The following is a 144,179-nucleotide window of genomic DNA, read 5'->3' on the forward strand; positions in this document are numbered from 1 at the left end:
AGTAGTAGGCAGCCCTTCCAAAAGTACAACAATCGAAATCGAACCTGGTAAAACATTAAATATAAATCCAGATTTGACTGATAATGAAAAACAGAAATTAAGAAAGTTACTCCAAGAAAATAAAGAGGCATTTGCATGGGACTACACAGACATGAAAGGGATCTCCCCTGAACTATGCACTCACCGTATTTATATTAAGGAGGTATCCCGGCCAGTCTATCAACCCCAGCGAAGAATGAACCCCAACCTTAGAGAAATTGTCAAGGAGGAACTTCAAAAACTCTTAAATGTAGGATTTATATACCCCATATCTAATAGCGAGTGGGTTTCCCCACTTGTAATTGTACCAAAGAAAAATGGGAAATGGAGAGTATGTGTGGATTACAGAGCATTGAACAAAGCCACCCAAAAAGACCATTTCCCTTTACCATTTATCGATCAGGTATTGGATAATTTAGCAGGAAAGAAATTCTTTTCATTCTTGGATGGGTTTAGTGGATATAATCAGATCAAGATTGCACCCTAGGACCAGGACAAAACCACATTTACTAGCCCATGGGGAACCTTTGCTTATAGAGTACTTCCATTTGGGCTGTGTAACGCTCCAGCAACATTTCAAAGAGCGGTAATAGGGATCTTTTCTGATATGTTAAATGATTCATTGGAAATTTTTATGGATGAATTTACTCCCTATGGAGTGACCTTTGAGGATGCACTGCAAAATCTTGAAAAAGTACTTAAGCGGTGTATAGAAGCACACCTTGCTTTAAGCACTGAAAAGTGCCATATGATGATGAATCAAGGTATTGTGTTGGGTCACTTTGTTTCATTTTTAGGGATTCAAGTCGATCCAGCAAAAATACAGGTAATTCAGAACCTCCCTATCCCAAAAACACAAACGGATGTAAGAAGATTTCTAGGACATGCCAGATATTATAGAAGATTCATTAAGGATTTTTCCAAAATAGCTTCTCCTCTATTTGTGTTGTTAATGAAAAATGCTGAATTCAAGTGGACTGATGATTGTGAAAATGCATTCAATAAACTTAAAAATCAGTTGTCCGCAGCTCCTATTTTGAGAGGACCTGATTGGGCATTACCCTTTCACATCTCCTCTGATGCCTCTGACACAACAATTGGAGCTGTCCTGGGTTAGGAAGAAAACAATCTCCCATATGCCATCTATTTTATCAGCAAGAACATGACACCAGCTGAGCTAAATTACATTGTTACCGAGAAGGAATTTCTGGCAGTTATTTATGCTATTAATAAATTTAGACACTATATTACTGGCTACACTACCTTTGTGCATACTGATCACTCGGCCATTAAGTACTTAATGAATAAATCAGTTACAAATGCCCGAGTCACCAGATGGCTATTACTATTGCAGGAATTTGACATCACAATTGTAGATAGGCCAGGTAAAGAAAATGTAGTTGCTGATTTCCTTTCTCATTTAAAAACTGATGAAAATGCTCCAGTAGATGATTCTTTTCCTGATGAGTATTTATTTGCAGTCTCTGCTCACTCACCTTGGTATGCAGACATTGCTAATTATCTAGTTGCAGGAAAATTACCATCACACCTATCACACAGGGAAAGAAGGAAGATCATCTAGCAAAGTGTTAGGTACAGCTGGATAAGCGGGTGTCTGTTACACACAGGAATAGATCAAGAAATCCGGAGATGCGTTGGGGAAGACGAGATTTATGATATACTGAAAGCTTGTCACGATGGTCCTTGTGGAGGACATTTTGTAGATAAAAGAACAGCTCACAAGGTACTTAGAATGGGTTATTACTGGCCATCACTTTTTAAAGATGCTAGAAAATATGTGAAGGCTTGTGACAGCTGTCAAAGAATGGGCCAGCCCAACCATAGGGATGAAATGCCACTCAATCCCCAGGTAACTCTTGAACCCTTTGAGAAATGGGCATTAGATTTTTTAGGTCCCATTTGTTATCAGTTAAGAATTCTGATTTCAAAACCGCTCACAATAGTTTGATGGTAAAAATTCGGTGCTAGTCTAGGTTTGAGTTTTGTATTGAAACTGTGATTTTTGGAACAACTCAGCAGTTTCGTAGTGCGCTACGAAACTTCTGAAGCTGCATAATTAATGATCAGTGAACCAAATTTTGAAGACTTTCCTATCAACATTAAAAAAGTTTTTGTGTCAGCACACATGCACATGGGAACAGCTTACAGCACATCAAAACGTGGCCTGACAAGGGCTGCGGTGATATCATCCTTGCTAGAACCGATTAAGTGACAGTTAAAGTGTTGTGAAGCGGCCTGATGAAATTTATCATAAAGACCCTTTATTAAAGCCTTATATATTTTATGATATAACTCATGAAAGAGAATCTCATAGAGGTGGCTCTATTTCATATCAGAATATTCATGAAGCACAATTTGCCCTGCAGTTGTATGAACATCTTCAGAAATTTATGAAGTCTGCGGGCATTAAGGTTTCTGTTGACATTATCACACCATACAAACTACAGCTGAAATGTTTGCGGCGGAAGTTCGAAAGTGTTCTTAACACTGAAGAGGGAAAAGTATTATATATTAACACTGTAGTGGCTTTCAGGGTCAAGAACGAGATGTAATCACCATGTCTTGTGTCCGAGCTTCTAGCCATGGTGTAGGTTTTGTTGCCGATATTCGTCAGATGAACGTGGTTTTGACAAGAGCTCGTAGAGGAATTTGGGTTATAAGTAATGCCGCAACACTGAAACAGTCAAATAACTGGTCAGCGTTAACCGATGATGCAAAAGCAATTTTATAGGGCATTGCTTCAAAAAAGACTTGGAAGTTTCTTGTGAACAGCTAGAGGAATGCTACAAATTTTATTCTTACGGATGAGATGGGCCTTGAAAAAACTGTGCAATCTGTGTTAATGCTTGGGTTTTTACAAAATGTGCAGCAGATACACGGTCCTTTCCTTGTAGTTGTACCCTTGTCAACATTAACAAACTGGGCAAAAGAATTCCGCAAATGGCTGCCTGACATGAATGTTGTTGTTTATGTAGGCAATCGTGCAAGCAGAGAGGTTTGCCAGGAGTATGGATTTCATATCAACAAGAAGACTGGCCGACTTATTAAGTTAAACACATTATTGACCACATATGAGATTTTGTTGAAAGATAGGGCCACTCTCTCAAAGATCAAGTGGAATTATCTCATGGTTGATGAAGCACACCGACTGAAGAATAGTGAAGCCTCACTCTACACTGCTCTCTGTGAATTCAGTACCAAAAATAAGTTGTGGATTAGTGGGACACCTTTGCAGAATAATGTTGAAGAGCTGCGGGCTCTATTGCATTTTCTTGATCAGGGCAATTTCAGGAATAAGGCGATTTTGTGGAGAAATACAAGAACTTGAGCTCAATCAACAAGAATGAGCTTGCTAATCTACACAAAGAGCTTCGGCCTCATCTGCTCCGAAGAGTCATCAAAGATGTTGAGAAATCTTTGCCGCCAAAGATAGAACGCATTTTAAGAGTTGAGATGTTTCCTCTTCAGAAACAATACTACAAATGGATTTTGGAGCGGAACTTTCATAATTTGAATAAGGGAATGTGTGGAAACCAGGTTTCACTATTAAATGTTGTTGTTGAATTGAAGAAATGTTGTAACCATCCATTTCTATTTGAGAGTGCGGATTATGGCTATGGTGCAGATGTCAACATGAATGATAGTAGCAAAGTTTAACGTATCATTTTAAGCAGTGGCAAGCTAGTTATTCTGGACAAATTGCTTAATAGGCTGTGAGAGACAAAACATCGTGTCTTGATATTCTCACAGATGGTCAAGATCTTAGATATACTAGAAAATTACTTGTCTTTGAGGGGTTTCTAATTTCAGAGGCTGGATGGTAGTACAAGGGCAGACTTGCGTCATCAGGTAATGGAGCATTTTAATGCACCAGGAAGTGAAGATTTTTGTTTCCTACTTTCAACCCGTGCAGGAGGTCTGGAAATCAATCTGGCTACTGCGGATACAGTGATTATTTTTTATTCTGATTGGAATCCTCAAAATGATTTACAGGCAATGAGTAGAGCTCATCGAATCGGTCAGCAGGAGGTTGTCAATATTTATCGCTTTGTTACAAGCAGGAGTGTTGAGGAAGACATTCTAGAATGGGCTAAACAGAAGATGGTTCTTGACCATTTAGTGATTCAGAAGCTTAATGCACAAGGCAGACTGGAAAAGAAAGAAACAATAAAAAGGGAACTGCATTATTTGATAAGAATGAGCTTTCAGCAATTTTGAGGTTTGGTGCCGAGGAGCTTTTCAAGGAAGATAAAAATGAAGAGGAAGCGAAAAAGAAACTTGAGAACGTGGATATTGATGAGATACTTGAAAGAACTGAAAAGGTTGAGTCAAAGGAAACCAAAAGCATAAAAACAGGGGCAGTTTCCTGTTTCTCAGCAAAGGTAAAGGGATACGACATTGAAGAGCAACATGGAGCCTTGAACATCCACCACAGCCACCGCCAGAAGGGAGCCAAATGTCAGAGAACGAAATCATATTAATTAAAAACATCATGCATATAATATGGAGTTAGAGTCATAGTAGATTTAGAACTATAAAAAAAAGCTCCAGTCAGCACTTTATTGTATTTATTAGTTAGTTAAATAGTTGATAAGTGTCATTAGAGGTAGTTATCGAATTCCCCTCATGCTGGAGGAGGAATCTCGATCAGTTAGAATAAGAATTCTATATATAGCTGAAACAACAATGTAATGAGGGTTGGGAAAACTTTATGACAGAGCATTGTATTTGGCTTATGTAAAGATAGAGTTTCAGTAATATAATTTGGCTTTACTTCTCAGGATTCATGAAGGATTTCTATGTTCAGAATGTGTGATCTTGTCCTTTCCTAAATTTTTTATAGTTGTATAAATGTATAATCACTCAGAATTCACTGATTGTGCTCTGATTTCCTGTATGCATTTATAAACTGTGGTTTCATATGAGTTATGTTCTGAATATTCAAATGCTGAATGCCCTAACTTCTATGTAAAGTCAAGATCCTTGTTTATTGAGGTGTTGTTCACTCCATAGGCCCAATGGAAACTTGTTTAATGTTTTTCCAGCATCTATATCTATCACAGTTATTTCACAAAGAGTTAGCCATCTTATCTTAATCAAAATCATTAACCCATCTAGAGAGAGCCCTCTCAGGTTGAGGAGGCTAAGCCTCAACCTAAAGTATGTTTGAAATAGTTACTTAGAGTCAACCTGATCAGCAGCCTATCAGGGTCTGATTTTGAGATAACATTTTGGTGCGTCTGCCGGGAGTCTGAAGATTACTCATTCCCGAAATCATGAAGCTGAACTTCTGAAGGTAGCAGGAGCTCAGAAGACTTTTTGAGGCTGCAAATCTACCTTGGTGACTCCATTGTTGAAGAATTCGAAATTCATACATTCATGGTGATTCCACTGGAGTTATGAAGGACCCAGATGCTACCATTCTTATTTCAAGGTATGCATGCATAAATTTTTCAGGAATCCATGGTTTCCCAAATCATTTTCCCAAGGATGCATATTTTCTAAGGAATGGTCCAAAATTCAATGGAGAAGATCTGAGTTTAACTTTGAAGCATATATCAGATTTTTGTGATTTTACCGAGCTTTTTAAAGTTAAGCATGAAGATGTTTGCATTATGTTGTTCTATGATTCACTTCAAGGGAAATGTAAATGGTGGATGGAAAGCTTTCCTGCCAAATCCATCAAGTCATTTGAAGAATTTTGGCTTATGTTTTTGGAGGAATGGATAGATAGATCAGATGTGGTGGCCAACTCTCCTTCAATTCAAGGTTTCAAACAATGGAATAATGATCATAGTAATGGAGAAACAAATGAAAATTTTTCTTTGTCCTTGTCCTCGTATCTAAAATCATTTGACTGCCAGACAGAAGATAAGATGAAATTTTTGGATGAAGTTGCTAAGGACATTGAGAAAGACATTGAAGGTTTACAAGGTCAAATTCAGGCATATAGTTTTCATAATCATGATCATTATTTTCAGAAGCTTTCTATGGCAGAACACAAGGAGAGAGTGTTGCTTCCTTTATCTTTCACGACTGAGGAACTGTACACTGTTGTTGAAGATCAGTTTGCACAACCAGAAAGTTACAAGAATCATCAAGCTGAGTATGCATTCTGGGATCCTATAGCTAAATACATGGAAGAGTTTTACTCTCCAGTGTTTCAGTTTTTCTATGAAGATCAGAGGCAATTTCAGTGGCAGTGGTCACCACAATATCATTGTGGCTCTGAACTCCGATGCAGTCAAAAAACTCAAATATCAGATAAGACAAATGATTGGCTACATTGGAAATTTCACATTGATTGAGCTGAAAGAAGTTTCAATTGATAGGGTAGGTAGGTAGGAAAATGCAAATAAGCTCAAGGTCAACTGAGCATTTTTCAGTGGATGTAGATTTCTTTCTCCTACAGTCATCATCAAACTTAAGCCCAAGGTGAAGGCCCCAGAAGCTTGAAAGGGACGCTTGTCAAGCAAATTTTTGTTTGTCATAAATGGATAAGGCACTGGACATACGAGTTCTTAGTGTACTATAGGAGCACACTATCCCAAGTGGAGCCATTGTTATCACTTAAGAATTCTGATTTCAAAACCACTCACAATAGTTTGATGGTAAAAATTCGGTGCTAGTCTAGGTTTGAGTTTTGTATTGAAACTGTGATTTTTGGAACAACTCAGCAGTTTCGTAGCGCGCTACGAAACTGCTGAAGCTGCATAATTAACGATCAGTGAACCAAATTTTGAAGACTTTCCTATCATCATTAAAAAAGTTTTTGTGTCAGCACACATGCACATGGGAAAAGCTTACAACACATCAAAACGTGGCCTGACAAGTGCTGTGGTGATATCATCCTTGCTAGAACCGATTAAGTGACAGTTAAAGTGTTGTGAAGCGGCCTGATGAAATTTATCATAAAGACCCTTTATTAAAGCCTTATATATTTTATGATATAACTCATGAAAGAGAATCTCATAGAGGTGGCTCTGTTTCATATCAGAATATTCATGAAGCACAATTTGTCCTGCAGTTGTATGAACATCTTTAGAAATTTGTGAAGTCTGCGGGCATTAAGGTTTCTGTTGACATTATCACACCATAAAAACTACAGCTGAAATGTTTGCGGCGGAAGTTAGAAAGTGTTCTTAACACTGAAGAGGGAAAAGGATTATATATTAACACTGTAGTGGCTTTCAGGGTCAAGAATGAGATGTAATCACCATGTCTTGTGTCCGAGCTTCTAGCCATGGTGTAGGTTTTGTTGCTGATATTCGTCAGATGAACGTGGTTTTGACAAGAGCTCGCAGAGGACTTTGGGTTATAAGTAATGCCGCAGCACTGAAACAATCAAATAACTGGTCAGCGTTAACCGATGATGCAAAAGCAATTTTATAGGGCATTGCTTCAAAAAAGACTTGGAAGTTTCTTGTGAACAGCTAGAGGAATGCTACAAATGTTATTCTTGCGGATGAGATGGGCCTTGAAAAAACTGTGCAATCTGTGTCAATGCTCGGGTTTTTACAAAATGTGCAGCAGATACACGGTCCTTTCCTTGTAGTTGTACCCTTGTCAACATTAACAAACTGGGCAAAAGAATTCCGCAAATGGCTGCCTGACATGAATGTTGTTGTTTATGTAGGAAATCGTGCAAGTAGAGAGGTTTTCCAGGAGTATGGATTTTATATCAACAAGAAGACTGGCCGACTTATTAAGTTAAACACATTATTGACCACATATGAGATTGTGTTGAAAGATAGGGCCATTCTCTCAAAGATCAAGTGGAATTATCTCATGGTTGATGAAGCACACCGACTGAAGAATAGTGAAGCCTCACTCTACACTGCTCTCTGTGAATTTAGTAAAAAAAATAAGTTGTGGATTACTGGGACACCTTTGCAGAATAGTGTTGAAGAGCTGCGGGCTCTATTGCATTTTCTTGATCAGGGCAATTTCAGGAATAAGGCGATTTTGTGGAGAAATACAAGAACTTGAGCTCAATCAACAAGAATGAGCTTGCTAATCTACACAAAGAGCTTCGGCCTCATCTGCTCCGAAGAGTCATCAAAGATGTTGAGAAATCTTTGCCGCCAAAGATAGAACGCATTTTAAGAGTTGAGATGTTTCCTCTTCAGAAACAGTACTACAAATGGATTTTGGAGTGGAACTTTCATAATTTGAATAAGGGAATGCGTGGAAACTAGGTTTCACTATTAAATGTTGTTGTTGAATTGAAGAAATGTTGTAACCATCCATTTCTATTCGAGAGTGCGGATTATGGCTATGGTGCAGATGTCAACATGAATGATAGTAGCAAAGTTCAACGTATCATTTTAAGCAGTGGCAAGCTAGTTATTCTGGACAAATTGCTTAATAGGCTGTGAGAGACAAAACATCGTGTCTTGATATTCTCACAGATGGTCAAGATCTTAGATATACTAGCAAATTACTTGTCTTTGAGGGGTTTCCAGTTTGAGAGGCTGGATGGTAGTACAAGGGCAGACTTGCGTCATGAGGTAATGGAGCATTTTAATGCACCAGGAAGTGAAGATTTTTGTTTCCTACTTTCAACCCGTGCAGGAGGTCTGGAAATCGATATGGCTACTGCGGATACAGTGATTATTTTTTATTCTGATTGGAATCCTCAAAATGATTTACAGGCAATGAGTAGAGCTCATCGAATCGGTCAGCAGGAGGTTGTCAATATTTATCGCTTTGTTACAGGCAGGAGTGTTGACGAAGATATTCTAGAATGGGCTAAACAGAAGATGGTTCTTGACCATTTAGTGATTCAGAAGCTTAATGCACAAGGCAGAATGGAAAAGAAAGAAACAATAAAAAGGGAACTGCATTATTTGATAAGAATGAGCTTTCAGCAATTTTGAGGTTTGGTGCTGAGGAGCTTTTCAAGGAAGATAAAAATGAAGAGGAAGTGAAAAAGAAACTTGAGAACGTGGATATTGATGAGATACTTGAAAGAACTGAAAAGGTTGAGTCAAAGGAAACCAAAAGCATAAAAACAGGGGCAGTTTCCTGTTTCTCAGCAGAGGTAAAGGGATACGACATTGAAGAGCAACATGGAGCCTTGAACATCCACCACAGCCACCGCCAGAAGGGAGCCAAATGTCAGAGAACGAAATCATCTTAATTAAAACCATCATGCATATAATATGGAGTTAGAGTCATATTAGATTTAGAACTCTAAAAAAAAGCTCCAGTCAGCACTTTATTGTATTTATTAGTTAGTTAAATAGTTGATAAGTGTCATTAGAGGTAGTTATCGAATTCCCCTCATGCTGGAGGAGGAATCTTGATCAGTTAGAATAAGAATTCTATATATAGCTGAAACAACAATGTAATGAGGGTTGGGAAAACTTTATGATAGAGCATTGTATTTGGCTTATGTAATGATAGAGTTTCAGTAATATAATTTGGCTTTACTTCTCAGGATTCATGAAGGATTTCTATGTTCAGAATGTGTGATCTTGTCCTTTCCTAAATTTTTTACAGTTGTATAAATGTATAATCACTCAGAATTCACTGATTTTGCTCTGATTTCCTGTATGCATTTATAAACTGTGGTTTCATATGAGTTATGTTCTGAATATTCAAATGCTGAATGCCCTGACTTCTATGTAAAGTCAAGATCCTTGTTTATTGAGGTGTTGTTGACTCCATAGGCCCAATGGAAACTTGTTTAATGTTTTTCCAGCATCTATATCTATCATAGTTATTTCACAAAGAGTTAGCCATCTTATGTTAATCAAAATCATTAACCCATCTAGAGAGAGCCCTCTCAGGTTGAGGAGGCTAAGCCTCAGCCTAAAGTAGGTTTGAAATAGTTACTTAGAGTCAACCTGATCAGCAGCTTATCAGGGTCTGACTTTGAGATAACACCATTAATCCTCCGTCTAATCAAAGAGCTTATATTTTAGTATGCACAGATTACATGACTAAATGGGTAGAGGCCAAAGCACTCATTAAAGCTAATGAAGAAGCAGTACTAACATTCTTATTGGAAGAAATCTTTGTTAGATTTGGACTACCCAGAGAATTAGTCACTGATGGAGGACCTCCTTTCAATTCTCATGGTTTCAAAGATACGCTCCAAAAATATCATATCAAGCATAAGATGACCACACCATACCACCCCCAAGGAAATGGGCAGGTGGAAAGCACCAACAAGGTCATAGAATCCATCTTAACAAAAACGATAAAGGAGAATAGAAGGGACTGGTTTCAGCGGTTGCCCGAGGCTCTTTGGGCCTATAGAACTACTTGGAGAAATACAACAGGCTTTTCACCCTATGAATTAGTTTTTGGAAAGAATGCTATTTTTCCTGTAGAGTTTGAGATTAAAACCTTAAGAACTGCCTTAGCTATTAACCTTGATTTAACTGATGCACAGACAGCCAGGTTGCAGCAGCTGTAGGAGTTGGATGAGAAAAGACTGGATGCCATCCATCAAACAACTATGATACAGCAACAAAGAAGCAGATGGCATGACAGAACCATCAAGAAAAAGCAGTTCCAGAAAGGTAACTGGGCTCTACTTTATGATTCACGTTTCGAGAATTTTTAAGGGAAGCTGAGAACAAGATGGTTAGGGCCGTACGAAGTGGACACTGTCTTCCCAAATGGAACAGTTAGACTTTTAACAATTGATGGAAGCAGAAAACCACTGTTAGTGAATGGATATCGACTTCGGTTATATCAGCGGCCGATTTCCAAAGAGGATTTTAAAGCCACTTGCATGGCAATAAAACAGTATTCTTTTCCAGGGGAACTTGTTGTCCCTGAAAGCACTTGAGTTTCTATTATTTATGTAATTTTTTAGGTTAGATATTCTCTTTTTTTAGAAACTAATAAATCGTGCCAAGGATTGCGATATTACATTTTAGTATTTTGCAGATTTTGGCCTGGGAAGTAGCTGAGAACAAAAGTTTCAAAGGAATTATTTTGTGGACTCGGAACTCCCATTGCTGCAACACCATTCCCTGTTACCGCAATATCATTTCCCGTTGCTGCAACACCATATTCCTGTTGCTGCAACACCACTCCCGTTGCTGTAACACCATTCCTATCGCTCCCGCACAATTTCCGTCCTTACAAACGTCTCACATCATTCCCTGTTGCCATATCAGCAATTTTCCGTGGCTGCAACACCAATCCCGGTGCTACAATATCACTTCCCGATCACGGAATATCTTTCCCAGCAGATTACTTCATGTACGAAAACGCCAGTCTTACCACTTTAGCCCCAAGGAACAAACTTTGATAAAATATACCACCCCTTGTGATGATCACAGCACCCTATTATCACTTCCCGTCATTATCATTACCGGTATTTCCATGCTTATAGATCCGCGGTAATCATCATGATCCAGCACAAGACAAGACAAGACTTTTTGACGCAGCAATCAAAAAGGTAAAATACAAAGGTACGCATGACTATGTATGGACATTAAATGATAGGTAATGCGGAGAAGTTGATAGGACTATTAAATCATTGTACTTCCAATCATATCATTGACACGTAGGGGGGGGATTACCAAAGCAACTCTCATAATGACATACCACGCCAACTACCGCCACCCTTAATTCTCCCGGTATTATGTAAAAGCCATCCTATCACAGCATGTTACCATTTGCGACGTTCTACTCTGAACTGAAATTGGAAGCTCGGCTATGAACTCTGAAAGTTACTGAAACAACAGCTATGGTAGGAACCCTCATTACACATGAGCCTGGCTCGACAGTAGTCCTTGAACTCTTTCCATAAATTTATCAAATTTTCTTGCAAGCGGGTTGGATAGAGTATTTCAGGAGACTGTCGGACTTTGACGAGCAGCAAGTCCTTGAATTCGCATGCAATTTAACAGAAGGATTCTCGGTCGTCCAGGGAATTCAAGTTCCAGTCACAGAGGAAATCATAGCTGAGGTAATCGGGCTACTAGCTAATGGCACACGGTGGTTCAGCAGAAAGCACCTGATTCTTAATGCGCAACAGGATTTTCTCCGACCAGGCGAGCACGTAGAGACCAAAGGCAGAGGCGTAGCACTTCGGTCGTTACCTCAACCATGGCCAAAAGTCGTTGAATTTGTCAAACAATATCTGACGTGCGAAGGTCGCTACCAGGTAATTTACCAGCATGACTTTGTCCTGTTAAATCATCTAAGACATGGTCAGTTAATAAACATGCCATATTATCTATTGGGTTGTCTCCAAAATATGTCACGATATGCTGTGAAAGCTAAGAATCCTCTAGTTTCCTTAAAACACCACCGCTTAGCCCAATTGCTGATTAATAGAGCCCTCGCTCTAAATAACCCCCCACCCCCCATCAATCCCCATCAGGAGGCACAAATTCCACAGCCGGAACATGAAATTCCTCAGCAAACAGAGGATATGCCTGAACAAACCCCTCTGGAAAACCCTCAGCAAACAGAGCACATTCCTGAACAAATCCAGCAAACACCCCCGCAAGATGCTGAGAATGCCACTAGGACAACCCCATCTCCCAAAGGAATCAATCCTTCCATTCCCATACTGGGTATTTCCACTGATGACTCCGTTGACAATATCCCCATTACCCTGCTTAAAAGAAAAAGGCAGCAGGAAAAGAAAACCCCATCGAAAAGAAGGAAAACCAGGGTTTCAGCTAAGGCACCGGCTACTCCGGCTACTACCCCCATCCTAAAGAAAGCTAGCCTAAAGAGAAAAACGCCTGAATTCCCTGCTTCTCTACCAAAAAGAAGAACTCGGTCATCGGTAGCAGCTAAATCTCCCAATTCCCCCAGTTCACCGCCCATCACTATAAAGATCCGTACTCCCACCAGCCCTCAGAACTCCTCTCCTTCACCCTCGGAAGCAGAGATGCAGAGCGTTCATAGCTTCGTGACATCATACTTTAAGGCAGCTGATACACAAGAACCAGCTGCCGACACCCAAGATAATAGTGACCAAGTGGCTGCAACACAAGAAACAGCCACTACCGCAGGTGCCACACAAGAACCACCTGTGGAGAATACTGATCAGAATGATGAAACACAACCTCTGCCCCCATTGGAATCTACTGCTCTGCAGGAGCAGCCTACCATACCTGCCCTACAAGAAGAAATTGAATTCCTGAAATCTCAGATTCAGGACTATCGGGAGGAAATAATAAGGGTTAAAGAGGCATATCAGAAGGAATTCAGCCTGCATGTTTTAGCACGAGTAGCGTCTGCAGCAGAAAAAAGTAAGGATAATGAATATGTGTGCACCCATTGTGGTGAAATTTACACTCAGGCAGGATATAAGGTAGTGGCAGAGCCAATGAAGGAAGCATCTGATGTGGCTGGTGAAACGAAAGAACCTGCTATTATACAGACGGAAATGCCGCAATCCTCTGCTGAAATAAAGGAACCTGTTGTCACACAAGAACCAACAGGTACTCCAGAAGAAGTGCAGACAGAAGAACCTGTTGTCACACAAGAACCAACAGGCTCTTCAGAGAAGATGCAGGACCAAACGGAAGGACTTACTGACACACAAGAACCAATAAGTTCCTCAGAAACTGCACAAGACAAAGCTAAAGGGCTTACTGACACACAAGAACCAGTAAGTACCCCAGAAACTACACAGGTCCAAACAGAAGAACTTACTATTACACAAGAACCAGTAAGTTCTCCAGAGATTGCGCAGGAACAAGCAGAAGGGCTTGCTGACACACAAGAACCAGCAAGTTCCCCAGAAACTATGCAGGAAGAATCAGGAAATGCAGAAGAAAACACAGACTCACCCCGGCCTACCCAAGTTACTATGGAAGAAGTTGTTGCACAAGAAAATCAGGAAAAAGGTATGGACTCACCCCGGCCTACCCAAACTGTTATGGAGGAAAAAGAAATAGTTTCAGGAGAAAATGAAGAAAAATCAGACTCACCCAGCTCTATTCAAATTGCCAAGGAAGCAGAAAAAGAAGAAGAAAATTAGGAAAAAGAAGAAGAAGAAGAAGGAAATGAGGAAAAAGGCACAGAATCACCCCGACCCACCCAAATCACCATGGAACAAAATGAATCAGCACAACAGGAAGAGGAGACACTAACCGGAAATGAAGAAAAGGATGTTGGATCATCCCAGACTATTCCCACAGAGCAGGTTATCCTTGTGGATGCCTTTACACAGACAGAGCTTCCCTCCATTACTGATGTATGCACAGAAACAGATAGCTTTGAAACATTGAAGGGACAATGGTGGAGGGAATATGAGCAGTCGCAAGGCAGGGCATTTGAGCAGCAAAAAGGGATCTGGTTTAGTCACGCATACAAGAACTGGGAAGCACTGGAACAGTGCAGAGCCCAGTACAAGGAGATCAAAGAACTAAAAGCCAGATTAACCCAGATGTTTGAATTGTTTCAAAGACTACTTGCCACAAGGCAACCTTCTTTTAATTATGCAACATTTCTAAGGGAAAGACTCACATTTTTGCAGATAAAGGCTATCAAAGAAGGTAGACCTCATCAGGTAGTCACGTCAGAACAGTTTATGCAAACCTTTGCAGAGGCACCTAAAAACGATCAACATTTGTTATGTGAGCTCTATCTCCATAATGAAGCCATGTCCGAGGAAAGAAATATGAATATGATACCTGTAGTCGGCGACATACAGTTGAGAGCCTTTATCTCCTTTTTAGCTAATCAACTTACATGGCAGAACGCCTTTGTTTCAGCTCAGCATAATGAACAGAATTGTCTGCTGTGGATTAGAGCTGAGCCGCAGAACGCAGCCACCTTTATTGCACAACATCTGAGCATGGTAAGTGATCCTGAAATGAAGGACCATGTTAAGCAACTACAAACAATGGTCCTGAAAGACTGTCAGCATTATGTAAAGACTAAGGCATCCTTGGCTGTTAAAGCAAACAAACTGTTTTGGGAAAACTGCCCCAAGGAGAGGCAGGAATACCACCCTTATAATCCACCTAATCTGCAGGTGGCACTCTCAAGGGTATCTCATTATGTTAATTGCATGCAGCACTGTGCTGAGAATTGGATAGGTTACAGATTTAGATTTCCACTTTTGTGGCTGTCTGGTGAGCAATATAAAGGGCAATTTGGATTGTCCTGCAGGGAAGAAGCAGCAACATGGAGGCAGATACAGACTTCCTGTGGATTCAGAAAGAAGTTTGATGCCACTGCTTATAACTATTGTCTCAGTAATCTACATTGTTCATCCCAGTACTCCGACTCGGACTCAGAGTAGGCATTGCATGGGGACATGCAATATCTTCAGTTGGGGGGGATGTTAGGACTCAGAATTGACCTATTTTGACCTCATATTTTTGCCTTAATGTTATCCTTTTCAGTCATAAGTTATAAGCTTTGAGTACATGATGACCTAATTACCCAAGGTATAAAGTAACTTTCCGCATATCTATATGTTTAATTGTTCATTGCATATTCGTGAGTATCTTTATATTTATCTTGGAAAAGCTGATTAAATTGTCAAGTAATTATCTTAAGCCTGCAGGAATTATAAGTTATAGTTGCTGTGACACCAAAAACAACAACTACGCAGTTGCTGCAACACCAGAAACAGCAACTACGCAGTTGCTGCAACACGAGAAGCAGCAACTACGCAGTTGCTACAGTCAGCAATAGCAACCATCTAAAGCAGGCTATTTTGCAACAGCTGGAAATAAAAACCGGCTACTATCTGAAGAACACTGACGCGGCACAATCTACAACTATCTAAAGCGGGTAGAACAAAGTTACCACTGCTTAAATCTGGACAGCATGGGGAAACGGCAAAGGAATGTGAAGATCCCAAGAAGATGGTCGAAGACAGTTACCAGCTGTGTAACAGCCAGAACTTAAGAAAGAATATGTTGTTATACTGTTGTAACAGCGATCTGTAACTTTTATTTTTGATCAAATGAGTTGACTGAATGAACTGTAATGATCTATTGTAATAGATGTCTCCTCTATAAAGAGGAGACATCTACATTAGAAAGAGGTTAATGTGTAATCTGTAAGAGCTTTTTGGAGAGACATCAGCAAGTCTGAACCTTATTGTACTTGAATCTTTGGCAGATGAATAAAGAATCATTCTGAGCATTTAATCTCATCTTCGCGTTCTGGGGAATCTTGTGAGAGGGACTGGGCCCACCTTCCTCACAAGATTCACCCATTTACTTTTCTGTCAAAGTGTGTAAGTGTGTGATAGTTTCTTTCCGCTGGTACTCTGTTTGGATTCTGTAGCATTCCCTCTGGTATTTCCGCTTTGCTAGTACTCTGTTTCATTCATTGTTTGAAGTTGTGCAAGGATATTTCACTGGTGAATTTGAGTGCAGTGTGTGTTAGCAATCTGATTACAGAGGCAGGTGCTGAACGTCCTCACCTGGAGGATAGGGTCCTGATCCTCTGCCAACAGAGCATCCATCATTTCGCTTTTCAGATTTGTAATCTTAATTAATTACTTTCATTTAACAGTACAGTGATAACTTAGCGTAAGGATTACATATACTACAGCTTTTTAATGCTTTTAGGAGTAAGTACATATAGTACGCGGTAGCCTTTGTAATAAAAAGACTTTCCCAGGTTGACAATTAATGTGGTACTTGAATGTTTAATCCATAAACAATTCAACTAGCCAAGATAAGTGCAGACACAAACAAATTCCTCTAGCCCAATAATGGGTCTAGCCACAACTGATACATTCTATGGAAGATTTCCTCAGGTTATAATCAATTAAGAGGGCCTACCTCTTAGTATGCTTATCCCATTTGATGATGTCCTTGCTTTCTCACTCCAGCTATCTCTCGCTTCCTTCTTCAAACACCTAAAACAAGTAAACAACAGCAAACAACAACCATGATAATAGAAAAATTGTAATTAAACCTACTTAACATTTCAAGAAACATTAAACTATGAATATGTAAGATGAAAAATCATGTAGGAAATCAATCGATAGTTGCATATATATTGAATCGAGAAGAGATTACAACCATTGTCTTGACATTGTCATTCTCCTTTGACAAGACCAGGTTCTCACACACTTCTGCTAGCATTCCATGATGGCCTCAACAATAATAGTTTTAAGGTTCTTCCCTTTAGGTTTCACTCGAAACCAAATCACACTTCTCCCTCACACAAATAAAGAGGTACAACTATGAATAGCTTGCTATTTACTCCAAACTTAATTAGCACTAGCACACCAACATTAACACTAGATTATGCTTGGGAAAAAGGGATGTTCATATAGGATGAATGGATGGGAGATGGATCCTCTTCTCATGGGAAAAGGTCTTATTCCTTGAGGTTGTTCTATCATTATAGGGGAAAGGAGAACAAGCTGATATCCTTGACCCCATCCGACCAAACTATTTACCACACTTTCATTTTGAAGCTTCTAGAGTTGGAATATTTGGCTCTTTATTTAAAAAACTTTCCATAAGAGGACCGACATGACTGAAACAAAGATTATTCTCTCCATTCGGTGCTAGGGACAATGTTAATCCTTCCATATCAGTGCGAGGGGGAGAAGGGCCATTAGCACTAGTCTTGTAAACTGGGAAAAACAAAAGTTTAAGGGGAAAGGGTGCAAAAGGGAATCGATTTTCTCATGAAGAGGGACACAATGGGAGTTTCTTCATGAAGGGAAAGCATGTAGGGTTCACTATAGGGGTCCTCCAGGATCAAGGAATGGGGAGTACAGGGACAGTGACAAAATGTTGTGTAACAGATGCCCCTTAAAGTGTGAAGGCCGAACTAGAGCAAGGGATGAAACGCTTTATAAATCAGTGAAGGGAACCATAGTCTGTCATCAGAAAACCTACAAGAAAGTACAAATACATATACATAACTGAGAACTTTGTCAAATGATACATGAATAGTGGCATGGACACAATGTTGGCTTGATGGGGCCTGACCCAGGTTCGTAGTTAATTAGCCAAACAAATCCCTACACTACTGGCCCTTTCGGCATTAGCCCGTGGAGTGTGGACTGAAGTCTCACCCGAAGCAATATGGGGGGATGCTCGAACCAAGTTTCCGCACCCTTGAGATGTCTGACGTGTTGATTTAGTCCAACTGTACCTACCTTCGTGCAGGTCACTTCACACACCGTTCTAACCTTCAATACCTCCTCGATCTGTTCTAATCGCCTTTTGCACGGCCCTAACCTGGGGCTGAGGTGCTTTCACACTACTATGCTGACGTCCTGCGCTATTTCCCCAAATTACACCGCATATCTTACTTATCTTCTTAAAGATCTTAGTTAACTTTGCGAAAACAAATACTTTATCTCGCATTCGCTTAAGTAAGACAGTCACATATGTTCGCATATCATATAAACAATAGAAATGAAATTCATACCCAATACATTTAATGCAAAAAACAGGAAATAAATACACAAGAATGATATAAAACTTCTCTTTATTAATGCTTCCAACTGTTACACCCCCGACTCGCCCTGCGCACTCAGTTGCAGTGGTCCATGCACTCAGCTGCGGACTACTAGACCTCTGCGCACTCAGTTGTAGAGCCTTCTCCTACTCTATGACCCAAAGACTCGACTTTACCCTTAGATCTTCTGCTATGCTTCTATTCCATCATCATTCATTGATTCTTAGATGTTTTAACTACTTAGAGCCTCGCTCTATTTATATAATCCCATGGTCCACGGACCATGGGTAGATCTCCACAGCCAACATTACATTATAAAATTAAGGGCAGACAACCCTATGACTCATTTATAAGCTACATGCTACACGGCCGCAAAATGCAGAGCCTTTACATCGAAGTTACAATTTGTGACCAAAATCTAGGATTTTAGCCCCAAAACTTCCCTTGGGGGATCCTGCGCCCAACAGGCCCCCAAAACAAACATTTTGACTCACCCTAGAGTCACTCTATCGATGCAGAGATCTTTTCATGAGTAGCTCCCAACTTTGCCTAGATTGCTGCAAGATCGGGAGTGTATTGAGCGGTTGCCAGCTGCACTTCCTAGACGCGTTGTTCCGTAACATCTGTAGTTGAAATACTTCCTTGAACCTGTTCCTGTGTTCGTTGCATCTGCGCGAGCTTTGCGTCAATAGAGGTTGTAATGACAAAAGGCTCATCGATCCACGATTGTATGGACACCTTCAAAACGAATTCCTTGTGTCGAGTAGCATCCACCTGCTCCTTGAGCACTTTCGCCTTCTCCATCCGTGCAAGCCTTTGTGTAAGGGAAACCGTCTGTGCGGTCCCTTATATCTCATCATATTTCTTTTGCAGCTTGCGCACCTCTGTTTCTAAGCACTGTATGTTCGGGTCCTCCTGTAGAGTGGTGAGAACCTGGAACGACTCTTCAAATAGCTTGGTACAATCTTTCACTACATTGTTGAACTCTGTTATGGCCACTGTCATTGCGCTAGTGCATTGTTCCTTAACCTCTGGCGGCATTGAAGGCTGTGCCTTCAATTCTAGCTCAGCTATCTGAATATTCAGCTCTAGTTGAACCTTGGCCATCACTTCCCCTCACGCACCCCTACTGCTAGTTTCCAGATGTGCGCCTCCACTGGTTTCACTACTTGAATGACCTGCTCCAAGACCATCTGGAAAGCTTCGTCAACCACCTACACAATCTATCAGTTCTATGCCACTACTTTATCGTGCTGCAAACTCAACTGTTCAATGTTGATTATGTAGAAATTATCATTGTAGATCACTTGATAATGCAATATATTAAAGAAAAATACTTGATCTACTTTTACAAACAAACTTGTGAAAGCTTAATCGATTTTGAGCAAGATCAAATAGAACACATATAACAAAGAAGAAGAAATCATACACATGAAACACAGAATAATACTTTGGGGAAAGCCTCAGCTAAAATCCCTGCTATATTTATTATCATACAAGTGGAAATATCTCAGGTTTACACAAAGATTTAGCTCACAAGCTATCCAACTCTCAGTACAATCCATCACTGCTGCTCATAGATAGAATAGACAACACATATGCCTTCCTTCAGTCCTCCAAGCCTCCTATTTCCTTGTGCAGTTTCTCCTGGTTTCCAATGCTACCACCTATGTGTAATTACCTCACACATTGCTCACTAACCTCTGAAATAACTACGTAATTCTGAAGGAGATAATTCCTTCTGCATGGATGAGTTTCCTATATAGGAAAAATCCTCCAACTGATAGTACATTGTCCCATCATCTGATCTTAACTGGGTCTCTGACTGAAATGACATGCATGAGTTATTTATGATAGAATATTCAGTTATCTGAAGTGCAATAGTTACATGCATGCATGCATTAACTAATTGAACTCACAATCAGTTCAACAAACTATTTGAACTCATCTAACTGGACTTAACTCAGTTAACTAAGCTAACTAATTACAACTCAAAGTACAACTCTTCCTGATCTCCTTAATCAAGGGATGACTTCCTCAATCAAAGGGATAACTGTTGCATGTCTTCGCATAGACTTCATGTTTGATTTTCTCCAACTAATTAGCTCAAGATGAATTAATTAATTATTTTACAAACAACTGCTGAGCTCAAATTCAAATTTTAGTTCAGGGACTAACTAAAATTGGAATCTATCCCAGAATGTTATTTATAGCAATGCTATTTTTAGCACTTCTATTTTTCATTCCTTGTTGCTATGTCCAACACTGGTACCTGAAATTCTATTTATAGCAATGCTATTTTTAGCATTTCTTGTTGCCATTTCCAACAGATGTGCTGCTTGCTCATGACCTAGAGCGTTTGACCCTCCCTAGCTCGCAGTTATACAATAACTTCGTCCTGCGAAACATAGAGCGTCTCCTGAGGGAGCGCAGCCATATTGATCCCAATTTCCTTCAACCCACTGACCATAGGCTTGTCGGCCTCATTTTCTATCACGAGTGCTCCCTCTGGCAGCACTATAGTGTTGGTCATTCAGGCGCGCAACATTTCCTTGGTCGCGGCTATGCCTAGTGCGAGGACGGTTGACATAGTACTAGCATGTGGAGTGCACACCTGCAACTCGTGTATCTGCACTTGGAGAGCCCCCGACACCCTATGGTGTTCCTCCGCAAACTACTGGAGGGCCTCCGTGGTGACGTCCCTCACCGTCTCCCCAATGTCATGAAGATCCCCCTCAGTGAGGGTGATCAGGTCGAAAGAAGTCTTTGAACCTTTAACTTCTTCCGCAGCCCTATCTGCTCTCTTGGGCGTTGCCGTTTCAACTGTGTGGACATCATCTATGGGTCTGTGCCACCTTCCTTTGGATTTGTTTCCTGTTTGGATGAAGGTGACTTCTCGCCTTTGCGCTCCTACGTAGCTTCCTTCTGCTGCTCTTCTATTGCCTTCGCTCAAACTTGGGTACATACCTTGACAGTATCTCATCATTCCCCATTTTGTATAGATGCCCCGTAATGACAAAAAAATTTATCGCGCGCACCACCAATTCCTTCTTTTGGTGGATAGAGTATTCTTCCAGCGCAATTCCAGTTGTTAAAAATTGAATTAGATCTTCAAAATGTCTATCTGCTACGCGCACAGTGAAAAGTTGCACGTCAGGTAGTCCTTCCTCCAAACTACTAGGTTCCTCCCTCGTCTCAATGCGCGACAGGTTATCACGTCCCGTGTTCAGCCGTCGAGGCTTCACAACAACTTCAAAATCATACTCTTGGAACAATAAAAGCCACCTACATATGCGCGCCCCCAATACAGGCTTATTGACCAAGTATTTTAGCGCAGAATGATCTGTATACATCTTGAAGTGTCCTCCTAGCAAGTAGTGTTGATATTTCTAGAGCGCATACACCATAGGCAGTCCCTTGCATTCAGTGGTGGAATAGTTCCTTTCTACTTTAGATAGTTTGTGACTTGCGAATGCGGTAGGGTGATCCAAGCCTTCTCCACTATCCTGTGTGAGTACTACCCCCAGCACTATACACAATGCGTCAACCTGAACACAAAATTCTTTTTTCTAGCTCGGGAAGACAAGAATCAGTGCAGTAACCATCTTCTCCTTCAATATATCTAGGATTTTCTTACAGTCATCCTCCCAACGGAATGTGACATCCTTATTCAATAGTTATTCCATCGGTGTGATGATCTAGGCATAGTTTTTGATGAGCTTTCTGTAGTACCCTGTATGTCCCAAGGCAGCGCGCAACTGTTTCGCACTGTGCGGTGCTTCAAAATTCAGAATCACCGTGACTTTTTTGGGGTTTGCCATCAGCCCTTGTTTACAAACCACATGCCCCAACAGTATCCCAAAAGGAATGAGAAATAGACACTTCCTGAGGTTGAGCACGATTTGGTATCGTCGGAATGTATCCAGTATCAAGCGCAGGTTCGCTACATGGCACCTAACCAGACTGAATACAGTCCAGTCATCAAATTAGACCTTTAAGAACTTATGACTATATTCCCTGAACATCACAACAACCATGCGTGAAAAGATCGCAAGCGCATTCTTCAGTCCATACGGCATGACAGTGTATTGAAATCAACCCCACTTAGTCGTGAAGGTTGTCTTGCTCCTATCCTCGGGCACGATTCTGATCTGGTGGCACCCTGAGAATCCATCAGTGAAATAATATGCTTCCTCATCGTGTACATTGTCCAACACCTCATCTGTGAATGGAGTTGGGAATGGATCATGCACACACACATTGTTCAACTTTCTGAGATCCATGCATATTCTTATTTTTCCTTCTGCTTCTTCTCTTGTAGCACCATCGAACTTACCCAATCGGATTCCTCCACAGGCTCAATGATCCCTGCCATGAGCATCTTTTCTAATTCTATGTAGACCTTCTCCTTGTATTTCAGATTTAAGCAATATGGTCTCTGTTTAACTGGCTTCGCATCAGGTTTTAATGTGATCTTCATTACCCCTAAATCTCTGATTATTCCCTTTAAATCCATAAAATTGGTCAGGAATAAGTCCTGATATTCACGGAGTAGTTCAGCGACATTATCCACTGTCACGTCCTCTGAGTAGTCCCCAATATTCATGAATTTAAGTTCTGCCTCTGTACCAATATTCACTTTCTTAGTCTTTACTGGCGCGGTTATGTCAGGGTTCTCAATTTGTGGTCGTTGAACCTCACGCTAGCATTTTTCCTCTAGATATTAATTTTCTGCAGATCTTCATCTTCTTCCTCAGCAACTACATTATAACACTCGAGTGTGAAACTTAACTGAGCAGCCCATTCAGGCTGAATGAACTCTATCGGCTCCTATGGAATCCTAAAGATGGCTACTTTTACCTCTTCTAGTGCTTCAGCAATTCTGTCCCACCCATCCTCAAATCTAAAGGTCATCATGAACCCTTCACGCAAAAACTCGTATTCATCGGTCCCGTGACAGAGCTCTATTTCTATATACCAGTTCATTGGTATGACATCCAGGATATGACAGAACAGGTCCACCAACTCAGGTTGAGGCTTTTCCCCATAGACCTGCATCCACTTGGCCAGATGCATGCATGGATCATTTTGCCCATCATGCCTGGCTGTCAACCACACCCTAGGATTCCCAAATCATGTGCACATCATCCTTCTACACTCACGCCAGTCATCAAAGCTCCCTTTGTGCATACCCACCACCTTGCGGGCATAGCGCAGAGTACCCAATTCAAGGCCTGGAAGCGTTGTTTTTCAAGCACCTCCCTTTAAAATTTATCCAAGAAGGTATCTACCTCACTTAACCTGTCATAAGTAGGTAGATATCTTAATTCTATCGATACATAGCGCAGTGACCTTGTCATCATATTACAATTAAGCGTAGTTACCTCATGTAACCAATTTTGTCATCGCTCTGTCTCCTTGTCTTAATCTGGAGTACAAGATTTTTCACACTCCCATGTAATCCATCCATCCGTAGTGGGTGTCACCTAGTCTTGCTTTCATGCTGTTATCTTATAGATACAGTCCAAATCATCATCACTTTCATAGTCGCACACCAACTTTTTATAGCGCGATCCTTCAGCAGGGTCCAAGGGTATAACTAGGCGTAGCAACTTTTTTTCAAAAATCATATTGCACTTCTTCAATTTAATCACCCCATTCATGTCAGTGGCCCAATCAATTCCTAAGAGAATGGGGTAGGGATTGTTGTCATCAACAATCTCTATCACTTCAAAATATGTTAACGCACTTGCTCCCTTAATATCCACAGTGATTCCCGGCAATCACCCCATTAGTGATATCTTCTGTTGGTTCGCCATTCGCAGCTGAATAGGAGACCATTGTAGCATAGGTCTCCCCATTCTCTCCCATTTCTGATTCGACAGAACATTCACATCCAATCCTAAATGCAGAATTACTTGGTCCATTTCATATTCTTAAATTTGCACGGTTAAGCTCATTTCTGTTCCTGTCCTCGTCTTATGCTTTCCAATCTTCCAGACTATGTGTGGTTCTCTTGGTGCAGTCTGATCGGATCTGTTAATGAGTTCCTGTAATCCTTTTATGGCCTTACTGTCACATAGTAACTTCATACACATTTCTAGGAACATGGTGAGTATAGAAGGGTCCATCTCCAGCTCTAGTCTATCTTTGCTTCATGAAGTGGAGGCCTCCGCAAAGCTCTTCGTAGCTTCCATGAAAGTTTCCCAAGCGTGCTCCAAATCAAACTCCACTTCTTTCGCCAGAGCTTTGCAAACCCAAGTACTATCTTCTGTTTGTTTTCCTTTGTCATCTCCCATTGCAATTCCTCTTCGTAGCACAATGTTCACATTCGGGTCTTCCTCGCGTGGCTCAGGCCTCATCATTTGCAGGTTCTGAGTCATGGAAGGCGGTAGCACTCCTTTGTCACGTATCCTAGCTATCAACGTAGGACAATCTTTTGTCTCATGATCAAACAGGTTGCAATATAAACACGACAGATGCATTGGGTTCATACAATCATGGGCATAATCTCTTAGGCCTCCGCAATTGTAGTATATCAATTGACTGTGACCTCTTCTAGGTCCTCCTCCACCTTGGCCTCATTCGTGCCACTCCTGTATTTTGGTCTAGGGGTCACGGTTTGGCCTGAACTCTATAGGTGGGAGTTCTATCCATCATCAACGCATAGCTTGTACAAGTGTACTCATCATCTCCCATCGACCTAGAAAAGTTACAGAACAATTGCTGTGAGTTTTGTGTATACTTTTGTAACAAATGGCGGTTTTCCATAGCGTGTTTTCCTCCTATTTGACACATCGGGCACCACAAAGTAGGCACCACACTAGGTCCTACCTGTGCTTCCGGCCTTAAAGGCATTGGTCCTCCTCTCGTGAGGTAATTTGCGAACACCAGGCAGTGGTCCTTATCATGAACCTAACCCTTGCATTTTATGCACCACACCTCTTCGCGGACTTCTGGTCGAGTTGTCCTGTCTTGTTTCAGACTCTGCATCTCAAGTCATAAATTCTTTAGCTGCACATGGATCTACTAAACTCCTATGTTAGTATCCTACATTGGGGTCTCATGCAGCCTCATCGCGATCTCTAAGGCCTCGGCTTGAGTTGTTAGCTTCTGCTGTGATAGCGCGCTCCTCAAATGTGGTGTTAGCAATGCTACTATTCATCCGTCAGATTCATGTTAGCTTCATGAATCATACACTTCAGTCTCTAATCTAGCTCCCAAGGAGTCTCACCTAGTAGCATCATGATCTCTTTGAATCCAATGATCAACTGTGCTTCAGACTTTGGCCTGCTAAATTCTCTATTTAGCATTGCTTGGATGTCTTGGATTCCAGCATTTGGATTATCATTGGAGTACTTAATATACTAGGTCAGTGTGTGGTCCTGCAGGCTGCTAACCAGTGTCACTTTCTTTATGGTGTCATTTGTAACTCCTTGTGATTCCCATATGGCTCTTACAACGAACCAAAATTGGTCTGGATCCTCATTTCCCAATCACTTGAACACAGGAAACTTTATTGTGCTTGCCATATTGAATCACGGTGGTGGAGGAGGTGGTATGGGTGAAGATGGAGGTGAAGGTGGTGAAGTTGGTAGCGGTATGGGTGGGGGTGGTATTCGTGGAATTCTTTGCCTTATCAAATGGATCACACCTCATGGCAAGACCTTTGCGAGCTCTTCCTCGTCCCCTCACGGAAGTGAAATCAAAGGGATATTTTTTGGTCCCTTAGTTTCTTCGCTCTTGTAAGCTTTTCCACTTTGCGTAGCTTTTAACATCAAGGTAATTGCATAACCCTCTTTTCACACAATAGTATTTTAATCCATGTATTAAGACACATTATGTACTTACCTCGCTGTCCTTTGAGAAAGCGTCGCTCTACCTCATTATAGCTTATTGAGGTGTCAACCGCGAACTCAGTAATGAATCCTCCTATAATCCAATCGAGCCAATGGTCAATAGCACACATGATCTTATCCTTTGATGCTTCCAATCTTCGCACTAACTCTAGGGTCCACATAATAGGACCCTCTGGCTTCAACCTTCCTTGGCTATCTACTAGCGTCAGGATCCACTCATATAGCTCAGTAGCTAAAGATGAAAAGAAGTTTTTTTGGATCTCTATGTACTGGTAGCAGTCTAACCACTCTTCTTTTGATAGTCACAAATTCCTATTCTCCTATGCCATGAACTTGTGGATTCTTCTGTCCAACCAGCCTTCAATTTCCTTCTTCGTTGGATTCCAATGATACAACATCACACATCTCTATGCAGATTTTGGTCCCGGAAATGGAACCATTTGTTGGTTTGATGGGGTCTGACCCAGGTTTGGAGTTAATTATCCAAACAAATCCCTATACCAGTCGCCCTTTTGGCATCAGTTTGTAAAGCACAGACTGAAGTCTCACCCGAAGTAGTATGGAGGGATATTGGAACCAAGTTTCCGCACCCTTGAGATGTATGAGGTGTTGATTTAGTCCAAATATGCCTACCTTCATGGAGGTCACTTCACACACTTTTCTGACCTTCAATACCTCTGCGATCTATTCTAATCACCTTTCACACAACCCTAACCCAGGGCTGAGCTGCTTTCGCGCTGCTATGGCAGTGTCCTGCACTATCTCCCCAAATTACACCACGTATCTTACTTATATTCTTAAATATATTAGTTAACTTCATGTAAACAGATACTTTATCTCACATTCACTTAATTAACACAGCCACATATGTTCATGCATCATATAATCAGTAGAAATGCAATTCATACCCAATACATTTAATGCAGAAAACAAGAAATAAATACACAGGAATGATATAAAAATTCTCTTTATTAATGCTTCCAACTGTTACAGACTCGACTCACCTTGCACACTCAGTTGCAGGGGTCCGCACGCTTAGCTACGAACTACTAGGCCTCTACGCACTTAGCTGCAAAGCCTTCTCCTACTCTATGACCCAAAGACTCGACTTTACCCTTAGATCTTCCACTATGCTTCTATTCCATCATCATTAATTGATTCTTAGATGTTTTAACTACTTAGAGCCTCACTCTATTTATACAATCCCATGGTCTACAGACCATGGGTAGATCTATACAGCTGACATTACATTACAAAATTAAGGGTAGACAACCCTATGACTCATTTACAAGCTACGCACTCCGCGCCCACAAAATGAAGAGCCTTTACATCGAGGTTAGAATTTGTGACCAAAATCTGGGATTTTAGCCCCAAAACTTCCCTTGGGGGATCCCGCGCCCAACACACAACCATCCAGACAATGGTCATGTAAATAGATCCATGTATGAGCGCAACCATTCATCAAAGAGGATCATAATGAAACCAAGGTATGGTCGCAACCATCCAATAATGAGAAGGATCACATATGATAACTCATGGTATGGTCGCAAGCATCCATCTGAAAGAGACATGTACATCAACATAACCATGTCACATCACTTCGCGACCTAGACTTCTATAATCTAGGCCCAAGGTCTTGTGCTCCAACAAGACCCAATCAAAGTACAAATTCTAACATGCGAATGGATGTGTTAATGTCGAACATGCTAGAAAGTCACTTGATTACCAGTCAATGATGTAAACTGTTAACAAGCGCGAGAGAAACCACCGATAATGACAATGGTCCTCAAGATACTATCAGCACAATCCACGGAATTCGAATAGAGGAACTGAAGTCGAACACCCATGAAATCACTCGATCAAAATCCAATGATGTGAACTTGTCGTCGAGTGCACAAAACTTGCCATTAGGGCATGTAAGCTCTAAGGTAATGGAAGGGAATATCTCGATCAACTTCCCAGATAATGAGTTGAAGTAGGTGGAAAGAGACCATGTCGAAGGAGGGCCATAATGTATCCCACATCATCGATGTGAGACAAAAGGATGCAAAATGATTTTTAATGATACAAAGAATCAGAGGTAAATGTAACTGCAGAAGGACAAACTCTTGAACATATCGGTGACACAACTGGAAGTTTGGAAGCTTTTGGATCCATAGGATCAGTGGTCATGATGATGTGACAAATATCAAGTGGAAGGAAAAAATGAATGACCCAACCCAGGAAGGACAACGATACAGAGGAGGATATCCCAACCCGACTTGAAGCGGAAAGTGTCATGTTCAAGAGTGAGTTGTTGACACAACTAATTATATTTCCAAATTTCCCCCCACCATTTCTGGCAGGTACACCAATTATTATAAATCGCAAGCTTGAAGGGGATAGCATATTCTTGCACTGTAAGTTCATCCTTCAGACAAATCCGACCTAGTAAGTTGAACGAGCCCTAGGAAGGAGAAGCTCATGTTCATCATGGTGAAGAATCTGATGTCGTTTAATATTTTACTGAGTCCAACAAAGGTGTAAATCAATCTCTTTTCCATGTTTAGAGATTTTGAAAAATACACGTAAAAGAAAACTCCAGATGGTCCCTTTTTGTACATTTGTGTCTCTCAAGCGCAAAAAGGTAGAAAACGATACTTGAGAGAACTACTTGACCATTTCAGTCAAGGAGTACCTTTTTCGTAACTAGTGTATCCAAGCTCGAAAAAGGGGTAAACTTATAGTGGGCGCACGAGTTTCACATCTGTTAACGAGTTTGAAACAACAAGGGCTCAGCCATCTTTTCACTTTTAAAGTGTCGGAAAAAAGCTTGAAAGTGGACCCCTCATTTTATTCTCTTTTATGAGTCAAAAGGGAAAAATACTCAGAAATATTTTCATATGAGCTTAAAGAGTCAACAAAAGAGCTGAAATGTGACTCATCATCATCGTCGAACATCCATCACCTATCGCTGCGCAAAAAGGTAAAGTTTATTATCCAGTTTTTGAGGAAAAATAGGTTAACATATTTAGAAAAACCTAATATTTTCATTAATAAATGAAATAAAAAGTAGAAAAGTAAATATATTTTTACCATTTACCATTTTACCTTGTTGTGAAGACATTTTACTCACTTTTGCCCTAATTCTTCCGGAGCAGATTGCGGGAGATCTGGTAGGTCATTCGTCGAGCCGCTAGTTACAGATAAGAGCCAAAGCCCTGAGCTACATTTTCATGTCTTTTATTCCTGTCTTTAACAATTTTTAGGTTTTTTGAGGGGGAGTTTGTAAAACGTTTTTCGCCCTCGGTCGACCCGACTTCCATGTACAAAATCGCACTGGCTGAGTGTGATTAACAAAGCATGTTGCGTCATCAATGCAATTGTTTTTAAAATAGGTGCACCGGCACTGTGAACAGGGAAAAACCCTATTTCATCACAGAATCGCCATTAAATGTTTAGGTTTATGGGCCAAGCATGATTGTTGACTCAAATTAATGGATTTTGTAGGAAAGAATCACCAAAAATGGTGGACTAGAAAGAACGGGAACATGATGATGTGGAGACCCAGGAACTGAATGATCTGAATTGCCTAGAAGCTTTGATGGCTTGTGGGCTCATCAAATTATTTCTCATGCCAGGGATGTGGGCTCAACCCGAGTTGCCTCGGTATCTGATTAGTCTTTGGTACATAAATCGGGAAATATTTGGCATTGGTGACTAGGAGCTAGAGTTAGAAACTTCAAATATATATTTCATCACTCGACTCTCCCGAAGAGTGGAACTAGTCAACTTGTATGGGTCATGACTGATTGGGGTAAGCATATCTTCATTGCTTGTTGAACACTACCCTGAGGCCCTGAAATCCTAGAGTGGGAAGATTGAGATTTCCAGTGTTCGAGATCTGACACTGAGAATGCTTCTATTGACCATCAAGAGAGTGGCAAGGTCCCAGACAGAACATGAGACCTGTTAGGTTAATATACCAATAGGTTTCATTTTTCATGATTGGCTATGGAAGTGCCAAATAAGTTAATCTTTTCATGCTACAAAGGTTCCATATTTTGTATACAAATGAGGAAAATTAAATAATTTAAAGAGGGTATGCCCTAAAAGAAAAATCAAAGGGAAAAAATAATAAATTGGTCAAAAAGAATGATAGAAATGAACCCCAAACCAAAAGACCAAGAAAGTGGCCAGTCAAAATGCCACTACTATCTTATTTGCAAGTTCACAATGTGCAAATATTGTTGCTTATCACACTTGATGGATGGCCCAACAGTTCAATCTGGACCATTCCATATTTAAATTTGCTATTTTAGAATAGAGAATGAATATCTGTCCAAAAAGTTCAAGCTTGGCAGATGAGTAGCTAGGTAGAGAAATTAAGGAACCCAACTACTTAATCTGGGCCCTTGGAAGAGATAAGGGTAGATTTAGATAGGAGGGCAGCCAAAAGAAAAGAGGCGAATCAGGGTTTGCAAGTTCAAATGCACACAATCACATTGAAGAAAAAATGCTAGGTGCATCAGGCTGGGTAGGTAGTTTTAGGTTGCAGAAACAAGGTTGTGATCTTTTTGCCTTGTCAAGAAAGATTTATCTCATCATTAACATTGGTACCATGGTAGTTGTTGGATTGCAGAACAGTGGAAGCATGACTAATTCCCCTATCATTCCCCCCGAAATATTTTACTAACATACCCTCAAGGACCTTGGGATCTGCCCAATAGTCCTATTTCACTTCATTCTATGAGAAATACTAAGTTAAATTCTCAGTTTAATTAGTAGAAAGAAGCCACATTTCTTGTGTAAAAATCATCATTCCACATTCCTCTCATTTTCTTATGCCTAAGTTTTCACTTTATAAACTTGGCATTTACTTATGTAGTCTCACTCCATAAAATCATATTAACACCTAACTCTATTATTTAGCTCCCTCAAACTTTTCCCCATCCCTATCATACAAAAAACTATATTAAAAACCCAAAAAATGTAAATATCCCCACCCCTTGGCACTATAGCCATATAATATAGTTTTGGGAAATATTAAGTCCACCCGGGACTTCATATTAACCCTTCCGCGTATAAACCCTCGGGATTTATTTAACCTCAGGTTAAATACATAACCGCTTTAACCCTCCCACTTTACCACATATAAACCATACATGAGAACCCCGCGCATATACCTTTACTCGGGATTAATTTAATCTTTGGTTGAATTAATAACCATGTCAACCCACATAACCATATGAACCCATTAATCCAAAGTTTTTAACCCCCCGCGACATGTTATAATATTAAAATACTGGCGGGTCCACACGCCGTATCGCACCAGCATCTATGCATCCCGTCAGCCGTTGGATTGCGCCCGGCAGATCGGACGGCCCACGCCGATATCGGAGCGACCCCGCTGTACGAGGGTTAGCTCCCGATAGAAAGCAGTTATACCGCCATAGGCGGGGATGCGTGGCTCGTTTTGATTGCATCGGGTCGGCACTGACAAATACCGCCCCCGTACCAAAGGCGGTCCGATATCAAACCACTTACTGCCTGTCCTCCCCGCAGCCCACGTCAGCGTCCCCGCTACTATATAGTGCGCCGTGGCCGCCCCGTCACCCATCCACATCATCCGCCACATTACCTGCCGTACCTTGCTACAGGACCATGTGACGTCATGCTGACATCAGCACAAAAAAGCGCCAAAAGCCCGAAAACACACAAATTTTCGTTAAAAACCAATGAAAGTGATGTTTTGTTTGTTTTTTATACAACCAATGGTGAAAGTTCTTGCATGAAAATTACATCCAATCTGCCTTCGACGTTCCAGTCTGCCACCCAGGCATATTCAGCCTCCAACCCGACCTCCCTGGCTCTACCTGCAACTCCATTTCACCACAAAGTCATGAATAAACAGGTATTTATTCGATTGTTACCCAGAAACCCTGTTTTATCAAGTTTCTCTGTTAAAACACCTCCGAAAGAATTAAATGTGTTTGAAATATATTGGAACCTCTAAACCTCCCTGTTTCAACTCACCACTCACCACTGCTTCCAAAGAAAACCTATTTACCCTATAGCCCTCTGCAAAATTGCCATTGAAGCTCGAAATCCAGCTCCTGTTCGCCTGCAAAACCACTAAAGAAAACCAACAAAATCCCGCTTTCTCCACTGTTTTCAAACTTCCTTGTTGCAGAGCCCTGCATACTCTTTATTTCCCTTGAGCTCTACTCAGCAGGGACATCTTTGCACAGAGCTCAACACTGTAAATTCCCTGCCAAAAATCCATTATCGGGACTCTGTTTCCTGTTGAAGTATACACCAAATCCAATTATAATCCCAGTAAAATCATGGAGACCCCAGTAGCCTTAAATATTGCACCATTAATGCACCTCATAGAGAGTTAGAGTGGATACCTCTTGCTGACAAAGACTATCAAATTGCTGATATGGAGGGAGACAAGCCTCATCTTCAGGCTTTCTGTGAAATAAGGAATAAATTCATAAACAAAGTTGATCTATTAGGAATATGGGAATCCAATATGCCTATGTATTATCTGCCCTCAGTGAATGTCTTACCTGACCTCATCCATCAATGTTGTGCTAACTATGAGCCTTCTCCAAGGGCAGTGAGGGACCTTGCTGGAAATGCCCTCTTTTATATTACCCCTCAATCCATAAATGAGATGCTGCAATTCAAGCCAACTTAGCCTCAGGTCTCCCTTTCCATGAAACAATTACTCGATCAAGCCTCAAAGTTGTCCTCTGCAGAAGTTGACCGAGTTGCCAAGCTGTTTATGCCACCAGAGTGTTACTCCAGATTCACAATCCCCTATCACCATGCTTGGTTTACTGAGGAGGGAAAAATGCTCATAGACATGATCTCTTACATCCTAGGATTCAGAACCAGTGAAATTGTGGATGAGACTATCTTTGCTTTGATGTCTATCTTTACTCCAGGACAGCCCCCTGCTGTCAAGTATGACTATGCCACCTTCATAGCCAACAAGATTCATGAGCAGTTCATGAACTTAGAAAGGGAAAGGGGATTCAAATACACCTCATATATCTATCATTTGCTGTTGTACTATCAATTAGAAAGTTTCCCGGTCTTCCTCAAGAAATTGGATGCTAGGGGGGAGCGAAGGTCGGTGATATTTTGGTCATCAGTGTTCCATCATGTTAATCTCTCCCCATACACATACTGTGAGTTCATTGACCTCTTTGTCTACCTAGCCACCTGCCTAGTATCAGCAGATCCTCCTCCTAGGCTCACTGCTGAAATGCAGAGAATTTTTCACCTCTCAAATGGATACAGGATTGGTGACTGGTACTACTACCAAAACCACACTGTAATAAGGATCTATGGTTGTAAATTAGCCCCATGCAGACTACCAAAATATGTCCCCATGAGACTCTTTGCCTTGGAATACTACCAGCAGTTCAACAGTGAAGACTTAAAGCACTTCTATGGTGCTAGGAAAAAGGCACAGCTTAAAATAAGACATCAATTGGGCCCCTTTATCTTTAATAAAAGGGAAGAAGCATGGAAGGATGCCGATGAGATTCTGAGAGAGAAACTTAAGCTCAAACTAAGTTTATATTGGTCAACATATGACCTTGAACATTTCATAAGCTTTAGAAGAGTCAAAAACAAGCTCACAGGGTATCCCCACACAGAATCCCTGAAATTGAACAATATGCCAATCAACAAGAATGGGTAGATAGCACACTAGCGGAAGAGCTTACTGAAGAAGAGATTACAGAAAAAGCAATCAAGAATCTTGAAAAATTGGTTGACTTGGAATCTTTTGGACAGGTGTTTTTCACAGCTCCTCGGCACCTTGGAGAAGGCACCTCATCCGCCACGGCTTCCCAATAGCCTGCCCAAGAAAGTGCTCCACTAGCAGGAACATCTAAAGGAAAAGAGGTGCAGCATTCAGAACAACAAGTGCACCATTCAGAGCAGCAAGAGACAATGGCAGATCGGCCGGTTTCTACAGATGAACAAAGTCAAGGGCAAGACCCTTCAACTCAAGCAAAGGTGATGGAAATTCTGGTGTTACAGACTCCTCTTAATGAGGAAAGGGCCAAGAAAAGAGATAGACAAGAAGAGACTCCCACAGGGACATCTACAGATCAGCAAGGAGAAAAGAGACAAAGATTGAATCCTTATTCAGAGGAAGAATTTCCAGAGGGGCCAACTGAATAACAAGTTCCCCCAAGTATGGAGACATCAGCCAGCTCCTTCCAGCCAGAGCAAGAAAGACAACAAGGTGTGGAGGTCACATCCACCAGGCAACAGAGTAGACAGGGCTTTGATATCAAAAAATCGTTCACTGATATTAAGGCTAGAAATGAGCCAGTGAGGTTCCAGCTTTACAACCAACTGCTAAGAATGGCTCCCACAAATTAGCAAAGGCTAATCGCATCCTATGACATCCAAGAAGGGAAAATGACTCTCAGTCATTTCAGACCTACAACGCAGAAACCACAATCAGCTACTGACTATATTAGCACCAATCTGGAAGTTATCTCCACGGATATGAATCTGCTGGACCAGATTGAATTACACAAGCAGACCAGTGAAATGGTATATTCTACCTTAGCAAACAAAACATTATTGGCCCATAGATTACAAAATTCATTGCATAATATTGCTGCCCAACTAGAATTGGAGAAAGCTTCATCACAGGCCAAGGACAATAGAATCAAGTCCTTGGAGGAGATTATTATAGAGTTGGGACATGATCTCCAGGATTCGAAGGGCATTCAAGCCTTGATAAAAAAGAAAGAGGAAGACATAGCAGCCATCAAAAGACAACTTAGGCTGCCAGCTACACTACATCCGCAAACCACAGAGGTAGTACAACACAAAGAAGAGTAGGATGTGGTGACTTTGCTTATGAGCTTCCACAAAAGATTGATAGAAACAGAGAGTGCCTTGGAGGCATCATTGCAAGGAAGACACGGAGAGTTGGCCTCTCATCCAATTCAAACAACTCACATCCTTATAGCTGCTCCTGCTGTGGCCACCACAACAGTCCCTCCCATTGATCCAACATCAGTAGGAGGTACCTCAATTTCAGCACCAGTTTCAGCAACAACAGCAGCACTAGTAGAGCAAGAGGCCAGCCTAAGTATGGAGGAGGTGGTGAAAGAAATAAAGGCCTTGGAAGTACAAATGGCAGAATTGAAAGAGGCCAAAGAAAATCTAGCTAAAATTGACGAAAAATATGACAAATCAAAGATGGATGTGGCTGAAAAGACAAGGGAAGTTAAAACCTTGGAGAAAAGAATAAAGGAGTTGGAGAAGGAGCTTACTCTTGATAAGACTCTAGCCGAGGTCAAGAAAATTTTGTGCGCCAAGATTGGCCAATCCATTACAGACCAATGGCAATCCATTGAAACTATACATGAGCAGATGGAATTGATAGGATTGGCTCAGTTTGAAAATCAAAAGGTTAGAGCATCTTTAGGAAATATGCCTGAGCAAGCTAACAGAATGATCCAATTCTTGAACACTCATACTAAAGAGAAGCTGGCAACATTAGGTATCAGGAACAGGACTGATACCATCTTACTAGTAAAAATGGTGCTGACCCTAAGGAATTTTGTGCAAACTCTAGAAAGAAAATGCCAAGAAATGCAAGCAGAGGTAAATGAGTTCAGAATAAAGTTTGCAGCATTACAGAGCAGAGGGCTACCCAGTTTCGTAACCAGTGCTGGAAGACTGCTGTCACATGAGAATTATGCCAATAGGGTAAATAACTATGCCTCCAATAAAATCACAACATCCTCGAGCACATCAGAAGAAACAAGGCCTCCATCTGGACAGAGTCTCTATGACAAACTAGAGAATCTGTTCTACATTGAACATGAGATAAACCACCTATTTGAAGTCTAGCCTAACTTTTATAGATACACTGAAGCTGATGAAACACTGATAAATATACAAAGACATCAACTACCTACAGAGGATTGGTGGAAAGGAATGATGGAGACATTGCTCAGGTAATTTTGTTTATCATTATTTTTTATCAGCTACAGGTCAGCGAATACAGAGACACGGTCCACCTGTCAAAAGATAAAAAGCAGCATAAAGCAGAAATGTAATGGTGACTACAGCTTGTTAATGCAAAGAAATCAAGCATCGAGGATAAAGGCCAAGACAACGACAAACAACATATCCGCATTAAGGCAGCAAACGCAGAATGAATGCGCATCAACCAGCCGGCTCACTCAGCCCAGAAAGTCAAAATACCTCTGACAAAATTGGACAGCTAGCACATTCATATTTATTGCAGCATTTATTCCCTCATTTACTACTTCTTAAGAGTTGGTAAAGGAAGTTATGAGTTCAAAGGCTTATCTTCATGATATTTTGTATCTCTTTTTTGTATAAATACCTCCCCATAATATGTATTTGGGGTTGATGATTTTCTCTCTAAGCTACACTGTAATTTCTAAGACTCACTAATACAAATGGTTGTTGAAGTTCATGGTTTCTGCGCTGTCTGAATGTGGAAATGATGGTCTGGGACCCGCTACAAAATTCCTGTGTCATTCTATGGAACAATAAGTTATTCTAAACTCTATTTTGTGTTTTCCATCTTTGCAAATTTCGTGTGTATTCCATAATATTAGTAACAGAGAAGAAGAATAGCCCAGGATTTGTTTAAATACACCCTGTGCTCAATCTCTGCTATTAACTATGTTTTCTTCAGAATTAGTCATAAATATGAATTCTTAATTGCTCATGTTTGCACTAATTCCTTCATTGTGAATACTGTTTAGGAATTCTTAATTTCTCTTGAATAACATTCATACACTTTCCCTCTGCCAACATAATGAAAGATTCTTGATTGCCTTTCATTCCCTGACTTCATTCCACCAATTTCTAGATTTGAAAATTGTTCCAAAACTGCCTATCTTTCTCTGTAGTTCTACCATTCCCCAAGAAAAACTTTCAGCAGTACACCATCATTGACTCCATCACCCAATAGTATAAACTGTTTTGGACTTGCATCCTAGCTCTGCCTGAAATCACCATCCAACAAACTTAAAACAAAACCCTGTGCATCATAACTAGCCTAAAATACACCAAAACAAAGCTAAAGTATAAAGGGAGATCCCTCTCTAGTTGCAGGTAGGCTAGGACCTGCAGCTAAAAGATTGGTTAGTGGTTACCTCGGCCGTATTCCCTTCAGGAGGCAGGGAACAATGTGAGTGATAACATCATTGGCGACTGTGCTAGGGAACTGAATGTATTTTTATAACTGTTGTCTATTTTCTAAATCTACAGATGGAGCTTGAAGTTAGCTAGGTAGCCTTTGAAACTATCTTTGCTCTTCATTGATAGGAGTAGGTAAAAGCTGCTTCAGTCAATCTCTAGTATAGTTTTAGGCTTTAAACAACTGTTCCAAAGATTTGATCAGTTTCACTGTTTCAACATATTCAAAGGAAAGCCCAAAGCCTCCTATATTCCGGAGAAGCTCTTGTAGAATATTGTGAAAAAACTGTGGTCTTAAAATATTACTTGAAAATACCAAAAAATAGATTTAGAAGCTTGCTCCAAGGAAGAAAACTCGTTACACCAGGTCAAATCCTGACCCAGATCCTCCAGATGTTTTTGAAAATCCCAACTTGATCCCTAAGACCCTCAGGAGACAAGAAGTTCAAGAAAGTTTTGCTGGTTTAGACCTTGAAACAGTTCAGCAGAACTATATCCCAACTCCTTCTAAAGCCTCAACCCATCTTCACCCAACTGCTGCTTCTCCTAGTTCTTCATCCACCTCCCAAAGCACCTTCTCCACACCTCCATCCACTGCACATATTTCAACTCCAGTCCCTGCTGTTTCAGCTGCCCCATTTATCCAGGTAAATATGGCAAACCGTTATGCTCCTTTACAGTTACCTAGAAATCCAGGGGCTATGCCTCAAGATTATCAAAGCAAAATCACATATTTGATGGCACTGGCTCTTATACAGCCCATCAACACACTAAGAAGATGCAAGATTATTTTGAGAATTATGAAATAGATGATGATGATGTGAGAATGAAGATTTTTGTCCAAAGTTTAACTGGTGATGTAAGGATTTGGTTTAGAGCACTTGTTGTAAATTCAATAGTTGATTCATAAGCTCTTTATCGGTCCTTCTTAAACATATGGGAAAAGAAGAAAGACCCTTTACATATCTTAACAGAATATGACAATTTAAAAGGAGGCCCAGAAGAAACTATCTAGGACTACTGTGCTAGGTTCAACAATGTTTATAATGATATTCCTCAAAATCTTAGACCTCCACCTGACTTAGCTTTGATCAAATTCCCTGATGGAATTGACTCTGACATGGCATACCAATTGAGGGAAAGAGCCCCTCCAAGCCTAGCAGACATGAAGAATATAGCTGTTAGTGTGGAGGCAAAACTTATTGCTAAGCGAAATCGAGCAAGAGCTGAAAGAAGAACAAATTTCAAAGAAGAACCTTCAGCAATTGAACAAAAAATTGATGCAATCATTAAAGGTATGGAAAGACTTGGGGATAGGGTGGAAACTATTGAAAGAAAATAATCATGGGAAGGTCAACCAAATAACACTCCAAGAAACCCAAACTTTACAAAAAATTAAAATCCAAATGTTGGAAGGGCTGGCCCTAACCAGAACATCAGACCTCCATTTCAAGAGAACTATGTCGAGGCCTCAACATCCAGTGAGCCAACAGACGACACCCAAATCAACCTAATGGGATTAAACAGTGAGCAACACATTTTTCTAACACAAGATGACCAAGAAGCTCACAATTTCAATCAATTCCAAACCAAATCCGAAGAGTCATTTGATTTTAGGGAAGGCTATGATGCAACAATCTATGAGGTTCATAAACAGTACAAATTAAGAAGTAGAACCATAGATGTGCCTGAACCTACCAGGCTGAAGGATACCAAACAGCCAAAGAAGACAGAGGATAAAGCGGTCCTGACAGAATCCTCTGATAAAACAGACCTAGACCCAAACGAAGTCACTGTGGAAGATGTATCAGACTCATAGTATTTAAAAAAATAGCCATACACATCCCATTCTTCAAAGGAAAGTCCAAACTATTCTCCTGAAAGTAACTTCAAATCAGATGTACCTCATAACAACACTCATAATCAAGAAAAGGTCAATGAAAGCTCAGCTGAGAAGGAAAAGCCTGCTGTCCATAATGCAAAAATGCAGATAGAAAAGCCTTTTAACTTGGAAATAGAAATAGGTAAGCTGAAAATAGCTATGCCCCTCTCTGAATTGGCCAAACATGAGGTGTACAGACAGCAAATCAATAGGTCGCTACAAATACCAGAGAATAGGGATGCAGTCAATGTTCTAGATGATCAACTAGAATTTATTTTTGGTCCTAAGGTCAATGGTAAAATAGTAGATGGAGGGGTTCCTCCATTGTATGTAAGCTTAAACATTCATGAAAAAGTGCTACATAATGCTATGTTTAATTCAGGAGCTTCCCATAACTTAATCCCAAAATCTGTGATGGAAAGACTGGATCTAGACATCACAAGGCCCTACAAAGACTTGTTCTCATTTGATTCCAGTCAGGTCAGGTGTCTAGGCCTAATCAAAGACCTTTGTGTATCCTTAGTCCAATATCCTACTAAAAAACTCTTGATGGATGTGGTGGTAGCTGACATTCCACCTAAGTATGGCATGCTTTTATCCAGATCATGGGGTGCAAAACTCCAAGGATCTTTGCAACTAGACATGTCCTATGCCACTATTTCAGTCTTTGGACAGACAAAGAGATTATACTGTGAAACATTAGTGAAATATGTGGTGAGCAGTCAAGAAAAACCCCAAAACTTCCCCATCTATTCTATGCATTTCGATATGGATTGATTCATTTTATATAATGTTGGGAGGTGTCCCAAAACTGATGTCAAATTCCTAGAAGCAGCAGCGACATGAAGCATACAGCAACAATCTGGTGCCCAAGATCATAAAATTGTTGATGTGATTAATGCAATAAAGAAAAATGACATATCATATGACACACAAGAGCCGAATCTGCCCACTGAACAAGCTTCTAAAACTCTTAAGACAAGTCATAACCAAGAGACCTTATCGTACTTAGAGTTTGATGGCTCTGTGAACAAATTAGGAGCAGGGGCAGGGGTTTGGATACACAATATGCAAAATGACCATGCTGAAGGTCATGCATATAGGTTAAATTTCAGATGTACAAACAATATGGCCGAGTACGAAGCCCTTTTGTTAGGGCTTAAGCTCATCAAAGCCATAGGGGCAACTAAGGTTTCGATTCTAGGGGATTCAGATCTAATCATACAGCAGATGAAGGGAAATTTTGTCACAAATGATCTTAGGCTGAGGGCTTGCAGAGAGGCAGCCATTGAAATACTCAACACATTCTCAGAATCTCAACTCACCAAAATGCCTAGAAAGCACAATCTACATGCACATAGCTTGGCAACTTTTGCCAGCACTTGCAAGCTGACTTTTGAACCCAACCACCACTTCACTGCTGAAATTAAACACAGACCTGCTGTCCCAGATAATGTCAAAAATTGGCAAGTCTTTGAAAATGATACACAGATAAATAATTTCTTAACTTTGAAAGAGGAATTCTCCAACATAAACATTGATACAGGCAGCATGGATGACCAACAACAGATAGACAAAATTGAACAAAATATGTCGGCTGAAACAGCAAATCAGATTTTGCACCCAACCATTTTTAATGACAAGAATTTATAAGAACTGAAGCAAACAGACCTTAATGAATTGTCTGAGGCAGAATCTGAAGTGATTGAACTAAAGGACAATTTTCTGCCCACAAGCTTAACTCCTTTAGAGGACATATTTGACTCAAATGATATTCCTAGAAAGCGAAAAATGCAACCACTCAATGCAGAAATTGAGGATTGTAACATTGGAACCACAGAAAATCCCAAAATGGTAAAACTCTCCAAAGCAGTGCCTGCTGATCAGAAGTTGAAATACATTGACTTGTTTAAAGAGTTCCAAGATGTTTTTGCCTGAAGTTATGAGGACCTCAAGTCCTATGATACCTCAGTCATCCAACACATTATACCTCTGAAAGAGAATAAAAAACCTTTTAAACAAAATCTTAGAAGAGTGAATCCTATCCTCCTTCCCCTGATTGAAAAGGAATTTAAACGTATGTATGAAGCTGGAATCATTGCACCTATCAGATTCTCAAAATGGATTTCAAATCTAGTGCCTACTAGGAAGAAAACGGGAGAGATAGGACTGTGTGTTGACTTGAGAAATTTGAACAAAGTCTCTCTCAAAGACCATTACCCCTTACCAAAAATGGATCATATCCTACAAAGGGTAGTGGGAGCCTCTAGGATCTCATTGCTAGATGGATTCTCAGGATTCAATCAAATTTTAGTCCACCCGGATGATCAAGACAAAACTGCCTTTACAACACCTTGGGGAACCTTCAAATATGTCAAAATGCCTTTTGGACTCAAAAATGCAAGGGCCACTTTTCAAAGAGCAATGGATATAGCCTTTGCCAAAGAAATCCATGATTTCTTAGTCATATACCTTGATGACCTCACTGCTTTTTCAAAATCAGACCAAGAACATTTATGACATTTAAGGCAAGTGTTCCTAATTTGCAGAAAATATGGCATATCATTGAACCCAAAGAAATCACTGTTTGGCCTAGAAGAAGGCAAAGTCTTAGATCACATAATTTCAAAATATGGCATTAGGATTGACCCGGACAGAATTCAAGCTATCCTTCAAGTGCCTCATCCAAGAAACATTAAAGAAGTGCAAGCTTTTCTAGGAAAGATCAATTTCCTAAGAAGATTCATTCCGAATTTGGCTGAGCTTATAAGAATGTTGAATAATATGTTGAAGAAATATTCTAAAGTCAAATGGACCATGGAAGCTAAAAAAGCCTTTGAGGACATCAAAACAGCCTTAACAAAAACACCAGTCCTCACCAGTCCGAGGTTTGATAGTGATTTCATCATTTTTTCCTTTGCATCTGAGAATACTATTGTTGCTATCCTATTGCAAAAGGATGACTAAGGATGTGAAAAGCCCATTGCTTTCTTCAACAAAGCACTTAGAGACGCTCCACTCAAGTATCAAATCATGGAAAAGCAAGCTTATTCCCTTGTAAAAGCCATCAAGGACTTCAGAGTTTACATCTTGTACTCACATGTGATAGCCTAGTTCCAAATGCTGTGGTTAAGGATATTTTAACTCAAGAAGGGATTGAAGGTAAAAGGGGAAAATGGATAGCCAACATTCTAGAGTATGGCATTGAAATCAAGCCTACAAAACTCCTAAAAGGACAAGGATTAGCCAAACTAATGACTGAAACCAATTTCCTAGCCCTTGACATCAATGAACTGGACAACAAACAGGAGATGGCGACTCCACAAATCAATCAAGCCTTTTACAATCACCTTGGTATGCTGACATATGTTTTGTATTATTAAACCTGCAAGCTCCTCCAGGGTTTTCCAGGACTAAAAAAAGATTCTTGAAATTGAAGGCAGCAAAGTTCTGTATTATAGGCAATGTTTTATTTTGGAAAAATCATGAAGGCATTCTACTTAATTGCCTAATATTGGATGAAACTCACAAAGTCCTCAAGGAATTTCATGCAGGAGACTGTGGAGGACACTTATACTGGAAATCAAAAGCTAATAAAATCCTAAGGGTTGGGTTTTATTGGCCCTCCCTGTTTGCTGATGTGAAAAGATTTGTAATGTCTTGCCATAAATGCCAGATCTTTGAAGGCAAGAGAAAGCTCTTACCTTTACCTCTCAAACCTATTTCAACTGAAAGACCGTTTCAACAATCGGGTTTAGACTTTATAGGTGAAATCCATCCTTCCTCTTCTGGCCAACACAAGTGGATTTTGACTGCCACAGACTATTTTACCAAATGGATAGAAGCCATCCCTTGTAGGCAAGCTAATGACTCAATCATCATGCAATTCTTAGAAACCAATAACTTGTCTAGATTTGGCTGTCCATAAAAGATTATTACAGACAATGCTGCTGCATTCAAGTCCAAAAGAATGATCAACTTCTGCCATAAGTACCACATTACCTTGGGCCACTCCACAGCCTATTATCCTCAAGGTAATGGCTTAGCTGAGTCCTCTAACAAAAGCCTCATCAATATCATTAAAAAGGTCTTGGAGGAGAATAAGAAGAATTGGCATAAAAAACTTGTTAATGCACTATGGGCAGATATATTGACCACCAAAAGATCCATTGGTACAAGCCCATATGAAACAAGGTTGCAGAAACAAGGTTGTGATCTTTTTGCCTTGTCAAGAAAGATTTATCTCATCAATAACATTGGTACCATGGAAGTTGTTGGATTGCAGAACAGTGGAAGCATGACTAATTCCCTATCATTCCCCCAAAAATCTTTTACTAACATCCCCTCAACGACCTTGGGATCTGCCCAATAGTCCTATTTCACTTCATTCTATGAGAAATGCTAAGTTAAACTCTCAGTTTACTTAGTAGAAGGAAGCCACATTTCTTGTGTAAAAATCATCATTCCACATTCCTCTCATTTTCTTATGCCTAAGTTTTCACTTTATAAACTTGGCATTTACTTATGTAGTCTCATTCCATAAAATCATATTAACACCTAACTCTATTATTTAGCTCCCTAAAACTTTTCCCCATCCCTATCATACAAAGAACTATATTAAAAACCCAAAAAATGTAAATATCCCCACCCCTTGGCACTATAGCCATATAATATAGTTTTGGGAAATATTAAGTCCACCAGGGACTTCATATTAACCCTCCCGCGTATAAACCCTCGGGATTTATTTAACCTCAGGTTAAATACATAACCGCTTTAACCCTCCCATTTTACCACATATAAACCATACATGAAAACCCCACACATATACCTTTACTCAGAATTAATTCAATCTTTGGTTGAATTAATAACCATGTCAACCCGCATAACCATATGAACCCATTAATCAAAAGTTTTTAACCCCCGCGACATGTTATAATATTAAAATACTGGTGGGTCCACATGCCATATCGCGCCAACATCTATGCATCCCGTCAGCCGTTGGATTGCGCCCGACAGATTGGACGACCCACGTCAATATCGAAGCGACCCTACTGTACGAGGGTTAGCTCCCGATAGAAAGCAGTTTTGTCGCCGTACGCGGGGACGCGTGGCCCATTTTGATTGCATCGGGCCCGCGCTGACACATACTGCCCCCGTACCAAAGGCGGTCCGATAGCAAACCACTTACCGCCTGTCCTCCCCGCCGCCCACGTCAGCTCTGCGTCGGCTTTTGCGTCAGCGCCCCCGCTACTGTATAGTCTGTCGTGGCCGCCCCATCACCCATCCACGTCAGGCGCCACGTTACCCGCCGTACCTTGCTACAGGACCATGTGACGTCATGCTGACGTCAGCACAAAAAAGCGCCAAAAGCCAGAAAAAACACAAATTTTCGTTAAAAACCAATGAAAGTGATGTTTTGTTTGTTTTTTATACAACCAATGGTGAAAGTTCTTGCATGAAAATTATGTCCAATCCGCCTTCGACGTTCCAGTCTGCCACCCAGGCATATTCAGCCTCCAACCCGACCTCCCTGGCTCTACCTGCAACTCCATTTCACCACAAAGTCACAAATAAATAGGTATTTATTCGATTGTTATTCGGAAACCCTATTTTATCAAGTTTCTCTATTAAAACACCTCCGATAGAATTAAATGTGTTTGAAATATATTGGAACCTATAAGCCTCCCTGTTTCAACTCACCACTCACCACTGCTTCCAAAGAAAACTTGTTTACCCTATAGCCCTCTACAAAATTGCCATTGAAGCTCGAAATCCAGCTCTTGTTTGCCTGCAAAACTACTAAAGAAAACCAACAAAATCCCACTTTCTCGACTTTTTTCAAACTTCCTTGTTGTAGAGCCCTGCATACTCTTTATTTCCCTTGAGCTCTACTTAGTAGGGACATCTTTACACAGAACTCAACACTATAAATTCCCTGCCAAAAATCCATTGTCGGGACTCTGTTTCCTGTTGAAGTATACACCAAATCCAATTATAATCCCAGTAAAATCATGGAGGCTCTAGTAGCCTTAAATATTGCACCATTAAATGCACCTCCTAGAGAGTTAGAGTGGATACCTCTTGCTGACAGAGACTATAAAATTGCTGATATGGAGGGAGACAAGCCTCATCTTCAGGCTTTCTATGAAATAAGGAATAAATTTAGAAACAAAGCTAACCTATTAGGTATATGGGAATCCAATATGCCTATGTATTATCTGCCCTCAGTGAATGTCTTCCCTGACCTTATCCATCAGTGTTGTGCTAACTATGAGCCTTCTGAAAGGGCAGTGATGGACCCTGCTAGAAATTTCCTCTTTTATATTACCCCTCAGTCCATAAATGAGATGCTGCAATTCAAGCCAACTCAGTCTCTGGTCTCCCTTTCCATGAAACAATTACTGGATCAAGCCTCAAAGTTGTCCTCTGCAGAAGTTGACCGAGTTGCCAAGCTGTTTATGCCACCAGACTGTTACTCCAGATTCACAATCCCCTATCACCATGCCTGTTTTACTGAGGAGGGAAAAATGCTCAGAGACATGATATCTTACATCCTAGGATTCAGAACCAGTGAAATTGTGGATGAGACTGTCTTTGCTTTGATGTCTATCTTTACTCCAGGACATCCCCCTGCTATCAAGTATGACTATGCCACCTTCATAGCCAACAAGATTCATGAGCAGTTCATGAACTTATAAAGGGAAAGCGTATTCAAATACACCTCATATATCTATCATTTGCTGTTGTACTATCAATCAGAAAGTTTCCCAGTCTTCCTCAAGAAATTGGATGCTAGGGGGGAGCGAAGGTCGGTGATATTTTGGTCATCAGTGTTCCACCATGTTAATCTCTCCCCATACACATACTGTGAGTTCATTGACCTCTTTGTCTACCCAGCCACCTGCCTAGTATCAGCAGATCCTCCTCCTAGGCTCACTATTGAAATGCAGAGAATTCTGCACCTCTCAAAGGGATACAGCATTGATGACTGGTACTACTACCAAAACCACACTGTAATAAGGATCTATGGCTATGAATTAGCCCCATGCAGACTACCAAAATATGTCCCCATGAGACTCTTTGCCTTGGAGTACTACCGGCAGTTCAACAGTGCAGACTTAAAGCACTTCTATGGTGCTAGGAAAAAGGCACAGCTTAAAATAAGACATCAATTGGGCCCCTTTATCTTTAATAAAAGGGAAGAAGCATGGAAGGATGCCGATGAGATTCTGAGAGAGAAACTTAAGCTCAAACTGAGTGTATATTGTTCACCATATGACCCTGAACATTTCATAAGCTTTAGAAGAGTCAAAAACAAGCACACAGGGTATCCCCACCATAGAATCCCTAAAATTGAACAATATCCCAATCAACAAGAATGGGTAGAGGGCACAATAGTGGAAGAGCTTACTGAAGAAGAGATTATACAAAAGTCAATCAAGAATCTTGAAAAATCAATTGACCTAGAATCTTTTGGACAGGTGTTTTTTTACAGCTCCTTGGCACCTTGGAGAAGGCACCTCATCCGCCACGACTTTCCAACAGCCTGCCCAAGAAAGTGCTCCACTAGTAGGAACATCTAAAGGAAAAGAGGTGCAACATTCAGAACAGCAAGTGCACCATTCAGAGCAGCAAGAGACAATGGCAGACCGGCTGGTTTCTACAGATGAACAAAGTCAAGGGCAAGACCCTTCAACTCAAGCAAAGGTGATGGAAATTCTCGTGTTATAGACTCCTCTTAATGAGGAAAGGGCCAATAAAATAGATAGACAGGAAGAGACTCCCACAGGGAAATCTATAGATCAGCAAGGATAAAAGAGACAAAGGTTGAATCCTTATTCAGAGGAAGAATTGCCAGAGGGGCCAACTAAACATCAAGTTCCCCCAAGTATGGAGACATCAGCCAACTCCTTCCAGCCAGAGCAAGAAAGACAACAAGGTGTAGAGGTCACATCCACCAGGCAACAGAGCAGACATGGCTCTGATATCAAAAAAGCATTCACTGATATTGAGGCTAGAAATGAGCCAGTGAGGTTCCAGCTTTACAACCAACTACTAAGAATGGCTCTCACTATTCAGCAAAGGCTAATGGCAGCCTATGACATCCAAGAAGGGAAAATGATCCTCAGTCATTTCAGACCTACAACACAGTAACCACAATCAGTTGCTGACTATATTAGGACCAATCTGGAAGTTCTCTCCGGGGATATCCATCTGATGGACCAGATTGAATTAGACAAGCAGACCGGCGAAATGGTATATTCTACCTTGGCAGACAAAACATTGTTGCCCCATAGATTACAAACTTCATTGCATAATACTGCTGCCCAACTAGAATTGGAGAAAGCTTCATCATAGGCCAAGGACAATAGAATCAAGTCCTTGGAGGAGATTATTATAGAGTTGGGACATGATCCCCACGATCCGAAGGGCATTTAGGCCTTGATCAAAAGGAAAGAGGAAGACATAACAACCCTCAAAAGACAACTCAGGCTGCCAGCTACACTACATCCTCAAACCACAGAGGTAGCACAACAAAAAGAAGAGCAGGATGTGGTAACTTTGCTTATGAGCTTGCACAAAAGATTTATAGAACCAGAGAGTGCCTTGGAGGCATCATTGCAAGGAAGACAGGGAGAGTTGTCCTCTCAGCCAATTCAAACAACTCACATCCTTACATCTGCTCCTCTTGTGGCCACCACAACAGTCCCTCCCGTTGATCCAACATCAGTAGCAGGTACCTCAAGTTCAGCACTAGTTTCAACACCAACAAAAGCACCAGCAGAGCAAGAGGCTAGCCTAAGTATGGATGAGATGATGAAAGAAATAAAGGCCCTGGAAGTACAAATGGCAGAATTGAAAGAGGCCAAAGAAAAGCTGGCTAAAATTGAGGAAAAATATGACAAATCAAAGATGGATGTAGCTGAAAAGACAAGGGAAGTAAAAACCTTGGAGAAAAGAATAAAGGAGCTGGAGAAGGAGCTTACTCTTGATAAGACTCTAGCTGAGGTCAAGAAAATTTTGTGGGCCAAGATTGGCCAATCCATTACAGACCAATGGCAATCCATTGAAACTATACATGAGCAGATGGAATTGATAGGCTTGGCTCAGTTTGAAAATCAAAAGGTTAGAGCATATTTAGGAAATATTCCTGAGCAAGCTAACGGAATGATCCAATTCCTGAACACTCATACTAAAGAGCAGCTGGTAGCAATATGTATCAGGAATAGGACTGATACCATCTTACTAGTAAAAAGGGTGCTGACCCTAAGGAATTTTGTGCAAACTCTAGAAAGAAAATGACAAGAAATGCAAGAAGAGGTAAATGAGTTCAGAATAAAGTTTGCAGCATTACAGAGTAGAGGGCTACCCAGTTTAGTAACCAGCGTTGGAAGACTGTTGTCACATGAGCATTATGCCAATAGGGTAAATAACTATGCCTCCAATCAAATCACAGCGTCCTCGAGCACATCAGAAGAAACAGGGCCTCCATTTGGACAGAGTCTCTATGACAAACTAGAAAATCTGTTCTACATTGAACATGAGATAAACCACCTATTTGAAGTCCAGCCCAACTTTTATAGATGCACTGAAGCTGACGAAACACTGATAAAGATACAAAGACATCAACTACCTACAGAGGATTGGTGGAAAGGAATTATGGAGACATTGCTCAGGTAATTTTTTTATCATTATTTTTTATCAGCTACAGGTCAGCGAATATAGAGACACGGTCCACCTGTCAAAAGATAAAATGTAGCATAAACCAGAATGGAATGGTGACTACAGCTCGTCAATGCAAAGAAATAAAGCACCGAAGATAAAGGCTAAGACAGCAACAAACAACATAGCAGCATCAAGGCAGCAAACACAGAATGAATGCGCATCAACCAGCCGACTCACTCAGCCTAGAAAGTCAAAATACCTCTGACAAAATTGGACAACTAGCACATTCATATTTATTGCAGCATTTATTCCCTCATTTACTACTTAAGAGTTGGTAAGGGAAGTTATGAGTTCAAAGGCTTATCTTCATGATATTTTGTATCTCTTTTTTGTATAAATAGCTCCCCATAATATGTATTTGGGGTTGATGATTTTCTCTCTAAGCTACGTTGTAATTTCTAAGACTCACTAATACAAATGGCTGTTGAAGTTCATGGTTTCTGCACTGTCTGAATGTGGAAATGATGGTCTGGGACCTGCTACAGAATTCCTGTGTCATTCTATGGAACAATAAGTTATTCTAAACTCTGTTTTGTGTTTTCTGTCTTTGCAAATTTCATGTGTATTCCATAATCTTAGTAACAAAGAAGAAGAATAGCCCAGGATTTGTTTAAATACACCCTGTGCTTAATCTCTGCTATTAACTATGTTTTCTTCAGAATTAGTCATAAATATGAATTCTTAACTGCTCATGTTTGCACTAATTCCTTCATTGTGAATACTGTTTAGGAATTCTTAATTGCTCCTGAATAACATTCATACACTTTCCCTTTGCCAGCATAATGAGATATTCTTGATCGCCTTTCTTTCCCTGACTTCATTCCACCAATTTCTATATTTGAAAATTGTTCCAAAACTGCCTATATTGCTCTGTAGTTCTACCATTCCCCAAGAAACACTTTCAGCAGTACACCATCATTGACTCCATTGCCCAATAGTATAAACTGTTTTGGACTTGCATCCAACTCTGCCTAAAATCACCATCCAACAAACTTAAAACAAAACCCTGTGCATCATAACTAGCCTAAAATAAACCAAAACAAAGCTAAATTATAAAGAGAGAGCCCTCTCTGGTTGCAGGTAGGCTAGGACCTACAGCTAAAAGATTGGTTAGTGGTTACCTCGGCCATATTCCCTTCAGGAGGCAGGGAACAACCTGAGTGATAACAAGACCAACAAGTCGAAGTTCCTGCATGCTATCAACTGTACAACACCTACGATCTTCAACTCGGAAGAGGCCATGAAGATCAACATAAAGCGCCAGCTGAACAAGTCTAAGGTGGGGAATTTAAAGCAATTTTTCTTTGGATATGTGCTCTTGACCTTTTTCTTGGAACAGGTGCCACCATTCCAGTATCAGCTGACTGAGATGGATCCTCCTATGCCTTGCAATTCGTGGATGGCCCGCTGGAGTCGTTTGATGCCCAGGATCACTAGGGGTCAACACATGTTGTACAGACCTACATTCTTTTCATGGCTACAATGACAGAAGATCATTGTTGAGGACTAGCCATATAGTGGTACCAACTTCTGTGGAGATCCGGACATGCCCTTACTAGATGGAGAGGATTTTGAAGATGAAGGTAAAAAATTAGTTTTTCAATTTTGAGATTTTTTTATTTTTTTTTGGTATATATGTGCTTATAACATTTCTTTCATTAATGAAGATGTTGGACCAGAGCATCTTGCTCGGATGTCCCCAATAGCCACGCGTGTCCCCCGCCCGATTGATGTTGTCACTCCTTATCAGGACGGGAGTGACAACGAGGAGGAGATCGCGAGGAACCTTTAGGGGTTGACTCGTGGTATCTCAGAGTATGCTTGGGTAGGAGAAATTCCTCGTCAGGACCAGAGATACATGGTGGGAGTCTCAGATTTAATAGGCCAATTTCTCACTCATGTTGCACAAGCTGTATCCTGCTACTACGATCACCATGCTAATTAGTTCCTAGGTCCAACACTTAAATTTTTTTAGGCCTACGTGCCAGAGATATATGAGGCCTGTGAGCCGCCGATGTTATTTTGAACACACATATTATTTTTTTGGGTTCTGATGTATAAAAAATTATCACCATATATATATATATATATATATCTATATATATATATATATATATATATATATATATATATATATATATATATATATATATATATATATATATATATATCTATAGATATATATATATATATATATATATAGAGAGAGAGAGAGAGAGAGAGACAGATGTTGTATTTCCTTTCTTACCATGGTACAAATGGTTTGTTTTATATTTTCACATGTTTCATAAATGTCTATCCAACACATAATTAACTAGTGCATCTGTCAATGTATTCATGCGCCTAAGAATATGGTGATATGTAATGAAATCAAAATGTATTTCTAGTAGATGAATACAAAGATACATTCTCAATATTTGATGGTTTCTGATGAAATATTGCCCTTTGAGTTGAAGAACGACAAGTTGTGAATTCAGGTTGACAACCAACTCTCTAATGTTAAGAGCAATGTCTTCTGACAACAGTTCGATGACCACATTGTATTCAACAGTGTTGTTAGTTGTACGATGTAAATAGATACCTTGAAGGTCAACCAACTCACTGTTAGGGTCATAAATAGCCCATGCCACGGATGATAAGTTCCAGGTACTACGAAAAGCACCATCAGCGAAACTGATGTGAGGAGTAATAGGCATCTACAAATCAAGAAAGGCATAGTAAACAAGAAAGTTGTTTGAAAACTAACACACCAAACCACACTGCACAAAAATGAATGACAGACAAATGTACACAAGTAACCATGCAAGATGACCTAAGGATAGTACTTCTTTCTGCAAAAAATGCTTCACAATGTAGGGCCCGTGCCACATGGGTTCGAACTTGCCTGCCCCTAGCTTATCGTTAGCTTGGTCGTATAGTAAGACGAAATCACCCTCAGAGAACGTGTGAAGGGAGACCGACTGATCGAAATGGGACTTGACCCGTTTCTTTTGTGCTTCGATGATTAATGTAGCAAGATGAAAAGTCTCATCCAGTCATTCTAAATATAAGAGACACTCCTCGTGAGGTGATGTTTTGGGGAGGAGTTCAACAACTAACTTGAGTGAAGGAATCTCGCATTCGATCGGCAATGTTGCTTCCAGACCACATACTAGCCGGAATGGTGTGAAACTAGTTGCGTCATTGGTCAAGGTTCAGTAAGCCCACAGAGCTGAAACGAGCATGAGATGCCAACTTGACTTGTGCATCCCAATAGTATGCTGAAGCATTGTAACCAAAACCTTGTTCATAGCTTCAACTTGGCCATTGGCCTGAGGGTAATATGGGGTCGAGCCACCATGGCACAAGCCTAATGTAGATGTCAGCTCAGACATCATGTAATCTCTGAAATTGGAGACATGGTCTATGACAATGGCTTGAGGTACACCGAACTGGCAAATAACATGGTTGAAAAGGAATTGAGTCATCGTCTTACTATCTGCAGAGTATGTAGGCATCGCTTCAACCCATTTGGTGAAATAATCCACAACGACGATAATATAGGCATGCACCCTAGCCAAATGAGGGTTACATGTCATGTAATTGATGCCCTCTTTGGCAACAGGACCAATGGTAATGACGAGGTGTAGGTGAGCGGGTGGGGCACACATCTTGCATTGGTAAATTTGGCATTCATGGAACTTTCTGTTTGGATGTAGTCCATAAAAATAGACGGTCATAAATAACCATCGCAAAGCATTTTTTGAGCGATAGCATAACCAGACATATGACCACCACATGCCCCGAAGTGGCAATCATTGAGAACTCTTTCAGGTTTCTCGATCATAAGGTATTGACGAAGAATTGAATCGACACCGACACAGTATAAAGTATCACCAATAATACAGTAGGGTTGGGAGTGATGTTGAATCCGTCAGTGATCATCCTTAGTCAACGTGGACTAGAACATGGATGTCTGGAGATACACGATGATATCACCATACCATGGATCAAGGGTGCTAATCAGGAAGAGAGTCTCATCCGGAAGTTGTTCATCTGCACCAGTAGGGAGAGACTTAGAGGGAAGGGAACAAATCAATTCGGTGAAAATGAGTGACTTCTTAGATTTGGCAGTAGGAAATAACAAATCAAATTCTTGCAGCATCACGATCCATTTAGACTATTTGCCCCTCGGCAACTGATGAGTCAGGATATAGGTCGCGGGGTTGCATTAAAAAATCAATGTAGTCATGCACAAAAGGATGTAGTGTCGAAAGCATCGAACAACCTGGACGACAACCAAAGCCAACTTCTCGACATGTGCATAATGCATTTCAGTGTCGAGGAGATTATGACTAAGGTAGTAGATAACATGTTCATTGCCTTCATCGTCATCTTGGACCAAGACCATAACAATGGTGCTAGGGGTCGTGGCTAGGTAAAGGAAGTAATCTCGAAGATAATCCAAAGGGTGCAATAGAGGAGAATTTACAAGGATGACCTTGAGATTGTCAAAATATTTTTGGGCCACCTCATCCCATATAAATGGCATTTCTTGTTTTAATAACCGAGTAAATCCCATAGCTAGCCCATAGTCTTGATCTCATCTGGAGAACAAGATACCCTGATATGGACATGTTCAACGATACCAGGCTTGATAGAAATATCAATCGGCATCGTTTGGGTAATATTACCCAAATTTCCTTCTGACCACACTTCATGAATTGTGATCGGTGGAGGAAGCGGGAGGGAAGGAAATAGGGAATAGGACTCTCTAAAATTGGTATACATGACTGCCAAACGAGGCAGGAATGAGGAGCAATGATGAGTATCGATCCACGGTGGTTCGTCGAGAGAAATGACTTCCATGATACCTTCATCAGCAAGGAAGGTCTCGGCTAAGGGATTAGGTGATTCCAAAGTGCCAAACCACGGGGATTGAGAGTACGTATTGAGAGAGGTCTTCGAAATAGAAGAACCAGAGGATGTGGAACTTGAAGCTGAAACAATTTCCACATAATTGACTTCGGCAGGACTAAGTGGCATAACCTCACCCTAGGTATCAACAAGATCTGGTGTGGGTATGACCCAAGGATCAGATTTAACCTAGATCATGTTGACAGAGCCAACATGAGGAGGTGGGAGCAGAAAAATTCCCATCAAGGAAGAATCTTTAAAAAGACCTACCCCCACACTCTCATAGGGAGCACCAATTTGCTTGACGTATGGAACATTGCCATTATAGGAGGAAAAGGCAAAGGAAGATAGCTGGTTGACAATGACAATCTTCCCTTGATGGGGAAAGCTAATTACGCGAATTAGGGAGGAGGCTACAACATGCATAGCATGGGTCCAACTCCGACTGAGTAGAAGATTGTAATTAAGATTGGCGTCAACAATCTCTACCTCGAGTTGCACTGTCTTGCCTTCCAAAGTAATGGCAAGGTTAGGTAAGACACTGAAGGGTCACAAATAGAACCCATCAAAAGCTTCCAAGGTTGATGTGATGTAGGTGGAAGCACCTTCATCAACGATAGTCCTATGGATGGTCTTCTCATTGATGATTACCTTAATGAGAAAGGCAATATGATGAGGGAGGCGCGGAACATGGTTCTCTAGATCAAAACACATCAAATTGGAATTGGTGGGATCGATACCCCTGATAGATGACAAAAAAGATTTCCGTTGTGATGGGCAACTTTGGAGCACCTCGAGACCTGACATAGCTGATGGCACCTGAGCCAAATCCTCAATAATATTATAGTGTTGAGTGGCTCGGGCGTTAGGAGTGTACAAGGATTTTCGCAGCACACCTCGAGAGGGTGGTCGTATAGCGGAAACAGGGTTAGGGCGCTCGATATGAAGATGGCCAGAACTCGGGGTAGAAAAGGAATGGGCAGCTTCTTTCTCTTCCCCAGCTGCCAGAGCAAGAGTTTGATAATATTTTGATCTAGTAGCCACGTTAATAGGCGTACTCATCATGAACACTTGAGATCCTAAGGAAGCAGATTGAGGTTGATCTACCATTTGGGTCTGCTGAGACGAAAATGGCTCTTTGAGGACAATGGGGGTCCCTTTGAGCAAGCGACTAACTTCGGCTCATCAGGGACAATCCTTAGTGTAGTGATCTTCCTTGCAAATGAGGCAGGGATACTTAGGTTTCCATTGTCAAGATTCTCCAGGAGATGATTTGGGAGGACCCTATTTCGGGGCATCAGCCTTACCCTTTCCTTTGCCTTTCTTCTTACCTTTTGAGGATTTGTCCGCTATGGTAGACTGGATAGCATGGATCTCTGAGGTTTTACCAGGGCCAAGTGGATTCTCAGAAGAACTATTAGGAACAAAATTTTAGATTGACTTCTGTTTGGAAGAATATTTAGCAGGGGTCTAGGACACTGAACCAATAGCCCCATCGACAGAAGGTATAACTTGTGACTTTGATGTCCTGGGATTAGATGATGGCTACGAAGAATCAGGTAATAACTTGTAAAAAGTTCCAGATTGAGAGTAAACTAGATCTAACTACTGGGCACAAGCAATGGCTTTCTCTTTAGTAATGCATCCACCCATAGCTATATCGCGAGCAATTGGGGCCACGAATGATTTAGTGAACCATTTAGTGAGTAACTCATCAGCAATCTCAAATTTGATCAGGCGAAGTCTACGACTCCATCCACAGATGTGATCGGAGATGTGTGTCACAGTATCTTGCTTAAGTGATGTGAGCAAATAGGTTCCAATTTCATAGCGAACGGACAACTAAAAATGCATCAGGAAATCCATGGCTAAAGAGTTAAAGTCATGGTAAGTACTTCTTGGCAGCTCGATGTACCACTTGGCTGCAGCGCCTGTGAGGGTTCTTTGGAAAAGATGGAGATGAACAGAATTGTAAACGTATGATTTCGATGAGCACCAGAGGTGATATGTCATCACATGGGCTTGAGGATCTTCTTTTGCTTTCCCATCGAACGTTGGACAATCCCTTGGTATCTTGGATGGCACTGGAGGCCAGTATGGTGAATGAAGGATTGGATCATTCGTAAGGCGATATACATCTGGAAACTCGAGTGTGGCCAAGAATGGCAATTGGGTGTTAAAAGGCATAGGGGTTTAGTAAGCAGGTCTGAAAAAAGGAGCCCATCCCCGCTGGTAAGGATTTTTACCCCATAGTGGGGGATTTTGGCCATATGGTGTCTGATGTTGCCCCCATTGCGGGTTACCTTTACCAGAGGGAGGATTTTGACCTTGAATACCTTAGAGGTGTCTAGCGATAGGTCGTTGATAAGCAACATATGGGTTAAAAGGTTGTTGAGCCTATTGACCTTGGACATATGGACATCGGACCTGTTTTCCTTAAACATACAGGTGATGAACCTGTTGTCCCTGAACAAGAGGATTTTGGACCTGATGTCGTTGGGCATAAGGTTGATACATTTGTTGCCCTTGGACATAGGGATTATGTACCTATTTTCCTTGACCAAAAGGATTTTGAACCTGTTGACCTAGGGCATTATGGTTTTGTACCTAATTCCCTTGGCTGGAAGGGTTCTAAACTTGTTGACCCAGGACATTAGGATTTTGGGCCTGCTTCTGGAGGACTTGACCTTGGCCTTGCCCTTGCAAGGGTTGACCCAGTTGATATGTATATAAGGGTTGTTGTTGCCTGGGTTAGTTTTGTTGTTGCAAGGGTTGACCTTGCGGTTGGAAAATTTGTCCCTAGGGCTACAGAGGTTGGCCCTATGAGGACATGGGCTGGGAGATGTGTGGAGCACATTGCATCTGCTGTTGCACAATTTTCTGCAACAATTGCAAGGGGTGACATTGCGGTTGTTGCAACTGACCTTCCTACGGGATCATTTGCCCTTACTGTTTCACAGATATCCCTTGATGCAACAGAAGTTTCCCTTGTGGTAAAAAAGGTTGCCCTTGTTGTTGTAGAGGCTTTCCTTGGTATTGCAAGGGTACTTGAATAGTGCCCAGAAAAATTCTGAACTGAATCTAGCCATAGCCACCTTAGAAGGTGGATGAGCCAAGTTGAATGTACTACCAAGACTGACAGCTGTAAGGTTGGTTAACCATTCCTTGAGAACCATATGGAACTTAAGGAGTATAGTATTGGACCTGAGCCTCATAAGGTTGCTGATACTAGACATTTCTCAATCCAGAAAGACCAACAGGATTGTGAACCTGTTGGTATTCGAGATTGCTTGATCCACTAGGATCAACAGGGTTATGGATAACACCAGAAGATGGCTAGTTCATACCAAGCATGTGATATTGTGAGCCACTCACATTGGTGGCACCTGAAACCATACAAGAATTCAGGTTTCCCCCCCAAGCAGTGGCACATCTTGGCCACTGACTAGATGGCTGGAAGAATTGATAGAGACATTCTTCGAAACCATCGGTTGGGACTGATGGGTGACTGGTACTAATGATACAAGGGTGTTTAGAGTGGTGGGTTACACTGGGACTGAGGTAACAACTTGTTGGGACGTCATGTTCACAGTCAACGAACTTGATGTAGGCATGGAACCTGATGCGGAAATAGCGTTATGGTAAAGTGATGAGGCACCAGGTGTACCTAAAACCAACTATGCCAAAGACACATAGTTAGGTGGAAAACTAGTGGGAATACCCCCTATATAGGGGAAGCCCTCAGGAGGAAAAGGTTGTTCTTCCTCCTTGATAGTGTGTGGAGTAGAAACTTCTGACTCTTCTCGAGAAGTGACTAGAGAATCCCCTTCAGATTTCATATCCGAGAACAAATGACGACGAATGGTTGAAGAGGTATGAGGGGATAGTTCCAAAGGAACATCCAGCTGGTCATACGGACTATAAGGATGCTACGGTGATATCACAACAGGGTCAAACAGAGGATTGAGAGCGTAGATAACTAGTCCAAGCTGACCATGAGTGGTCGAAGAGTCTTCAGGAGTTTGAACGGGACTGTTCGGAGATTCTAGGCTAGGATTATGGGATGACCCAGTATCGAAAGTAGGCAGAGGGACGAGATGACAAAGGTTGAATGCTTAGAACATTTCCGAGTTCAAAATCTTGGTCCTCAAGTGACTCGGGTAACTCAGGAAACGGCTCCTCAGACAATCTTTTAGACAGGGGAGAGGAAGAGGAATTGGGTGAACTAGATGGTTTAGCCACGATGACCTTGTCTTAGTCGACATAAAAATAAACTTCAAGGCTTTAAAATGTGCTTTTAAGGTAAAATCACGATTTGGTCTCATAAAAGACTAACAAGGTGTTATCGGATCGTGGGCAATCAATTATTAAGACACATAAAAGACTAGTGTTCTTTCATTTTTTAAGTGTTTAGAAAGAAACAAAGATGACTCTATTACTTTCAATTGGAAACGAGCTCAAAAGGACAAGTGCTCGAATGATATTTTAAGTTTAATGAGTCAAAAATATCAAATGACTGCTCTAGATGATCTAGGTAAACAGGATTACCAGGCAACCGTGAACTACATAATACCTCCCAGGGAACCGAGAAGTATGAGCAAGCAATCTCCCCAAAAGTTGTGTTCAGTGTATCATGTTTGCAAGGCGGCTGACTCGGCTTCATAAGGATAAAGGATTGCAGACTAGAGGGGTCTCCTGTTATATACTCGACCGTAAGGGGAGCACAAATCCGTACTAGTGTTGTCTAATGTTGAAGCTAATGACAACATCTAGGTTTAAATATGTTGGAACACATCTCTAGCTTAGACCTTTTAGATATGATTTTTAAATGTCAAATGCGCCTTAGGTTAATTAAATTCATTTTAAAGTTTATCTTGAGTTATGTTTTAGTTTCCAGGTCTTAGCATTGCGACTCGAAAAACCTACAATAAAACTAAATGAGACAATACCCTTTCAATTCAATGAATTACCTACACTAGAGAGGGTAGAAACTACACAATCAAATGCAAACAACCAAGCCACTGAAAGTAAAGTTATCTTTCACTACTTCACTTTTCGAGAAAATAAACTAATAAAAAATGCATTCCAATTCCTAATTTCCTAACAAGCACATTTCTAAAAGTCCTTTCAAAAGCAAAAATAGTTATTTTCCTTCTTCAAATGCCAATGCAATCCTAGTCTCTAATGATGTAGGCTATCGTAGCACAATGATCCAACAAACTAGAATTTCATATTTTTCATGAAACAACGAAATAAACTTTTTGCATACAACACTTCAAAGATAATGTTCTCGAGAAAATCAACTCTTCGAGCACATGAAAACATGAAAAGAGAGGCTCATTCGGACTAATGAAGCACTGACTTTAGCAACAACAAGAGAATTAACGTAATCCATGCCGAAAAAGAAATGGTTAGACAAGTGGATGAAAATTTTTCAAGCTTGTGTAGTATAGGTCAAAGTCACAAAAGGATCACAAACGAAATGCAAGGAGTAAGTACACCTACAACTCGACTCACTAAGTCCACCAACAGCTGAATGGACAACAATCTAGATTCCCTAGTGCCATTGACCACTCAATGACTCAAGAAATCAATCAGAAATATGATAAGCCAACAAGCAAACAAAACCAAATGGAAGGCAGCTTTCTAGTTAGGGAGAAAACGGTGTAAAAGGCTTATGGGGTCAAAATCATGAGAGAAAAACACACTGGCAAAGATTGGGGACAAACCCTAATCTTCACTTATAGGCATCGGTGCGACTTCCTAACTGACAACAAGCATGAGAGGCTAGTCGGCGCAACTGTTTCTCAAGATGTCATGCTAATCTGTGCAACTATTTCTTAGGATAGCGCGTTGATCGATGGAGCTAAGGAAAAGATAATTTATTTTTGAAATAGGGACTAGATCTACTACTATGAATTTCAACTCAGACTAGTAAAAAGGAGAAAATAAATAGAACCAAAGGGAAAAAGTGGAACTACAAATGTTGACATGAAATCATGAAATCTAAGACAACCAAAGGGATTTGTTCCTGACTGGAGTGGCCAATTTGTGGTGAAGTAAAATTATAAGTGCGGACACAAATGAATTCCTCTAGCCTGATAATGGGTCTAGCCACAACTGATACATTCTATAGAATATTTCCTTAGGTTAGAACCAATTAAGAGGGCCTACCTCTTAGTACACTTATCCCATTTGATGATGTCCTTGTTTGCTCACTCCAACTATCTCTTGCTTCCTTCTTCAAACACTTGAAACAAGTAAACAACAATCGTGATAATAGACAAATTGTAATTCAATGTACTTAACAAGTCAGGAAACATTAAGCCATGAATATTTAAGATGAAAAATCATGTAGGAAATCAATCGATAGTTGCATATATATTGAATCAAGAATAGATTACAACCATTGTCTTGACAATTATGTTCTCCATTGACAAGACTAGGTTCCCACACACTTCTGCTAGCATTCCATGATGGCCTTAACAACAATCGTTTTAAGGTTCTTCCCTTTAGGCTTCAATCCAAACCAAATCACACTTGTCCCTCACACAACTAGAGAGCTACAACTACGAATAGCTTGTTGTTTACTCCAAACTTAATTAGCACTAGCACACCAACATTAAAACTAGCTTGTGCTTGGGAAAAAGGGAGGTTTATATAGGATGAATGGATGGGAGATGGATCGTCTCCTCATGGGAGAAGCTCTTATCTCTTGAGGTAGTTCCATCATTATAGGGGAAAGGATCCCAAACTGACATCCTCAACCCCATCCGGCCAAACCGTTTACCAGAATTTCGTTACAAAGCTTCTAGAGCTGGAAGCTTCGGCTCTTTATTTAATAAACTTTCCATAAGAGGATTGGTGCGACTGAAACAAATCTTATTCACTTCGGCCAGTACTAGGGACAATGTTAATCCTTGCATATCGACGCGAGGGGGACAAGGGGCATTAGCGTCGGTCTTGTAATCTGGGAAAAACAAAAGTTTAAGGGGAAATGGTACAAAAGGGAATTGATCTTCTCATGAAGGGTGACAGAATGGGAGTTTCTTCATGAAGGGAAAGCATGTAGGGTTCACCGTAGAGGTCCTCCAGGATCAAGGAATGGGGAGTACATGGATAGTGACAAAATCTTGTGTAACAGTGATGAAAACGATTTATGGGGGTTGTCATTTTCTATCTTTTCACTCGTTCTATCATGAACTTGTTGGTTATGGGCCCACTAAACTCTCGAGATGCACCTCTAATCCATGCATGCATGAAACTTCAATCCATCAAACAATTTCAATCCATTAATGCATCAAGTTATCAAAGCATCAACCCATGATTCACAAACATGGAATTACATAAAGTAGAAATCAAATTTCATTAACTTAATCAATAGACTATTACATAGAATCTATTAGCAGCTTGGCTAGCCAAATACTCATTCTAATGTTCTCCCTTAATACACACCGACATTTACAATTTATATTAGAAAATTACAATATCATGGATTAAGATCCATGATCTTTCCCATAAATGTATCAACATGACCCTCTCCATAAAGCACTCAATATAAGTTTCTCCACAAAACCCTCAACAAATTCCTAAGATCCCTCACATATATGATTTTTCATTCTTTTAATCCTTTACAAAATAGGTATTACCCTATTTTTTGATAACCACATCTTCTAGAACTCGTTCTGTCTAATTTTTCAAAGGATGCATCAATGCTCCTGCATTAGATTCTCATGTTATGAAATTTTATGACCTCTTGGTCATTTGCATCTAGTATTCTCATAGCAAATTGAACTTGTGATCTGCAACATTCCTCTATAGTAAAAAGTCTCCACCTTGCCACATAATACCTCACCAAAATTTCTCCTGAGTTTGGTATTTTGGCATTTTTTCGACTCTCTTATTTGGAACCATTTGAGTAGTCCTTGCTCTAAGCTATTGCAAATATTCTCACCTTCCTTTCTTCTGACCTACATAGAGAAAAAAAAATCTCCTTCTAGACCTTCAATCACTTATACCTTCTTCTATTTATTCTCCTCCACACTATGCAAAGGAATCTTTTGTACTATGTTACCACTTGATGAAAATGATTTATCGGGGTCTTTCATTTTTAATATTTGTATTTATTCGATCATGGGCATGTGGATTATTGGCGTGCTAAACTCTCTAGCTATGCCTCTGATCCATGAATGCATGGAACTTCAATCCATTAAAAAATTTCAATTCATCATTGTCCACATAGTATATTTTACTTATCAACATGTGTGATTACATTAAAGGGCACATATTTCTTATTACCGATGAGATCGATATAACTATTATAATTGTACTTGACTACTTAATGTGAAATCTAACTATGGATATATTGGCTAGACATAGCCAATTATGTTATATGAACTCAAAGATCAATATCATAGATTTCAACAAATATGAATGTTGGAAACTGATTGTATGAAGTTGTTATGGTTTTGAGTATATTGATGCATATGTTATAATGTATAAACAAGTGTTTATATTGTAGATGTTATCATTATTTTGGTTTTGAGTATATTGATGCATATGTTATAATGTTTAGATAATTGTTTATATTGTAGATGATAGCATTATCAAACCGACCACATGATGAAAAAACTCCAAGAGCAATTGTGGCTCAATGGGATTCCATAATAGGATGTTGACCTTGGTTGTACTAGGAGGGGAGGAGGTGTTTCCCATTGTTTATCGTCCAAAATGTCAATTCAAGGAAGAATTGTGCAAGTCGCACTCCCCTAGACATGTGATGATGGATGTTAGATGCTTATTCAGGAAGTTAGGTTGATATAGTTGATGTTACCAGCATTGGGGTTTTATGGATGTTAGGTTAGTCTAGTTGATGCCATGGCATATTCCAATATATGATGGATAGGATGGGAGAAAAATAGATTAGGAATGACAGGCTGATTATAGAATATATTTGGAACCCTATGGGTAGGGTATGACTACTAAGATGTAACCAATGAATGTTAGAAATACAAATTTTAAGTGTCCTCACATTAGAAATGAAAAAAGCCCACGAGGCTTTGAATTGACGGTGAATGGGTGCACTGTTAAGGCACTCCTTGCGATAGGTCACCGGTTCAAATCCCTATGGGTACTTAGGTTAGTCTTAACTAGAAAAAAAAAAAACATTAGAAATGAAAAAACAATTAAGGAACACTATCCTTAGAGGACTATATTAATCAATATTTTAATTATTGATATACTGTATAAACCCTAACTTCATGACTTAGTTTTTTGAAAGAGAGATGTATCTAATGACTCATCTCGAATTACGAGCAAGATGTGATTATTAGCATGTATACAATTCATGCATTTCATATATATATATAGATATATATATATATATACTAAGTGTCTATGGAAATTGTTTAAATATATATAAATGAAATAATATAATTACTAATTAAATACCTAACTATCATGGAATGTATTAAGTCTAAAATTCATTAATAAATTTCATTAATATACTAAACCAAAATTATATTTAAATTAACTAAAACCATTAAAATCCAGCCATGCGGAGACATTTAAATTATTAATTAAATAATCTTATTAAATAAACATACTTAAATCACTAATTAACTAAACCTATTATGTAAACATGTTGAAATTGAAAATCAAATAAACCTATTAAGAAAACACATTTAAATCACTAATTAAATAAACCTATTAAGTGAACGCTTTTAATAGAACCCTTTTCAATAAAATTGGTGAACTCACTCAACTCGACCAAATATGACTTGGCTATAATTATTATTATAAAATAATTGAACAGTGGACTTCCTAAAAAAATTTCAATAAAATCCATTTGTGATGGCATGTGACCGAGAGAGTAACGAAAATATGTAATAATAAGAATCCATGATTTCGATAAGGGGTTCAGAGAAAATAATTTATGCCGAGGTGGTGGGTGGTTGTGGTGGTTGTGGATGGAGAGTCAATGGAAATAATCGGCAACTTTTTCACTATTATTGGATTTTTGGGCATAGGGTATAAAACACTTTGATCTCAAAGTCTTTTAGGTCTGAAAAAATAGAGGTGGATCCTAGATAGGCATAGAGGTATTGGTGGCATGGATAATGAAAGGAGAGGGCTTGGACAAATGTAAGCCACGGATCAAAATCAAACAAGAAAATCAGATACATACTTGTATTTAATTTGATAGATTTACTTAAAACGTTATTTCTCTAGTCGAAAGATAATTCTACGACATTGCAACACGGAAGTGCATGAGAATGGTTGTGCATATGGAATGCTTGTGTGGAGGAAGGAATACATATTTTCTTTTCCACACATCTTTCTCCAAATACATGAATTTTGGCTTAGAATATATAGATGGTTTCACTCTTATATTTATAAAAGAGACATAATTTTTGTTTTCTTTTAAAGGGGTTAGTGTGAGATAAATTTAAGTTGTTTTTTTTTTCAAATAATAATAATAATATTTTCATTACGAAAATAAATGTATATTTTTGTGTAGGTATATTTATTCAATATTTCCGCTCTCAAAAAAATAAGGAATAAAAACTAGGAAAAGTGTCTAAAAAGGGAAGTAGGGAAGTGCACGAGAACTAGTGTGTGGAGGGAATGCATGTGTGGAATAAGAAGCACAAAATCGCACATAAAATCTGGCTCACTCGTAAAATTTTCTAAAATCTATTTAAGTGGATCATTTTTATTTTCTTTCAAATGGTTCAATAATGAAATTCATTGAGAAAGAAATGATACATCCTATCTATAAAAGTAAGAAAACATCAAATATTAACTACATTGGAAAGAAGTAAAATAAACTATGAACATTTTTCAATGTTCGTCCAAGTACAAAAATAAAATAACCAAAAATAAATGAGAAAGAAATTATGTAATATCACAACAAGACTAAGCCAACATAAAATATTTGGTAGTCTAACAAAAATCTAAACTAAATCAAGAATTGTCTTCAAATAAGTTTTCAAGTAAAAAAATCTAATAACAATGAACAAATCCGAAAGAACTTATCCTCATAAAAATAAGAAAATTTAAATTATTTTTTAATATTATTTATATTTATTTAATTTGAGAGAAAGATATATATATTTTTTCAAATAAAAAAAAAAGAAGAAGAAAAAAAGATGAAAAATTATTTTTATTAAAATGATAAATTTGTATTTGTGTATGTATATATTCAAAATTTTCAACGTCACAAGAAGAACCAATAAAACTAAAAAAGTTCCTAAAAACATTAATGTGGGAAGCGTGGGAAAATGGGAATGCTAATAGAATGCTTGTGCAGAAAAAAAGAATACAAATGAAAAATTTCATTCACACACATGAAATTTCACTCAGAATATATATTGTTTGATTGCTAAATTTGTAATATACAAATAATTTTTTTAAGGATTCGGGAACAAAAGGTAAATTAGAAATAAATTATCCATATTCAATATAAAACTAATGAAAAATTAAATATTTGCTATTTTAGGAAAAAAGACTTAGATAAACTAGGTACTTCTTTGAATTTTGGGTTAGCTATAAAATGTAGAAATAAAATAATAAACATAAAGCATTTGGTACGGTAAAAGAAAACTAAATTACGGTTAGGGATTGTCTTCGTGTAAATTTAAAAGTCCAATAATATAATAACAACTAATAAATCACAAATAATTTATTTCCATGAAAATAAGAAAATATAAATTGTTTTCTTTTGGGAAAAATATACATATTAACAAGTTTCTTCTACCCAACTTTGAAATCTATCAAGGAAATGAAGAATAATAACAATTTGAAATGAAAATTTATAAAAGTTAAGAGAAGAAAAATGAAGCAAGATTTTACAACCCTAAAATTATATTATTTTAATATTAATTATATATATCTAAATATATCCTCTACCCACTATTGAATTTTGTAGATGTTTAAAAAAAAAAAAAATTAATCAAAAAATTGAAAATTGAAAATTGTTATTCTATAATAATATTGTAGGTATAGTAATGATAATTATAAATCTCTATCATAAAATAAATCTACATAGATTTATTTTAATTTAGATTTTTAAGTAATAATTATTATACTTTTATTTATTTTAATATTTTTATATTTAATAAATTTAAAGGTGATATAGATTTAAGTTGAATTATTTTTTCAAACAATATAATAACTCTAATACGAACATAAATCTATATTTTTGTGCATGTATATCTATTCACACTTTTCACTCTTATAAAAAGAAAGAATGAAAACTAAAAACGTGTCTAAAAATAGAAGCAAAAAGTGTGGGAGAATGGGTGTGCTAAGCGAATGGGTTTGTAGGAAATGTCAAAATTAAAAGGCACATAATTTGGATGAAAATATATAGTTGTTTCACTGATTTTTTTTTTTAAGATTAAGTAACTAAAAATAAATTAGGAAGAAATTATCCATTCCTTATGTAAGGCTATGAAATTATTAAATATTTTATATTTTAGAAAAAAATTAGAAAACTAGGGATTTTTTCCCAGTTAGGATGGATTCAAAGTTCAGAAATAGAAAACAAAAAATAAATCACAAAGAAAATATACATTAGGTCAATAAGATTAAGCAAACATAAAATGTATAATACTCTAAAATAAAACCAAACTATGTCACTCATTGTCTTTCAACAAGCATTGAAATCCAAAAATACAATAACAACTAACAAATAAAAAGAAACTTATCTCAATAAAAATAAGAAAGGATAAACTATACGGGAGTTTAAAAAAACTAAACACATCCTACTACCAACACTAATGTCGAGAAATATAATAATAAAGTAATAATAATTTGAAATGAAAATTTAAAATTTTTATGGAAAGAACAATGAAACAAAAAATTGCAACCACCTAGCTATATTATTTATAGAAAAAATATTAAAGTCAATAGAACTAAAAATGAAATAATTATATATATATATATATATATATATAATTATATATAATTATATTTCTATTGGTTTAATATTTTTATATAAATTATATTTATGTGTATGTATTTGTATTGGAGCTTTTCATTTTTATAAAAAAAGATGAATAAAAGATAAGAAAAGTGTCTAAAACTGAATAAGAGAAGCCTAGGAGAACAAATGTGTGGAAGGCAAGTGAATAAGAACAAGTACAAAGGGAATGCATGTGTCGAGCAAGGAACACAAACTTTCTTTGGCACACATGAAATTTAACTCATAATATATATATTGTTTCATTGATCATTTTGTAATAGGAAGATTATTTTCATTCACTTTTAAGGAGTTCAATAAAAGAAAATTAGTAATAAATTATGCGTTCTCTTTATATGACTAGGAAATACAAAAACATAAAATTCAAGCCATATTTAAATTCCAGAAATAAAATATCCAAAAAAGAAACTAGGCATTATCTTAATAAGATTAAGGAAACATAACAATAACAAAACATAAAATGTTTGCAAGTTTCAATGGGAAACTCAAGAAATAGTTTTTTTCCCTAGAAACTTTAAAGTCTAGAGATAGAATAAGGGAATGTGAAACACAAAGTTGTCGTGATTAAAAATTTAAGTATAAAATTAAACAAGTATATAATAGTTTGCAGGAATAATATATATTGGGAAGTAATATAACAATTGGAGAATATTATAAGTTGATTTCTTACCTGCAGAAGCTTTTGTTAGATCCCTCTAAGTTTCCGGTGACTACTCTTGGCTTGAGTGGGTCTCGACCCATGGTCAAAGTTAGTTGCACCAACCAACAAAACCCTACAATTCAGACCCTTTCAACAACAACCTGCGTAGCGCAGGCTGCAGTCTCACTCGAGGGAGTCTTCGGGGATGCCAGAACCAGTTTTATGCATCCAAAGGTCTATGTGGTTGGTTTAGGTTACTTCTAGGGATTTATCCTCACCTTCGCGAACCTTAGACTTTGAAATGAACAAATTATGATAACCTAGAGATAAGCGCTTATAGTTTTGTGCTGATTCGTTTGAACATTCATGACATCAAATAAACTAATAGATCTAGTACTTTCATGCATTAATTAAGTGTTTGTTTGTTAGATGATCCAAAAAATACAATCTTATCATAGGTTATAAAATTAGAATAAAATAATTATTAATTTAAGATATTAAATTAATAATTATTATCCTAGAATGTTTAATTATTTAGAATTAGTATATTGTTGTAACAAGATATGACTCTCCAAAGTGTCGTATCTTAGGCTCTATTTTAGGAGATTTGTTGGCTAGTTGTTTTAAATACCATTTATTGTAAATGGACAGTTTTTATTTAATAAGTGATCCATAATTAGAGGTAGTTAGGACATGGAGCTTATAAATAGCTCATTGCAAGAGTGTTTGGTTGTTTGGGTGTAAACTCTTGCAAAATCAAATATGTAATTATTTTTTCTGATTAATAAAATTACGTGTCTAAGTACACTTCTGCCATTATTGTGGTATCAAAGCTCCCGTAATGCTGCAATGGATGTGAAGAGGAGATTCTAGCTCTACAAGCACATGGAAAACTCCATTAATTTGGTTAGTTAATATTTGGTATCCAATTTATTGATTTGGTATCTATGTTTTTCTGGAAAACAACCTTCATTATATAATTTATTTTAGATTTTTAAATCTAAAAATCATTTTCTTTATTATCCCCCCACTTTTCATGAAAAATTATATTAGCAATTCACATTTATGGACTGTGTTGGCTCCTTTGCCTCTTGCTCGTTGAACTCCCCGTATTTTCTCCAGCATCGCTGCTGCCAGACATATTACTCTTTGTGTCAGCTTCAAATTAGTGTCATGGATTAAATGTCTCTCCCAATAATTTGAACATCAACCTCACATCGACACCAGTTCGAAACATGGGACGAGAGATTGACTATGCATAAAATCACTCCATATACATTAACCCTCGTTGCAATTTCAATATCAACATATTCCTGGTTGCTTTGAACATTAAGATAGCGGGGATTTTTTATTGTCATCGAATTGCATTTGGTCTTTCTTGTAAGTTTCGTCTTCTTATTGTTGTGGACTGCAAAAGACAGCGTAGTGGAAGGCATTAGCAGGGACCATGCTGGCTGTGTAATAGTTGCTCAAGTGGCACCTCTGTTCTTCAACCATGAATTTTAACACCGTGCCCATCCGCAGAACGCTATTCGCATCCATCTACAACTTTGTTAAACCATTGGGGTTTTACCGATCAGATCAGTCACATCTTTAGCGATGTTGATGTCGTCCTTCACCATTTCTGTGTTCTCTGAACTTCCAAAATGCTTCTGCTCCTATTGGTTCCTTGAATAAGCCGTTGTTTTTATTTTCGAATCTGTCTGTTGTAATCCTGGAAGTCACGAAAGCCTAAAATTTCAATATTATTCGTACAAGACTAAAAGCAAAATTGTTGTTGAAAATAAAAGAATTGTTCTCTGTGTCTATAAATCCTGTTCCAATTTAAATGAGTAGTCATGGCGAGAGGTTATTAATATTTTGTCTACAATTACTATTTTCCGCGACGAGTTCTCTATCACTTTTTTGGCAATGGTGACGGTTATGTTGTTGATTAAGGCACTTCATTGGCTAGCGCAAAAGAGGGTCGAGTATATCAAAACGACACCAACTGTATCCAGCTTGTCTCATTTTCAGATAATAAACTTCATGGCATTTTTGCTTGCCCTGGATTGCATTTTTTCTGTATAATTCTCTATCATTTTTGTTGAGAACGTATTGACCATCAATGGGACTTTTAGGCCTGTAAAGTAATATAAAGCTACTCTCAAATTCAACCTCCCCAGCGTGAAGCTAGCATGAGCCAACCTACCAGCAAGAAGCTAGCTTGAGCTAGCCTGCTAGCAAGAAGCTAGCTTGAGCCAGCCTGCCAGCAAGAAACCAGCTTGGATTGCTAAAAGCATGCACAGTAAATTATTCTAAATGGTCAAAGGATTTTTTCCATTGTTTTTAATTTTGTAATTTTGTGGAGAAATAAGAACTATTGTATTTTAGAGTAATAAGGGGATTTCAATTGTATTTTTTTTAAGGGATAAGTGTAACTCAAACTAACTTTACTTTGAGGGAGGGTAACTTTTTTTTACCAAGTTTTGCAAGAGCATTGTTGTAAAAGTCAAATTTTGAAAGTTACCTTGTAATTTTTTGAGAAATTGACTAGAGCCAAGTGCAAAGCTCAGTCATTTTTCTCCTGCTTCAACGACTATACGAGGGTTAAGGCCAAGCCCTGATAGATCATGTTTTGCATGGTGTGTTGAAAGTTGTGTTTCCCATCTTGATATTTTTGTTCTGATTCTTGGTGTGAAGCTTCAACGCTACAATGTCTAAGTTGATTAATTTATTTTCTGATTCTGACAAACTTGAACGCACAAAATCTTATAAAACATGGCACCGTCTCATCGAAAGAACTCTTATTTAAAATGAATTATGGCAGGGTATATCTGATGGAGATATTAAGTCAAATAAACCCACAGATGCAGCTGCACTAGCAAAATGGGAAGTTAAGAATTCCAAAGCCTTAGCTCTTATTAAATCTTCTGTCAATGATGAAATGTATGTCCATATAGAAAATGCTATAGATGCATGGTCTGCTTTGAAAACTTTTAAAGACCTCTTTGATACTCAACCCGAATCAAAGAAAGTTGATCTACAATTAAAATTGTTACAACAAAAATTGACTGAAGGAGGTGATGTACTTCAATATATCTCAAGACTTAAGAATATTAGGCAAGAAATCATTAATGTTCGTTTCCAGCAATAGATGATAGCTTTATGGTCACAACTGTAATTGCTAGACTTCCTTCTTCCTACACACATTTTTTGGAGACACTTAAATTCACTGGGAAATTAGAGAAATTGAAGTTTGATGAGCTCTATGAAATGTTGACCCAACATGATAAAACTTTTTGGAAGAAGAAGAAAGTTGGTGAAGATATTTTTTTCACAGAGGCCAGCACTAGCAAATCATCAGCAGACAGTTCTCGAGGCAGAGGCAGAGGGAATTAGAATCAAGCAGCACATAATGTACAAAGTCGAGGTCGAAGCCAAAGTAGAGGAAATAACTTTAATAGAGGCAACAATTCAGGAAGGAATAATTTCCAAGGTAGAGGAAACAACCAAGGAAGAGGAAGTTTTCAAGGACAAGGAAATAATAATTAAGGTAGAGGACAATCTCAAAATAGAAGTCAAAGCAGAGGGAGAGGACAATCTTCAGGAAGAGGAAGAGACTTAAGTCAAATTGTATGTCAAAGATGTAACAAAGTTGGCCATTATGCTGAAGATTGTCAAACATCTCTTAATAAAATTCCCAAGTTGCAGCAGCACACAACACAATTCCCAAATGATCAAGATGATGATAACTCAAAATATGTTTTTACTTCCTCGCCAGCATCACAATTTTCTTCTCATCTTAGAAGTGATCATGAAGATGCTTGGATCTTGGATTCAAGGGCAACTCATCACATGATTTGTCGATGTGATTTTTTTTGGAATTTTCAAGATTGCCAACTTAATTCCATTTTTCTTACTGATGATACAAAACATACTCCTTATGGAAAAGGAGCAGTTAAAGTTTTTCTCCCTGGCATTGGAGAAAAAATGATTTCCAATGTATGGTATGTACCATCTTTTAAGAAAACTTTTCACTCTTTACTCATGATTTGACAAGCAGGACATCAGGTGATTATGGAAGATGGTTTAATCAAGATTAATTCAGTCAATCAGATCTTGAAAACGATCATGATAGGTTATGAAGGTGGAAAACAGTTACGGATGAAAGGGACAGTTATTCCAAGGCATTCTGATTTTGCAGGGGCAGTGACTACACGTATTTCACCTATAAGACTATGGCATGTAAGATATGGACATTTAAATTTTGAGAGTCTTTCTCAGTTGCAGAAACAAGGAATGGTTAAAGGACTTCCCACTTTCAAAAGGGAAAATGTAAAATGTGAAGTTTGCATTTATGGCGAACAAAGTCGAGAAAGTTTTCCAACATTTTCATGGCATGAAAACAGGAGGCTACAACTAGTTCATAGTGATGTTTGTGGACCACTACAAACTTCCTTTGGTGGTTGCAAATATTTCTTACGATTCATTGATGATTTCAGTAGAATGATGTTATAGACATTTTTGTGCCTAACAGCATGAAGCATGAAATGTCAATAATCTAAGGGATCCAAAGTCCCTAAACATGTTGTTCCTACCCCTAGAGGAACAAGGTCAGCAAACCACAGCACTAAATATCAGTTCTCCACCTGAAAAGACTCAGAAACAAGCTAATTCTGGATCATGTCAACTGCTCCACTGAGCATCTGCGCTGAATGTCAACTGCTCCACTCTGTACCTGCGCTGAATGTCAACTGTAAAGAAGGCTACCTGCGTTGGGCGAGTTTGGCCAAGTGGCACAGTCATTCCTCAAGGTGTTAATGCCCAGGAAGCTTCCAAAATGACACTTGGATCAGGGAATTCAGCTAGTGATGAGTAAGAGGGTCTAGATCTCCAAGTGGAAGCAAGAACGTCCAAGTGGACTCAAGAACTGAAGAATAACTGAAGTGGGAGAGGACACTAGTCAGCTCCATGCCAAGCTCAAGCTAACTCATCCTTTCTCCAAAACTCCTATATATAGAGCTCTCTCATGAGGTCTAGGGAGGTTGGAATCTTGTGAATGTAAGGAAGTGTTGTTGGTTTGAGTATAGAACTATTGGGTGATTTGCTTGAAGGAGGTGAAGAGGAGATTTCTTTCTGCTGGGAGGTGATGCTGGATTGGGCATTTTATGGTTGTATCACTTCCTGAACTTTACTTGTTCCATTAATAAAGCATTTGAGGTTCTCCTATATGCATGTGTCTCAATGGCGTATTGATACTTGTATATTTGATTTATTCTAATCCTTGAATCAATTATGAATGTATGCTTCTGGTAGTTTCCCCTTCTTGTTATTTTGCAGGATCTTGGTGTAGCTGGGCCAGTGAAAGAGCAAGGAGCTAGGAGCAAGCAGCAAAGAGAGAAGATCGGATCAATCATTAGCGGAAGACAACGGTTAGTGGATCTCTTTCTCCCCTCTCTTACATCTCATAAAGAAGTAATCTCGAATAGCTTTGCTTTGATTGTTGCTGAGGTACTATCACCCTTAGAGTGGGATAGGGTCATTCCGTATTGGATACTTTTCCCAACAACAAATGACTTGGGTTTACTTCTTGAAGAACAAGTCAAAAGCATTTGAGAAGTTTAAAATTTTTTTCCAACTTGTTGAAAATGAAGTCAAAGAAAAGATAAGTACTCTCAGGACAGATAATGGGGGAGAATTCACTTCAAATGAATTCAAAACTTATTGCAGTGAAAATGGCATAAGACGACATCTTACTAATGTTTACACTCCACATCAAAATGGAGTAGTTGAAAGAATGAATCTCACCTTGTTAGGAATGGCGAGATCCATGTTAAATTTCAAGAGGTTAAGTCCAACATATTGGGCAGAAGAAATACATACAGATGTCTACTTAAGAAATAGATCTCCAACTGATTTTGTAGATGGAATCACACCTTATGAAGCTTGGTTTGGTTTCAAACTTTGAGTTAAACATCTTAGAGTTTTTGGATTAGTATGTTATGCCTTAGCTCCGAAAGAAAAAATAACTAAGCTTGACTCAAGAAGTTTAAAATGCACAATGATTGGCTATTCTGATGAGAAGAAAGGTTATCATCTTTTGAGCAATGGAAAATTCATTGTGAGCAGGGATGTCATTTTTTATGAAACTGAGAGTAAGAGTGCTGAAGAAATTGAAAATATTCTTCACAAGTTAGAAACTAAGGGAAGTAAAAGAAATGGAAAAATGCAAAGTCAACCAACTTCACCAAATTGGTATGAACATGATTTTCCTTCCTCTGAAAATGAGTCATCTAGTCCATCTACTTCAACAACATCATCTGGGTCTTCTAGGAGTTCATCCACATCTCCAAGCAACAACAGTTCTTCTGACAGTGATTCTCCAGACTCTTGACCTGAACGACGAACATCAGTTTATATTAATGCTCTTTACAATGATGGAGACTTTTCAGAAGCGCAAACAAGTGAGCACCAACTACTGAAATGGGCAGTTCAACTTTTGAAAGATGTAAAGCTTGATGAGCAGAATAAAACAGGCACCAGAAGGGCACATAGAAGTGAAGGAAATTTTGCCTTGCTAGCACATGATTTTACTGAAACTTCCACATACAAAGAAGTAGTAAAACATAAAGAATGGCAACAGGCTATGGTTGAAGAATATTAAGCAGTAATTGATAACAACACTTGGAAACTTTCTAATTGTCCATCAAATGTTAAACCCATAGGATGCAAATGGGTTTACAGAACTCAAAAAGTGTAAAGCATGACTTGTGGCAAAAGGTTTTGCACAGCAGGAAGGCATTGATTATGAGGAAACTTTTGCTCCAACAACTAAATGGAACACCATCTGAATAACACTTGCATTGGCCACTCAGAAAGGATGGAAAGTTCGTCAAATGGATGTAAAAAGTTCTTTTCTCAATGGAGATTTACAGGAGGAAGTGTATATGACCCAACCACCAGGTTTTGAAATTGAAGGGCAAGAACATAAAGTCTGCAAATTGATCAAGGCTTTATATGGATTAAAACAAGCTCCCCGAGCTTAGTATGCAAAGATGGATGAGTACCTTAAGAAAGTTGGTTTTCAACGAAGTGAATCTGATGATACTTTGTATGTGCGACAACAGGGAAAATATCTGTTAATTCTTGTTATGTATGTCGATGATTTGATCATTACAGGCAACCATGATGATCATATTGCACAGGTGAAAAAGGAGTTACATGCGGGTTTTAAGATGACAGATTTGGGATTACTTCACTACTATCTTGGAGTTGAAGTCTTCCAACATCCACAACATATTTTCATTTCTCAGAGTAAGTATGTAGAAGAGGTTCTTCAGCGATTTGGCATGCAGGATTGCAAGCCCGTTCTCACCCCCATGGAGCAAAACTTGAAACTTTCAAAATTTGAAGGGGGGGCGGGGTGCAGGTGGACAGTACAACTTACAGATAGTTGATTGGAAGCTTGACTTATTTGAAAAATACTCGCCTTGATCTATCTTCTGCAGTCAGTATTATTTCACGTTTTATGCAAGAACCAAGAGACAGCCACTGGAATGCAGCCAAAAGAGTTCTTTGATATATCCAAGGAACAAAATATTTCTGTCTTCTTTACAAAAAGACTAAAAATTTTGTACTTGGTGGATATTCCGATGTCGACTTTGCTAGAAGTATTGATGATCAAGAATCAACATTAGGTTATTTAATGAACATGTGGTCCGCCGCAGTATCTTGGAGCTGTAAGAAACAAGCTACAATGGCCACTTCTTCAGGAGAAGCAGAGTACATTTCAGCATGGGGAGCAACATGTGAAATTGTTTGGTTGTGCAGAATTTTGCAGGACATGGGCATTTCTCAGGCAGAAGCTACATCATTATTCATTGATAGCCAGTCAGCCATCAAACTTGCCAAGAGACTAGTTTTTCATTCAAAGACAAAGCATGTGGACACCAAGTATCATCATATCAGATCTCTCATTGCCAAAGATGTCCTCAGGCCAGTTTATTATCCTTCTAAAGATCAAATCTCTGACATTTTCATGAAACCGTTTGGCAAAATAAAATTTACTAAGTTCAAGGATGAACTTGGTATCTGTTGTAATGTATCCTTGGATCATAGGGGGGAATGTTAGATGATCCAAAAAATACAATCTTATCATAGGTTATAAAATTAGAATAAAATAATTATTAATTTAAGATACTAAATTAATAATTATTATTCTAGAATGTTTAATTATTTAGAGTTAGTATATTGTTGTAACAAGATATGACTCTCCAAAAGTGTCGTATCCTAGGCTCTATTTTAGGAGATTTGTTAGCTAGTTGTTTTAAATACCATTTATTGTAAATGGACACTTGTTATTTAATAAGTGATCCATAATTAGAGGTAGTTAGGACACAAAGCTTATAAATAACTCATTGCAAGAGTGTTTGGTTGTTCGGGTGTAAACTCTTGCAAAATCAAATACGTAATTATTTTTTCTGATTAATAAAATTACGTGTCTGAGGACACTTCTACCATTATTGTTATGATAAATGCAGATAACAAAGTGAATACACAGAAAACACAGTAGTAAACAAAGGCATAGATACACATATATTGCTCCAAAATAGTCTTTATTATGTTCAACCCTTCTGTTACATACTCTTTATTCCCTGCGCAAATAGTTGCAGGGGCCCGCGCACTCAGCTGCAGACTTATCAAGGTATTCGTGCGCATAACTGTAGAAGCCTTCCCCTTTAATTAAGTACAAAAAAATGACTCTTCTACCTTAGATCACTTTCCCATACATAGATAATTCATTCTTGATTACTTCCTATGACTCTCCATGACTCCTTTTTATAACACCTTTCTTTACAATACCATGGTTCGCGAACAATGGGCGGGTCACAAAACATCTTAAATTTTAACATACTAAGGGGCTTTAACCTTCCTAAATCCCCTTTGACTTCTAATGACCTTCATGTCTACTCTTCAAAATGAAGAGACTTTATAAAAATATAAAAAAACTATTACAAAATTTTACCCGAGGAGAACCTATCCCAAAATGCCCCAACACAAAATCGTGACTCATCCTCGAGTCACTCTACTGGTGGCTCCTCAATATTCACCTAGAGCTCACTAAAGTCAATATTCAAACTTGCAGGTTTGTTGTCCCCTAGGCAGTGTCCTGTGAGACTTCTTCAACTATTTTTTTGGTGGTGGGGCCTTCGACTGCAAGGCCCACTGTTCTTTGCATCTAATGCATTGCTTTCATCTTTCTCTACATAGATAGAGTTAACTAACTTGTTTCATCCTCCTAGGGTTGCGTCCTTGAAGATATAATTCCTTCCTTGTGACGCAACTCATCGATCTTGTTCTGGATGAGATTGCCTTCTTGTAATCTTGTGAACCTTTGCACCGGTGCTATCGTTCATGTTGTTGACTTGATTTCATCGAACTGTCTCTCCTTCTCTCTGGTATCTGCTTCAATCTTCTGCAGAGTTGGATCCTCGGGCAATGAGTTTGATAATTCCATGGCTTGTTCGAACAACTGAGCACAACCTTTTACTACAACTTCTAAGGTAGCCATTTCCCCCTTGACAGCAACCTCACGCTACTCCCTAACTTCTCGAGGAGTGGTTGGCTGCGACTTAAGTTGTAGCTCAGAGATTTGCAGCTGCAGCTCAAATCTGCGTTTACCTATTTCTGCATGTGACTCGTTTATTGCAGCAGCTATCTTTTGAATCTTATCCACATGGTACGTTTCTGCTAGCATCCGGAGCTCGGGAAGCCTATTATAGGCCTGCGTTATTACTGGTTTCAGCTTCTGACTATGCACCGTTACCTCCCCCTTTCCCATCAGGGCTTGCACCTTTTCCTCAACTATCTATTGGTTATTGGTTTTCACCTTGTTTACAATCAATAATTCACATTGTTCCCAAATTCTAAGCTCATTTGACACCCCTTGATGCAGCTTGTGCAGAGTCTGAATAGGAAGCGCTGCCATATTCAAACTCAAATCCTTCATGTGTAGTAGGTGTGCCTTGCCCTCTGCTGAATCAATGTGGACGAACCCCTCTATTAACTACATTATGTGGAGGTCGATGGTGAGTTCTATGGCTAAGTCCGACCTGCTCTCTTGTTACATACTCACTTGCTTCAGGCTCGCCTGTCCCACGCTCAATTGAATAAGACTTGTTTGGACCTACAATTATCACATGATCTACTCCAAATTTCCTAGCGTTTGTTGGTATTGTTCTTTGATGTGGCCCCAAATATTGTCCATGGCATCATGGACCACATCACCGATTTCATCAAAGTCCCCCTGCATGAGGACCAAAGGTGTCACACTGGCCATCTTGTTTGATTTTATATTTTTACATGGCCCTATAGAACTGTTATTTTGCCTCTTCTTGACGATTAAGGGGAAGTTGAAGCCTGTGCCCCTTTCCTCTTCTCCCTCTGACCCCTCCTCCACATTTTTGTGCTCTGTACCTAAATCATTGAGTTCAATAGTGGCTTGTGACGTAGTGGCACTATTATCCTTGGTCGCACTAGTGCCTTTGGAAAACGGTTTTTCTGTGGTTGTTTATTTCTCCTTTTCCAAAAATTATTTTTCCTTCACAACACCTTCTTTCTCCCTTGCATTACCTTATTTCTCCCTTTTAATAGTTTCTTTATGTTGTGCGGCCTTTTATTTTGTCCCTACCTTCTCTTTCGAGGAATATTTTTTTGCTTCCTTCTTCTTTTATGTTGTCATTTTGGTTTGTGCTCCTGCACCTGCAGCAGTCATACTGGTACTTGTGCCGACATCAGAAGGGGTGATCCAGTTACTTGGCCAATTACTAAAAACCCCTAGAATATCGTCCTCAATCACTAAGTATGGAAACTTGTGCCATATGCCCTTGGCATATTTCTTTGTCTTGATGTGCAAGTTATGGAAATCTACCTTGAAATCATTGACATTGAGGTACTGCACATGAAAATTTCGTGATAACCTTGGTCGCTAGTTAATCACCATCGTCATCTCCGACTGAAACAAGACCCAAAATATCTTCATATCCATAGCTTGTTTGGGGTCTTTGGTGGCCCACAACACAGTGAACTTCATAGCCTCAGCTAGATCTGAGTCCTATTGAGGTAACTGACTCTCTTCGAGCATCCTCTAGGCCACCAACATGATCAGCAACAATAACCACACGTAGTGGAATTCCTTACCCTCATCCTCGGCCTCTCTGGAGTCCTCAAAATATTCGTGACATAAGTATTGATCCCAATTGTATTGTACTACATTGGCGCACTTGGAAGCCAAAGAAACTACTAGCGCCATTAGTTCATCTGTGTGACACTTTCGCATTATTTTTGTAGCCAAAATTTGTTCATCAAATTGCATTGTGCCATCTAAGATTGACTGAATGGAGTACCCGCACGACTTCTTTACCAGACCAAAATCACTCTTCATTTGGTCTTCCAACTTTTTCTCCTAATATTTTTCTACAAAGGCCTTTGCAGGGTCCACTCCTTGGTATGGAAACAACGTTATTCTGTGGATCAACATGTCAATGATCAGGATGGGCCCTCCCAATCAGAGGCACCAATTGTGCACTAGCATCAACAATTAGCTTACGCAGGATGTATTAATAGTGCTGCAACTGAAATGTGGCACCCACAAAATATTTAGGAACACCGAGCACCAAACTCCAGCATCCCATTTCATCAGCTCAAGCCATGTTACACTCGATTCTTCATAGTATGCCTTCTTCGAGTACTTGCTTGGCACCAACTATGGGAATTCCGCGAGGTATCAATCCTCCATTTCCAAGTATGGTATCCGTGACAGAAAATTTCCCTCAAACAACACATTCTCTGGTAGCAATGGTGCTGAGACCATGAACTTTGTTGAATCTAGGTCTTTAGGCACATTTGTCATGGCTTTTCATTGTGGTATATAAGGTGGTAGCCGAGTTATTGGATCAACCTCTTCTACATCAATCACCTTTATTCCTTCGTGAAATTCTTCCTCAGCTAGGTCTATTGGCTCTGTCATCTATTTGGACCTATTCATCTTTCCCTTCTGTTGGATTTATCCACGGCAATTTCTGCACTGGTGTTTGTTGAGGCTTCTTCTACTTCTTATCTCCCGTTGTGGAAGAAAATGGTTTAGGCCATGGTGACCTAGGCACTATAGTAGGAAACCCTATAGGTACAGGTTCAGTCGGCTCTCTCTCATGTCTCATTCAAGTCATTCTTGCGATGAATATCTCGTGCTGCCAATCAGTCAATTTTTCTAATCCTAGCCATGAAATCTGCTCCTTAATTCCCTCCCAATCCTTGTCAAACATACTACACTTCTATAGACACAAACTAAAGTGCAATAGTTTAAGGCAAATTATCAAGAAGAAAAGTGTTTGAATGTGGAGTGAGATGCCATATTTATAGCTCAAATTGAATACAAATTTGTTTGTTCCCTATAAATCCCTATCATTAATGCGTTTTTTGCAAAAAAATTCCAAATATATGCATCCTAAATTCTCCCCACTCCCTGGCTCCATTTAATGGAAAAATCACCATCTAATAAACTACCATGCTTCCAACAGATACTTTTTGGCCAAGATGCATGAGAAACACCATCATAGCACATCACGTTCATCGTAGCTCTCCATTGTGCCTACCCTTAATTTGCCATGCAACCCAACCACTTCGCCCAACCTTCCTTTTGGCAGTGTAGTTTATAGTCTCGTGTTTCCTTGCAACTTCCTGGAACACTAAGACTATCCCTCCTTCATATAGTCATTGTGCAGGGATAGGATCACCTATGTATATCCTTAATCAAATCCCACTGACATTTCCTAGAAACATCTCCTCATTCAGCTTCATGAGCTCAACTATGCCTCCATTCCTAATATCCTTAATAATATATGGCCCAACCAATGCATTTGGAACTTCCCTGGAAACTTCGTGAACTTACTGCCATATAGTAATACCAAATCTTCATTCTTGAAGGTGTGCTATTTGATATGGTGATCATGCCATGCCTTTTCATGATCCTTCTGCACTTGCTGATGAAGTCATACCAAGAAACGATCTTCCTCCAACTCAACTAGTTATGTGAGGCATTCTTCCATGGTATTCCAATCGGCCATGTCTGTAATTGTAGCAATCCCCAAGCTTGGCATGATATACTTCATCAGCATTACAACTTCCTATCCATAAACCAATCTGAATGGTGTTTGTCCCGTCAACTTCTTGTAGATAGTTCTATACACCCATAGAACAGTTGGTATGCGCATATCCCAATCATTTCGTTGTGCATTTCAAATATTTGTTAAGGCATTCTCCATGACTTTGTTAAATTCTTCCACCGTGCCATTTGCTTAAGGATGATACGCCGGACTCTTTTATTGATACATCTGGAACTCTTCGAGCAAAGTGGAAATTGTGTCATTTAAGAAGTACGAACCTCTAGTTCTCATCAAGATCGTAGAGAATCCAAACCAAGACAAGATATATTAAAAAATGAAATTTGCAGACGTTGTTGCACTATAATCCTTTATAGGTTGTGCCTCTGCCCACCTCATTATCTATTCAGACACTGTAATGATATATCTAGTGCTTGTCTTCTTTCCTAGTGGATGAATTGGCCCCACGATGTCTATCACCCATTTATCAAATACTTGTAACAACACCTTCGGGTTCAAGGGAAATTCATACGTTCACGATAGTCTCCCCATTCTTTGACAGATATCGCATGCCATGCAATAGACCTTAGAATCCTTATGCACAGTCAACGGGCATAGTCCTGCTCTTCAAATTTTCTGCATGGTTTCTCTTCCCACATAATGTCCTCTCGCAACTCCTCCATGTGCTTCAGCGAGAAAGCTTTGTCGTTCATACTCCGGGACATACACTCCTCCATGCACTTCAGTGAGAATGCTTTTTCGTTCATACTCCGGGACATACCTACGTGGTACTTCATCCGATCCCATTTTATATAAGTTCTCTGCAATGAAATAAAAATTTGCAGCACTCACCACTAATTCCTTCTTTTGTTGCATCATATCTCCTTTAGGAATTGTAGCTGTAGACAAGAATTGGATTATGTCTGTGAAATGGTCATCTTCGATGCACATAACAAACAGATGCACATCAGGTAATCCTTCCTCCAAACTTGTAGGTTTGTCACCATTCTCAATACGCGAGAGGTGATTTGTTCCAACATTCAGTCATCCTTACTTCACAATTACTTCAGAGTCATATTCTTGAAAGAACAACAACCATTGACATATTCTCCCCTCCAACAAAGGCTTGTTGACCAGATACTTCAAAGTAGAATGGTTTTTGTACATCTTGAAGTGTGTACCTAACAAGTAGTGGCTGAATATATACAATGTATACACCATTGCTAGTCCTTCACGCTTTGTGGTGGAATAATTCTTTTCTACCTTTGATAACTTCCTACTCACAAACACTATCGGATGGTCAATATCACCTTCACCTGGTTGGGTTAGAACAAATCCTAGTGCTATGCAGGATGCATCTACATGTACATGGAATTATTTATTCCAGTCGGGGAACACTAAAATGGGCGCAATGACCATTTTTTCCTCCAAAACATCAAAACTCTCCTTACAATCATCATCCCAACCAAACATCGCATCCTTTTCTAGCAATTTTTCCGTGGGCGCCGTGATCTGCGCATACGATTTGATAATTTTTTTTGTAATACCCTATGTGGCCCAACGTCGTGCATAGTTGTTTGACATTCTTTAGAGGCTCTAGATTAATAATTTTTGGGTTGTGTTATATTATTTTCATGAATAGCCCACGTAGTAAACTGGGGGCTTAAAGGGGGGACAGATCCCCCCCTTCGTTGCGTCGATTCCGCAGCAGGGGGGTCACAGGGGATTTGAGGGGGGTGGGTAGACCCCCTATACGGGGTCCAGGGTAGTGCCCTGGGGAAAATATTTTGGACCCTATATCCGGTTGGGTAGACTTACCTACGGTTTTGTACATGGTTTTCGAACATGGTTTTGGACGCGATGGTTTTTCGATCCATGGTTTTGGATGTGATGGTTTTCGGTCCATGGTATTGGATGCTTCAGCATGTATAAATATGTATTGTAACATTGAAAGGAACATAATGAAAAATCAAGCTGGTAGTCTCGGTTTTGGGATCCATGGGAAAATCTCTGTGTATATGTGTTTTATGTGTTATGCTCTCGCATTGTTTATTTTCTGTGTGTTAGAATTCGTATGTAGGTAATTTCTGTACGGGGTTAAAACATACATTTGGTATTAGAGTTGTTTTGGCTTCAAGGGGATGCCTTTGTTGCTGAGGGGTTTCGCTGAGGCCTGTGGTAGACCCTATTCAGTGGGAGATCTACGGGATTGATTCTGGTGATGAAAGAAGATGACAAGCATTGGAAAGATAGAGATTGGGAAATTTAATGGCCAAAGTTTTGAGTTATGGAGACTCAAGATGGAAGATTTGTTGGTGGATAAAGATCAATGGATCATAGTAGATCCACGTACTAAACCAATGAGAGTGTCCGATGAATAATGGAAGAAGTTAGATCGGAAGGCAAAGAGCACAATACGATTGTGTGTCTCAGATTTAGTATTGCTGAATGTATCATGGGAAGCAACAACGAAGGCTTTGTGGGACAAGTTAGGGACTTTGTACCAATCTAAGTCTCTGGTGAATAAACTGTTCCTACGGAAAATGTTGTATAACCTGAGGATGAAAGATGGAGGCTCAGTGACAGAGTATCTGAATGCATTTAATACTATGGTAAGTCAGTTATTATCTATTGATATTAAAATTTTAGATGAAGATAAGTGCATCAGTTTGTTGTGTTCTCTACCAGATTCGTGGGATAGTCTGCTTATTGCAATAGGTAGCAATGAAACTACCTTGCAGTTTGATGAAATAGTCTCATCCTTGCTGATGGAGGAGATAAGACGGAAAAATATGGAGATCCAGAATGATAATGCCTTGTCTATACAAGGACGGTCCCAGAACAGAACCGAAAATAAGTCATCAAGTGGGAGATCTAAATCTAGAGGGAGATCTAAATCTCAAGGAAAACTTGTAAAGGTGGTTTCATGGAAATGGGGAAAGCAAGGGCACTACAAAAGGGACTGTAAATCTAAAGCTTATGACAAAGGAAAGGCATATGTTGATGCTCCTTCTGCAGAGACAAAACCACATCAAATGAAGGTGGGGATGTGTACTTGGCTTCTTCAAGTACACATGTAGATCATGAGGCATGGTTGATTGACTTAGGTGCATCCTTCCACTTCACTCCCCATAGAGAATGGTTCTGCGAGTATGAGAAATATGATGGTGGTGATGTCTTCTTGGGGGATGATAGGAAGGACAAAATTGTTTGTCATGAAAAAGTAAAGTTGAAGTTGCAATGTGGAAGGGTTAGAACACTTCCGAGTGTTCTGCATATTCATGCATTGGCCAAAAATATTATATTCATAAGCAAGTTGGATGACGCTAGTGTAAAAATAGTGTTCGAGAAGGATACCTGCAAGATGGTTCAGGGAGCACTGGCATTGATGCGGGGAGTTCTGATTGGAACTTTGTACAAGCTGCAAGGTAGCACTGTTGTTGATGGGTGCAACAATTCTATGGTTCCTAAAAGTGGAGCATAAAATCTAGTGGTCTCTGGAGAGAAGACCATGCTATGGCATCAAAGGCTTGGACATATTAGAGAGAAAGGCCTTTGAATACTTCATGGTAAAGGTATGGTAGAAGGTATGTGTGATATCTCTCTGGATTTTAATTTCTGTGAAAATTGTGTATATGGGAAGCAAAATCAAGTGAGATTCCCCTCTGGTGGTAAGAGGGTGAAACAAATATTAGAGATTCTGTAGAGTGATGTGTTTGGACCTGTGAAGGTTCCATCACTGGGTAAGTCTGTGTACTATGTATCATTCATAGATGACTTCTCAAGGTATACATGGATATATTTCCTTAAGAATAATTCTGCAGTCTTTGATAGGTTTAAAGAATTTAAGGCTCTGGCAGAAAACCAGACAGAGAATAAAATAAAGTTGTTGAGGTCAGACAACGGTGGAGTGTTTTGCAGCAAGAAATTTGAAGAGTTCTATATGAAGTGTGGTATAGCATGGCATAAAACTACTCCATACACACCTGCGAAAAATGGAGTTGTAGAAAGAATGAACAAGACATTGATGGAAAGGGCAAGATGCATGCTTAGTGGTGTCGGGTTAGGACATGAATTCTGGGCAGAGGCAGTGGAGACAGCATGTTACCTGGTCAACAAATCACCTTCATCAGCGTTGGAGGATATGACTCCACAAGAGGTATGGACTTGTAAGAAGCCCTCTCTTTCACATTTGAGGGTATTTGGATGTGATGCATATGTACATGTTCCAAAGGAGAAAAGAACCAAGTTGGATAGTAAATCTGAAAAGTGCATATTTATTGGGTATAAGGATGGTTTAAAGGGTTATAAGCTTTGGAAACCAGTAACAAGGAAGGTTGTGTATAGTCGAGATGTGGTGTTCAGAGAGGTGAACAATGTTATTAAGGATCAAGTCCCATCAAAGGAACTTGAGAAGATAGAGTTTGAGCTTGAGGAGGAAGAATCAGACTCTATAATAGGAGAGGAATCACAAGATGAAGAGCCACAAACTCCGGTTGTAAGAAGATAAATTCGAGAAAGAAGGTAGCCAAAATGGTATAGTCCATCTGCTTTCTGTTCAAATTTTGCTTTATCTGTTACTGATGATGATCCCAGAACTCTGAAGGAAGTAGTAGATTCAGAGGATGGTAAACTCTGGAAAGAGGCCATGGTTTATGAAATGACATCTTTTCACAAAAATGAGGCATGGGATTTGGTGGAGTTGCTGGCTAGAAGGAAACCCATTGGCAACAAATGGGTGTTCAAGAAGAAGACAAATGCAGAAGGAAAGGTGGAAAAATACAAAGCTCAGTTGGTAGTAAAAGGTTATTCCCAGGTGCCAAGAATTGATTTTGGTGATATTTTTTGTCGTGTTGCCAAGGTAGTTTCTATTAGATTACTTTTATCTATTGCTGCTGCTTTTGATTTTGAGGTAGAACAGATGGATGTGAAGACAACATTTCTTCACGGGGATCTGGAAGAGGAGATCTACATGAAGCAACCTGAAGGTTTTACGGTGAAGGGTAAGAAAGAACTGGTATGCAAGTTAAAGAAGTCTTTGTATGGGTTAAAACAGTCACCAAGGATGTGGTATTAGAGATTTGATACATTTATACAGGGACTTGGCTTCACCAGAAGCAAAGCATATCACTATGTGTATTTTAAATTAATTGGTCACCATGTTATTTATCTAGTCTTCTATGTGGATGATATGTTGCTGGTTGGAAATGGAAAAGAAATTATCCAGGATTTGAAGACCCAATTGCCCTCCAAATTCAACATGAAAGATCTTGGTGCTGCAAACTATATTTTGGCCATGGAAATTAAAAGAGATCGGGTGAAAAGGAATATCTGTTTAAACCAGAGGAAGTATGTCAAGACAATATTGCACAGGTTTAGTATGCAGGATAGTAAACCAGTGAGGGCTCCTATTCCTGTAGGTGTAAATTTATTTGCCGAACAGTGTCCCAAGACACAAGAAGAGGAAGAGGAAATGTCCTGTGTTCCATATGCAACTATAGTCGGTAGCCTGATGTATGCAATGGTATGTACTAGACCAGACATTGCACATGTAGTGGGAGTATTGAGAAGGTTTATGTCAAAAACAGGGAAGGAGCACTAGATAGCAGTGAAGCAGGTTTTCATGTATTTGCGTGGCACTAGTGATTATGGTTTGTGCTACCAAGGAAGACCACGATTGGACAGAGCATTGGATATCCGTGGCTTTGTTGATGCAAACTGGGCTGGAGATCTGGATCAGATAAGATCTACAAGTGGGTATGTGTTTAACCTATTTGGAGGTGCAGTTAATTGGATGAGTAAGAAACAATCTGTAGTGGCACTCTTAACTACAAAGGTAGAATACATGGCAGCCACTCATGTAAGCAAGGAAGCAGTTTGGTTGCAGAGATTATGTTCAAGTATGGGGTTAGTACAGGGAGCTATAAGGATAGACTATGATAGCCAAAGTGAAATTTTCTTGGCAAAGAACCCTACTTACCATTCAAAGACAAAGCACATTGATGTTCAGTATCACTTTGTGAGGGATATGATAGAAGACAAAATGGTGTTGGTGGTAAAGGTGAACACTTCGAAGAATACTGCAGATGCATTGATATGAGCTCTGAGAAGTTCTCTTGGTGTAGAGAAACAATGGGCATTGCAGGGGTGGATAAATGAGTAAGCTCTCCTGTGGCCTTCTGTGGAAAGAGAACAACAAATGGGAGAATGTTGGGTTGTGTCATATTCCTTCCATGACTAGCCCACATAGTAAACCGGGGGATCAGAAGGGAGGTGGAGGCCCCCCTTCATTACGTTGATTACGCAGGAGGTGATAAGCACCAGTATTGTAGCAAGAATGATGCGACTCCTAGGCTACCAACTTTACTTTTATCAACTGGTAGTTCGTAACAAACTTGGAAGTGTCAGTGCTATATGCATAAGTACTAGTTCTCACTGCAGGTTGTCACTTGGTCAGCCGACGCGAGATCACTAGGAGCTTGAGAAAACTTCTATAGATTTCAGAAGAAGCTCTATGTTTGATGAAAGGAAAGAAATATTACTCAACATATGCTATTCTAACTGCAGAAAGGAGAAAGACTGAAATGTAAACCAAAACCTAGTAAACCTTAATTAACAAGCTAATTCTACTTTTTCCAAAAACACTATGAAAACCATGAAAGAAATGCCATTACCTACTCAGGGAAGTAAACAACATCTAACCAAGCTATTTCTGAAAGTAAATAAGCAAAAAACATGTGTTTGGATTTTTATGTGTTTTATGTGAATTTAACATGCATCTAATTTATTGTGTGTGAGAGTGGCAGCGAACAGGTGACGTTAGATGGCAGTTTTGGAGCTTGGAAGGATGTAGGATAGTGTGGATGGGTCCTAGGAGGTATTGGGTGGCCTTTTGGAGGCCTTTCCCACACTCAGCCTTCAAAATAAAGCCTATAGGAAAAACTATAGGAGGACACAAGAAGAATACAGGAGGAAAATAGGGAAAGTACAAAAGGTCTACAAGAGGAGGCCGAGAGCAATTTTCGTTGTTTTGAGGGTGTGAGAGTAGGTGGAAAAGGTGGATGAAGTTTGGAATGAGGTATGAGGTGTTAGGGTGCATAAGATCTATCACGAATCACCAAGAGAGAGAAAGATGATTAGGTTGGCTCAAGGAGAGAGGAAGAAGTTCTATGAAAAATGAATGAAACTAGGGCAGAATTGAGGTGAGGTTTGGGAGACCTATAGGGGATGGATCAGATGGAGGGTGTGATTTCTGGGAAACTGGACTACTACTGGAAGAGATCTGGTGCATAAAAATTGATAGTCAACCAACAAAACCAAGCCAACCAATGAAATGGGTGCATCCTAGGAAAAACAGAGTTTTGCATTAAAATGGCCTAAACTATGATGTATCGAAGGAAATGTTGGGAAATGTTGTAAGAAAGGAAAGCATGTGAAAGGAATATTGCAAATCAGGAAGTGAACATGATAAAGAATATCTAAGGAAAAGCAAAATTGGACTATCAACCTACTAGAGAGCTACAAACACTAGAGATCCTAGGAATGAGGAAAATCTATGTTTTTGGGGCAGCAAGAGAGTCTTTGCCTCAAATCATGGTCCCAGAGGGAGGAAGGGAGGCAAAGGCACTATTTCTAGCCTTTTGAATCTTCTTTGATCACTGCTAAACCTGCTACATAAAGCACAAATGGAAGCAGCTATTAAATCATCAAAAGCAGCCTATTCTTAACCATAAGAGAAATACATCTAACAGGAAACTATTCTACAAACTAAAGCAAAGCATACAAATAAAAGTAAGGAGAAGCTTGGATGCTTGGATTGGGCCCTAACCCAAGAGCTTCAGCCCTCTGAGGTAACTAAGTGCTAGCTCAAAAAGGATTCCATCTTCATTATCAAAAAATATCAAGATTACATAAAATTGTCACAAAAATAGTAAGCTTGAAATTTGAGTAGAGTTTACATAAGCAAAAAGTTGACCATAGTGAGGCCCTAGGCCTCTCTACTTATACATCTGAAGCTACCAATAGTTTCCTTAGAATCAGGGAGGCTTGGCTCCCAAAACTCGAGATAACTATCAATCATCTTCCACTTGCTCGGTTGCCTTCTAGTGCATGATTTGGCTACTTGTACTTTGAGCTGAATGAAGGGTAATTCAAAGTGAGGAGCAATAAATGAGGGGGATTCCCTCCTATAAGTCCTCTCCTCTGTATACTTCAAGTTATTGCTGCAGTTTGACCACTAGATCCTTGAATTTGACTTCGAAATCCATCAATAATGTGCATTAAATACATGTTAGACCACATGGCATAATAACTAACTCAACTCACCCTATAAGCATAAATATAATCAAAAAATCATATAATAAGCTAAGAGAATGGTTGATTTCACTAGGTTAGGAGGTAAAATGAGCCCATATAATTACCCATTTATGAGGCTCATCATCACCCCCATACTGAAGGTGTTTCTCATCCTCTGACCAACCTAGTCAATATCTTCGTCTTTCATGGCCCTGGTGGCCTCCCTAGCATTCCAGGCTTCTCATATGGTCTGCTCATGTTCCCCATAAAATCCTACTTTCTAACTATGTCCTTCCACTGCTCGTTCTCTTCTTCTTATCTTCTGCCTTCTAGCATGCCTAATATGAGTGGAGGACTCAGTTTGAGGCCAATCTAGTTGACCTTCAGCCTTTGCATGGAGTGTTTGTACATTGCCACTCTTTTCAATGCCTCCCTCAACCTCATGGGTGAATGGTATTCCATGATTTGCAAGATGTGGGGTAGGGTGTTCTATCTTCTCATGCATGCATGCACACAGTCCTCCCCAAGTATCCTAAACAAATCTTCAAAGTGTGCAATGGCTTATTCCTGACTGGCTAGATAATTAGGGGAAATCTGAGGGTCATTGGCAAGTAGGTTGTGTGTGCTGATGAGTGCCATAGGATCATATGGCTCAGCTCCTATCATCAATGGTTCATTCTACTCTTTTATTAACAATGTTTTCATTTCTGCTACCCTCAATTCTTCATGGTTCATCCATGACGCCATGGCCATTGATTGCAGATCCCCTAGCTTGGCATTAGGGTCCCACACATTCAGGTCTGTGAGGGCCATGATGTGTAGATAGAACTCTGCCATCTTTGCTTTTTCCTTGGAGGTGCTTTGGTCACACAAATCCATAAACTGTCTGTAGTCTTGGAAAGGCATTGTGCGTCGTTGCGCCAAAGTTTTTATTTGTAATTGAAGCCATTGATCCTTCAGATAGAGGACATAAGATTTGGCTGGTGTTATGCATCATAATGGTTCTATGGATAAGCTGGCCATGTATGCCAAATGAGTCTCTTTCTCCTGCAGTTGCCTCCTTAGTAATTCATTCTCATTCTCAAGGTGGCTTCTTGTAATGGCTTCTCTATCTCTGAGAGCACTCAATTCCCTATCCATTTCCTTGAATTTGTTTTCCATGTGGCCAATATCCTCAACTCCTTTGGACTTCTCTATCTACATCCACCTATGCGTTCTCACTCTCTCTTTTTCCAATTTGAAAAACAGTGGAATTGCAAATTTCTGGGGGATTATCTAGCCTCCCTCAAGTATTCTGTAATAGGAGTCAAGATTAGGTTGGGGGTTAGGTTCTTATAGCTCTTGTGCTTCCTCTTTCACCTCTGGCTATCCTCCCATATTTTTGTCAAGCTTTTGTGTCTTTTGTAGTTTGGACAGTGTCTCTTGTAGGACTATTTCAGCTTCCTGTAGGTCTGGCTTGGGGTCCTACAGAATTTCCATTCCCTTCCATGTAGAAGATCTTATAGTCCTCCTTTCATAGGTTATGGGTGTCTTGGAAGGAGATTCCTTCACATTGGCAGATGGTGCATCTTCAACATTAATGGGAGTCTTTGATGAGGGCTGAGGTTTGCTTGTTTTAATTCTGGTACTCTTCCTTGCCCTGAAATACATGGAGGTTTCTCTTTTCCTCTTCTGTCTCTACTTGACTAGTGTACTAAGGGCAGTGAGGGTAGCTTTTGATTCTCTTTCCAAAGTTTCAAGGGACTCTTCTCTTTGCTCTGCCCTCTCTATCTCCTTTTCTCCCTCTTCTGTCTCTTTTTCCTCCTCCCGCTCTATCTCTTCAACTCTCCCCTCCTCTATTTCTTTTCTTTCCTCTTTCCTCTCTTTCTCTGCTATGTCACCACTGGCTTCATCTTCTCTTCCTTGCTGTTCTCCCTCCTCTCTGATAGTAGGACTAGCATCATAGGTTAATGGCTTGATCTCATCCTCAGTTGTCATATTTCTGAAAACTTCCCATGCTATAGGGATTGTAGGGGTATGGAGGGCTTCTTCTACTAGGATCTTGATTAGGCCATGGTAAGCTAGCTGCTATGAATTTCTTTCTTGTACCTTGGTGCTGGAGTCAATGAGGGACTGGAGGAGAAAGTAAGGGATACTGAGCTTTTGATGTGCTGGGGTATTCATGCCATATCTCAATTCTTGGAGGATTCTGAAATGATATCCATAAACAATGTTGTGCCTCCCCTCACAAGAAATGTATTTGATCACTTGGTAGCTAACCTCATCCCAGGGATATGGTATACTAGCACTCCTAATTCCATTTTTGTCCTCAACAGGGGTTTCATTATCTTGGAAAAATTTCGTCTTGGTAGCCTGGCCAATTGGTTTCTCATCTTTACTCCAAGGCAGTCGAAGAGGAAGGGTAGTGACCCTACTAATGAATTCAGGGGTTATTTCAATGGATAGGCCTCCAATGGCTATAGTAGCATGAGTTCTTGTCTGAGGGACCAGAGAGACAACAACTTCATGGGAAATTTCATCATCAAACCCTTTAAACTTCTCAAAGAAATTCATCCAATTTGCCCTCGTGAATATTTCCACCACTTGAGGATGCACGTGGAGTCTAGTGTAGTTAGTGGGCTATTTTCTCATAAACCCTGTTACACTAAAATTTGTCACCATGACTATTTGCAGTTAGTATGGCTCCATCAACTGTCATACTATCCTCCTTGGCAAATCTTATACCTCTGCTCTTCATGTCAAACTCCAAGAAAGAGAGAAAGTCTTTAAAAATCTATATAACTCTGGGTATGCAGTTTCTCTTAGCCTTACCTGCGTGTACGCACCTCAAGTTCACAATACCTGCGTACTTGTACGCTCTGTCTGTAAAAGGGTGGGTGCGTACTCCTGTAAAGGTCAAAAGGCGCGAGTTTTACTTCAAAATAGTTACTTGTGGTCGATTCTAGAGCATTCTAGAAGTTTGTTTGATGTGTATTGAGCGCCTCCAGATGGTTCATGTATCCCTATGAAGGAGGAACTTATCCCATCAAGAGGGGAGCTATCCCATTCAAAGAGGGGCTTATCCCATTGATGGTGGACCTCATTAACTTCCTCCAAGCACTATAAATACAGGCATTGGACCAGAGGGAGGGGAGGTTGAAAGCTGAGCATTCCTAAGGGCAGATGCTACTAGAATTAGGACTCCCTTATATAGCTTGAGAGGAGAGATTCCCATCCTTTCTTAGCTTAATTTGGAAGTGGGTGAGCTGATCAAAGTAAAGGAGAACTCTTGCTGGACCCTGGGAGGGACCTGCACAACACCAAGGCAATGGTTGTAATGGTTTGTTTTGTTTCCACTTAATACAATTAAGCTCATTTTTCTCAACAAGTTGTTATACATGATTTGTTTCATATACTCCTTAGTATTTATGATGAATATGTTTTATTCTATGAGTTATTCAGGTGTTATGTAATCGTTTGCTTGTTAGTGAATGCAGGTTTCGAAGAGAAGGAGGAGCTCATCTGGATCGGCGAGGCTGGACTGCTACAAAGCGTTGGACTAAAGGTATGTTATAAACATCTGATTGCTTGTATTCTAAATGCATATTTAGGGAAAGATAGTGTTTAATTGTCTTGTTTGTCACTAGAAAGCCTTAGCTTCTAGGGAGGTCGGGTTTGTCTGCAAAATTGACTCTTTCCGCATGACAAAATGGCGACCATAATGGGGAATCCATGGATTTGATTGATTTCTCTTTTGATTGATACTTTGATTTGAGAAAAGTCGTTTTCTTTCTAGTTTTTGACTGATTGACTGTGAATTTGGGTGGAATAGCTTAGGGTTAAGTTAGATTTTACTTTTCTTGCTTTTGCTAGAAGTACGCAGCCTCTGCGTTAAGCACAGTGCGTACTTGTACGCACTGCAGCTTTGTACACAGAGCGTACACGCACCTCTGCAAACAGGTTGCCTGCGTACCCTGTCAAAAGTTGAGAAAATTTCAATTTTTCCTTTTTTGCCTGTTGGATTTTGTTTTTAATTTGTTTTTGTTGCCCAAATCCACTGGTTACCTGTCAGAAGTCTTCATCTAAGCTTGTTTCATTAGTATCAAGGGTTTTAGTGAAATTCATAGAAGTTCTAGCCCTAGGGTTTGATTTTTGCATTGGTCCTGTAGTGACTTTGACTTTAGAAGTTGTAAAACCTTGTATCTCCCTGGTCTTTTCAGTCTTCTTAGGAGTCGGACCTTTCATAAAATCCACCTGTGTGAGAAACCTACCTTTGTGTTGTCTCTTTGCGGAATTTCGAAAAAGCTTGTTGGTTAAAGTTGTGAATTTCATTCTTAAGAAAAAGAACAAAAGATTTTGATTTTTGTTTTTGACTGGTTTATGATTCTGCATGAACGAGTCCTTGGTTGAATTGTAACTGAGTAAAACATCCTGGAATTATACTTTGTAGGCTTTTGCCTCATTAGATTTGCTTTTAGGTGAATTTCTCTTAGATTTGCTTTTAGGTAAAATTGATTTGATTGTCATAGATTTTTTAAACTTGATTTTTGTTAAAGTAGTTTTACATGCTTTGTTAATATAGAAAAAAAATACAAAAATCTCTTTTGAAGAAAAGTTTGTTTTAGCAGCATTTGAAGTCTTTGAAAAGAGAAAGGAATTTTCGTGAAATAATTAGTGGTCATGTGTTGTATGCTTTGGAAAATATAAAGAGATTGTTTCTTTGATTTTCGTTGCCAAGAAAGTTGTCTTTATATCAATTTTGCATTCTCCAACTCTCTTAGCTAGGGAATTCATTGAAAAAGAAAGATAGTATAAATCATCCTAGGTGCATCTTTTTAGTAGATTTGAGTCGAGTCTACACACCATCAGTTTCATCTCCACTACCTTTTGTCCTAAAGAAAAGCCATAAAAATTAACGCTTAAAGTAAAATTTACTTAGTAACTTTTTATTTACTAGGGCTCTGAAACACCAATATAGATTAGGCTAGTGTCTTGGAGTAGGAGAGTAATTAACTCTCCAAGACAGCAAAACCAAACAAGTAGCTCATCTTGTGGTAGGATAAATCCAACTGTTACATTTATGCTCTGGGAAAGATCCTCTTAAAGGAGAAGCATGAGATCGTGTCCGAACCAGTGAGGGGACCAATCCTCCTTCATTGGGAACGACGCCAGATACGCACGTACTACAAACGGTAAACCTCAGATTATTGTCGAGGAGCCTGGGGTCACTTGTCGGTAAACCTTGGATTATTGTCAAGGAGCCGGCAAGGGGATTGAGCTTAATACTCTACCCTTGCATGCTATCAGATCGTAGACTGTTCCCCCAGGTGTATTTGTTGCTGTTGGTGACCTTAGTGACTATTATCTTTAGGGTTCTACCCAAGGTGACAGTGGAGGGAAGATCCCACTGTACCTGGAGCAGACGTCGTCTAGACTCACTTGGATTTTCCAGGGGGTTCACTTCACTCGAGAGAGTTAAAGTGGAGGAGCTTGTGCCGGTCTATTCATTAAGCAGGTTGCCAGGGTAACTGTTCCACCCGCCACTTCTGTACTGAATTCGACGATGTTGGGCTTCATCACCAACTAGTGTTTTCGGTCTGGAAGGCTACTGTTTGTGTATGGTTTGACGCCCTAGATTCTTTAGGCGTGTGATTCGAATTTCTTTGGTTCTTTAAAGACTTTAGGCGGTTTTCTTTGAGATTTTACTTTGTTTGCGTGTGCAGTAGTTAAAAGTTTTTAACTGTGGCTGAATTACCGAGACAGTCCCGTAGACTTCGGGGCTAGTCTCCTGAGATTGTAACGGTGGCCGATTTATTAAGGAAGTCCCGTAGACTTCGGGGCCAACCTCCTGAAGACATCCCGAGTCATTACGAAGGTTTGAAATTCCTTGTAACTCCTAGTGGCAGTAAACTAGGTTCACCTGAAGAAGGAGAGTCGTCATTGGTAGTCCATCCAGATTACCAAGGTCTAGAAACAGGTTATAATCCCGAAGCTATTGCAGTTTCTGAGCTTGCTGGTATTTTTTCATCTACTAGTGATATAGGTGAAGAACCTGAGATATCTGAACCTGTTACTCCAACTTCTAGTGCTCCTGATTCACCTAGGGTAGAAAGAGTCATCACCGAAAATCTTCCTTCTGGTTTGATAGCTATTGAAGAACTTGCTCCAGAAGAAGAAATAGGCGTCCCTATCCCTAAAGATCAACCTACTATTGATCTAAGGGAGCGTGAATCCATTTTTTACAGTCCTCCTAGAAGTACTACTTGGTATCTTTCATTAACTAATTATTTGGACAACTCAGGGTCAAGTTTTTCTCCACCTCGTACTCCTTATCCACCTGGAGGTATTTATACTCCTGTAAATATGTCTGGTCAGTCGTCTATGTTTACTCAATCTCCTGAATCTTTCTTGTACGGCGGTCCTTCTGTTCCCTCTGGGTGTCAGTCACTTTTTGGTACTTTTGCGGGAGCATCTCCTCAACCCATTGAACATGGGTTATTAACTGGAAACAATGGTAATAAACCGTCGGGTGTAGGAGACATTTACATGATGTCAAGTTCAATTCCCACTTCTCAACCTCAAGGTGGCCAGTTACCGCTAGGGGGGCAGCCTCAATTAATGCCTGGGGGGCAACCTCAAGGTACAAAAATTGCGTCTGGGGGGCAACCTCAAGGACAGTATGTACCCATGGTGCAATACATTCCTCAAGGTCAACCCCAGCCTCAATATGTACCCCAAGGTCAACCTCAGTATCAATTTATACCTCAAGGTGAACCCCAGTATCAGTACTTACCTCAAGGGTATCTACCCCAAGGTCAGTACTCGAGTCAAGGTTATCAACCACCCCAAGGTCAATCTTATGTTCAAGGTACGGGAAATGTACCTTTCAATTATCAATCCTACCCTCAATCCGGTTATGGATCTCAATATCCTCAACCTGTCATGGGTCAATACCCCGGAATGAGCATAGTGTGGGATCCATCACAAGTTCAACAGGTATTGGAGCCAATTGTACAGTTGTCATCTCAAGCTGGACAACCCTTAGTTTCTGGTTCACCCCAACAACCAGTCCATTCTAATGTTCAAACTTCTGTACCTTCGGTAGTTTCTGAGTCTCGTCCTATTGCCCCTAGTACTCCATCTCAAACGACTGTTGCAACTACCGCAACATCTGTTCGGTCTACCACACTTACTTCTGGAGTATCGATAACTCTGGTTTCTACTGTCTCTGCAACTACTCCTCAGACATCTTTACCATTGTCTGGATCCACGATTCAAACTATGGTTCAGATGCCTGTATGACAACCTGGTTTAAGTACAGTTGTCAGTAGTCAACCACAATTCACTTATCAACCGTAGCAGGGGCAGTACCAATACGAGCCTGCTGTCCATCAGCCAGTTTACCAGTATCAACCGTATCCTGGGTACACTTATCAACAACCTCAACAACCCTAGTATGGTCCGGTTAATCCTGGTTTTCCGGGAGGATACAATATCCCAAATGCGATTCCTATTCCAAGTTATCCCGGATATCCTCCTCCTGGGACTAGTCTTGTGACCCAGAGCTTTAGGGATCCTAATCGGCAATTACCGTTTATCGTGCCTAATGAACGATCCAATAAATTATCTTCCGTTTTGGCTGCCAATGCCAAATAAGTTGCCCAGTGACATACCCAAGTTCGAAGGTAAGTCTGGAGAGGACCTGTCGAATCATGTGATGACTTACCACCTCTGGTGTGCCTCTAATTCCATCTCGGATGATTCGATCCGCTTACATCTTTTCCAACGTACTCTCATTGGTCTCGCGGCCAAGTGGTACATTGAGTTACCACGGGCCTCTTTTTATAATTTTAGCCAGTTAGCTACCTCGTTCTTAACTCATTTTCAGTTGCCGGTCAGATATGATAATGGCACAGAGTTACTAAATTCATTAAAACAATCGACGTCCACTTATATTTCCGATCATATTCATGAATGGAGACGTCGAAGGCGATTAGTGAAAGTTTTTATCCTGGACCAAATCTTAGCTGAATGGTTTGTTAAATCATTGTTACCGAAGATTACTGAAGATGTAGCTAAGGCCGGAGTAGTTACTGAGGAGCAAGTGATTGCTCAAGCGCAGTACCTTGACTTAGTTTACACTCAGTCAGGTACGTTACATGAAAAGATCCCAGATCTTCCTAAGTCAAATCAAATCGTTTCTGCTCCTTTGGGGTCTCATGCCGCTGATGGCATGATTGGTACGGTGAATACTAAAAGCAAGAAGAAATCCTCAAAGAATTCTTCGCCTATTATAACCTTACCAGACTCCCCAACAGGAGAATCTTCTGCTGAAGTTTCCCCTGATATTCATGCTGTAGAGTCATCTATGGCTAAATCAAAATCCGGTGGGAAAAAGAAAGGTAAGAAGAAGAATAAAGCAGACAAAGCTCCAAAGGAGAAAACTGAAAAGTCGGAAACCAATGACGAAAAGCGCAAACCTCGATATCCTTGTCTTATTTGTGAAGAGGATCATTTTACAAGAGATTGCCCTCATCGGGCCGAGGTTGTGAAAATCGTCAAAGGTTCCCCAACTCCTGTTGTTTTGAAAGATCCATTTCCAAAGCAGGAGAGTAAGATGATAGGTTCTTCCTCGAGTGCCAGTGAAGAACCCATATTGATGATGTCTCATGTAAGGATTGCGACTCGATCGCAAGATTATGGTAGTAAAAGTCCTGTTGATGGCAAAGAAGCAGAATCTTCTCATTCTAATCCATCAACCTCATCTCCCGGTTCTGATCCACTACAGATCGAGAAGCCTAACCTGGACTTAGTAATAAAACCGCCCGCCAAGGGTGTACTTCGAAGGTCTGCTTTCAATCCACATGCGAGAGCGGCCTAGAATTACAACATTGTTGAGGATTTAGCTGTTTCACCCTCAGCAATGTCGGCTTTGGAAGTGCTGCAATCATGCCCAGCACAACGTAAATTACTTTTGTCGGCTATAGGAGCTGTTGATGTTCAGGACCCGAACCTAATAATCTTTGATCTAGAAAATAGTACACCACGTTTACCTCATCAAATGGCTTTCCAAATCCCAGTGATAGTCAAAAACAGGCCTATTCATCGGACTGTAATTGATGAGGGAGCTTCCACGTGTATTATGTCGATACAGTGCTGGAGATCGCTTGGTTCTCGTTCACTAAGTCAATCCCCGACAATTCGTAAGGCCTTTGATGGCCATGGGTTCCATCCGTTTGGCATTCTATAGGATTTGCCTATAGGGGTTGAAAGAAAAACCGTTAGTCTGCATGTGGAGGTGGTTGATGCCCCTCTAGACTACAACCTTCTTTTGGGTCGAAGTTGGTCTTACGCTATGACAGCGTTCGTTTCATCGGTCTTCAGAGTAATAAGGTTTCCACATAATGGCAAGATCGTAACCATAGACCAGCTGGCTTACTTTTCATCCAACCCAGCCTCTTCAGAGAGTATCCAGCATGTCGGTAAAATGACTATCCCTTATAAGGATGTTGGAGTAGGATTAGTTAAAGATGCCGGTTTACTGGGAACTTTTCCTTTTCCTCCAATCAACGCCGTATCTTCATTTGCATCTATTCATATGATTACTTCAGACACTATTGTTTATGACGATCCTTGGATCGTTCCTTCTGAATCTGAGATAGACTCATTTGGTGATGCAATGCCTTTGAGTCCATATGAAATTGCCTATGAAGCCGTGCAGTCTTTTACCGACCCGAGTTCAACCAAAATCGACCAAATGAATGTGGTCTGTGAGGAATCACTTTTCACCTCAACCTCAGAGTTAATAACGTTTCCCGAAATTGTGTCATCTGATGAACAACTTTGTGAAGTCCTGTGTGTAGACGATTTACCATGGGAAGATTTCCATCATAGATCTTCGTTTTTACCTGAGGATGATCGTTTTGAAAACGATTTCTCATCAATATTTATAGCTGAATATGTCAAAGAAGCTCAAATTCCAATGAAACATCCTGATTCAGAGCTGAATTTGGGAAACATTTCTCGCACTATTCCCATTGACATTTCAGTCAAGCCCGGAATTGTTGAGCACATTCATATAGGTGCCTCGTGTTCAGATGACGAAATTCAGACATACAAGGCCCTATTTCAAAAATTTCGCGACGTGTTTGCCTGGTCCTATGAGGAAATGCTAGGAATTGATCCCGTGATTGTTGTCCATGAGATCAAGACTTACCCGGACGCTAAACCTATCCGGTAATGTTTGCGTCAGATTCACCCACGAAAAGCGGCTGCAATTAAAGCAGAAGTTGAGAAGTTGTTGAAAGCAGGTTTCATTTATCCGATCCCGTTAACGGATTGGGTATCGAATATTGTTCCGGTTAACAAAAAACAGGGAACAATAAGAATATGTATCGACTATAGGGATATTAATCGTGCTTGTCCCAAGGACAACTACCCAACACCCTATATCGATCAAATAATTGATGATTGTGCCGGCAGTGAAATATTTTCCTTTATGGACGGTTTTTCTGGTTACAATCAAATCAATATTCTACCTGCCGATCAACCAAAAACGGATTTCATTTGTCCATGGGGGACATTTTCTTATTGCAAATTACCTTTTGGGCTTAAGAAAGCCGGAGCCACTTTTCAAAGGGCGATGTCTTATGCATTTCATGACATCAAACACATTGTGCAACTGTATCTCGATGATTTTCCCGCTCACTCATTACATAGAGCTGATCACCTTATCCATTTACGAGCAATTTTCATGAGGTGTAGGCATTATCATATACGTTTGAACCCACACAAATGTGTCTTCTGTATAGAAGTGGGATGATTACTGGGATTTGTAGTTTCAAAAGCTGGCATTCGCATCGATCCCTCGAAGGTAGAAGCTATCATCAAATTAACTCCTCCTTCGAGTCTTCGCCAACTCCAAAGTTTGCAGGGGAAAGCAAACTTTTTACGCCGATTTATTTCTAACTACGCTAAGATTACAAAGGGTTTTACCCGGTTGTTGAAACAGAATGCTCAATTCTTTTGGGATGAGATAGCTCAGAAATCTTTTGATGCACTAAAGCACACGTTGACCCATGCACCGTTGCTGCATCCTCCCAACTACAACCAGGATTATTTTTTGTACCTCGCCGCTGCCCATTCCACCATTGGAATGGTCTTAGTTCAGGAAGATGAATTCGGAATGGAACATGTGATATATTACCTTAGTCGGACGTTAAATCCAACTGAGCTCAAATATTCACATGTGGAGAAATTGGCATTGGCAGCCGTTCAAGCTGTCCAACGTTTTCGTCACTACATTCTACTCCATAAAACTACAGTTATTTCGGATTACAACCCTATGATCTACATTTTGACTAAACAATTGCTAGGGGGCAAGTACTCTAAATGGATCATTATCCTGCAAGAGTTCGACTTGGAGTTTGAGAAATCTAAGTCTAAGATATCCTTAGTTTTTGCAGAGTTAATGTGTGACTTCCCGCGTGCTGACACAGAAATTGTGGCAGAGGAACCCATTGCGGACGAATCTTTGTTTCTCATCAGCACTTTAGATCCGTGGTATGGGGATATAATCGTCTATCTCCAGACCCAATCCTTTCGGCCCGAAGTTTCAAAGTCGGAACGTCGGAAAATTCGCTTCTAGTCCCAACAGTACAAAATTATTGGAGATACTCTTTATCGCCGTGGGGCGGACTTGGTTTTTCGCCGTTGCTTAACCCACGAGGAAGCTGAAAGGGTTCTGAATGATTGTCACTCTGGAGCGTGTGGCGGCCATATGTCTGGGTATGCCATAGCCCAAAAGATATTGTGCGCTGGCTACTTCTGGCCGTCCTTATTTAAAGACTGTATTATTGCTGTCGGGAAATGCCACAACTATCAAGTGTTTGATTGCAAGATGCGCGCTCCACCTGCTCCTCTCCACCCTATAATTATCGTTGGTCCTTTTTCCAAATGGGGTATCGACTTTATTACATGTAACCCTCACTCAGCCGGGGGGCATGCGTATATCATCCTTGCGGTTGACTATTTTACTAAGTAGGCTGAGGCGATGCCTACATTCGAGGCAGACAACAAGATAGCTGCAATTTTCGTATTCAATCACATTATTGCTAGGTTTGGTGTCCCACAAGCGATAATCACTGACCATGGGCGCCATTTTCGAAACGTTATGATGACAGAACTTACAGGCCAACTTGGTTTGCGTCACGATAGCTCAACTCCTTATTATCCACAAGTGAACGGTCTGGTTGAGTCCATCAACAAAGTTTTAGTTATCATGATCCGATGAATCATTGGTATTCATCGGTCGAATTGGCACAACATGCTATTTTCCGCGCTTTGGGCATACCGAACCTCAGTGAAAACATCAACAGGGTTCACTCCTTTCCAACTAGTTTATGGTTTGGAAGCTGTACTGCCCATTGAATGCGAAATCCCGTCACTTCAAATGGCTGTCAAATTACTTCCAGCTACTTCCGAAGAGGAGAAGCGTTTATTATACTTAGCTCAATTAGATGAGACTCGACGTGATGCTACATTAAAGATCGAGACTCATGCAAAACGTATGAAAGCTCAGTAGGATCGAAATGTGACCCCTCGAAATTTTTCGGAAGGAGACCTAGTGCTATTATATGATCAAGCTAACAATAAATTAGGTGCTGGAAAATTTGTTCCTCTGTGGCATGGGCCCTACATTTTCAAGCGAAAGCTAGCAAAAGGGGCCTATGAGCTGGTAGATTTTGACGGGGACTCTTTGGGTAAACCAAGAAATGGACTTTACCTAAAGAGGTATTATGCTTAAATGATGGGTATGGAGATTTTAGTTAGGTTAGGTTTTTCTTTCTAGCTGGTGTGTTTGTTAGTTTAGACAGTGTGCTTAGCTTAGAAAGTGTGTTTTTCGTCGTTATTCTGCTTATCTTGGTTTTATGCTTGATGTTTGCAGATGTCGATGCCTCTCCAAACATATATTGGATTTGCTGATGGTGCTTGTCGTAGTACACGGAATATCTCTTCCACAGCTTGGGTTATTTATTCACCCTCTGACAAGTTAGTTTCTATGCATGGGATGAGCCTCGGTCAAACAACAAAAAACATTGCAGAATACAGTGCAGTGATTGAATTATTGTTTGAATCTATTTCATTTGGGATTCGGAGTTTGATAGTGAGGTTAGATTCTGAACTCATTGTATTACAGCTTAATAGAGTGTATGCCATTAGAAATCCAGTGTTATTAAGGTTATTTTTGAGAGTGCGTCTCTTGGAACGTGAATTTGATTACATTGAATGTCAGCATATTCCAAGGTCTTTAAATACATTAGCAGATGCAATTGCTTCTCAAATGTTAGACAGACATTTGCGATAATCATACATGTAAATTTAAAAACATTTAATCACACATGTTTAACAAGATAAGCCGGTAATAATGATATATATATAGGAGTGTGTCAAAAAATACATCGTCTTCGATCATAGGTTGAAAAACACCTTATGATCGGCAAAAATGACAAGTACAAAAAACCAAAATGTCACATGTGTCTACAAAAACGACCATCCAATCACTGGTGATGCTCTCTATACGACACCACTGCACGCGCCACCCTACATAGGAACCTCCTAAAAGGTCCTGGGACTGCAGCTACATAGCGCTGAAGCCTGATAGGAATATCATCTATAGTAGTCTCTGGTATGTCTGCCGTAAGATGCTCTAGGTCTTGTTCCAACTCAGCTAGGGTCTCTGTGGCCTCGTCCCGTGGGGCCGGTACCGCTGCAACTGGTTGTCTCCTCTCAAAAGGCCGGAGATTGGCTGGGCAGCGTGGGCCTACATCTGCATTTTGAAAATTATTACTGTCATTTTTGAAAGACGATATAAAAAACAAAAAAAAAAATAGATAATTTAAAAACTTGGGAAAAATGAAGTACTTGTGTCATCCCACTGTTCTCCAGGTGGAAGAACCATGTCCAGATCTCCACGAAAATCAACTACGGCATAAGGAAAATCCTGTATCGAAAAGATCTGGTCCTCCAACCAGTGAAAATACTCCGGTCTAAATGGGACAACCTTCGTGCCCTCGTCAGGATGACGGGCCATAACCGCAACCCATCGCGTCAATTTGGGCTCTCGGGGATGCCCAGCCTCAATAGTGAGATGCTGTGGGATCAGCATCGGAACCCTCTCTAAAGCAAAACTCACAACTAAAGCCCCATAACCAAAGGTCTTCAGCTGTCCGTTTTTGGTTTTAGTCAGTTGGCTTTTTACGTTAGTCAACACAACATCACACCAGTTGAAAATGGTGCCCTGATAGCAATCAATCGCCATCCGCATCTGGGATCCAGTGGCAATGTGCAAAGTGGTAGCCCCGCAAAGTCTGGTAACCGTGAAAGCAATGACCATAAGTCCAGGGCGGGATATAGTTTTGATCTCTATCCCCTTCTCCTGGTTCTGTGTGTTGCACCACTCTAGTCGGAGACTAGCAATGGACTGGCCACCCGGCTTAGTCCCGGACAGAGTCAATTGTTCACCCCTCTTGGGAAAACCAGTGAGAAAGTAAATATCTGAGGGCTCTATCTCGAGCTGGTGCCCTCCAATGTAAAAGCACTGGTTCTGGACGTTCCATCTCTCTACTAGCCACTCTATAAAGCGCACCTGGGCCCTCATGCCAGGTATGGCCCAGTATTTGTAAAGGTCGCATGCCTTCAAAGCATCAATGGAAGGTTGATGATTAATGGCGGCCAAATCGACATCTTCGTGCTCTCTCTCGCACCAATCAAGCATGGCGGGCAATCTACACACCAAAAAACATCTGTTAGAATCAATGAAATCAAAAGTTTTGGTCCATTTTTGAAAGAATTAGGGTTTGAAAACGCGTTTTCCAGGGTACGCACCCTGCCTTTAGGAACAGGGCATGCGTACGCAGGTTCCCTTAAGGCAAGGTGCGTACGCCTGACATTTTCCCAACTGAGAAAATGTCAGGGTACGCGGGTCACCAGTGGAGCACCTGCGTACCCCGAAAAGCGGACCTTGAAACCGCAAAACCTCCAAAAAATGAAGCTAGGGCCTAAAAACGAATTCTAAACGGACGAAAATGAAGAGGAGGATGTTGTAGAATACCTGATGAGATGGCGTTCGATTTCGACGGTTGGATTCTCCGCAATGTGCACGGGAAGTTTCTTGCCAAAAGCCATTTTTCTCTCCTCAACAGTAAAATGGTAAAAATGAAATGGTAAAAGCCCTTTTTATAGGTTTTTTGGGTAAATAAATGATAAATTTGTTTATTTTTCACCATGAAAAGGTATTTTTCAAAGAATTTTTATCTATCTTTAAACAGGTATGAGTAATGTGTTGTTTTTTGTGCAGGATAAAACGATTTTCAGGGAAAATTGTCATTTTTCACAAACAAAAACATCAGAGTCATCTTTTAAGCCCTTTTCTGACTCCTACAACATGAAAAGATTGCCGAGTGTTTCTTTTACACTCGTTGAAATGGAATTAAAAGACGGTCCCCTTATAGCCCTTTTCTGACCGTAAAAACAGGAAAAGATTGCCGGATTTTTGTCGTTTCAAATTCGATACTGGAAATAAAACGACGTGTCCTTGATTGCTTTTTACTTTTCAGGTCAAAGACACTAACTATGAAAGTACTCCTTGGTCGTAAAAGATCAAGCGGTTCTCTCAAGTATTATTTTATACTTTTTCGGGCTTGGGAGACACAAATTTATGAAAAAGTTCAACCCTGGAGTCTTCTTAAGTTTTTCAGACTCTCTAAAATTGAAAAACGCCGAGTTTCTCCTATATTGGACTCGTTAAAATTTCACAGTAAAGCACCTGTTTGATTACAAATAGGAACGGACCACTCCTTCTTAGGGTTCGAATCTAAACTAAGTTATCCTCCTCAAGCTTGTAAAAAATAAAGAGGTACTTGCCAGAAATGGTGGGGGAAAAGAGAGAAAAATGAGCCTATTTGTTATCCTTTGTCTCAGAAGAAGCCTTATCACCACTCTTGAACACGACACTTTTCATTCATCTGGGTTGGGAAATCCTACCACATTGAAAATATTCAACCGGTTCCGGGTATTAACTTTGGGTCAATTGTCACCAAGCCATCTGTCGTGTCGTTATGTGTCAAGAGGTCACTGCAAATAAACCATTCATCTGCAAAATACCCATCATCCATCTCGACCATCCCTGAGTCAGTCCTTACAACTACATTTCTTCAACTTGATCTATGATTTCGTGTTGTGGGCTTGCCTGCAACGGGTCGCTTTCTATCGACATCAGCACATTAACTAGAAAGATGACCTAGGAATCGTCAGTACCTTGAAATCTACATGCATCAATGGCAGGTTTCTCGCCTTTGACGATGGTTTACATCATTGACTTTCGATCGAAGGATTCCGTGATATGTTCGACATCAATACATTCATTCACATCTCATGGATTGTACTGGGTACTTTGAGAACCATTGACATCACTGGTGGTCTCTCTCACACTTGTTAACAGTTCACATCATTGACTGGTAATCAAGTGGTTTCTACCATGTTCGACATCAACTCATTTATTCGCATGGTTAGAATCGTACCATTTCGGGAAGTAGAAACGAAGACCTTGGATCTAGTTTCCACCATCCAGGCTGCGAGGAGTTTTGTATTCATTATACAGTAGACTAATCATAAACAGATGGTTGTGTCCATACTGTGTCTACAAGAGTCTATGATTATGATGTATTGCGAAATCATTCCTATATCAGAGCAGTAATTAGTTTGTTAGTTAAAGTTTTCAATCTGAGTATGGGAATGCCTACCTCAGTGATGATATGATCTTACATATGTATTTTGTGTTGAATACTTGCAGATTTCGACTGGGCTCTCCACAAGATAATCCTTGAAATGATAAAGTACTTCACCCTTCCTAGATGATATGAAACCCTAATCTACTACAGGCTTCGCACTTTAGGGGGCAATCTGTTACACTAAAATTTGTCACCATGACTATTTGCAGTTAGTATGGCTCCATCAACTGTCATACTATCCTCCTTGGCAAGTCTTATACCTCTGCTCTTCATTTCAAACTCCAAGAAAGAGAGAAAGTCTTTAAAAATCTATATAACTCTGGGTACGCAGTTTCTCTTAGCCTTACCTGCGTGTACGCACCTCAAGTTCACAATACCTGCGTACTTGTACGCTCTGTCTGTAAAAGGGTGGGTGCGTACTCCTGTAAAGGTCAAAAGGCGCGAGTTTTACTCCAAAAAAGTTACTTTTGGTCGATTCTAGAGCATTCTAGAAGTTTGTTTGACGTTTATTGAGCACCTCCAGATGGTTCATGTATCCCTATGAAGGAGGAACTTATCCCATCAAGAGCGGAGCTATCCCATTCAAAGAGGGGCTTATCCCATTGATGGTGGACCTCATTAACTTCCTCCAAGCACTATAAATACAGGCATTGGACCAGAGGGAGGGGAGGTTGAAAGCTGAACATTCCTAAGGGCAGATGCTACTAGAATTAGGACTCCCTTATATAGCTTGAGAGGAGAGATTCCCATCCTTTCTTAGCTTAATTTGGAAGTGGGTGAGCTGATCAAAGTAAAGGAGAACTCTTGCTGGACCCTGGGAGGGACCTGCACAACACCAAGGCAATGGTTGTAATGGTTTGTTTTGTTTCCACTTAATACAATTAAGCTCATTTTTCTCAACAAGTTGTTATACATGATTTGTTTCATATACTCCTTAGTATTTATGATGAATATGTTTTATTTTATGAGTTATTCAGGTGTTATGTAATCGTTTGCTTGTTAGTGAATGCAGGTTTCGAAGAGAAGGAGGAGCTCATCTGGATCGGCAAGGCTGGACTGCTACAAAGCGTTGGACTAAAGGTATGTTATAAACATCTGATTGCTTGTATTCTAAATGCATATTTAGGGAAAGATAGTGTTTAATTGTCTTGTTTGTCACTAGAAAGCCTTAGCTTCTAGGGAGGTCCGTGTTGTGGGGAAAAGTATCCGATGCAGATGACACTAACCCTTTCTAAAGGTGACAGACTTTAGCAACAACTGAATGACAAAGTTTTCATGTTCATCTTTATAAAAGCACAGAGAGAATAGAAAGAGGATCAACCAACCTGGTGTCTTGCACTTAGTCGATCCTTGTCCTTCTCGCTTTGTATCCCGTTCCCAGCTCTTTACTCTCCAAGCCGATCCAGCTACACACAGAATCTGCACAACAAAAGGGAGCAAACTACGAGATACAAGCAATCATAATTGAAGCATGGATTAGGTTGCATCAAATATACATGTAAACACAAAAGCATCTATGTAAAACAAGTATATAGAAGAACATGCAAACTTTATTGATAGAAAGTAACAGGGTTCCAGAGGAAGTTACAACCAATGATGTTGGCCCCAATCCAGCAGCACCTCCTCGGCAGCAAGAACTCTCTTCTTCACCTCTAGTAAAACAATCACCCAATAATCCTGGCAGTATACCAACAGCACCTCCTTGCTTATACAAAATTCCAGCCTCCTTAGACCTCATAGAAGAGCTCTATATATAGGAGAGAAGAGGAAAGGATGAGTCAGCTTGAGACTGACATGAAGCTGCCTTGTGTCCTCTCCATCTTCAGTTAATCTTCAGTTCCTGTGTCCACTTGGAGATCCTTGCTTACACATGGTGATCAAGTACCTCTTACTCATCACAGGGCGAATCTCATGACCCAAGTGTCAGTTTGGAAGCTTCCTGGGCAATTGACACCTTGCAGGATGACTGTGCCACTTGGCCAATCTCGCCCAGCGCAGGTAGCCTTCATTGTTTTTGACTTCCAGCGCAGGTACAGAGTGGGACAGTTGCAATACAGCGCAGAAGCTCAGTTAAGTAGCTGACATGATCCAAAATAAGCCTGTTCTAAAGTGTTTTCAGGTGGAGAACTGATTGGAAGTGCTGTTGATTGATGACCTTGTTCTTTTAGGGGTAAGAACAACATGTTTAGGGACTGAGGATCCCTGTAATTATCGACATTTCCTGCTCCTTGACGCGAGGCACAAAAATGTCTATAACAGTTGCCCCCTAAAGTATGAGGCCGTTAATCGGGTGAAATGCTTTAGCTAGAGGGTCCGAAGTTCGTTCCAGTGCTGAGGAGAGTGCCCTGTAATACAATACAATACAATACATTATCTTTCATTCATCATTATTCTCATGATCTAGCTGAGGCGGGTATTCCCATGCTCAGCTTTCTATAAATACATTTTGGTACATATGACAGACGATCGTCTGAAGACAGACTGATAATCTTCCGCTAAAATTATCATCCTTTGAGGAGGATGATCATCTGTTGCAATGATGTACATGGCAAATGCTTTTATATTTCCTGAATATATATCGCAGCCCGGATGGATGAAACTAGATCCGGGGTCTTCAAACTCGTTCGATCTTCACTCTAAGTACAAGTCGATCCATGTGAGAATTACGCTGAAGTCGAACATGGAAAGACATCGCTTGATTACCGGTCAATAATGAAAACCGTTAACAAGCGCGAGAGGAATCACCAATAATGACGATGACCCTCAAGGTACGGCAGTACAATTCACGTGGCGTGAATAAAGGACTTGGCGTCGAACGCCACGCAAAATCTTCTGGTCGAAGGTCATTGATGTATACCTGTCGCCGGAAGTGAGAAACTTGCCATTGAGGCATGCAAGCTTCAAAGTACTGATGGGGGTGTTCCTAGATCGACTTCTTGGATAATGAGCTGAAGTCGACAAGAAGTGATCCGTCAAAGGAGGGCCTTGATGAATCCCACATCAATGGCACGGAACGGAGCTAATGATTTAGTGGAGGTGAAACAAACTGTGACATATGATTCAGGGTGGCGATCATGAAATGGATGAAGGAAAATGTATGGTAGTGGATGGGACACGGTTGACACTTTCTGAATGACCCCTCTTGAACATATAACGACACTGATGTGATGGATCGGTAGCATTACCCCGAATGGATGGTGTGGCGAGGACCATGGTGATGAAACCGGTGAATGAGACAACCCAACCCGATGTGATACGGAAGAAAAGTGTCATGTTCAAGAGTGACTTGCTACCTCTAAACTTTGATGTTCTCCCAATTTTTCCCCAGTCATTTCTGACCAGTACCTCTTTATTTTTGTCAAGCTTGAGGAGGATAACATATGCTTGTTCTATAACCTGCCCTTCGGGCAAGCCCATCGCTAAGATTTAACGAGCCTAGCGATAGGGAAACTCGTTCTCGTCTAAAGACAAGTTTGTCGCTATTTAATCATTTTAACGAGTCTAACGACAAGGAAAACTCGGTCCTTTTCATTTTTAGAGAGTCTAAAAAGGTACAGAAAGTCAACTCCATAATTCCTTTTTCGTCAGCTAATCCCTTAAGTCCGAAAAAGTATAAAACAATACAGAAGGGATGGCTGTTCGGTATTTTAACGAGCTGAACCAGGCAAGCGCTCGATCCTTTTGTGCAATAATCCCTCAAGTCCAAAAAGATTAAAATTTAGAGGAGGGATAGCGTTCCGGTCATTTTAACGAGCTGGAAGGCCAAAACTCGGCAAACTTTTCATATTTTACGAGTCAGTGAAAAGAGCTAAAAGAAGACTCGTCTTTTGAGGAACGAGTGATAAACAGGGATAGCTACAGATTCCAGGCACAGGTTGGAAATTCCAATCACGGCAGTGTCACAAGGATGGCTAGATGAAATCACTCTTCGCAGTTGTTTCTCAAAAGAGGTAAACACACCAATGGAAGTGAATGATCGGCCAAATGAACGGTGGAGGTGGTGGATGAAAACACGATCAAGGTTCTTATGGCTAATGAATTTACGATCTCAAAAGGTTATTTACCGGTTCATTTTTTCCATGAGCTTGAACTCTGGGGGAAACATTTGCTCACACTTTTCTATTTTTTAACGAGCATAAATTCAGGCCTAAAACTGCTCGAATTTCGCGTTTATTTTTTAACGAGCATGAACTATATGCTAAAACTGCTCGATATACCAGTCATAAGAATGCCTCCTATAAGGACCAATTTTTATAGAGCTTATGCCTTACTACAGCTATGCTCTTATTTTGGCAAATTTTACTTCTGCCCCACAGGCTTTCTTTCATGTAAGTTTGGAAACGGCTAATCTTAAAACCAGATAAATAACCGCCCCTAGCTTGCACTCCAGAAAGTTTGCATGCCCCCAGGTATAGGATAGAATTTCGAGGTTGCCCCTCCTCTCTCCTACTTCTGCTTTTCTTTGGGTGTTCACAGTTATTTGTCATCTTGCTAATCTAATGCTAACGATACTTGTCTTCTCGTTATTTTAAGGGGTCTTACGCAGTACTCAGACTTCCTGTCGGCCCACTTTTAACAAACAGCTATTGTGACAATAGAAGAACACTACTCAAAGATAAAACATTGGTATTATCGAGGGAGGCTTGCCTCTTTCTTATTATCCGAAGAGTGGTTCTATTCGCTGCCGCAAATCAATCTCTTTCTTCGGCGGTGTCTATCATTGGGTTGTCCAAAGATGGTTACCCTCTGTCACAACAATACGGTCTCCTTCTTAGTTTACTGCCCCTGCTTATCGTTCAAAACATATGTTTCGATGGGCGAGGCTTGAATTTAAAGATGGTGACTACTTGTTATAATAAGGGAATTCCTACTTGGGCATTGCCCACTTTTTTTAGACAAAGGTGAATGATTCCCAAACACATAACTTTAACAAAAGATCATTATTCCAGAACAACCCCACTTCCTTCGGACGGGGTACGGACTAGTCATGTTCTCCTGCGGAAATTCTTCCTTATACCCGGAGTTTCTTCTGCCCGAAGCAGACCAGGGTGCATGCCCCCTGGGTCCTAGTCTTTCTTTCCGAATTACTCGCGCTCATCGGGAAGGAGGACTGGGGGCGGAGGCGAATCTTGAGTGAACAGACCATTTAGGATTGGTATTTGACTATTTGCGATGCGAGATCCCGGAAATGAAAGCTGGTCTACGAGCTTGACCACCCTTCCTTCGTGTGGAAAACACATTACTCTAAAGAGTGAGGAGACTATCGCTCCCATGCAATAAATATAGTCGCGTCCAAGGAGTAGGTTATAATCCAAGGGTCCTTGAACTACCAACACGTTCATCCTGACGGTCTTCCCCTTCAATGTAACAGGTACATCGGGGAGGATTCCTAATGGTCGACTGGTTCCTTTATCAAAACCTGAGAGATTTCTCAACTCAGGTAAAAGCGCTGGGGAACCCAGTGCTTTCCAAGCAATAGAGGAAAGGATACTCACAGACGCCCCTTCATCAATGATAGTACCAGCCATAACCATTCTATAGATCTGGACAATGATTCTAAATGGTGTACTGGCTGGTAACCGGGGTCTGCCTAGTTGATTCCAATCAAAGGATACAACCAGGTTGCTTGGTGGTGGGACCGAATATACGGCCGGATACGACTCAGATGATGTTCCTTCCTGCGATAAAGGAATGGGCGCATTTCCCGGATGCTCGTCGGAGTCGGTGCTGATAAAGAGAACTTGGATGGTGTCATCCTTGTTCTCATCAGTGAGGGTGTCACATGAAGACGACACTTCGGTGACGGTGTCATTTGAAGACGGGTCTTCAATGACGGAGTCATTGGACGATAGAACCTTTGAAGGAAGAACCGGGTCAACTGCCATTTCAACCTTTAGACTTTCGTCTGGTCTAGATTCGGTAGGTTCTCTCTCAATGACTGACACATCAGCTGACCACTTGAGTGGTTCAACTGGATTTTCAACTATCGAGGGATTAGGCGCGAGTTTTCGGTATCGAGGCGGAAGTTGCACCGGTGACACCGGGCGATCTTCCAAAACTCTCTTTGCCTCATCTAAGAATGGACATTTGTGGATGGCATGGTGACCTTCACACAATAGACAGGGTGATCTTGGTCCCCTTCTTCGTCCTTCACTCTCGCTAGTTGAGGGAATGCAATCAACTTGACAACCAGAGGTTGATGCTACCGGATTGTGCAACCTCGGGGACCAGTCCCTTAGTATCCGGGGAATACAAGGACAATCACGATGGAAATGGATCCCTTTGCAAATGACACATGGCGATTTAGGCCCGGTCGGTGCAGTGTGTGGGTTTTTGTCAGTTTTCTTCTGCTTGCCCCCAGTCGCCTTCGCCAGAGGCTCCTTCTGCTTCTTCCCTTTCTTCTTCTTTTCCTTCTTCTCCTTGGGAGGCTGACTTTTGCCGGCTCTACCCTGCGAAGATGAAGGATCAGAGGAAGTATCACAAGAGGTAGAAGGCTGGTGGGTAGTTCTAGATTGTTCTGACAGTTGATTCGACTGCTCAGGATTAGTGGCGATTTGGACAACATTAGTTGAAAAGAGCCAAACAGGAAGGCCGATTGTCAATCCTGGAAGTGACAATGTAGCCATATGAGGCGCACCAACATCTCCCCAAGAGGAGAAGGGATTTGGACTTCCGCCAAGGTTACTTCCTTGGTTGGTGGGCTCCATACTTTTCAACTGAAAGATCAACGTGGGAATAACAGGTGATTATGTTCCGCTTTAAAATAAGTTTTATTTACGACGCTTTTAGACACAAACTTGCTTTTTCATGTTTTAAGAGTCGAGAAAAAGCTAAAGATGACTCTAGTCGCCTTCGATGTATTAACGAGCCCGAAGTGACAAATGCTCGGTTGGACCTTTTCAGTTATAGAGTTTGAAAAGGGCCAAAAGAAACTGCTCTGGAGATCTAGGCAGAGGGTGTGCCAAACCTTTCGCGAAACCACAGAATACGTTTTACGGTACGGGTGGTCGATCTTCGTGAATGCTGTGTTCACTGCATCGCGATCAGTAGGGTGGCCGACACGGTTTCCTAAGGATAAAGGATAAAATCCTATAGGGGTCTCCCAATATACGCGACGGTACGCGGGAGCTCAAATCCGTGTTAGTGCCACCGACTCTCAGGAGGAATCACCCACCTTCGTAGAGATCGACAGTCACTATGTTTAACGACGCCGGAACACGTCTCTACTTAGACCTCTAGATGTTTGCGTTAAATTCCAAAGCGTTGTTATGTAAATTGAGTTTATTTTAATGTTGATCTTCCTTAACAGTTTGCCTTTCAGGTTCGCCACGAGATGTATATATACAACTTCCTATATGCAATCTAAGAATGAGAAGCAAAATCTTTTCAATCTTCCAACTTTGAAAAACCTTAATCTACTTGAGGAAAGAGCAAGACACAACTTTTTCCACAGATCAAAGAACACACACTAAAATGCACATTTTTCCTAAATCGTCAAGCATACAGTCAAATGCAAAATGCACAATGCATGTATTTCTTTTCGTTATCCTTAATGTTGATGCTTAACAAAAGGAAACTGTTGCATGATTTTTGAATCAACTTTCAAGTAAAAATAAACAAGCTTGTCCACAATCAAAAGAACACCTTATGAAAGACTTGTTTTAAATACAAGAAAAGTATAGATTCAAACCATAAAGTGAGAAGCAAACCAATCCAAAACAGCTATGAACAGCAATAACACTAACTCATAAGATCGCAATCTAAGAGGCCACAGCTACTAGGTTCGCTTTTCACAATGGGAAATTGTAATTGAAACAAGAAATACTGAAAGAACGTTTACAATTTCATCACACAACTGAGGCGGAATAATGTCAAGGAGATAAGGTCTACAGCAAATACAATAACCAGCAAGCAATCAGCCAAAAAACAAGTGCAAACAGGGCCAAGACACAAAGGAAGAGCTGAGCTAGACTAAGGCCAACTGGACCAGCGCACGCACTGGTCTGCCAGTTTCACTCTCAGCGCAGTTCCCGAAGGGAGCACCTGTGCTGTAATGCAGACTGCCTGTGGACAGCCTGCATTGACTTGCGAGAGTTACGTCTGCTAAGAATTCCGGGTCATAAAAAGCTCAAAAATGTACTGTTTTGACTGAAATAAAATGCTATGGGTTAAGTACAGGCTAAGGGATGATCAAGAGGATAAAGATCTATCACAAAGAGTAAGGATTCATCTGTAGATTAGCTCTTTAAATCTTGAATTTGCTCAGCAAAGGAGCAAGAGTAGCAAAAACCCTCTACTTCGCTTTTGATAGAGTCAAAAGCTTTTCGATTCGGTACTCCTTTCTTCAAGAAATGAATAGCAAAATACTACAATAACAAGATACTAGGACCTCCCCAGCGGAGTCGCCAGTTTGTTGTGGGGAAAAGTATCCGATGCGGATGACACTAACCCTTTCTAAAGGTGACAGACTTTAGCAACAACTGAATGACAAAGTTTTCATGTTCATCTTTATAAAAGCACAGAGAGAATAGAAAGAGGATCAACCAACCTGGTGTCTTGCGCTTAGTCGATCCTTGTCCTTCTCGCTTTGTATCCCGTTCCCAGCTCTTTACTCTCCAAGCCGATCCAGCTACACACAGAATCTGCACAACAAAAGGGAGCAAACTACGAGATACAAGCAATCATAATTGAAGCATGGATTAGGTTGCATCAAATATACATGTAAACACAAAAGCATCTATGTAAAACAAGTATATAGAAGAACATGCAAACTTTATTGATAGAAAGTAACAGGGTTCCAGAGGAAGTTACAACCAATGATGTTGGCCCCAATCCAGCAGCACCTCCTCAGCAGCAAGAACTCTCTTCTTCACCTCTAGTAAAACAATCACCCAATAATCCTGGCAGTATACCAACAGCACCTCCTTGCTTATACAAAATTCCAGCCTCCTTAGACCTCATAGAAGAGCTCTATATATAGGAGAGAAGAGGAAAGGATGAGTCAGCTTGAGACTGACATGAAGCTGCCTTGTGTCCTCTCCATCTTCAGTGAATCTTCAGTTCCTGTGTCCACTTGGAGATCCTTGCTTACACATGGTGATCAAGTACCTCTTACTCATCACAGGGCGAATCTCATGACCCAAGTGTCAGTTTGGAAGCTTCCTGGGCAATTGACACCTTGCAGGATGACTGTGCCACTTGGCCAATCTCGCCCAGCGCAGGTAGCCTTCATTGTTTTTGACTTCCAGCGTAGGTAGAGAGTGGGACAGTTGCAATACAGCACAGAAGCTCAGTTAAGCAGCTGACATGATCCAAAATAAGCCTGTTCTGAAGTGTTTTCAGGTGGAGAACTGATTGGAAGTGCTGTTGATTGATGACCTTGTTCTTTTAGGGGTAAGAACAACATGTTTAGGGACTGAGGATCCCTGTAATTATCGACATTTCCTGCTCCTTGACGCGAGGCACAAAAATGTCTATAACAGTCCGTTTTGTCCGCAAAATTGTCTCTTTCCACATGACAAACCCCCCTATCATATTGCCTGTAATTCTTTTGAAAAACCAAATATGGAGGTGGAGACAAAGAATTTTGAGTGAAATAGAAAAATAGAGGGGACTGTGTTTTTCATCTTTTTATATAGAATTTTTTTATGTATTTCTACCCTCTTAAAGACTCATTTTATCTTCAATTTAAGACCAATTATTTCATATTTTGAGATTCAACAGAGGGAATTCATGTACCCTACCTCTTCAAACTGAAATTTGTGCATAAAATTCACGTTTCCTCCCTTTAAAATGACTCACTGCCCCTCCTGTAGAAGCCCGTTGTCCCTCTAGTAGATTTCCTGTAGGTGCTCCTATAGAAAATGCCGAGAGAAAAAATATGGAGGAAATCAATTGAGGATGGTGGATACAAGGCTGTGGGGGCATAAGAAGACTGCTGTATGGCTGAGTTATGAGGAGAAACTGAAGAAAAGTTGGTGAGAATGCACGGGGAGGAGTGCTCATTACCCTTTATGGCTATTTTCGGTTACGAGTGTTGAGCTGGCACGGTGTACGTTGCCCAAATTGGGACCATTGGTCCCCACCTGCTTGGTCATCATGACCCTCCTCGTAATAATCCCCACATCATAGCATTAGAGTTAACTCTTCCTCCCACTACCTGTCCTTCACATCTTTTGCTTGAGTTGACTGTGCGCACATGTGGGTGATATCTCGATTAAGTGGAGTCAACTTAATGAAGGTGGCCAAGTTAACTAGCCACCTTTCCCTCTTTCAATTTCAACCATCTCGTTGCCTTCATATGATTTCTAATCACACAAATGGAGATAGAGGATTGATTTAGCTACTTACCTGTGATCCGAGTGTATTTGCTGCCATCGAGTGTGAGGTGCTGTGGCTTTCTCTACTGCATGCCTTCATTTTCCTTCATGCATGTTGTCCCTGCTTGCTGATGTGTTGTTTTGTGCCATTATAGGTTCATCTTTTGCTAGAGCTGAGCTACATGTTCCTTTTCAACCTTCGGATGTGTTGTCCCTTGTTGCTGGTGCTGGACTTCTATGGGCTCAGCTGATATATGAATTCCTACAAGAGCTCCTATAGCTGCTTCTCCCCTTGAAACTTTAGCTATTTCCCCATGCTTGGAGCTTGAGAATTATGCCAGAGGTGGAGATGAATGATGGAGGGATAGTAGGTAAGCTCCAGGTAAAGTTAATGGTGCCTTTTGCTCCTTTTATTTATTTTTTTTTTTTTCAAAACTGAAAAACTGTTTTTCTGTGGTTTTTTCTTTGAAAGGAAAAAAATAATAATGATGCTTGGAGTGTGATGTAGGGTTGGAAATGATGGCAAGGAGGTTTTAAGATGGTAAGAGGGCTTATATGTTCCTCATCAAGCTTTCTTGTCCCTCAAACTGCCTCCTGTAGAGACTTTTGGCTCTTTGTAAGTCGTACAGGAGCCTCCTGTAGAAAACACAGAGCCTCCTGTAGAAAATGTAGTTTTGGAAAAAGAGGCACAGTGAGGTGAAAAAGATTCCAAAAATGATGGAGGAAGGTGTGGAGAAGATGAGGTGGATGCTGGTATGAATTTCAAGGTCCCCTTGGCACCTTCTTCTTCTCCCTGTAGTCCTCCTGCAAACTTGCAATGCAATAAAAATTCATTTTCTCTCTTTTTTCTTTTTCTTTTTTGAAAACAACTAGGGTGCCTCAGAGAGGTTTTCACCTTAATTTCCTGCCCTGGGCACCTCCAAGGGAGGTTTTCACCCAAGGATATTATTCTTTTCCCTTTTTTTTTGACATCACTAGGCCGCCTCAGAAGAAGTTTTCACCCCAATGATGGGACTCAAGCGCTTCATGGAGGTTTTCACTTGAGTCCTATTTTTTCTCTTTTTTCTTTAGTGAGAGGGTGAGGTGGAAGCTAAGACATGCTCCACTACCATCACTATTTTATTCAAATCTTCAATAAACTCTCACTTGGAGAGGGGTTTCTTGTAGAATTTCAACCGATGTCCATTGCCAAGCATGGGGATGGATTCACAATCAATGGTTTTGATCAAAACTAACTCACTGTCATTGCATTTCTCCACAGTGTAGGGTCCCAGCCATCTTGTCCTCATCTTGCCTTTGAAATCATTGTATCTTGAATCATAGAGTAGTTCCCAATCTCCCTCTTGGAATTTATTTTCCCTAATATTTCTATCATGCCATATCTTTCTCTGAAGCTAAAATACCTCTATATGGAGAATGGCTTGCAATCTGTATTCATCCAATCCATTGAGATAAAGTAATCTCTCCTTCTGTGCATGGCTAAGGTCTAGGCCCAGCTGAGCTTCCATCCTTAGAGTATTGAATTCAAAATCTATTGACAGCAAAGCCTTCTTCCCATAGACCAGTTCATAGGGTGTGAGCCCGGTGGTAGTCTTCCATGTTGTGTTGTAGGCCCAAGTGGCCTCAACTAATCTGTCTACCTAGTCTTTTCTGCTACTGCTCACTACCTTGGTTAGGATCCCTTCCAATGCTCCGTTAGTGACCTCCACTTGCCCATTGGCTTGTGGATGGGAAGGGGTGGAAGTCCTGTGCTTTATCTTATGATGTGTGAGTAGGTCTTCAATCAGGTTGGAAGTGAACTGACTGCCTTGGTCTATGACCAACTCTCTCGGATACCCAAACTTGTAGAATATGTTTTCCCTCAAAAACTCAGCTACTTTTTCCTCTGTTGCTGCTTTGATTGCTTTTATCTCTACCCACTTTGTCAGGTAGTTGGTGCACACAATGATGTATTGCTTCTGCCTTGAAGGGGGGTTGATAGGCCCCACAAATTCCATGCCCCACTTCTAAAATGGCTCAAAGGTCACTTGAGGTTGCATGAGCATTTCATCCATTGGTGTGGGTTTCCCCATCCTCTGACACCAATCACACTAGCTCGTGTATCTCCTCACATCCTGATGAAGAGTGGACCAGCAATAGCCTGCTTGCAATATCTTGAAGGTGGTTCTTTTTGCTGCAAATGACCTCCACAAGGTCCGTCATGATAGGTCAGGAGGATGTCAAAGACTTCCTCCTCCATGACACATCTTCTCAATATCTGATATGGGCCAAGTTTGAAGAGGTTGCCTATAATCCAGGTGAAAGGGGTGCTTTTCCTTACTATCTTTCTCTTCTCTTTTAAGGATAGGTGTGGTGGGAACTGTGTTGAAACCAATTAGTTTTCTATATCAGCAAACCATGGAGAGAGTACTTGTATAGCAAATAGGTGTTCATCTGGCATTTGGTCATCCACCATTCCTTCTTCACCTGTAGGCAAATTTACTCTACACAAAAATTCAGCAACAACATTCTCTTTACTAGGCTTATCAATAATGGTCAGATCAAAATACTGCAGTAAAAGCAACCATTTAATAATCCGATCATTTACATTTGGTGTTTTCATTAAATATCTAATTGCAACATGATCAGTGTGCACAAAGGTTTGATAGCATGTGATATAATGTATGAATTTTTTTAAGTGATGCATGACAGCTAGGTGTTCCTTCTCAGTCACTGTATAGTTTAACTTTGCCTTTGACAAGTTTTTGCTTGTAAAGTATATGGCATAAGGTAACTTTCCATCAATTTGTCCTAAGGCTGCTCCTATTTCTTTGTGCGAGGCATCTGTGTGAATGTGAAAGGGTAGGGCCCAGTTTGGGCCTCTGAGAATTGGGGCAGTCACTAGCTTGCTCTTCAAGGTATCTAAGGCTTATTGACAGTTTTCCAACCATATGAACTCAACATCTTTGCCTAGGAGGCCAAACAAAGGAGAGGCTAGCTTGCTAAAGTATTTAATGAATCTCCTATAATATCCAGCTAAGCCTAGGAAACTTCTGTCATCTCTCACCTTTTGAGGAGGTGGGACCCTTTGGATGATGGCAATTTTGTTGGGGTCCACCTGCAGTCCTTGTTGAGATATTGCATGACCTAGCACGGTCCCTTTAGTCATCAAAAATTTATATTTTTCCAGACTGAGGGACAAGTTCATCTCAATACACTTATCTAGAACTTTTTCTAGGTTAGATGAAGCTTCCTGAAATTCAGAGCCATAAGGAGTAAAATCATCCATCTATATTTCTACTGCATCATGAACCAGTTAAGAAAATATACTCAATATTGCTCTTTGGAAAGTGGCTGGAGCGTTGAAAAAACCAAAAGGAAGGACCCGATATGCAAAAGGTACCCTAAGGACAAGTGAAAGTGGTCTTATCCTGGTCTTCCGAGCTGATTTGAATCTGATTGTACCTGCTAAACCCATCTAGGAAGGAGTAAAACTTTTTCCCTGCCAGAACTTCTAACACTTGATCTATGAAAGGTAAAGGAAAATGGTCCTTTTTAGTGGCTTTGTTCAATTCCCGATAGTCGACATAGATTATCCACTTACCATTTTTCTTTGGCACTAACACCAAAGGAGAGATAGATTCACTATCAGAAATGGGATAGATGAATCCTGCATCAAGCAATTTCTGCAGTTCTTCCTTAACAATATCTTTAAGTGTTGGGTTCATCCTCCTTTAAGGCTGTCTGACTGGCTTGCAATCTTCCTTGCTGTATATATGATGAGTACATACTGAAGGGTGCACTCCCTTCATCTCCTTATAACTCCAGGCAAAGGCATCTAGATGTTTTCTTAGTATGCTGCATAGCTCCTTCTCCTGGGAAGTAGATAGGGATGGATTGATTTTCAATGTTCTTTCTGGGCCGAACTCTATATTTTTAACATGGAGAGAAGTGATGTCGGACAACAGAGATTAGTTGCGGGGTTTTTTTGGGCTTCTCTTACTATGTCTTCTAATGGTGATACACTGGGAGGTGGATTCAGAATCAAATTTTCAATCCTATCATCCTCATCTTGCGGTTTCCCCCCATGGCAATTTCTAATGTACAAAGTGGTGTAGAATAAACTTCATCCTCATCCTCCTCTTCCAACCATAGAGGTAGATGATGTTCTAGCAAGGGTTGGGTAGGAGGATACAAGATTAACTGCTTGGACATGTGCCCGTTCTTTATGGTCATGTTCCCAGCTCGGCAGCTGATGTAGGCATCGACTATAGCCAACCAGGGTCTTCCTAGAATGAGAGGATACCTAGTGAGCTTTGCCTTTGGCTAGAGAACTAAGAAATCAGTAGGGTACTCCCAAGAATTAATGGAGACCATCACATCTTCCACAATCCCCTCAGGGGTCACTGTGGAGTGGTCTGCTAGCTGTAGCACTGTCATGGTTTTCCTCAAGGAGCCTTGGAGGTTAAGTTTGAGCATTGTGTCCTTTGTCATCACATTAATGCCAGCTCCCAGATCAATCAAGGTATGTGGGACCATTGTGCCATTAATGTGGACATCAACTATTGGGCTTCCAGGGTCCATATATTTTGGACAGATGATCTGCCCCAACATCAGGTCAGATAATTGTCCTATGACATTAATGGTTGGGGCATCTCTCTTGCGTCTTCCTGGATGCCTAAAGCACTTCTCTTTGATTAACCTATTGTAGATAGGCACATCTTTTATGGGTTGGAGAAGTGGTATCTTCACACATAAATGTTTCAATTCTCCCAGGAGTTTAGTCTCTTTTGGGGTAGGTTGGATTGTCATGGATAGTCTCTTAGGAAAGGGTGGATTTTCTTTAGGTTTGCTTTCCTATTTATCTTCCTCAACCTCCTTGGGTCAAGGCTAGCTATCTGGGAGAACTTTCTTGGATCGCAAGTTAATTTCTTGAATCTTCACAGCATAAGCTGGGTATGATGGTTCCCCACTATACACTTGCTGAGCCTATTTGTTGTTCAGGTTCAGACTTGGCTAGGCAAGCATTTGGGGTTTCCTTGATGGAGCAGAAGGTAACGGTTGTGGTTGGGTAGGTGGTTGAGGTGGCAAAGTGGGAGGAGAGTTGTATTGGGGCCTCTACCCCTGATGAGATGCATTCCACTGAGGTTGTGGCTGAGCATAGGATTGAAATGAATGGGTGGCTGGTTGGGCATGATATTGAGATGTGAAGGACCAAGGAGGAGGCGTGGACCAGGAAGGATGAGTAGGGGGGCCCCAAGAAGATATGGAGGTGACTTGGTTGGGGTTGTAGTATGCTTGAGATGTCCCTTGCATCCCCTGCTAGTATGGTCTAGGTCCATCCGGCCTCCTTTGGTTTATGTAATAGATCTGTTCAGTGACTCCTTCGGCCCCTGGTATACAACTTTAAGTCCAGGAAAGGAAGGGCACTAATGTGTAGAATGATCTTCTTCATAGACTGAACAAACCTCTATAGAGTTTAATGGGCATTCATTCCTAAGATGCCTCCTAGTGCATCTATGGCAAAAAATGGCCAAATCCCTCTCTGCTTCCTCTTTTTTTCTTTTGATATGTAAGGTATCCATTTGCATGGCAAGAGTCTACAACATCTCACTCTTGAAGACTTCCATCATGTTCTCAATTTCACCTTTAATGGATGAATTGGATGAAGAGGTACTGGCTATGGGTTGAATCCCCCTACCTTTCTTTCTGTCTGCTCTAGAATGGTTTCTAAAAACAATCTTTATGACCTCACAGGATAATTGGTAGATGTCTCCCCCAGCCAGTAGATGGAGGGTGTCTAAAAGGTCTTCCTGAATTCCCCTGAGCAGGACCAGCTTCAGAGACTTAGGGTCAAGTGTACACCTAGCCCTTTTTTAACTAAGCTAGAACCTCTCTTCATAGCCTTCTAGGGACTCATCACTTCCTATGGTCATTCAAAAGATTTCTTCTTTAGTGTCTTTTGACCTACAATAGTCTCGATACTTGTTTTTAAAGGCCTGCTGCATCTGAGCCCAAGTTGTGATGCTATTTCTAGGTAATCCCATGAAACAGCGTAGTGCTGCGTCCTTGGGAGTAGAAGGGAACAGTTTCAACTTTTGCTCGTCTTCGGCATAGTCATAAATTCGATAGATGACAACAAACTCAAACAAGAAGGTGTCAAGATCTTCTGTAGTCAAACCATGGAAGTGAGGTAGGGCTGGAGGACTTATATTCTTCATTTTGGTGTCCCCATTGGTCTCCCAAATGGGGAAGGTACCCTCTATTCTCTCTCCATTTCCCCTAGCATTTCTGTTCTCAGCCATTAACTCCAGAGGAATGTTTTCACCTAAGGGTTATTCTTGATTGCAGCCATCGAAGAAGAGAGAAGGTTGCTTGTGTGAAGCAGTGGGGGTGTTGGGAAAATTTTTTCCTAAGTTATTTCTACTCCTATGAGGCATTAAAGGAAATATTTTTGGTTGGTTTTTTTTTTTTTTCTTTTTCCCCACACTGAAAGTACCTGCGAAAACTGAAATTGTGATTGAACAAAACAAATTGCAACTAGCAGAAATGAACTTGCTGAATGGAAATTTGCAGAATTGAAAAAGGAAAGAAAGGAAATGCAGAGTTGAAAGAAAAGAAATGACTAGTCTACTTTTGCCGAAAATAAACTATTAGCAGAATGTTGCAATAGCAAATAGAAGAAAGAAGTAATCACAAAATACTCTGTTGGCATTATGAGATAAGTGTTGTCCTTGATGGCAAACCTCACTGATGACAAATCATAGTACAGAAGGTCAGCAGCAAGGAATTGATGATCAGACTATAAGAAGAAGAGAAAGTTCATACACGCAGGTTCGTTAAGCCCAAGTCGCGTGTACACGCAGGTTGGCTTCAGCAAAAGCGCGTGTATGTGGAAAAGTACCTTTGGTCCATGGCGGTTAGTTCTTGGAAGTTGTGCCTATGGTTTCGGACCATTGTGTCTCGACGGGCGTGTCGATTCCTAGTTTTGAAGTTGATGGTATTGGATTTCTATGGTTTTGGCTCTTGGTATTGAACAAGGCCTAAGGCTATATAAGGAGAAGGAAATCATTAGGCAAGTGTATCTGAAATGTCTTGAATATCTGATGAAGCATTAGATCCAGTATGCTGGTTATGGGTTGATGATGCATTGCTTGATCTGAGCTAAGGAGAGATCTCATCGGTTGATGGAGAGCAAGATCTAAGGAGAGATCGGGATCAAATGGTTTGAAATGAACTATCTTTATGATGCTTATTCTAGATCTACATACTGACGCATGTATTGTTCTATAAGTATTATGAGTATGATTGATGTCTGGTACAGCTGCAAGTTATGAGAAATTATTTTTGGATCTGTACGCGGGTTGTCTTTGGCGAAAGCGCGTATACACGCGGGTTTGATTCATCGAAGTAGCGTATACATTGTAAAGCTTGATACTTGAAGTTGCAGATGGGTCTGATGGTTATTACAGAGTTCTGTGTCTGCTCTGTGTTCTGGTGACGGTGTTGTTAACAGGGTTTCAGTGATTCAGAGTTTGATGATTGTTTTGAGCTTCAATGATAGTTATGGGTCCAGTATGAAAATTGGATGAAATGTGGCCTTTCAGATTATGTGTTGTGCTTCAGTGTATCCAGTCTGAAAATTGATGAAACGTGGTACCTGGAGGTGAGAAGATTGTAGGCAAGCACCTACGTACTAGTATCTAAGCTAGTACAAAAGCTAAAGGAGATCTTTGGAGCATTGTAGCAGGTAGCAGCCTGCGTACTAGTAAATGAATCGGCTAGTACAAGAGCAAAGGGGGTTGTAGCTCCCGTACTGGTATAAGACTGCACCAGTACAAATATTGTAAAAGGATTTTCTTATTAAGAAGAAGATTGAGATGACTTGCAGCAGGTGGTTTTCACCCACATTGGGTTTCCACCTTATATCTTTGTGTTCATGTGTGTGGCTCTTGTGTGATGTTCTGTTCTGTTATTTTGCACCTGTTTACTGTTAATATGCTTAATAATGATCTGATGCATTTACTGAAGATAAGCTAACTGAATCATAAGATTTCTGGATATACTCTAGTTACTTTAGACACAGCAGCGTGTACACGCGGGTTCACTTAACTAAAGTAGCGTATATGTTTTTGAGCATTGAAAAAGTTTTATTGATCTGATAATACTGATTCACCCCCCCCCCTCTCAGTATTATTTCCAACATACTCTAATGCTTCACCGGCAACGATGCCAAAAAGTTATGAGCGCCAATATTTCAGCAAGAATGTTGTAACTCCTAGGCTACCAACTTTACTTTTATCAACCCGGTAGTTCGTAACAAACTTGGAAGCGTCGGTGCTATATGCATAAGTACTAGTTCTCGCTGCAGGTTGTCACTTGGTCAGCCGGTGCGAGATCACTAGTAGCTCAAGCCGACTTCTATAGATTTCAGAAGAAGCTCTATGTGTGATGAAAATAAAGAAAGATTACTCAATAGATGTTATTCTAACTACAGAAAGGAGAAAGATTGGAATGTAAAGCAAAACCTAGTAAACCCTAATTAACAAGCTAATTCTACTTTTGCCAAAAACATTTTGAAAACCATGAAAGAAATGACATTACCTACTCAAGGAGGTAAACAACATCTAACCAAGCTATTTCTGAAAGTAAATAACAAAAAAACATTTGTTTGGATTTTTATGTGAATTTAACATGCATCTAATTTTTGTGTGTGAGTGTGGCAACGAACAAGTGGTGTTAGAGGGAAGTTTTGGAGCTTGGAAGGATGTAGGATGGTGTGGATGTGTCCTAGGAGGTCTTAGGTGGCCTTCTAGAGGCTTTTCCCACACTAGGTCTTCAAAATAAAGTCTACAGGAAAAACTACAAGAGGACATAGGAAAACTACAGGAGGAAAACAGGGAAACTACAGGAGGAGGCCGAGAGAAATTTTCACTATTTTGAGGGTGTGATAGTGGGTGAAGGTTGGAATGAGGTGTTAGGGTGCCTAAGGTCTATCACCAATCACCAGGAGAGAGAAAGATGATTGGGTTTGCTCAAGGAGAGAGGAAGAAGTTCTATGAAAAATGAAGGAAACTAGGGTAGAATTGAGGTGAGGTTTGGGAGACCTATAGGGCATGGATCAAATGGAGGGTGTGATTGCTGGTAAACTGGCCTAGTGTTGGAAGAGATCTGGTGGATAGAAAAGATAGTCAACCAAGAAAATCAAACAACCAATGAAATGGGTGCATCCTAGGAATAACAAAGTTTTGCATTAAAATGCCGTAAACTATGATGCATCAAAGGAAATGTTGGGAAATGTTGTAAGAAAGGAAAGCATGCAAAAGGACTATTGCAAATCAGGAAGTGAACATGATAAAGAAGATCTAAAGAAAAGAAAAATTGGACTATCAACCTACTAGAGAGCTGCAAACACTAGAGATCCTAGGAATGAGGAAAATCTGTGTTTTTGGGGTAGCCAGAGAGTCTCTGCCTCAAATCATGGTCCTAGAGGGAGAAAGAGAGGCCAAGGAACTATTGCTAGCCTTTTGAATCTTCTCTGATCACTGCTTAACCTGCTACAGAAAGCACAAATGGAATCAAGATACTAAATCATCAAAAGCAACCTATTCTTAACCATAAGAGAAATACATCTAACAACAAACTAATCTTCAAACTGAAGTAAAGCATATGAATACAAGTAAAGAGAAGCTTGGCTACTTGGATTGGGCCCTAACGCAAGAGCTTCAGCCCTCTGAGGTAACTCAGTGCTAGCTCAAAAAGGATTCCATCTTCATCATCAAAAAATATCAAGATTACATAAAACTGTCACAAAAATAATATGCTCAAAATTTGAGCAGCGTTTACATAAGCAAAAAGTCGACCCTAGTGAGGCCCTAGGCCTCTCTACTTATATATCTGAAGGTACCAAAAACTTCCTTAAAATCAGGGAGGCTTGGCTCCCAAAACTCGAGATAACTATCAATCATCTTCTACTTGCTCGGTTGCCTTCTGGTGCATGATTCGGCTGCTTGTACTTCGAGCTGAATGAAGGGGAATTTGAAGTGAAGAGCAATAAATGAGGAGGATTCCCTCCTATAAGTCCTCTCCTCTATATACTTCAAGTTATTCCTGCAGTTTAACCACTAGATCCTTGACTTTGACCTCGAACTCCATCAATAATCTACATTAAATACATGTTAGAACACATGGCATAATAACTAACTCAAATCACCCTATAAGTATAAATATAATCAAAAAATCATACAATAAGCTAAGAGAATGGTTTATTTGACTAGGTTAGGAGGTAAAATAAGCCCATATAGTTACCCATTTATGAGGCTCATTAGCAGGGGGGTCACAAGGGGTTTGAGGGGGGCAGGTAGCCCCCCTCTATGGGATTCGGGGCAGCGCCCGAGGAATTTTTTTTTTTTTGAACCCTATATTAGGTTGGGTGAACCTACCTATGGTTTTTTACATGGTTTTTGCACATGGTTTTGGGCGCGATGGCTTTTTGGTCAATGGTTTTGGACGCAATGGTTTTCGGTCCATGGTCTTGGATGCTTCGGCATGAATAAATATCTATTATAACATTGAAAGGAATATAATGAAAAATCATGCTGGTAATCCTAGTTTTGGGATCCAGGGGAAAATCTCTATGTATATGTGTGTGTTTGATGTGTTATGCTCTCACATTGTTTATTTTCTATGTTTTAGAATATGTATGCACGTAATTTCCATACAAGGTTAAAACCTACAATAATCACTGCAATTTTGGCAGGGTCTACGATCAACCCTTGCTTACAAACTCCATGGCCCAACAATATCCCATACGGTATGAGAAATATACATTTATTCAAATTAAGGGAAATCTTATACCCTCGACAAGTACCCAACATGAGGCATAGACTCACATCAAGTCTCTTAACTATTCCAAACACAATCCAATCATCGAAGTAAACCTCTAAATTTTTTTGAATAAACTCCTTGAAGGTTGTCACTAACACCATAGGCAATATTGTAGGTGTGTTCTTATGTCCCAAAGACAAAACTGTACACTGGAAACACCCCCATTCTGTAGCAAAGGTAGTCTTACTGCTATCCTCTGGTATGATCTTGATCTAATGGTACTCTGAGAACCCATTAGTAAACAAATAGGTTTCCTAACCTCCAACATTTTCTAGTACTTCGTCTGTGAATGGCGCAGGAAATGGATCGTGGACAAAAGCATCTTTCAAGTTCCTTAAGTCTACGCATATCTGAATCTCACCTTGCGTCTTTCTTTCTTGAACCACCATGGGACTGACCTAGTCTGATTCCTCAACAAGTTCAATAATATCAGAAACAAGAATCTTATTTAATTCTTCGTGCAAGTTTTCCCTATACTTAGGACTCAACTGGTAGGGGTGCTACTTCACTGTCTTCGCATCTAGCTTTAGAGTGATCTTCATGATGCCTAGATCCTCGACCATCCCTTTCAAATTAGAAAACTTGGTGGGAAACAAGTCTTGATACTTCTACAATAGCTCTGCGACTTTGTCCATTGTATCTTCATCCCAATAGTCGCCTATGTTTGCAAAATTTGGCTGCGCTTCCCATCCAATATTCACTTGCTTGGCCTTCAAGGGCTATGAAATATTGGGAACTTGCACCTTAGGCCGTGCGACTTCATGCTATCCTTTCGACTCAGTAATATTAATGTTCCTAAGATCTTCCTCATCATCCTCAGTGGTCACATTGTAGCAGTCGAGCACATGGTGCAACTGCGTACTCCAATCTGGTTGTAACCATGCAACATGTTCTTCTACCATTCTAAATATCACAGCTTTGATCTCTTGTAATGATTCATCAATACACTCAAATCCATCTTCAAAGCTAGATTTAAGGAGAAAGTTGTCCTTTATAATGTCCCATTCTAGGGTTCCATGCCGCAAATCCTTCTCTAGATACCAGTTCATCGGAATCGTATCCAAAGTATGGAAGAATATATGAACCCATTCAAGTTATGGTTCTTCTCCCCATGCTTTCATCCATCGAGCAAGATCCTCACGCAGATCATCCTTCCCTATATATTTCTTCATAATGCGGGTATTGGTATACCCAAAACATAGCTCATCATCCATCGATATCCCTTCCAATCTACAAAGTTGTTCTTATGCATACCCAACCATTTGGTAGGCATAGTTCTTAGCACCATGTCTAATGCCAGGAATTGATTTTCTTCCAAGTACATCTCTTTAAAATTTATCCAGAAATAAACTAACATCTTCTAAACCATCATAATATGGATATTTGTGTACCTTAGTAGATATACATCAGAGTGATTTTGTAAGTTTGTTGCATCATAATGAATATACCTCATGCAACTTGTTTTGCTAGGTTTCAATCTCCTCATCTGAATCTGAATTACAGGAATTGTCCTTCTCCCACGTAATTCGCACATCCACCATAGACTTAATCCAATCTTCATCGCACGCAGTAATCTTATAGATTTGCTCGATATCATCGTCCTCATCATTATCGCAAACTGGTTCAGTATATCACGCAACGTCATTTGGATCCAATGGAATAATTACAATAGTTCCTTGTTTTCAAATGTCATACTACGCTTCTTAGGGTTAATGAATGAATTCATATTGAATGTTGAATCAATTCCAAGTAGTGCTAGATATGGGTTGCTATCATCCACTATTTCGATCATTTGAAAATCGGCTATGGCACGTGACCCTTCAATATCTACAGTCACTCCATGTAGTTTCCCCATAAGAATAATCTTCTGTTGATTCGCCATTCTCAGGTGGATTTGGGACCATTGTAGCACTGCTCTACCCATTCTTTCCCAGGTTTTCTTCAGCAAAACATTTGCATCAGACCCCAAATCAAGAATTACCTGGTCCATTTTGAACTCTCCAAATTGGGCAGTTAATCTCATTTCGCGACCAGTCCTTTTATTGCTTTTACCCACCTTATGTACCATGCGTCGTTCTAGTAGTGACTAATTCTTTCCGGTGCATTTATCTATTAATTCTCGCATTCCCGCTACTACTTTCTTATCCCTTAGGAGCTTCATGCACGTTTGTAAGAAGGATGCTAATAAGGAGGGGTCTGCCTCCTGCTCAGTACTGACATCTTCGGGATTTCCTGTACTTTGAGTCCTTGATGTAGAAGATTCTACATCCATGAAGCTCCTTTTTGTGTCCATAAACATTTCCTTTACTTTATTTACATTGAATCTAGCCTCCTTGTCAGCAACCTTATGAACCCATACAGTTTCCTCTCGTTGTTTCCGTTTATCCTCCTTGGTAGCTATGTTACTTCTCATGATAATATTAATACTAGGACCCTCTTCGTGCAATTTTGGTCTCACAATTTGGATGTTCTAGGTAGGCTGTTGTGTCTGAGTCTTCTTTTCTTGCATCTTCGTAATGAGCACAGGAAAATATTCTATGACATGATCAAATTGTCGACAATATTAACATGACGGGTGCATTGGATTCTGAAAATCTCGTGCTAAGTGATTTGGTTCTCCCCAATTGTAACAAATGATCTTGCCACAACCTCTTTCATCCCCTCCTCCTCCTCCTCTTCCTCGACTGTGAAATCCTTTGCGTGCTGTGGTTGCACCTTGATCCTGTGGATGTGCCTCCGTTTTTACTCTATATGTGGGTGTTCTATCCATCATGAGTTCGTAACTCTAGTAATTTCACTCGTCATGACGCAGAGACTTACAGAGATTATAGAACAACTGTTGGGGAGTATTTACAAACTTCTGTAGCATATGACAATTCTCCATCATGTGTTTTCCTGTAATTTGATAAATAACACACCATGGTACTACTCCCGTACTTGGCCCAGTGATGTTTTCTAGCTTCAAGGGGACATGACCTCCCCCAACAACATATTTTTGATACACCGGGCAATGGTCCTTGTCGTGACCATAGCCCTTACATTTCAAACACCATACTTCCATGTGGACCTAATTCTAGAATTCTTTTCCCTTCTTGAGGCTTTGCAACTCCATATGCAGGCTAGCGAGCTTTGACTGAATCTTCTACTCTCCTAGACTCATATCTTGAATTGGTAAGGCTTCCAATTTCATATCAATCTCCAGTGCCTCCACCTGCATTCCAATCTTCTGTTGCAACAATGGTAATATCAAATGGGGAAATAACAAAGCAATGTACCAGTCCTTGTCTTGGTCATCTGTGATCTGCATATTAGCCTGCTAGAGCAGACACTTCAACCTCTGATCAAAGTCCCATGTGGACTCATTCACCTTCTGTTGGCTCCCTTGGACCTACGTCATTGAATGGGATTGCGACCTAGGCTTTTTGAATTAATTATTGAGAACTTTCTTCATTTCGTCCATTGTTGCAATTGGATGAGCCAAACAACACTTAATATACGAGCTTAGTTCTATATCTTGTAGTTCTTTAACCAGTTGCACTTTCTTAAAGTCATCATTTGTATTCCACTGTGACTTCCACATAGCATCAGCTACAAACCAAAATTTTTCAGGGTCTTCTATCTTGAGACCTATGAATATGGACATCTTCATAACGTTGGTCATGTTGAATAGTGGAGGTGGAGGTGGAGTTGAAGGTGTAGGTGTAGGTGTATGAGGCAGAGGTGATAGCGGAGGTGGAGTTAATGGATGTGGTATTCCTGTGATACCTTAATTTATTGTTTTTAGTCCACCTAGAGGTGTCTTCAAAATACTACTTTCTTTGTCACTATCAGATGCTCCCAAAAGAGTGCTGTACTGAGCACCTGAATCTAGGTCTCTTCTAAATGCCTTTTCACTTCGCGTCGTTCCCGTCAAATCTCTTCTAAACATTAATTCAATGGAATAACCCTTTTCTCGCACAATGACATTTTAATCCAAGCTTTCAGGGACTTCAGATACTTACCTCTTGATCCTTTCAAAAACCATCGTTCAGCTTCGCTATAACTAACAGATGTACCAATTGCGAATTCGGTGATGAATCTACCCCGAATACTATCGATCTAGTAATCAACAGCCCTTGCAATCTTGTTTTCTGAAGCTTCCACATGCCTTACAAACTCTGGCGTCCACATGATATGGTTATCCAACTTCCATGTACCTTGACTATCCACCAATTTAGACAACCATTGGTGTAATTCCCACGAAAATGAGTAGAGGAATTTTTCCTTTTTGTTTGTATATAGGTATCTATTCAACCACTCTTCCTTTGACAGGTGTGGACTCTTGTTTTCCTGGGCTACAAATTGGTGCAGCTTCCAATCTATCCACTTCTCGATCTACATCTTAGTTGGGAACCATTTATTCGACATCACACATTCCTTAAATAGATCCCCGTCCAGGCAACATAACCATCTATTGGCTTGAGGGGGTCTGGACCCAGGTTTAGATTTATTTGTGCCAACGAGTAAAACCCTACACTATCGGCCCTTTCGGCAACAACCTGCATAACAAATGGTGGAGTCTCACCCGAGGATGTATTGGGGGATGATAGAACCAGGTTTCTACATCGAGAGGTCTGTGTGATAGGGTTCTGTTACTTCTAGGGTTTTATCATGACCTTCATGAAGTCTAACCCTTGAAATGCCGAAATTATGATAACTTACACATAACAACTTCTAACTTTGTGTGGATTTCTTTGAAAATTCATAACATCAAACAAACTAACAAATCTGCTACTTTCACACATTAATTAAGTGTTTCATATGCTAAATGCAGAAAACAGAGCGAATACACAGAAAATGCAGAAGCAAATGTAAAGGCACACATACATAGGTATTGCTCTTAAATAGTGTTTATTATGTTCAATCCTTTTGTTACAAACTCTTTCTTCCATGTGAACATAGTTGCAGGTGCCCACACACTAAGCTGCAGACTTACCAAGGTATCCGCACACACAGCTGCAAGACCCTTCCCCTTCCCCTATGAATAGAAAATAGACTCTTCTCCCTTAGATCACTTACCCATACATAGATATTCCATTCTTGATTACTTCCTATAACTCTCTATGACTCCTTTTTATAGCATCATTCTTTAGAATACCATGGTTCGCGAACCATGCGGGGTCCACAAAACATCTTAACTTCTAATATACTAAGGGGTTTTTACTTTCCTAAAGCCCCTTTGATTTCTTACGACCTTCGCTCTCCTCTCCTCAAAATGTGGAGGCCTTACAAAATAACAAAAAAAATTACAAAATTTTAGGCGAGGGCACCGTGTCCCAACAACTACACTCAAGAAGAAAGTATTAAACAACAAACACAAAATCATATTAACAAAAATAAATTATTCTTGAGGTAACATGAAAGAATAGATAAAATGTGCACAAGGTTCCAAGTTCAATTCTCATATGATTAAAAAAAAAATTCAAGGTGTAGTAGGGTAATGCATCTACCTCTGCAAGTGGCACCATGATAAATGACACCGCCATTCTCGTTTTCGTTACAATGTCAAAATCTAAAATCTTCAAAAAGGTAATACTAAGAGCCCAACATATATTAACTGCAACCCTAAAGAATGTTAAAGGACCTCTTACAAGTGCATAAAACAAAAATAAAGCAAATTGATATAAAATTCGAAAAAAGTGAGACAAGTTTCGAGTGAAAGCTAATAGTTTAAGGTTTTGTGGAAAAAATATTGTATTGAAACACCTACATAAAACCTAATAAACTCCAAGATAGACAAAGTATGTGACACCCACCCAAAATACTAAACAACAATAGAGAGGCATAAACACTAAACAAGTACAATACAATGTAAGGGCGGAGAGAGAGGCATTGGAATTAATGAATTGCAACTATTTAACATTGCATGGGTACACTAGACTCATACTTTTGTAGAATAAACTTATATTATTATATCCTTTATTTCTTTTTTGACCAAACATGATATATTTTCATATATTTTTGACTTTGCTAATATTTTTAGCTAGATTAGAAAGTCTATTTAGAATGTAAGATTTTTATTTCATTTTATTATTAATTTTTTTCAAATACATTGATCCAATCATTTTTAATCAATCAAAAAACAGTTTCTTTAACATTTCAAAATTAATAAAAATATTTGTAAATTTAAAAAAAATATATATATATCCAAATATATTTTAAAATAAAAATATCCAAATATATTGTAAAACATTACTTTTGATTAGACGCACTTCTCAAAACATTACTAAAAACAATACACACATAAATTTTTATAACTTCTTAAAAAAAAAAGTTTTCAATATTTTATAAAATTAAATTAAAATAAAATATGTATAAATAAACTTTTAAATACCATCACTAAATAAATAAATAATTATATTATAAAAATAAAAAATAAAAGACATGCCTATCTAAATTGTATAGCTTTTTGTAAACAACAAAGTTTGAATGTTTAGATACATGCAAAGTAACATTTTTTCCAACCTCGGATAAACATAATCTCGCATGCAATCAGAAAATATTCTATTGTATATGACTGTAAAATGTAAGAAAAGTCTTATTCTGTTAGATTTATGAATATACTGTTTCTATAGTCTTTTTTTCCTGAAGGAGAGTAGCCTTCCAACTTGATATATATCCTAGCCCTCGACCAAAACCAAGTGACAATGCCAACAGTATTAATTTTAGTCAAAAAGAGTTAGAAGGGAAAAGCATTTAGAATGTTTGAACTGTTAAGGCGGCTAGACCATCCCTGCATTCACTATAGTCAAAAACGGGATTAAAAATGAAAAGATGCTAGAATGTTTGAACTGTTAAGGCGGCTAGACTATTATGTGGATTTGACGTAAAGTATGACATCTGGTTTACATTTTCCCTTCGAGCACGTCTCTGTACAGTGTAAACTACTATGGCGTGTTGCACACAGATATTTAATGGAAATTCAGATTTTGCAAATTATTGCCATCCTTTCAAAGAAACTACGACGGCGTTATAGCGTGATGCACGATGTGATGTTGAGTTGCAATACAGATTATGGTTGGAAATTATTTCAGTCCATTAAAATCAACTTTTAGATGAATGGGGACGGCCATGATAGTGAAAATCTAATGGCACGAAGCAACAGTTACAGTTTTATCTGTTGTATTAATGCGAAGCAAAATAAGCGGTGAGTATGCCGACGCGAAATTTTGTCCTGCAATATATTAGAGGTGCAGCAAATGGAGAGGAAGCAAAAGATTTCTGATTCCACCGGATTTGAGATAATGACGTAAGTCAGCAGCATTGAAAATGAAGCTTCAAGATAATATTTGGAACATTTGGGACGTTTAGTCCAGTATCCAGTGCTCAGATTTTATGTCGTGTGTGTATCCAGGCAAATAAAATTCAGGATCTTATCTATATGAAAATTTCCACCATAGGGTTTTGTCTTTAGGGTTCGCGTCAATTTTAATTTTAGGTTTGAGGGTGTTTTTGGAATTCCAAAAGCAGATACTTTCAGACAAGATAATATTCGTGGGGATTGGATTTGGGTGAACGTTGATAGCAGACAAAATGTGGAGGTTCTTTCAACTGCGTTCTCCATTGCTATGTTGCAGTTATGGAACACGATGAATATTGCTGTTATATTGTCCCTATTTTACCTCATCTCCAATTTTGTTGTTTTGAGGAGCTGTCAGTGCTCTTATGGTTTCATCTCACTCTCGTTGTAATATTCTTGCATCGGCATCATGGCCGCAACGCACGCCATTGAAATAAAAAACCCTTATGTATAGTAGACTCCATAGTTTGAACATGTTGAAAAAATTGTTAGATTAGTCGTTCAATGGTAAAGTTTCTAAATCCTTACTATTATTCTAAGCGCCAGGGTGGCCATTAGTCATGGATTTTCATAAGTGATGGAGTTAGTCTAAGTCAGGAATTTCCACAGGTGATGCAGTTCCTCCTAACACTTCTAAATTTAGTTCCAGAATTGAACTTGGGTCAAGACTTTGATATGTTAATTCACATTACATCTTAACTCATAACCATCACCATCAGTAAACTTTCAAACCCTTACTATTATTTGAGTATGGATAAGCATATACTTCAAATAAAAATGACATAATCTAACAAAAATGATAAATATAAATCAGCACTTGAAATAATTTAACAAAAATGATAAACATAAATCAGCAATTGAAAAGAGCAAGCCCAATGGCCATTGCTGTGCACAACTATAGTAAACCATCTGTTAGTGAAATTGTGGCACCAATCTTCACGTGTAGACGGTAACTAAGATCATTTGCTATTGTGAAGGACGCTGCCATAGTTCCAGTGGATATCAAACTCATGACAATCTAGTCCTTGGTAAACAAAGTTCCATCTGATGTCAAATTTAGGACAATCTATACCTTGGTAAATAAAGTCCCATTTCATTGGTTAAAACAGCTGGAATAATACCCTGTAATGTTCGGTTATGATTGGGCAGGACATTAGAGAAAAACCAATCAATGGCCCTAAAATATTCATGATTTCAAATTATTTACATGTTGATTTGTTGTCCCACCTACAGATTCTAACCATAATTTGCACGCTAGTTAAAGCATGACCACTTTCAGTGTCAGGAAAATAGTGAAGTCGCGTTCATAGGCGTGTTTCTACATGGATGGACTCGTGCAATCCAATACAGAATTTAACGAGGTTTCCCGATACAACACAACTAGCGCAGTCGGGTAAGTTGCGTTTGACTAACGCTGCTAAGCAATTACAGTGCGAGATTGAAACATGTCATCCTCGTATATAGGATAAGATAATCTTACTTTTCACCATAGCTTCTCATCCGAGTAACTATCCATTCTCTAATATTCAGGCACATATTACACATGCTTGTAATCAGATATATTGCTAATTATTCAGATCGTCACTGCACATCCCTGTGATCTTAACATTTTCTGAATATCTTTAATCATAAACATACAGATTAATCTTACATATTAATTTTGATGAAATGCCTATTATATCTGGAACACAGTTTCAAATTAAAAACACCTATAACTTACCACCCTACTTAAAGATTACCACCCAAGTGAATGTTGACACTTCCAACTAATCCCTACCCACTTGCCCGGTACCGAACAAGTGAACGTTGACACTTCCAACTAATCCCCCTACCCACTTGCACGGCTTTGTAGTATTTGCTAAATTTTTAACCACCTTCTTAGTAAACGTAGCATTCTCGGTGAATATAAGAAGAAAAAGCCTCTTGTAGGTTATCATTTTTATTTTTGAATAAGCATAAGATGGAGTTTTTTTATTTTTTTTATATTTAGTAATTGGCTGTGATATACATCTATATCCATATGGTAGATTGGATTGTGATAAGCACTGTATATGTTTATTTATGATATATTTCTTTGTTATGATGGTCTGGATTTATAATAATTAAGATGAAGTTACATGTATTTTAGTGGGGTGAGAAGAATTACTTTATTTTAGGTGGAGAATATGATGGAGAGATGAGGAAGTACAATCACAAGAAACTGTTCTTCATGATATATCTCTTTGTTATGATGTTTTGGATTTATAATAAATAAGATGAAGTTACATGTCTATTAGTCTTAGGAGAAGAACTAATTTATTCTAAGTTGGGAATATGATGTTCATGATATATCTCTTTGTTATGATGGTCTCGATTTATAATAATTAAGATGAAGTTACCTGTATTGGAGAAGAATTAATCTATGTTAGGTTCAGAATATGATGTAGAGAGATGAGGAAGTACAATCACAAGAAAGGGTTCATGTTTTAATGAGGATGTCCATCTAGTCCAAGTGCTTATGAAATTTTAGGGAAAAGTAATATTTTGAGAAAATAAGTACTAAATTTAACTTTGAGGTTCATGTTTTAATGAGGATGTGCACCTTGTCCAAGTGTTTATGAAATTTTGAAGAAAAGTAATATTTTGAAAAAATGACCACTAAAGTTAATTTTGGTGAAAGGGTTGACAAGAATGTATTGCAACTTTGTCTTAACTTCCATCTAGTAATGGAAATTTCACTCTTGAGATCAATTTCTCATTGCATATACCAATTATGTAAAAAATCCATGTTTTTTATTTGTGTAGTTGGCAAAGCATAATATTGCTTTCTCTTACTTTGTTTAACTCAAGGAAGTGTTCCAAATTCTATCACCATGTTGGACACTAATTTTTTTCCCTAGAAAAATTGAGAGCATTATCACTTCTTTTCCACTAACATGGAGTGATGAGTCACTCATTGTAGCCTTGTAGGGATCATGATTACTCTTTGCATCATAGCATGGTGATAGAGGAGGTCCGTAGTGGAACATTTCTAGAATGGAAAATAATGCTATAACTTTAAGGTGCTCGGAGTGTACTACCCATTCATGGACTACTGAATCTCATATTTTACTTAGTTACTTTTATTCCTATTTATCCTTGGGATACCACTATCAAGTGTGATTATGTTCATTATCTACTAGGGTGGTAGTAATATTGATATAGAGGGATGCCATTTTCAAGTGTGATTGTGACGCCAAGGGGAAGGGATGGTGGTAAGACCCTTGAGCATGAGACAATTTACAAGAGGTGTCCTCTATGCCCCTCTCTATCAAACTAAGATTGATAAGAATCAAAATAATTATGGTTGACCACAAAGAGTTTTGTGTGCCATGTACGTTTTCACCTCATTTAATTTGAGCCATATCTAGGGGAAATAACTATGAAAGTGATTGCCTTAGTTTGATAAAAAAAAATGAAGCATAAGTGTGATATCCCCACTTTTTAGTCAATAATAGGAATGATTGATAATGGATCCTGGAATAGATAAATAGTTTGAATTAGTATCTAAGAGATATATGTTCATCATGTCATTTTTGGGTATATCATTACTAAGTATGGCTTGTTTATGGTGACTTATATGTGAAATTATTGAATGTATATTTTCCCCTTCCTTTTCAAAGTAAGCATTGTCCAGAAGGATAGAGATCTTGAAACTAATGTAATTTTTTTGTTGGCTCCAAACTAGCTTGTTCTAGCTTCATATATCACCATAAAATTACCACCTCTTGGAGAATGTCTTGGAGGAGTTGGTAGCCCCTTGTGACCAATATTTCTTTAATCTTTAGCTAAATGGAGCCTTATTCATCCAATTTAGAAAGGATATTATAAAGATGGAAATTGGACCCCATTACCTTCTTCAAACAATTCAAGTGATAGACTAGATATATCTCATAGAGTACTACAAGAGACCATCTATAGACTACTTCTCTAAAGAACTAGGTGATTTTATGTGGTCTATAGAAATTCAATGCAACATTTCAATAGCCTTTATCTATGGTCCATAGAAATTCAATGTCATGTTTAAATAATACTTATCTTTAAGAGAAGATTGTTTATAAAGATGAATATAAAGAAAAACATGATCATCATCTTGGTTCATTCAATTTTGAACTAGAAGTAGATTTTTTGTAAAACTTTAAAAGATAGCTTCCATGGTGAACAATGTCTAACCTACCTCACTGTAACAACTCTCCTCCTCTCGGAATGACTAGCACTTTCATTCATTGTGATTAGTACTTTTATTGATTGTTAAAAATCATACTTTGATGACCTAATGATGTATATGAATGTCTATTGATATATAAATAAGAAAATTGGAAACATTTGAAAGCGGAGCACTTGCAGAAGAGATTATGGCTAAGATAACTTTCATGATAAGAATTCTAGAAAGGATTCTCCGTAAACTTAATGGATGGGAGATAAATATCCATTAGGAACTTAGCTGGAGATAAATGCTAAGTTGGGATTAGTATAAAGAGTGGATGAAGATAGAAAGTTGGATTTTGGTTAAAAATAAAAGGAAACCCCCATAAAGCAGGACGCCACTTTAGGAAATTATCCCACATGGAAAGAAGGAATAAAATGCCTATTGCAAGGATCAATGGGGTTGTTGATCTCTTGGCAAGAGAGAATCTCTACATGGGGGAGAGTTGAAGAAGGACAACTCTATGGCTGGTAGGAAAATAGTGCTCCATTCTCAAGTGTATTCTCACTACAATTGTTCTAGTTAGGTTATGATTTCCATTGTTTTACACATTCAAGGTTAGCAATGTCTATTTGATTTGCTACTTATTGTGAGAATAACAAGTCAGGAAATGATATATATATATATATATATATATATATATATATATATGGGGAACTGGTGTCTTATTATTGATGGGATGGTAGTAAGGATTTCTGGTAACATTGTACTCTTACAAAATAGGAACTAGTAAGATATTTACTTATGTAAGATTCAGTAATAGTGTGCTTTTTAAGAGTTAGAATGGTTATGTCAAACTAGAATGGAGTAATGTTGACTTTCTACTTATTTTCTATAATATGACTTATTGAATTAGTATTGAAAGTAGGAAGTTGGTACTTCAGTAAGTAAGAAATAATATACATGTACATTTATATCACACAGATTTGTGCAGCCAAACACTTGAACAATAAAGATGAGCAGTGCATGCATTAAGATACATAAGCAAAGACCGGTAGATAACCACTTGAGACAACTATCACTACATCAATTAATTGAAACAAGTACAAATGCATTCTCGGGAAATTATATGAGTAGTACAACTAGTTTCAATCATAATGAAACTAATTTAGATATAGCTCTCTTTTTCTTAAGAAAAATATACAGAAAGTCTCATACATAATACGGAAATCCAAATCCTAAACTCTAGCATGAACACCTAGTAGTAGCTGTGAATATATACAGAATTGGTCAAGCAATTTCTATATGGAAAAAAAGAACATCTCGAAATGAGGCCTGTATAGGAGTTGTGGAAAGCGACCAGAGTATATGATACATTAAACAGGGGTGGAGCTTGAGATTAGCAACTTCAAACATAAATCAGCGGAACTCCTCAGTACCTGTAAGCAAAGAGCAAGCACAACCACAAAGTAAAAGATGTGAGAGTCATACACTACGATTGGAAATGAATAATTTCAAGAGGAGATGCAATTGTAACTAGGGAAACCACATCATACCTGTATTTCATTGGAGAATAGCCTAAAGGGTGCCTCAGACCAGTGATTGGCATGCAAAGAGACAAAAGAAACTAGGGTTAATACAATCCTCGTGACCGAGCTTCGCGAGAGTGAATTTCTTGCAAGAAACAACATACCCAAAACCCAAGGAGACTTGGAAAGGTACCTGCGAGCATCACACGAGCCCATTCAATCTTCATTGGTAAACCTAGACCGAACTCACTACAAGAAATGCCATGGAACCGAAGACGAGAGGCTACGGGGAGCAGGAAACCTAGGTCTCTACAACCATGAAAAAAAATGCACTGTAAGCCATACCCTGTCTGTAAATTAAGATAATTGAACAGGAAACAAAATGAAACAAAAAAAAATAAATAATTGGGAAAAAAATAAAAATACAAGTGATACTTGCCACTGAGCACCCTGCACTAGTAAACACCGCCATGGAGGAGTTCCTTCAACAGGAAGAATGTCATATACAGAATACCCGACTTGTGACGGACATGAGATCCATTGTGCAAGGGAGTTGAACTTAAATTCATCTCCTAAGAATTTTGACATAAGAGGGAATGAGTGCAAAGGCGTGAAGGATAATGGAAGGTGTCCACATGCTGAATGAAAAGGCGCAAGGAAGGGAGTAATTTCTCTTCGAGAGCAGAGGAAGGTGGTTTGACCCTCCAAGTGCAGATCAAAACCTGCAAAACCCTCCCCTCAGAACGTGCTAATAACAAAAAAATGCATAAGCCAAATGCTACTTAGGGTTTCACGCATTAGTTTAGGGCTAGGAAGAAACCTCCACCATTGATCTTCGTTGAAGAAATTGTGACCATAGATGATCACCATGGTAGGGTTGGGCACACACCATAAGAGAACTCTACCCATCATGTGAACAAGACCATGTGGTAGTGGGGTATTATGCCACGTGAAGGAAGAGAGTAAATTAATTCCATTCCAATTGTTTAATGGTGAGGTGTATATCCAATTATAAATGCGTAATACCCCCCACTCATAATGTATAATTACAAACCTTCACTAGTTAGACATAAGACATTTCTTATAACATCTTGTTGTAACAACTACAACCACCCTCCAAATTTTTCATTTGCCTCATTTTGGAGCCTGCCTTCCAACCTTCACAGCAGCTTGCCTTGCTTCGTCAAGTTCACAAGCTTCAGTGTCTTTCTTACACAAAGAGAGCCTATCGATCACAGCTTGATCCATTAACCTCATAGGAAGTTCACCTGGACTTGGTCCAGTTACACGCTGAGCAACTTCCCCTTGAAAATTTCTCATTTTTGGAGGGAAGCCAGCCTTCCCTCCAAAAATTGCGTAATCCTCTCTGACAGCCTACTGGGCTCCAACATTGTGCAATCCTACCTGCCAACACTATTGAAAATAGCAACAAGAAATGATAAAAATAGAATCAAGAATATTTCAATTTTAATTTGTCCTTGAATTAAAATTCGAATTTAGTCTCACCAGCTGCTTGAAAAATAATTAATTAATTCATCTTGAGTTAATTAGTTGGAAAAATTCAAGCTAGAAGTCTTTCTGAAGTCATGCAACAGTTATCCCTTAAATTAAGGAGATTATCCCTTAATTAAGGAGATAAGATTGAGTTATGTTTGAGTTGTAATTAGTTAGCTTATTTTACTGAGTTAAGTCCAGTTAGATTAGTTCCAAAACTATTTGAGGAACTAATTGTGAGTTATCAGTCAGTTGATGCATGCATGCACTCAACTAGTGTACTCTAGATAACTGAAGATTCTCTCATCATTAACTCATGCATGTGTGTTTTGAGAAAGACCCAGTTGAGCCAAATGTCAAGGATAGGTTACTATCAATTGCATGTGTTTTCCTATAAAGGAAACTCATCCATGCAGTCAAGGTAAGGTTCCTTGAGGATTGTGCAGTTTTACATGGTGTGAGATGAGTGTGAGTGATCAGTGTTACACTTGGTAACAGTAGGATCACCCAGAAGAAACAACGCAAGGAAATAAGATCTTGAAGGGTAGAGGAGAATGCTTGTGAGAAGCTTTGATTGCCTGTGAGCATCCAGGAGGATTGTACTGAGAACTGGCTAGCTGTGAGAGCTAAGGCTTTGTATAATTCTGAGATATTTCCACCCTGTATGATAATACAAATAGTGGGATTTTAGTTGAGGCTTTCCCCTGAGTATTTTTTGTGTTTCATGTGCATTGATTCTTCTTCTTCTGGTTATATTGTTTAGCTATAATTTAGCTTGATCTTTAAGCTTCCGCAAATTGATAGTAGAAGTAGGTTGTAGTATTTTGCTTTAGTATATTGCATTATCGAGTTAATCTAGAGTCCGATTTTCTACATAGATCTCAGAGGTAGATAGATCTCAGAGGTAGATTTGAGGTATTGGAGCTTAGTTTATCAGAGCTATGAACAGTATACAGAGAAGAGAATTCGAATTTTGAAGTTCAGGGTTGCAGGTGCAAATCGAATTCATCTCATACTTCGAGGTTGGTCAATGACGTTCTATAACTTGAGACTCGAGTATGCCTTGGACAGCAGCCCAAATTACATAGCTTGGAAAGATCGCATGGAGGCTATATTAGAAGACAATGGCTTGAAGGATTTCATTGATCAAGAAATCCCAAAGCCAGGTTCAACTAATGCACAAGAGTTGGCTGAATGGAAGAAGTGTGTGGCGAGGGTGAGAAGGATCATCCTTGAGGGAGTTTGGGACCATATTGTCTCGAGCCTCCAAGTGAAGGATACTCCATATTCAATGTGGAAGACATTGAAGGACCTCTACCAGAATAGTAGCGACCAGAGGAAAATGGCATTCAAGGACAAGCTTCAAAGAATCAAGATGGAGAAGGGCGATACTATTTCCACATATCTGAACAAGTTCACCACTTCTAGAGATGAGCTTAGCAGTGTGGGAATAAATACTGTTGATGATGATATAGTGAGGCTCACTCTCCTTGGCCTTCCAAAGAGCTGGAATATCTACCAGGACTCTGTGAATGGAAGGGAGAAACTGTCGGATTGGGAATGATTGTGGTCAGATCTCATGCAAGAGGAGCACACAAGATGGTTCTTCATCCAAGGATGATGATGAAGAAAATCTGGCCTTAGCAAGTAAGGCAAGGAAAGGGAAGGGGAAGGCGTCCCATTCTGAATCGAATTCTTCTCATGGAGGGAAGAAGGGTGACAAGTCTAAAGTGAGATTCTTTAATTGTCATGAGATCGGTCATTATGCAACTAGTTTCCCATCGAAGAAGTCCAAGAAGGGACCCTTGGGAGGATCTGAAGGTGAGGCATTAGCCTCTCAGTTAGAGATGGACTTCACCCTCATCGCATGCATGGTGTCATTGATGATGGGTTCTGGTTTGTTTCTTGACAGTGGAGCCTCATTCCACATGACCAGGGATAAACATTTTTTTAGTACCTCGGAGGAGAAAGACCTCAAGATTTGCATAGAGATGGGTGCCGATGAAAGGTATAGTGTTTGAGGAGTGGGCATAGTTGCATTTCGGAGGGAGCATGGAGCTCTTATCACCTTGACAGATGTGAAGTATGTGCCTAGACTAGAGAAGAATTTGGTATCGATCACGATGTTGGAGGACAAAGGCTATGATGTTGTCTTCAGTAAGGGAAAGATTTTCCTTAGACACATCACCACAAGACAGGTGAAACTGATCAAATCACGAGTCAAGAACCTGTATTCTCTTGAGGTTCAAGATGCATGCAAAGCCTTGAGGAGCAAGGAAAATGTTAGAGACTTGGTGGTTGAGAGGGGGAGTAAATTACCTCTCAACATCTAGTCCCAGGAGAAATCTCAGACAATTGTGGAGGAGCCACAATTGGACAAGTGAGCAGAGGGATCACATGCATCCATACCTCCAGGTGTGAGGTGTGGTGATGTGAAGTGATAGTCCCAAGAAGGATCAAATTGGGCAGTGTCCATTGAGAGGTTTTATCTCATGGATCATACCTTGCTACGGGAGCCCAAACTACATAGTAGGGTGATCTAGGTGGATCTTCAGATACAATGGCATGGAAACTCAGAAATCAAAGTGATCGGAATGAAGTCAACTCAAGACCAGAATGTAGAT

General features: G+C 39.8%; 2 pseudogenes; both read left to right on the top strand.

Annotated features, from left to right (window-relative positions):
* The first annotated feature begins 2,185 nt into the window (after window positions 1–2,185).
* LOC149266964 (protein CHROMATIN REMODELING 5 pseudogene) lies at window positions 2,186–4,541 on the top strand (annotated as a pseudogene).
* A 2,737-nt stretch (window positions 4,542–7,278) lies between these two features.
* Window positions 7,279–9,202, top strand: LOC149266965 (protein CHROMATIN REMODELING 5 pseudogene; annotated as a pseudogene).
* The last annotated feature ends 134,977 nt before the right edge of the window (window positions 9,203–144,179 follow it).

This window comes from Pinus tabuliformis, chromosome 6 (genome assembly GCF_031772625.1).
Source record: "Pinus tabuliformis cultivar Carrire ecotype Pingquan chromosome 6, CPIR1, whole genome shotgun sequence".
NCBI lineage: Eukaryota > Viridiplantae > Streptophyta > Pinopsida > Pinales > Pinaceae > Pinus > Pinus tabuliformis.